This window comes from Homalodisca vitripennis, chromosome 7 (assembly GCF_021130785.1).
Source record: "Homalodisca vitripennis isolate AUS2020 chromosome 7, UT_GWSS_2.1, whole genome shotgun sequence".
In the NCBI taxonomy this organism is placed as follows: Eukaryota; Metazoa; Arthropoda; class Insecta; order Hemiptera; family Cicadellidae; genus Homalodisca; species Homalodisca vitripennis.
In genome coordinates this window covers 27,396,362-27,510,181 of record NC_060213.1, presented here as the reverse complement: position 1 = coordinate 27,510,181, position 113,820 = coordinate 27,396,362, and the positions used below count along the sequence as shown (strand labels likewise).

Genomic DNA, 113,820 nt, shown 5'->3' with positions numbered 1-113,820 from the left:
AAAATTTCAAGAGTAAAATCTGTTTTTAAGAAAGGAAATACCACTGATCCAAATAATTATAGACCTTTATCTATTTTGCCTATATTTTCAAAAATCTATGAAAAAGCTATGTATATAAGACTAATGGAGTTCCTTGAATCTAATAATGTATTTGATAGTGAACAACATGGTTTTAGAAAAAATAAATCCGTTATTACTGCTGGTATTGATTTTATTGGAGCAATTGTTGATGCAGTGGACAGAGGAGAATATGTCACAGGTATTTTCATGGATCTGTGCAAGGCGTTTGACAGTGTTTCTCATGATAATCTCATTAGTACCCTTAGTAATTTGGGTATTGTTGGAACTCCGCTAAATTGGATACAGTCTTACCTAAACAATCGAAAACAATTTGTAGAAACAGCTTTTAAAAATGAATTCAATCAATTAATAAGTGTAAACTCAAATCTAAGAACTGTAATTAATGGTGTCCCCCAAGGATCTATTCTTGGGCCTATATTATTCTTATGTTATATTACTGGATTACCGAAGACTGTTGCTGGTAAAATGTGTCTATATGCGGATGACTCGAATCTTATAATTTCAAATAAGTCTCTAAAAGAAATAGAAACCCAATCCAAAAGTAATTTAACATCAGTTAAAAACTACTTTTCAACAAAAAATTTGCTACTTAATCTTGAAAAAACTAATTATATTTTATTTAATACAAGGCAAAACAGATGCTCAAGCGATCTTGATATAGAAATTTCTCAAGTAAAACTGACACAATTAGACAATGTAAAATTTTTAGGAATGACATTAGACAAAAATTTAACTTGGAACGAACATGTAAATAAAATTTTGAATAAAATAGCTTCTGGTTTATATGCGTTGAGGAGTATATCCAAATTCTGTACATTGGACGTTTTGAAAGTAGTGTATTTTGCTCACATACACTCCCATATAAATTTTGGTATTGTACTATATGGTGCAACTAGCGATAAAAATTTGCAAAGTATTCTTCTTCTTCAAAAAAAAGCTATACGGATCATTCTCAATTTAGATCTACGTCAGTCAGTAAAACAATATTTTTCTGAATTGGGTATCCTAACAGTGTACAGTATGTATATTTTAGAAACGGCAGTTGCAGTTAAGGAAGCTGGAGACAGATTACCGGTTTTGGGTTCGTCTCATAGCTACTTGACCCGAAATCGAAACCAGTTTGCAATTCCAAAAGTAAACTTAGAATTTAGAAAAAAAAAACCCATTAGTAGCAGGTATAAAATTTTTCAATAGTCTTCCGCAAAATATTAGAAATATTAATGACATTAAAAGTTTTAAACTCAAACTTAAAAATTATTTATTACATAAAACAATTTATTCTTTTGATGAGTTTTTTTCTGAATGACAATACGATGTAATTTATTAAGTATATTTAAGTGTATATTATGCTTCATACCATTATTATTTAGTGATCATTTAGATACCATTATTTTAATAAGCTTCTCAATTGTAATTTTGACGCCATTTTGTATTTGTATATTGAATAATGTATGATGTACAAATTTAAATAAAGATTGTTTTGAATTTGAATTTGAATTTATGAATTTGGATAATGTAGTGAAGGTTCTGCCCCTCCAAACAGCAGTAGGAGTGGTAGCACGCATCTTTGCACAAAGTCTGTTTTTCAATTATATCACAGCACGTTGGAGTGCTTGCTTGAACAGCGGTATGCGATCAAGTTTTGTGTGCGGATTGGAAAAAATGCAACAGAAAATTATAAAATGCTTGAAGAGGCCTTTAAGGAGAAATGAATTTAGAGATCTCAGTGCGGAACGTGGTACAAGGCCGTCAAAGAGGGCCGGGAGGAGGTCACCAAAGAGCCTCGTTCTGGACGAACCAATGAAAACATCCAGCGTGTGCGTGAAGTTTTCAGTTCAGACCGTCAGTTAAGTATCTAGTTAATTGCTGACACCCTGAACTTGTCAACATTTGCGGTACATTGGATAGTAATGGAAGATTTGCAAATGCGAAAGGTCTGTGGAAAGCTTGTACCAAAGGTGTTGATTGAGGTGCAGAAAGAAGTTCGAGTTTTGCGCAGTAAAGAATTGTTGGAATTGATTAGAAATGATCCATGCTTTCTAAACTTTACTCTAACCTGGGACGAATTCTGGATGTTCGAGTAAGGAACTAGGAGTCCCCCTCCCCAAAACGTTGAAAGGTCAGGAATTCATATTTCTTGTAAGTACTGTCAGCGGTTATAGATGAACATGTCTGACGCTCATCATTTGCATGCAGTGGCAGTCACTGCACACTGTTTCAATCCATTAAACGATAAGGATATGTTTACTCAGTTTGTTTTCATTACTGTCTGTGACTTAGGCTGTTTTAACTTCCATCTAATTGTGTAGTTTTAATATGAGTTTATTTTTGAAATTATAAAGAGACACACAAACTATCAGCTCTTTAAAGCTAAAGTAATAAAGACAGAATCTATTCCTGAGTATGAAGCACCGACTGCAACAACCAGCTATTTAATGCCTATGTAGACATGGACATAGGTTTAATATCTGATAGTCTGTAAGCCAGTGAAAAGGTTGATATGTCCAGTGGTTTAAAACAAGTTTTTTACTAAACTGTTTGTTCCCGAAAAGACATTTAATTACCCTGTAAGTGAACATAACAATAAAGAAACATAAGTTTTAACAAAGCTGGTTAAAGAAGTGGCATTGGCTTGCATATTCTAAGGAGAAAGATGGTGCATATCGCAAAAAATGTCATTGCTTTTGGACCCGAATATAATGGTAAAAGAACTCGTAAAAAATGGGGTTTCTGTTGGTTGCTCCATTTAGAAAATGGAAAGACGCAACAGAAAAGTACACAGCTCATGCTAATGCAGACTACCATAAATCTTCAACTATCATTGCTGAAAACTTTCTCTGAGTGTATACTGTTAAAGTATGTGAATTAGTTACTCTACTTGACAATCATAGGGCAAGGATAAGGGGCAAAATCGTGGGTATTTGAGGTCCATTGTTGATATTATCATATTTTGTGGAGAATATGAAATTCCCTTAAGTGGTCATAGAGATTGTAGGCTGCTAACTGTAGAAAGTCCTCCAAATATAAACGGAAAGTTCAGAGCCGTACTTAGATTTTGTGCTGGAACTGATGAAGAATTCAAGCAGCATTTAAGTAAGTATGCGCAAAACGCAACTATTCTACCCTAACATAAACTACTTGTTGCAGGTTCTCGTAAAAGTCTTCCTCAAAATTATCGCCCAGTCTCAGTTGTCCCTACTTTTTCCAAAGTCATTGAATCCATAATGTATAATCAACTTAGTAATTATTTTGAAAAAAATAACCTCCTTTCTGAATCTCAATTTGGATTCAGGACAGGCCGTTCAACAGTTGCTGCAGTAACCAAAGTAGTTCGTGAGGCATTGCAGGCATTTGAAAATAAGCAGTCAGTTTCTCTTTCTCTATTAGATTTAAGTAAAGCATTTGATTGTGTTCCATTAAATAGTATTTTAACTAAATTAGACTTTTATGGAATATCTTCAAAGTCTATGAAAATTATTGAGTCGTATCTAATAATTCGTAGACAGTATGTAAGTTTAAGAGGGACACAATCATCACTAATAGATGTTTCCTTAGGCGTTCCTCAAGGTTCTGTCCTTGGACCCTTCTTTTTCCTTGTGATAATTAACGATTTATCAAAAAATGTTGGTGTGAATTCTGTCATCTATGCTGACGATTCAACTCTGTTCTCCTGTCATAATAATCTGGAAAGTTTAAAGGCTACAATGACTGCAGCTCAAAGTAATGCTCAGAAATGGTTCACAACAAATAAACTTCTCTGCAATGAAAGTAAAACGCAAATATTGCTTAGCCTTTCTCAAAACGAACACCAATCTGTTAATTTACTGGGAATTTGTATTGACACGAAATTGAGTTGGAATGATCATGTTAACGGATTAAGCAAAAAACATTCGAGAGTTGCTTTTCTGTTTTGGAAATTAAGATCTATAATATCTACTGAGTACCTTAGGACAGCGTATTTTGGATTATTCCAATCACATATTGCTTATGGCTTGATATTATGGGGCCATTCTGTAGCAGTGTCAGATCTGTTAATAATCCAAAAAAAGGTTATTAGAACCATTTGTCATGCTGCACCATTAGATCATTGCAAATGCCTATTTATACAATTACAAATACCTACCATTATTAATCTCTACATTTACCATATTGTATTATACACTAAAGCTAACCTCAGAAACTTTTTCATTAGAAATCAATTTCATATACACAACACCAGAAATAAAAATAAGCTTGACATTCCTCAACATCGACTGGCCAAATTTGGAACATCCCATATGGTAAATTGTGTAAGATTTTTTAACAAGCTTCCAGAAATTGCTCATGTTACTCTCATAAGTAATTTAAAAAGAAAATTTTATTTGTGGCTTTTAGATAATCCATTTTATTCAATTGACGAGTTTTTAAATATGGATGTCAATATTCAGTTTTAAATCATTGGGTTTTAATTTTAAACTATATATTTATTTTCAACTGTAAGGTAAATGTTTTTGAGTCTCTTAAATCTGTTTTGTGGTTTTCAATAATAGTTTGTTTCTATATTAGTATGTTTTATACTAAAAAGTGTATTGACAATGCCTATTTCATTGTATATATGATCAACGGCAATAAATATCTTATGTCTTATGTCTTTGTCAGTATCTACAGCTGAAGTTGGGAGATCCTTTTTTTGTCACTGAAGAGATAAAAAAGTATCTTAGAAATTACATGGAAAATAATCCACTTACAGGATTAGCTCTACTATCAGTGCATTACAAAGTTTCCATAAAAGCAGACGAGGTATTTTGTTTTAAGATGAACTCAGAAGCTTGTTTACTTCAAATGTTTGAACCAAATTACCATTCTAACTTGATTAAAGTTTTGTTTATTCATAATTAATCTTGGATTAAAGGGTTTTATACAATAAATTGTTGCCTAAAAATGTTTAGTCACTATATTTGTTTTCTGATGTAAGCATGCCTTGCTCCTGTTATGGCCTCCTCCTCGAAATAATTTCTTGGCTACATCACTGTTGACATGCTTCCTTTTAGAATATACAGTATCCAGTTGGTCTAAATAAGATTTTCTCGTTAATGTGATCAAACTAATTATGAAACATTATAAATTTAGTATTCTGGTGTAATTTACTTGCAAAACTAATTAATGAAGATACAAAAATATTTTGTCTCTTTCTGGAGTCAAAATTATAAATTCATAATGATCTCTATTCTATCATTTGATGCCAGAATAATTGAAAACAGCATCATGTAAAACAAGTGCATAGAGATAATATCATGCCGTAGCATAAATTAAAACATGGCTATGCTACATCCATATTATCACATTAACATAGACATAAAAAAGAATATGACCCAAGACATGAAAAAGTATGTTAACTGAATTATTAATTTAGTTAGTATAATAATTAAAACTAAATAGTAACCACAAGGAAATTCAATTACTGGTATAAGAATAAGACTAAAATCAACTAGAAGTTTCTTCTAATAAATGGCGATATATTTAATTAGGCAACTTTAAAAACGCTTTTTAAAACTATAACACACTTTGAAGTAATTCATCTTGATTAAAAATTTCAATTATGGACTTGCTACCAAAAATTAACACCTTCAGTGTGGCACAAAACATGTACCATCCTGAGAACAACTGGAATAGTAGCCAGATAAACTGCCACAATCAATAAGTTGTCAATTCTACCTATAACATGTTGTGTACACCTTTAGTGCATTACAAGACATGTACCATCCTGAGGATAGCCAGATAAAACTGCCACAGTCTACATGTTGGACAATGATACATCTCTACCTACAACATAAGTTGTTGACAGTTGCTTCAGTATGGAATGACACATGTACCTTTCGGAGTAGTAGCTAGATAAACTGTAGAAGTCTATGTTTTGAATTTGAATCATCTATACGAGGTATGGCTATTAAATAACGGGACTGATATTGTAAAAAAATTTATTTTCATTTTAAACATAATTACTTATTATCACCTTCAATATACACCCCTTCTCTATTCCTGCAACGCTCCATGTGAATTTTCCATTGTTGGAAACAATGCTGAAAGTCATCTTCTGTCAACTCTTTCAGGAGTCTTGCCGCTTTTTCTTGAACAGCTTCTACGGATTCAAATCTCGTACCTTTCAATGCAGATTTCACCTTAGGGAAAAGATAAAAGTCGCATGGTGCTAGGTCTGGCGAGTAAGGTGGATGTTCTAACACTGGGATGCTGTACTTGGTCAGGAACTGCTTGACAGATAACGCGGAATGAGCTGGCGCATTGTCTTGGTGCAAAATCCATGATTTGTCCTTCCACATTTCGGGTCGTTTTTTTCTTACTCTTTCACGTAGTTTATTAAGTACCTCAAGACAGTAATGTTGATTAATTGTTTGACCTTCAGGAACCCAGTGTAGGTACACAATCCCACGAATGTCGAAAAAAACAATCATCATTGCTTTAAATTTTGACTTGCTCATTCTTGCTTTTTTGGCTCTCGGTGAAGTTGAGGTCTTCCAATGCATGGATTGGTGCTTTGTTTCCGGATCATAAGTAAAAAACCACGATTCATCACATGTTATTATTCTTTCCAATAAATTTGGGTCATTTTCAATGGCATTCAAAGTGTCAGTACAAACATTTTTACGAGCTGCTGGTTGATCAATCGTAAGAATTTTTGGTATTATTTTTGCACACACTTTTCGCATGTTCAAATTGTCATGTAAAATTTGCCGTACACATTCTTGATCAATGCCCACAGATTTAGCAACTGCACGAATGCTTAATCGTCGGTCAGACCGAATCAAATTAGCAACTTTTTCGACATTGTCTTCAGTTTTTGATGTTGAAGGAGGACTACCTGGCCGCGAATCATCTTCCACGTCTTGTCGACCATCTTGAAAACGCTTAAACCATTCAAAAACACGAGTCCGCGATAAACATTCACTGACATACACTTCTTTTAGTAAATTATAGGTTTCGGTAGTGGTTTTTCCAAGTTTAACGTGAAATTTAATAACAATTCGTTGCTCTATTATTACGCTAACCATTTTTCCGGCAAAACAAAATAACAACACTTACATAAATGAAGGTTATGACACAACGATGTTGTTTACAGAAACGAGACTAACTGCATTCTGAAGAGGAAGTCTCAAACTACACAGCTGTTGGTCATTGTTGGTTGGCGCATGCACACTCGTTCCACTGCAGCGTCAGTCCCGTTATTTAATAGCCATACCTCGTATAGAAGGGATTTGACCTTAGCAAGGCTTTTGAGTGCCTGGAGATATGATACTAGCAAAACTTATAAGTCTGGTATCCATCAGAAGTTGTTGTCTGTAAACCAGCCCTCATTGTGCACTATGAACAACTTTCTGCCCCTGGATTTACAACACGATTCAATAGTTTGTGTTTACAAACTTCTTCTCCCATGCCCAATTGAAAGTGCATCACTCTATCTATTTCTGAAATACTGATCTTGATCTTCTGTTTATGTGTTGTTTTCTTTCTGTTTTTTCTTGGAAGTGCTATTTCCAATGTGAATAACATGGCTCTTCTTCAATTTAATTCTCTAAAACATGGACCAGTAGTCTTCAAATTCATAGAAAAAGCCTTCTCCTTGGATTCCTCACTTTATGTATCAAATACAAAGTGAAGCCGCTTTCCATATGGCAAAACGAACAAGTCTCATATGATTGGAACTGATACAGAATTCATGCACAGCAAGAATTGGAAATTTCAAAGTTACACTGTGCTACAATCCTCTTTCTCAGAAACAATCAACTAAGCCTTGAAGACTATACTGAAGGAGGTCAGCATTACAAAATCTGAAAGTGACCCACAAACCCATTTCAATTCAAATTTAATCAATAACGTTTTTGTCAATGTTCCTATTGATTTGTCTCACGCTTGACATGTCACGAAGCCAGAGGCTACTCATCTTGATTGACCAGTCCATTAGTTCTCTTTCACTTTGATAACTGAAGCTTTTCAGGGCTGTTATGAGGATTTCTAGCAATGCAGCAATAAAGTTCATTAAGAGCAGTCTGCCTGCCAATTTATCACTGCAATATTTAATTAATCATTAGTGTCTTCCACATTTCCAAATTTCGAATTTATTTTCTTTATACGTTTTCTTCCCCTAAATGTCCACTTGATTTATGTTCTATTAGTATTTTCCCTGCACTGTATCAACAATTCTTCTGTTTACTGAAAGTGGTAACATTTTATCAAAATTTACATCTCGTTTCGTTCCTACCACAGCTCTTCTTAAAATTATAGAAGATATAATACTTGCTATGGACAAATGGTAAAACTACAATCTTGAACTTGTTTAGCTTTTTTAAGGCCTTTAACTGGATGTTTCACTATCTTTTGCTTATAGAATTGAAGAAGTATAGTTTTCTGATGGTTGGGTCAAGTGGGCTGGCTCATACACCAACAGCTTGTTGAGACTGACATGGGTACAGTAAGTGTAAAATACAGAAATTTCACTGGAACAGAGTTCATAGCAATCCTAAGATCATACATAGACTAAAATTTTCTGGATGTAGTACATCACTAGCAAGTTCTGTTCATGAGAATCTTAGTGAGGTGTCTAGCTGTAGATTATCTTTGGATATGAGGTATTTCGAGTGGGAACGAAACCCAAGGGGTATCCCAGGGCTCTGTACTGGGACCACTTCTGTTTTTCACTATACATCGATGACATGACCACTACTTTACATCCAAGACTCAGTTTTTATTTTCATGATTACAATTTTTCAAATTTACCACCACTTTACTCTTTGAAATATATAGTTATACAACTAATGAACTCTGATATTGATTAAATTGGTAACTAGACTTGCAGGTGTGGACTAAAACCAAAACTGACTACTTTAATAGGCTATTAAAGGGGAATTGCTAAGCTCAACATCAATACTGCTCCAAAACTTGATACTGAACAATACAAAACAGTTTACTGTGAAAATTTAAAACCTTGGAATAACTATTAACAAAAAGCTTAGGATACACTGATAAGGTGTCACTAATATGTAACAAGATTTTGCTTGCATACATGGAATCAGCGGTTTGCTCAATGCTTGCTACTGGATGTCATAGTATAGCTGATGAAGACTCTAGTTTTCTCTCACTTCAATTATGGTTAAATGATGACCAGTGATAACTGTTGACTTTTATGATAAAATTCAGTGTGCACATAAAATTATTGTATTCGGTTCGTTTCCATTATAATTTAATGTTCATGATGTATCTCCTTTTTTCAGTGATTATCAATTATCAAATTTAATTGAATACTGGGAATGTTTATATTTAATTTTTTATATTTATCGCTGATAGAGTATATTGTTGTTAAAATTAAAATCAATGAAATATCATTGCAACAGTTACGGTCAGTGCTGTAACCTTACAGTTGATAAAAGTGCAAAACCTACCTTTTGTTGTGAAATGTCGCTCCTGCTCTGTAGATTGAATTAGTAATGGTTAAACATCCAAAAAATTTAAGTGAGTTTCATCGGCTTTTAACTATTAAAAATTGTAACTATAAAAAAATTGGTTGACCTAATGCTTACGTGATCAGAAAAAAATTCAGTATTAAAATTGTGACACATAGTGTTAAGGAGCTGCTTCCCAATAGTTAGTTGTATGTAGGAAGAGACTAATTGCTGCATACTGTAGAATGTCACAGAGACACAGAGAACTTCTTGAGACTGTTTGTTGTGTACTAAACTTTTCAATTTAAAAACAAATACAATTTAATATTTTAGCTAGTTACTATTTGTATTTAATTAAGTTTATTTTTTAAGCCAAATATTTCAATTTCATTACTGAAGGATAATCACTTTAGTTGATATAAAAAATTGATACGTCTGAAATCTTTCTTTCTTCTTGTTTGCTGAATTTCAGCAGGTTCTGCTTACTTTGAGCATGGAACCTCGATAAACATTCTTGTATGTATGACCAGTTTTTTTTTTTTTTTTATATTACCTTATTTATAGATTTAAGAAAACTTACAATTTCCAGTATTATTTCCATATCAAAGCTCGTTAAAAGATCTTTCAATATACAGGGGTGAGTCAGAAATATGGTAAAAAATATTTTAAGATGTGATTCTAGAGCTAAAAATAAGAAAAAAAAAAAATGTTATATAAAGGTAGGTCCGGAAACGCACCATTACTGAGTAATGGCTGCTGAAAGATTTTGCTTTGTTTTCAGTTCACCTGGTGAAATTAAGTGATTCTGAAAGGTTTTGGTCTTACTTTTTAATTAAAATAAGATAGATTTATAAAGAAAATCACCTGAAAATAAATCAAATAAATCCACTCTAGAGGTTGTAGTGTGAATAGCTTTTTAGAAAATGTATGACATTTGCCAAACATCTAATAACAAAAATACCGTCTTAAATGTTTGTTGTCGAATAACATTGTTAAATGACCAGTAAAACAAATGGTTTTTCCTAATACAGATTGTAGAAAAATTTAATTCTGAAAACAACCATAATAAGCAAAGTTAACTAAATGTGTAAAAAGGTTATGATATTGACTCCTCACGTATTACACTACACAGCCAAACTTTTGCTGTTTTATAATAAAGAATGAGTATCTGATTGGTAAACAGCTGGTGAAAAAGAAACATACATTTAGTTCAAAATTTTATTTTTAAATACAATAAAACATCTACAATCGCTTTAAGTCTTACCGGAAGATTAAAAAATGATGCTCTAAATTTACCTCCATTGTTCAAACTGCACGCGTTTAGGCGTCTTCTCATCAAGTTTCGGACCCGTTAAAAAACTCCAGGTTTCTGCTTAATGGTTTCTATTCCATTAGAAATGTTAAATCGGAGTTCTTCAATGGCATCTATTGGGGAAGAGTAAACTAATGTTTTTAAATAATGTCCCCAAAGGTAAAGTCCAAAGGATTTAAGTCCGGTGATCTTGGTCAGCTGGTTTAAGCTGGCCATGAAACTGGTCCACCTCAGCCTATCGATTGATTTGTGAAACTCTCATTTTAGGTGTCCACGAACAGCCAGAGAGAGTAGTGCGCAGGTGCCCCGTCATGCAAAAACGACATGTTTTGGCGCAAATGCAGAGGTACATCATCAAGCAGGTTTGGTAGTTCGTCTCTTAAAAATTTCAAGTACACCACGCCATTAAGCCTGGGAGGAAGCACGAGTGGGACTAAATGATCTGCTAAGATTCCAGCCCAAACATTTACTGAAAACTGATGTTGTGGGCGATTAGGTTTGATAGCATGAGTATTTCTGTCTGCCCAAATGTGGTTGTTGTGGAAGTTAATGATAGCTGTTCTTGTAAAGTGAGCCTCATTAGTAAACAAAATTGTATTTAAAAAGTTTGGATCAGCACATTTTAATAGAAGCCATCGACAAAAAACAACATGGGGAGCGTATAGTCTTGTGGCAGAAAAGTTTGGACATGCTGAAAGTGGTGTGGGTTTGTAACTGGTAATCGTGTAGTATTCTCCGAATACTAGATTGGCTGACATTGAACTGTAGTGACAATTCTCTAGTGCTCTTTTCCAGGATAATCAGAAATGTCATTAAGAACCAACTCTTCTAATTCAACAGTCCTACATGATCGGGCGATGCCTGCATTACTATGCTCAGGAAGACTTCAAAGAACCTGTTTCAGATAGGCGTTGCTGAATATTGGCAAAAATCTTGCGCTTGGACACCTGCGGTTAGGAAAGTTCTCTTGATACAGACGTCTTGCTGAAGTACTATTGCAGCGTCCCAAACCATACATTAAAAATGCATGTCTACGAATTCAGAGTTTGAATACACATGAATATTACCTTCCATTTTAATAAATGAAACACACAACACAAAATCACTAATAAACATGGATGCAAATAGCTGGTTATAAAATATTTTAACACAAGCACATAGTATCTTTACAGTTTGTTGTTTTGTTCAACAATGAGGTGACATATGTCATGTAATAATAAATGACCAGCTGATTATTTATTATTTAAAAATATTTAAACAGTTGTTGTTTAAAAGAATAATTTATTACCAGCTGTTACCAATCAGATACTCATTTCCTTATTATAAAACAGCAAAAACATTGCTATGTAGTGTAATACGTGAGGAGTCAATATCATAACCTTTTTACACATTTAGTTAACTTTGCTTATTATGGTTGTTTTCAGAATTAAATTTTCTACAATCTGTATTAGGAAAAACCATTTGTTTACTGGTCATTTAACAATGTTATTCGACATCAAAACATTTAAGACGGTATTTTTGTTATTAGATGTTTGGCAAATGTCATACATTTTCTAAAAAGCTATTCACACTACAACCTCTAGAGTGGTTTTTATTTGATTTTTCAGGTGATTTTCTTTATAAATCCATCTTATTTGAGTTAAAAAGTAAGAACAAAAACCTTTCAGAATCACTCTTAATTTCACCAGGTGAACTGAAAACAAAGTAACATCTTTCTGCAGCCATTACTCAGTAATGGTGCGTTTCCGGACCTACCTTTATATAACATTTTTTTCTTATTTTTAGCTCTAGAATCACGTCTTAAAATATTTTACCATACTGTATTTCTGACTCACCCTGTATAAGGTGGATCTATTTTCTTCGCTTTCAGTTTAGTGAGCAATTCATGTCTGAAGTCGTTATATTGCACACAATCAAAGATTAAATGTTGAAGACTTTCTATGGAACCTGCATTGCATTTGAGGCATAACGGAGTGAAATAACAATTTATCTTAAATAGGGTTTCATTAACCCAAGCATGTCCAATTCTTAGTCTATTTATCGTTACTATTTTATTTCTACTCAGTTTGCAATTATTATACCATGGGGAGGGGCTATCAGGGGCAAGTAGTGATTGTTTAATTGCGCCAACAAAATCTTCCAATGACACTTTACAATCTGTTGGTTCTTCACCTGCTTGGGTTGCCTCTTTTGCCAGCCTATCTACATGTTCATTGGGACCTATCCCCACATGACTTGGTACCCATTGAAAAGTGAAGTATTTATTACCTCTCATCATGCAGATTGTAATGGCTGATGCCAGATTTTCTTCATAATCTGCTGAACTAGCTGCCTTTATGGCTAGTATAGCAGCTTTTGAGTCAGAACATACTACAATGTTATCATAATTTTGTTCGTTTGCTATTTCAACAGCTTTCTTTATGGCATACAGTTCTGCGGAATAGCTGGATGCCTGGTTTGGAAGTTTATATTTGCATTCTATTTTTAAGTCCTGTATATACACGGCAGAGCCTGCGCCATCCTTGCTTCGTGAGCCATCAGTGTAAATTCTTAGATAGTTTTCATATTTCTTTCTCATTAATTCTAGAAATAATGCTTTAATGGCTTCTGGTGGGAGTTATGATTTTTTCCCAACTGTGAAATCAATCTCTAGTTCAAATGATATTTTTAAGTTCTTAAGCAGTAGGGGGCTATCAACGAATTCCAAAAGATTTGAATCACTTACTGCAATATTGTTTAGATTCACCAGATTATCTACTGTGTTCACCAGTTCCATGTATAGAGGTTTGGTTTTTTTGACCCAGTACTTATGATGATAAGCTACTGCATGTAAATATCTTATATTCACATAGCATGGGTGTTGTGGATTACTTAGTGTTTTAAACAATATTTTCTCTGTTAAGAATTCTCTCCTTATATGTAAGGGAGGTAATGCTGCCTCTGCATGCAGAGTATTAGTTGGGGAAGATTTCATAGTTCCGAGAATGCATCTTAAAGCATGGTTTTGGACTATTTGTAGGCTTTTAAGGTTGACTTTTGGGGCATGACCAAAAATAAAGCAACCATACTCCAGCTTAGATCTAATTACACTTTTATATACCTTTGTTAGAAGCTGCGGGTGGACACCTAGCCTCCCACAAGCCAGTGACCTCAGGATGTCAAGGTCTTTTAGGGATTTGCTTACCAGTGATTGGATGTGCTCCTTAAAGTTTAATTTATTATCGATTATATTACCTAAGATCTTATGGCTATTGACTACAGGAATGACTTGATTGTCAACAGTCAATGTGGGATTTATGATTTCTTTCCTTCTACTTATTATGATAATTTTACACTTTCTTGGATTTATATTAAGCGATACCTTTAACAGGTATTGTTCAAGGCTGGACAAGGCTTCTTGGATCCCAGCTGCACTAATGTCTAGCTCTTTATGACTACAGATTAGGGTTATGTCATCTGCGTACAGTAGAGGTTGTACCTGTCCTGGCATATACCTACCGATGTCTGCAGTATACAGTGAAAATATTGGACTGAGCACACACCCCTGGGGAAGGCCTCTATATGCAGTTCTGATGAAGGTACCCTGATTGCTGATGAAGGTCAACCTTCTACAACTAAACCATTTAAAAATGTGCATTATAAATTTTGCTGGGATTCCTAAAACATATAACTTACTTGCAAGTGTTGGTATGGAGACTGAGTCATAGGCGCTACTTAGGTCCAGGGATGCAACAACTGCAGTTCTATCGTTTGTAAGGCTTACCTGAGCTTCGGTTATCAGGGTCAGCAGGAAGTCATTGCTTCCACTCTTCTTTTTGAAACCAAATTGGATGTCAGGAATAAGTTTGTTCTTAGTGGTAAACCATTCTAGGCGGTATTTAATCATTAAATTGAATATTTTCATAATACAGGATATTAATGAGATAGGCCTATATGAGTTTTCAGATGTCCTATCTTTTGTTGGTTTTAATATACCTATTACCTTTATGTTTTTCAGGTATTCCGGGATGCTCTTTCCCTGCCAAATGTTGTTAAAGACAATTAGCAGAAGGGTTTTGGCTGAAGAGGGCAACATTCTTAAGATTAAATAGTTAATACCATCCAATCCAGGGGCGGTGGACTTGGACCTAGATTTGATGGCATGTTCCAGTTCGATTTCTTTGAATTCACCCTCAAGTTGGTGATTATTACTATTTTTCATGAAGATGGGGAGGTCAGTTTCTGATTTTTCTGGAACATAATCTGGGGAGATAGTTTTCATGAATTTATAGCTTAGGTCCTTGTCATTTGCTAAATACTTTTCAAAACTATTCGAAGCATTCTTTCCTTGCCTTAGTCCATTTATCATTTGCCATATTTGAGAGTTATTATTATAATTTAATCTTTCGCATAGTGAATGCCATGCAGATTGTTTAGCTTTGACTATGATTTGTTTTGCTTCATAATGAGCTTTTTTGTAGTGGCTATAGTTAACAGGTGTCATCTCCTTCGTAAATTGGCTAAAATACCTTCTTCTGATGGCAACTGCCCTGGAACACTCTGGTGTCCACCAGGATTTTGAGTTAAAACCAATACCTTTTGGGCCATTGTGATATTTTGGCACTGCATTTATAATTGATTCTTTCAGAATTTTCATAAAATCTTCATATTCTATGTCACCTTTGGCCTTGACAGTTAGAATTTGTACAGAGGCTTTCTCTGCAGTATTGGAGAATGCACACCAGTCTGCTTTTTTTGAAGTTTCTATCCTGGAAACTTGCCTGGTCTAAAAATGGTGTGGGATTATTTTGGTTTTGAACATTCATATCTATAACAATAGGGTAGTGGTCACTACCCATCGAGTCCTTCATCACTTTCCAAGAAAGGATCCTCTGTTTCAGTTGAAATGCTGCAAAGGTAAGATCAATGGTAGAGGGTCTCCTACCAGGGGATCCTACTGTGGTACTGGATTTATCATTGAGGAGAATATAATGTGAATCATAGTAAGTATTGAAAATTTGAATTCCTCTATAATCCTTACGCCCATCACTGGACCAGTAGGGGTGTTTAGCGTTAAAGTCCCCACATAAGATTGAGAATTCTTTTTGCAAAAGAAATAATTTTTTCCATAGAGTTTGATCTAATTTGTTTGGAGCGCAATAGCAGTTGTATATAAATAAGGATTTTTCTAAGTTTAATATTTCAATACCTGTAAACTGGATTGGATAGTTCTCCAGGCCTGGAACTGGTACCACTTTCCATTCTAGAGATTTGTGTACTAGGATTGCTGTACCACCATACCCATCATTTCATTCCTTACCGTGCTGAAGTTTTTAAAGGTGAACTTTTCTTCTGGATATAACCAGGTCTCCTGGAGTACAATGAGTTTTATATTATTAATTGTAACAAAACGTTCTAATTCAGCCCGTTTTGACTTAATAAACTGAATATTCCATTGTATAATCCTAAGAGGTGGATTGTTTGTCATTACTGACGATGTCAATACCCACTGACAAGCCTACGAGAATCTGTTTAATATTTTCTAGAACTATATTGACAGCTTGCATTGGGTTGCCAGCATTATCGGCAGCTGCATTTATCATTAGCTTTTCAAAATATAATTTTGCCTGGAATTCCTCTATCGATTTTTTGAGGTGGGCTCTTTCATCCTCAGTAAGCTCACCTGACCTACTTTGCTTAGGACTAGGCCTATAACCTTCAGCAATTTTTCCTTTGGCAGGGATATTTGATGAGGGTTTTAAATTTCTGTTTCTAGACACAGTTGTGTTCTTGTTGTTAAAAGGTGCTCGTCTGTCCTTTGGCTTTCTAGTGAGATGTTGCTATCCACTTTCTTCCGTTATCTCACCCTCATCCTCGCTACCAATTAAAGTGTTATAGTAATTATCTGCGAGGATCGGTTTTTGAATAGGCCTAATAGAGTTAAGTTGAAGGAAGTCTTTATGACTTATGACGTTATGACTGACCACTGATGAGAAAGGTTTGTGAGGTTTAACTTGTGTGCCTGGTGTGTGGCTCTTTGTATTAATTGCTTGAGAGGCAGTGAAGAAATCTACATTATATTCTGACATTCTGACCCTAATAGCTAATTGTTTCTTAAACTCTGGACATGACTTGGAAAAGCTGGGGTGTTCCCCTTTACAATTGACACATTTGGCAGCTTTCTGGCAGTGCTCACCATCATTTTACATGGCTTATTCTCATACAATGGTTCTTGTTACTGTAGAAACTAACTAAACATATGCAGGTAAATGAACACCACTTTTTATTACCAAACCTTTTAAACTTTTTTATTTCAATTGGCAAACAAAATATTGCAAACGCAAAACGTAACATGATTACAAGGCAATGGTTGCGTGCGCGCGGGGCCGGCAGGGAAGTGCGCGCGGGCCCCTACACGCCAAACAAACTGCGTCGTTGCTGCAAGTTTATAAAACCAATTGTGACAACTAACCCGACTTAAGCTATACTCCACTATTCACTTCTAAGAGTTCTTGAAATTATTCTTGTTTTAAATTATCTTTTATTTACGTGTGCAACGCGGATACAGTAAGGAAAGTGGTGAGATGGAGTCAAGTCTCAAGTCTTTCACTCGTGGCGTCGGAGTCCATGAGTGGATGTGTGATAAGCTTGTGTACGGCACGTCGCTCCCATCCTTGTTTGGTGAACCGTCCGTCGACAGCGCGGCTTGGCAGACCACACTTAGGAACAAAGGCTGCACTGCGCCACACTCGAGTGGCGGGGACACTCTCCCCCGTACGGTGGCGCTCACTGCATTCACGACATTACAACACTGGACGAATGACAAGGCAGTGTGATCGTCAAAACAGGGAAGACATTTTGATGAACCCCGCTGCCTTTATTTGAAACAAATTAATAACAAAAAAAACATTAGCACTTTTCCACATATTCAGCTTTTTAAAGTAGAAAAATATTTAAAAAATCGCAGTATCTTAAACTTTTTTATAAATATATAACTCACTAAATTATTCGGATGCCGCCAGTGTTATTTTACACATTTATTTTCAATACAAAACATTATTAATTTCAAAATGTGCAGAACGATACACTGACCGGCTTAAGTAAACTGAATTTGTATCGAGGCTGCCGTTTTGGATGGGAGTGTCCCCGCCACCTGTTGTAGCTAGTATAAGATTATCAACTAACAGTTATATCCTAATAAGAACTGAGCATTGCAATATGAATACTTCCATGGCTTGAGGGACTTGTCACAAATGATACAAACTTATTAAACGTTGATTCTTTAAAACATCAAACGGTGCTTCTTCTTCGTTTAGAAATTCCACCTTGTACAAACAGCCAACAGCCTTTCACCAAAACAGACAACATTAACGAAATCAAAGGCGTGTGTGCGTGATTATAGATGAAAATAGAATCCTTCATGAGTTTGTAAAAGAGTGTTGTTTTGTTTTAACAGTGTTCTCCACAAATACATCACTTTCTTGGGTGCTATTTCTGCTTGAATAGCAAAATATATGTTTACATATTATGTAATTAATGTAGATGTTTAAACGCAAATTATTATTCAAAAATAAAGCTAAATACCATTTCATTCCTTTGGTAGCCTGAAATGCTGATACTCGTACTCTTTGTTACAACCTTTCAAAATAAGAAAAAAATATTTAATTATTTTTGAGAAAAAAGTGTACTTAAAAGTATATAAAATACTATCAATTCTGAGACAAGTGAATTGTAGGAAGCAGAAGTAATTTAAATTTAAAATTTAGTTAGAACATACAGTTATAAATTACACACAGTTCAGTACAATTTGTTTATAAAAATGAATTGCTTACATATTATACAAGTAAAAGTGCCTAAATTTAATTATAATTTGGTTCTATTTTTTTTTTAATTAACTGATTTAGTAATTAATATCCCTAACTTTCATACTTGCTCCATTACAAATTTAATACCTAACTGTTCCAGGTATGATTTTCTAATCACATTAATTTATATTAACGGTTTCACAATCTCTTATTAAAAACATGTACATAACAGAAAAACTAATAAACTCTAAAAATAATCTAATTACATACTACTGACAACAAGCTTGGTCTATCATTTATTTACCCAACACAATAAACTGTCTGTACAAAATCAAGCTGTACATATACTTACACCTCTGAAAGACAATAAAATGTTCTATTCTAAAACTAAATAATTCACACTACGTTAACGATACATCGTCCAATTTTTATATCATATTACAAGCGATAAAAATTTTATAAGAAGATGACTGGAATTTAATTTTTTGAAATCATGCTTATAATTTTAGTAAAAGCGATAAGTTTTGTAAAAGCGCTTTAATTAGTTTAAACTGGATAGTAAATAGATTCCTACTTATTGTCGTTGGCTGTCAGGAAGTATTCATATTTACACAACTAGCACTTGACAAAACAACATTATAAAAGCATTTGCACACAACATCAGACAAATGCAGCATAATTTGAGTGTGTAAAAATATATCATACAAGTACGATTCTTTGTTTAATACCTTGTTAAAAATTTTCATACTCTAACAATATAATTTTTAAATCCATCGTAACTAACTTTTGACGTAAGTAACATATTTTAAAATTTTCATTCAATATAAAATCTGTACTTTCTTAAAAAGCCGCTAAAATTGTAATAAAAAACTGCGGAAAATGTACATTATAGTAGTGTACAGCCCTTAAATTGTAAAACTGCCAAATGAGTTTATCGAACAAGATGGCGGTGTAAATTACACAACTGATTATTTACAGAGCGAAGGTTAACCTGACACTCAAGGAAGCAAGTGTCTGGATGACCAGGAGATGCTTGAAGCGCAGCTATTGCTGACACGGACGGAAATCGGGAGATAGAGATTACTACGACAATTGGTTTGCTCTCAGTTTCAAGTGAGCACTGATTATTGCTTTTTGTGGGGGATATGTTAGGAATACTCCGGCAACTCGTTTCTAGGGTGAGGATTGGGTGTGCAGTGCATCCACTTTAACTTTTCAAAAGCTAATTAAGAATTGAATCAAATTAATTTTAATTAAATAAATGCAATATGGCTTAAAATATTAATTTCAATTAAACGCATAAAAAACATTTGCTGAGCTTGTAATGCAAACTTTAAAATTTGGTATAATCGTTATTTTTTATGACATGTTGAGATTGATTCTAGAGAAAACCATGACTGATAATAATATCTTACCGGTGTTCTTCCAATAACATGTGTTTTCAAGGAGAAATTGCAATCAACACATCATAATACATGTCACAGTTTTCAAAAAATTGATGGGAAAATATTTTTTTGGTTAAATAATAATTGATAAAGTATGAAATAAGGGGCAGTTACATGAAACTGTTCTGTTCAAATAGAAATTGAGCAAATTCTATCGATTTCATAATAGTAATAAGGAAGAATATACTAATTTTTTCAGAATTACTTAGTATCTTGTTAGAGAAATTTTCTATGATTAGTTTTTCAGCAAAGTTATGTAATTTCTTAAAAGTACTGGATTAAGATCGTGTGTATGATTTAAAGCTTCAGGAGGTGTCATGCACACTCAGGGCGACTAATCGAACGGGTGGGTTTTGAACAGCATTAAGTTGCCGGTGAACAGGTAATTTAATCGGCATCTTGTTCGTTAAAGTCCGCATCGTTCACCAAGGATGGGGGACGTGGCCGGCCTCAGACATCGGCCAGCCTGGACGTGGTGGAGGGGGACCGAGAGTGGATCACGACTCTGTGTCCGTTCTTGGTGACGAACCCATCACTCTCGACTAGCACGGCGGTCTCACGCGCGTCGTTGGAGTTGGGACTGTCAGCGCCGCCCTGCCGCTGTTGCTTGTGCTTCCTCCACGCGTTCTGTATCAGCCGGGCACAGTACTCCTCGCGTTGCCGCCACAGCGTGGACGATACCGGCTCGTAGCCGACCTCGTCAGGCCGCCCGGGCGCCACCTCGGCGAGCTCGCCCGTCTCCTCGATAGGATTTCCCTTACGGGCAAAGAAATCCTTGGTCAGCGCGTCCAGAATGTCCACACAGAACATGAGGTCGCCCTTGCATATAGGAATGTCCATAGAGACGATCTTGTACTTGTTGGGCTTGTGTATCTGCAACGGTGGCTCCAGCACGTCCAGGAACTCGGACAGCTGGTCGTAGCGAATGTACTGTGTGCCGTCCGGGTCGAATTGCTGCCAGATCTCGTAGTACATGTCGTAGTCATCGTCGGTGAGACCCTCTTGCACATCCTCCGTTGCCTGTGAGTAGTTCTCCAAGATCACGGCGATGTACATGTTGATCACAATCAGAAAGCTGATCACCAGGTACGAGAGTAAGAAGGCGATACCGACCGTTGACGAGCCACAGTCTCCCGGGGATCCCATCTCCGGATTGGGTTGCTCACAGTCCTCTTCATTGATGATACCGTCCAGAACTCCATCCCAGCCCGCTGAGGTGGACATCTGTAACACAACGTAAACTCAAACACTCTAAATTCATTTCAATACAATTATTGCAAGTTTTTTTGAACATTGCATATAGACTTTTTGTAATTTTACATTTATAATTCAAATAAACACAATTTTAAATTTACTGGCTGTTTCAAACAAGTAAAAGAGCGTAATGTCTATAAAGTTAATTCAAACCTGAAAAAGAAGAATCATGGACTTGGGGAACGTTTTGAAATTGTAAACGTCGTCGAGTCCACTCTTCTCCTTGACGTTCATGAAGAATGACATGCCGAAAATGGCAAAAATGAACATGACGAGGAAGAGCAGCAGACAGATGTTGAACAGCGCAGGAAGTGACATGGCCAGTGCAAAAAGCAGTGTGCGGATACCCTTGGCACCCTTGACCAATCGCAGCACACGCCCGACTTTTGCCACTCGCACCACTCTCAGTAGCGTCGGAGAAACAAAGTACTTCTCTATCAGATCGCTCAAAATCAAACCTGAAACATTGAATTACATTGGTTCTTACTGTGATCACTGCAAATATAAGGTTAAAACATTCAAAATGCCCAAGTGCTTTTAACTATCTTTTTATTTTTGAAAATAAAAGAAAGGGTTGACTAACTCGTCCACCATTAGGCCGAGTTTATGTGACTCTTCTGTAATACAGTATATGTTTTAGTCAAGTTTTCAATCCAAAGCGTTTGAAGTAGCATTGATCAAAAAAAGAATTGTAGCACTTCGAAAAGAGTTGTGACTCACCTAAAATGGACAGGATGACCACCACGAAATCAAAGAGGTTCCAGGGCTCCTTGAAGTAGTAGTACCGTAAGGCAAATATCTTGAGGATACACTCGCTGCTGAAAATGACGATGAAGATGGCGTTGAGAATGTCGAGCACGTTGGTGAAGATCTGTGTCTGCTGGTAGTGGTCCATGGTCATGGTCAACATGTTCAGTCCGATGAACAACATGATGATCATGTCGAACTTCTTGTCGGTCACAATCTCGAAGACGATCGCTTGAGGTCGCCACTGGAACGGATAAATTAATAAGCAAAACTCAGGACCTCACTGCTGTCTAAATATGTCAAGTTCATATTTGTGTATACACACAATTCGTTGTGTTGACCACAATATATGAATTAGTATTATAAATTAAATATCACAGCTTATACAATCACATTTCTGTCTGGTAAATCCACCATGCCCACATTTGTTATCCACCAAGGGTTTTATTTTCTATAAGAATAAGTCTCCAACATCTGATTGTTATTGTGTATTTCTGAACCTACTATTTTTGAGAAAAAGTATGAATTGTTGAAAAAATTGTTTTAACCCTTCCCAAATCTTAGACGGATATATTAGAATGGTAGACTTTGACCAAAACGCCAAATACAGTTATATCCGATATTATAGATTACATCTCTTGGAGAGTTTTTGCTTTTACATTTTATAATTTACTTATAATAAAAATTAGCTTTGAACTTAAAGAAACAAAATTTGTTTACTTGTCCTGGCGTTATAGGAAAGTTAATAGATTTATTAGTGGCGTGTGAAGGGTTTAAAACTTTCAACCCTGACAAAATTGGCCTTGTGTGTTGACCAAGTTAAGCTACGAAAGATCGGCTTACAACACTCACCCTAGGTCTAGGTATGGCCTTGAGCGGTTTCTTCGAGCCCATTTTTTTCATGGCGTTGTAGTACTTCTTTTGATCCTCAGTCATGAACATCTCCAAGCTCCCTCCTGCGTAAACAAGCAGACAAACTGATTCCTTCGTCTCCGACATGACGTCAACAGCATTTCATAGCACTGTTCAATTAATATTTCTCATTCTTATAGCACTACTAGTTTTGGTTAACAGTGAATACTGGTTTATATTGTTCTGTACTTCTTTTCTTAACTGCAACTAACTTGCTTGACATTACTTTGAATGAAAAACTTTCACTTAAGGTCATTGTGAAAAATGGTCAACTATTAAATCAACTGGGAAGTAATTTGAATTTAGTCAGTTTCACTTCATTAAAATTTGCTTAATTTTTTTCATTATAAATAAATATACTAAAATCATACAATATCTACGAAATGAAAAACTAAGGCAAGTTGCACTTAAAAAAATATATTTATGTACATAAATATATTTTCACCAAAATAAATGTAAAAAAATTTAAAAAATGAATGGATGAGTCATTGATTCATTCACTGACCGATCGACACAAAGTATGGGCATTTCCCATTGTGCTAGAAAGTTGAAATTTAGCATGCAGGTAGCCCCTATGGTGTAAACAACTAGGAAAGTAACAAAAAATCCCAATTTTCAAATTCGGGGAGCTGCTATGAGGGGTAAAAAATGTCAAAAAATCCCATAATAAAATGCATTGGAAGGGTCTACACAAGAGTTGCAAGTGAGTGTTTACTTTTAATAATATATTCGAATACAAGCAAAATGAATTAGAAAATATTTAAAATCGCAACAATAACCACTAATATACTAACAAACAAATATCTCTTAAAGCAAATCGATGCAAAAATAAATTATACTATTTTGAACAGGACTAAAAAAACGTGTTACCAGATAAATAGCCGAAAGCAACTATACTGTATTGGCAAGTCTTCAAGGTTTACCTTAAATATCGACAGAGAGCATTGCAATCAAGCACCACTAGTGTTACAATACAAACTAATCCTAGCTGTTACACAAGCACATTGATACGGTACCTAAGCATTTCTAGGTGCCAAAATTCTCTTTCACCACCCATCAAGTGAATTTGCTGGAATTATGACAAACCCAAAGCTCAGAGCATTCAATTTAACATTGAACTCAACCAAGAGTTTCAAAATTTGATGGGTTTCAGGAAAGAAATACATAAGTTCATTTTTTGCTCTAAAGCTGCTGTTCTAAAATTTATATTAATTGAGAAAAAACTAAACCATTATGAAAATACACAAATGTTCCCCCCCCCCCCGATTAAAACAAATTATTCTATTGTGAATTTTGGCACATGAAATGCACAATTAGCCTGCTTAATCTAAAATATCTTCAGTTAATTCTAAGGCAGGATCTATGTCCGCTGCTATTCTGTGTTTGAGTAGTTGGAGTTACACAACGAGACAACATTGAAAGCCAGTGCCGACACCATACTACAGGGATCTTAGGCGCTTCTCTGCTCTCCGTAGTCTGTCTGCTCTAGCGTTTGCGATTACGTGTCCTTCGTCAACAGAAGCGTCACTAAATTTACTGCTTTTTACAGAAAACGCAAATTAACAAATCATAAAAACGCTACAACACTGAATTACAGCAGCGGTTTTATCAGCCTACGGTGTACAGTGGTACCAACCAAAGTGGTATTACCAACTATGTTAATGTTCTGCGCCTCGGAACGTTTAAGCACTGATTGACTTTACAAGTTTACAAGCATAGCAGCTCCAACGATTTAAAGTGCGATCAAAGCTGTACTGTCCAACGCTTGTGTCCAAATATACTTTTACAGCAATAACATATGATATCTACTGTCCCCAACAAACTTTACAAAGGTATTTCTGTAATTTTCATTCAACCTTGACCGATTTTAACAAATTTGAAAATTCTCTCTTCGAGCAGAACTGACTGATTCGGGAGTTTTTATTGAACTTCCTAATGTAACTTTTCATTTACAATATGCACCGAAAAGAAAATATGCTTCCATTGGTAATAATTATGTAACAAATATAACAATACAGTTGCCAACATAGTTTGTTCCACACTTGACAAACACTGGATGAAAGGAGTGTAAATATACAGAAAACTCTAATAACTAAATACTACTATGGAGTTTCTAGCAAACTCAGTTATTTACTCCTACGTTCTACGCTGCGGTCGCAGGCGTCCTCTCGTGTGGGAGATCTCTCTGTACAAAAGACTACAACACTTCAGGCAACATCTACACATCTTATGGTCCTTCACAGGGTACTACTATACTCAGAACATGTCTCCAAAACACTCTACATCTTTACACAGATCGGCCATCGCAGAGGATGGCCGCCTTATCACACTTTACAATCTAAGTACTCATTGAAAATCACTAAATTTCACACATTCTACAATTTAACTCAATAAGACATATGGAAAATATTCTGTGTCATACAGTTTGTTTATTCCATAATCTGTCTCCAATTCACCATTATGTGCAATAATTCATGTTCGTAATCAAAATATGATAATATTTTGACGTACAAACTCCAGCTAAATTTCACTAATATAAAACAACTAGAAAGAAGTAATTACCAAGTAATATTTTATGTGTAACAATTTCGGATGCAAAAAATGTCATTTATATAAGTTTCCTGCCAAACGCCATGATCAATCGTTCCAACATTGTTTCATCACACTCTTTAATTAGAACATAATAGCAATTCTTGACAGGTTGGCAATAATAATCCGAATACGGGAATGGGTACAAATTAGGCAAGTCGATCACACAATGAATTATAAATATGGCACTCAACTTATCTTTTTATTGCACCAACTATTTTTTCAAAAAATTTCTAGTAATTCTTTACACCAATTCAGTTGCAACTGAGGTCACTTATAGTGAGACCATTATATGAGGCAAAGCATTTGCTTCATTAGAATAGATGGCTTTATACATAAACACACAAAATTCCTGCATAATGAAGATTTATGAGGAATTTACAACTAATCAGTACTAAATTTTAAAGTCACGAACTTCAGAGGAAGCATTGACTGTAATTAAATTCTAAAATTTAGACAAAACGTTTTGCTATCTTATCTGAAATTTTTGGTCAAAGACAAATTATGATGTCAAAGACAATGACATCGATATTGGTATTGTCAAGCATTAAGGGAATAACTGGTATAAATAAAAAAAAAAATAGATCTGGAGCAAAACTGTTTTGTTTTGAATACCATTTTGGACATTAGAAATAACAGTTGAATTGGTATTACTATTACGATCAACCTGATACGTCTATAGCACTAGCAAATGATTTTGAAAACATTTACTCATCACATAAAATTTATCTTCATCCTTTGATTCAATACACCCTGGGATCAGTGGTTGTACAATAATTTCGAAATGTGTAACAATGAGTTTAAGCAAGGGTGCGATTCTTAAGCCATATTTCATGTGGGGCATTGATAATCCAAACTACTGTACTAAACTTAATCAAAACTTAGTCGCTTAAAAGGGAAGTTTTTAATAGGAGTGTTTCTAAGAATACAACTTAATCTCTTTCCTTAAGAGTTTAAAAAAATCAATAGACAATGAATTTTTAGAAGTATATTAGCCAAAGGGGTGTTACTAAACAAAACCTGGATATTCATGGGATATCTAACCATAAAAATAAGCAACTTATTGTTTACTCTTTTGTAACAAAAGAAATTTCCCAGTAACAATTAGTTTGGATTATCTTGCGCTTATGTGATTTTGATCAGATTGTCGTGAGATTAGCGTGATTCAGTGATAAGTCGACTCTCACAGTGTAAAGGTGCAATTTGCTGGTAGGTTCTGTCAAATGACATTTGCTGTAAAATGATCAACAGTGGATTGCCGTGAATTTGTGATTCTTTTTCAACAAATGGTGAATAGTCAGCCACTTTTTTTGGAGACACCTTTTGTGTGTTTTGGTTACATTTAGTCTAAACACACATAGATTAAGCACGACACACATTTATTAAGCGCTAGTTGATCGTAAATACTTATCTTTTTCTTTTGCTCGTTGAAGTTGTCAATGATCACTCCTATAAATAGGTTGAGCGTGAAGAACGAGCCGAATATGATGAAGAAGACGAAGTACAAATACATGTAAATGTTGGTCTCTCGAATCGGTTGTTTTCCCAACTGGAAACAGGAATTAATGAACATAAAAATATAATTTTAATTCTATTGCAATTTATATATATATATATATATATATATATATATATATATATATATTTATATGTATATACATTTATATATATATATATATATATATATATATATATATAAAGTTTATTTCAAAAATAACATTATTACATGGACTTGAGTATTATGTAAAAGTGTGAATAAAAAATATTGCTTCATAACTTGTTACTTGTAAGTAAATATATTATAATAACCTTTGCTTCAGAATGTGTCAGCAAATTTGTAAAAAAAGTAGTAAAACATCATTAGGATTCATAACAATACACAATGTGAAACACTACCAAGCAGACTGACGGTAACTATGATCCGCAGAAAGGACTCAGTGAGAGGTCAGGAGGAGAAAGGAGGAGGATGAGAAGGAGGGATCAGTGTAAGAGAGGACTTTAAGGTCCTAACTAGTCCTAACTTCGCCTCTAATAAAGCCAAGCCACAAAAACTGCAATCAGACTTGCTTAATAATAATTATTTTACTAGAACATGATCTAGGGATCCAAAAATCATGAACTTAAACAACCAATAAACGTAACCAGAAAGTTTAATAAGAAAATTAATAACGAGGTCTGAGCTATACTTGTTCAAAGTGTTAATTCAACTGACGTTGCCTTTTGGTTAATCAACTTCATGTAACGATCATGCTGATGATGACATGCTGGCATTGATACGTGTTCTGAATGAACATGTTACAATTGAGCTGAACGACTTTACCTATTAGTAATCTAATTTTACTTAGCTTCCACAGATGCCATAAACATGGATAATAATAAAACATTATGCCATTTGGCCATCTGTCCTGCATTACAATGGGACATCTTCCATAATTCCATGATCAAAAATAAGAGTATGAAAGGGTTTGAGATTTAACATTGTTTTCATGAGGTCAAACTCAAGGTCATTTAACTAAAACATGACTCTTAAGGTGCTTTCAATTACAAATGATAAACTTATCTTTTATTATGAAAATAAGTTTTGTTTAATGCAGCTGTAAAAACTCCTCACCTCTCTGGAGTCAATGGCGTCGTTCATGATCTGGATCCAACCCTTGAAGGTGGCAACCTGAAAGAGACAAAGATAGGCCTTTCCGACGTGATCGAAGTTCATCGGAGAGTTCTCCCACGTGTAGTTCTCCGCAATGCAGACGTTCTTGTCAGGGATGATCTCGTGGCTCAGCGTTGTGCCGTTGGCGTCCACACACTGGCAAACAATAACATCACTGTTAGTTTTATTCATATTTAGAAGTGAACAAATATAATCTATGTGGTATTAAAACTCTATAATCCGACAAAACACCATATGCACATGTGGTCCTAATATACATTTGTTTGGATTTCCAAGCATATATCATGCATTTCTGCCACATTATTGGGTTAATATCTCAAAGAAGGTGTTCTAAATAAAGCAATGTACTCAAAATGGGAGATGTTATCCTCTCAGTTTATGGTTCCTCTGGATTTCCAGAGAAAAGCAGTCAGTTTAGTTTTCGGAATTGGTTTGTAAAATTAAATCTTTCGCAGAAAACAGAAAAGACCACTCTTTTATGTTCAAGAAAGAGTTATGACACTATTATTATGTTAAATCTTTTTTACTAAAAACCAGCTGTTTTCACAACAGTGTTTGTTGCATAGTCGTTTTATGAGGCAATAAATATTTTGCCAAAAATAACTAAAAAAATTTCTCAGTCCTCATAGGGTTAGGATGATACAAAGTTAGTGGATAGGGGGGTGATGAAGTGTGAAAAAAAGCTGTAAAAAACCATGACTCGATACCAGGGTAATACAGTGTCTTATGTCCGATATTCTCCGAATCTTATCCGATATTTCCAAGTGAAATATCATAAAACAAATTTGACCGCATCCCTACAGTCCTGTCAAAGTTCTCACAGACTTTTACACTCCCCCATATTGAAAAAAACCTCTAAAATTAATAAGATTTAAGATAGAAAAGAGATCAAACAAAACATGACAAAAGTAGCATTAGCTATTTAGAAATATGAGTTACTGACCACTATAGAACACAAAGTGACATCTTCAAGTTAAAGTACGATGTTGGATTCTTCTTTTTTTCATTCATTGGTATTGCCCCTTTTGGAATTAATTGGCATTTAAATAGGTATTCTTACCTCTTTCAAATCCCAAAATATCCGTGAGGTGTTATCAAACGTTACATGTTTTAGAAATCATTCCATCATCAGACACAGGGCAAAATATGATCTGCTGAATGGCTTCGTTATTGTAGTTAAAGTCATAAATAACACATATTACAAAACAAAAAAAAAACACAAATTTTACAAAAATCTATTAAAAATGATGTTGTTTACAGGCTTACGTACACATGGTATGCCACACAACATGAACAGTTACAGATGTATATTAAACACTCCAATCTCTGGTTGGATATTTTCCGGACAAATCCTGTATGTCTATTACCGTAGAAGAATGAAGACTAACCTTGTAGTATTTCCCAGCGAACAGTTGCACTCCCATGATGGCGAAGATCAACCAGAAGATGAGACAGACGAGCAGCACGTTGAAGATGGAAGGAATGGCCTGCACCAGAGCATTGACCACCACCTGGGTACACGGTTGTTGTCAGTGCACAGAAAAATATCCTCACTCCTGCATATGTTTTATGCTCCAAAAATCTATTTACCACTTAACAATGTTAACAATCAGACGTTATCACTTACCAATTTGATCATATACGTAAAATATACAACGTCTTTCTTACGTTAATCAAGTAATCTAAAAAATCTGTTTTTTTAAATATCGAAATAACAACACTGTTTGCTCTTCAGTCATGTGTCTTTCCGTTTCAAGTGTACTTTTTACAGTATAAACTTGGTAACATGATATTACATTATATAACCGTGGTCTATTTAAATCAATAAGTCTGTTCACAGGTGAAAGAATATAGAATATTGATTTAAGTGTGAATTTTGTTTCGGTTGGGGATATTTGGATCTATTCATGGCTGGACCTTTAGTTGAGGCCATTGATAAAATTTATTTTAATAAACCTATGAAAATAAAGCGAAGAGTAAAGAAGAGCTGGAAGTGCTGGTCGCAAAACTCCTAAACCATACACAAAAAGTTGGTTTAAGCATAAATGAAGAGAAAACCAAAATAATGGAGTGTGGGAGAACAACCCAAATAAACAATGAAAATAATATAGAAATAGAAGGGCACAAATTTGAAAAAGTAAACAACTTCACTTATTTGGGAGTGATGCTGACGAATAATAATGAAGAAGACATGGAAATACAACAAAGGATAAATGCAGCACACAGAAGTTTATCAGCATGCCACAAGCTATTAAGCTCTCGACTACTATCACACAAGACCAAACTCCATATATATAAAACCATTATAAGACCAGTTCTGTTATATGGCTCAGAAAACTGGTTGTTAAGTAAAAAAACAGAAAAAAACGTTTGATAGTATTTGAGAACAAATTATTGAGAAAAATCTATGGGCCAACCCTTGAAGATGGAGAGTGGAGGATAAAGCATAATGTGGAGTTGAGGCAACTATATATGGACCCAGACATAGTGGCCGAGGTGAGAAGTAGGAGAATGAGATGGGCTGGCCATTTACTAAGGAAGGAGGACAACTCCTTAGTCAAGAACGTCCTTGTAAACAATCCGGAGGGCAGAAGACCACCAGGAAGGCCCAAGTTGAGATGGCGAGACCAGATCAGAAGAGACATAAGAAAACTTGGAAGAAGGGAAGAAGAGGCAATGGATAGAGAGATCAGGAGGCAGTGTGTTGGCGAGGCAAAGTACCACCTTGGGTACCAAGAGCCACGGCAGTAAGTAAGTAAGTAAGTAAACCTATAAATAAGTATGAGTAGTACATTCTGAGACTATCAAAGATTGAATTCAATTCAGTTTAATGTTTTTCAATATGTAATTATATTTATTTCATTACAACTGGTAATTTGTAGTATATACAATTTATAGATTCAGTGTACTCAGATAATAATAGCTTAATATCTTATGTGATGTTTTTTGGTAAGCTTGTGACCTAAAAGGTTTTAGTCAACGATGTTTTTCTAATGTGCATGATTTCAAAGTTTATTTTTAGAGATACAATTATAACAAGAAAAAATTGCATTAGTTAACAGAAAGTGATGTAATACTAAGTAGCTTTTCTTACAGTGACTCACCATTAAAAAAAAAATTATTTTAGTTTTATTTATTATGTGATGACATGTTTACAGTACTAGTTAGAACTAATTAGATGTATAATTAATGCAAAAAAAAACTAATTCTGATCTTTTTAGTCCCTACTCTACCCTTGTGATCTTTTTATGGTTAAATATTACCGTCAATTTGCAGCTCTCATTGCATTATTTTTGTAAATCCCAGTATTTTTTTACGATTAACGCTCATAGTTTATTTAAATCAAATCCACTGTATAATAAGATCTGGTTTTTCTGCAACCAACGTTAAATTCATATCTACTGCTATATCCATTTTTATTTCTACGATCTGGAAATTTAACTGTACATCCCAAGAAATTCACGTTTTATTTTGGTTTTAGTGCAAGACTGTGAAAACAATCTGTTATCTTGCATCTGAGTTACAGTTAATTTTCACTTGCTGTGTTAGTATCTTTTTTTGTTTAACTAAATGCTGGCAGAAACGTTTAATCTGGAGTTAAATTTGGTTATATTTTTGAAAGGAATTAAAAAAGTTGAAAACCTAGAGAAAAACAAACATAAAAATAAAACTTTAGTAAATGAACAAAAAAACATGCTATAACTGATATGGTCATCGTTTAAAAAAGATATTTCTGTTCTTCTTGTTGGTAAATAAATTCAATGCACAGCAATGGAATAAATTTAAAGTGACAATTCAGGAGTTTTATTGGATCTTTTTTGAAAATAAAAAAAATAACGGAGTGTGGTATCCAAATTTGAGAAATTAACATCAAATTATTTGATGATTATTAACATCAAAGTAAGAAGAGTGGATTTGATGACAGTATACATTATCAATACATTTTATCGGGACATTATCTAGCATATGCCGTTAAACATACCAAAACCATGAAAAATATTATCACAATAGGTTACAAACAATATTCTCTTATATAAAATCTCATAATCTATTTATATTTAATGTTATACTACATTATATGAAATTCACAAAATTCATATTTATTTAAAAACATTACTTACACAATGTGTAACATTATATACATGTATGTACGTATATGTATTTATTACTGGATAAGCACGTTCTAAGATATTAAGCACAATAATTTTTTCAATAAGAAAAACATCCACACTGAATACTGTATGTAATACTTGAAATTGTCTAATCAATCTACTCACTTGAGATACCAAAGTTCTATACATACTTAGTGTAAGATATGTAAAGTACATGCAACATGATGAAGAAAGGGTAGACCATATGAAGAAAAACACAAACAGACATCATGTTGAGATTACACACAATAAGGGCAGTAAAGTATTTACAAAGTGTTTAAACACGGGTTTCTTGCATTATCATACCTGATTTAACCATTCTCGTCTTTATCGAGTGTACACGATACACAATGAGTGGGTATATAAATGTGCACAACACACAAAAGCACATGCAAGACTAAACACAAGACTACAAGAAAATGTGGAGTGTTGAATTGTGTTACTAAACACTAGTTGAGAGTTGAGACGGTATGAAATAACAAATCTAATGTGTTGCAAAATTAACAAAAACTCAAATTTCTTATATGCAATATGCTACAATTACAAAGAGTATTGCATTAGGATGAAATTTTATATTCATGCCACCACCCCTTCAAACAGACAAAACAACTTTCCAAAATGATCGGAACCACCATAAAAACATTATTTAAACAGGTTACGTTAAATTATAGTTTACTACATTCAAGATGACTTCAGCATGTCTTCTAATAAGTTGCAAATAATTTTTTGACAAATGGACGGATGTGAAATTTATGTTTAAAACATAACAGAAAATGTAGATAGATTGGTTTTTGAAACATTAGAATAATCTCTGTTTAAATGAGCAATATAGGACTTTTCAGTCTCTAAACACCAAACACAAACAATGATGATGAGAATTTACTGATACAGTAACATTTGTAATAATTTTAAAACATTTATTTTCATAGTTACATTTAGAATTATTTTTAAAACAAGTAAACACTTAAAATAATCAGAAAGATATTTTCATAATTGATGTATTATATTTTGAAAGATCTGTTTGAAATTTTATAATTTATTTTACTACAAAAGGTTCCATTTTGAAAAAGATAATTTTTGAAACAAATTTAACCGAGTGAAGCACTGTAGGTGAAGGGGATGTGATGTAAAGAAGAAATGAACAGCAAAATTGACAAACCCCTCTAATCTAAAGTCAAGTGTCTTCAGAGAAAATGAAAAGGCGTGCACTACTCCCGGTATCTATAAGCTACTACGGGGGATGAACGAGCAGCGCGTTCCCACAATTCCATGGTCCAGGGATTGGGGGTAGAAGACATACCCGCATCCCTTGCATCCGGGACATGGCCCTTAGCGGTCGAAGGGCTCGCAACGTTCGCATTGTTTTGAAAGCTTGAATACCGCCAGCCCCCAATAGAGAGGCGACGAAGTTTATGAGGGACACCTGAAGTGACAGAAAACAGACACTCACCACAGAGTTACACAATTCACAAAGCACTCGGACAGGGCGGGAACTTTGGGGTCAGGTGGGAAGGGGAGGTGAAGATTGTATGACGCCTCACCAGAACCGTAAGTTGTGCTTATACTGATCAGCTACAATACATAGTACTTCATTTTACTGTAATTGCTCTTCAGTAAACCGTATTTAAACTATTCAAATTCATACAATTTTAAAACTTGAATTTTAGAATACTCTTCAATATTGTGTATTTGGCATGGGGTATTAAAATTAAAACGTTTCATAACCACTCATTATTAACGTAGATCTTTTTTACTGAATTGATTGTGGAAATATACGGATTTGACAAGATTCACAAAGAAATTATAATTGAATATTACAAAAATACAAAAGATTGCCATATAAATTTACCATTTTCTGTTTTATTACTAATCTTAATGAAATTGGAAATATTACTACATATTGTTTACATTCTTACTTTATTTCATAGTCTGAGCATAAGTAAAAATTAATTGTGGTTCTTCAATACAAAATAAGTATAGCTGTAAATGGGCGAATAAAGTTAATCTCTGGTCCATTATTCCATTTAAGTTTAAAGTAACTTTTTTACTTTAATAAAATTGTAATTTTCTAGTTCAATTAGCGGCAATGGTGAATGTCATGTAATATAGAATAACAGTGATACGAAGGAAGTGTAATTTGAAGGGGGAGAAGTATAAAAGGAAATGTAAAGTTAAACAAGAGAATGTAAATTGTAGGAATGAAAAAGAAAATGTTTTGGATGAGGAAGGAGGATGTTGTGTTTGAGGGCAAGAGGATTATTAAGGATAAAATAGAAGAAGAAAGTGTAGTGGAAGGAGATGAGAAGGGTGTTGTGGAGGAAAATGATGTGATAGTGGGGAAGGAAAGGCAAGAGTCATGGAGGGGGATTTGTGGAGAATAAGAGAGAAATGTGGGGATACGTGATATAGGGAGAAGAGAGCGTTCTGGACAGGGAAGTAGGGAGGGGGGAGTGTTGCACATTGAACACTCGCTACAGCTGTTGCAGTATGTTGTAACGTAGAAGCTGGAAAGAGATTTGAAGAGAGTTGTATGGAACATTGTTCACTTTTTGTCGATGATGGAAGAGAAGAAAATCATAAAATTCGAATTTAATATGTGATTGTAATGAATATATCAATGTTTTAAACAAAACAAATAAGTTCTAGCTTTTACAAAATGATGAAAGATTTCTTTAACTCCCTCATCATCCACAATTTGTGATCAATGCAAACGTACAGAGTTGTACAACATCGACTGACACTGCACGAGACGCCCCATCTGCGGAGACACACAGTGCGCACACGCGTACTTACACGCATGCCTTCCCAGCGCGACACTGCGCGCAAGGGCCTCAGAGCACGCAACGTGCGCATTGACCTGAATGCTGGAATCGTAGCGGCACCCGCCAGGCTGGCTACCAGGTTTATGAGAGACAGCTAAAATAATACAGAAATTAAATCTCCTTCTTTCCATCTCCTGTGAATGCTTCATTTTCTTTATGGGACTTTGTGATTTTCATATAACAAATAATAAAGGGTTCCCAAGTGGTTCCCATGGTAGCACATTTCGTACAAAACGTTTACTACATTGTAATTAAATATACAAAGCTACCATATTTCAAATTGACAAGACAAATCGGGTAAGAATCATTGCTACAAGTTTGATAAAGAAGTAGTGTGATTTAGTTTTTCCTTGATTGAAGTTTTAGTTTTTGTAATCTAAAGTGTGAATAATACTAAATAAGTAATGAAACTGGATGTTTTTGTTGTGAATTATGTACTTTGTCCACAAGGGCACTATACACAAGTATATTTTCTTAAAATGGTCTAATCTAAAAACTAGATACGTTAAACATACTGACGTTAAAATCTTTCATTTTGAAAATTACCAAAAATAATAAAGTTATGAATATTAAATTTAAAAAAATACTTATCTGTTAACATAACTTATCCAATCTTCCATTTCTAGAATGTTTCTCTCTTTTTCATTACTGCGGTGTAACTGGTTTACAAATAATTGGCCAAATAATTACGATCAATGAAGTTGTAACCAATTACAATAAGTTATATTCATCATGTGAAGCATTTAGAACATATGAACAGCAAGTGAAACTAAATAATTATTTTTAGTGGTTACAAAATTAAATAATTTTGAAAGACTAAACTGAGTAAATAAATTTCAAAGTTGGCCTCACCATGACGATGACAAAGTCCAGCCAGCACCAGGCGTTGGTGAAGTACTTGGCAAAACCCAACGCCAACCATTTGATCAACATCTCCAGGAAAAAGATGACCGTGAATATCCTGTCCATGTAGTAAAGAATGTCCTGTAGGATCGGGCGAGACGGCAGGTTCACATCTTCCAAAGCCTGAAACCACAAACACTGTCAACTATTGCTCTACATCGGTTTAGGTATTTGTTTGTTTTTGTACGTAATTCATTACGCATTTTTGTTTTGTGCAGTATGGCGGAACGTGTGGAATATAAAGTTTGTCAAAACTTGGCAATTTAAGTTGAAGCCATTTGACAAATTCAACAGACCTTTGAAGAAAATGCTTTAAATACGCCATAGATAAAAATGTAGTAAAGCACGTTTAATGATGACCACCATACATCAGTGGAGAGTGAACTTCATTCTGGAAGACTTGCAACAGGTCAAAATAATAAAGTTATCTACCAAGTTTGCATTTTATTGATCGTGGATTGATGTATTACTGGCCATGAATTAGCTACAAAGGTAAGCATCAGTAGTGGTTCAGTTTATTCTATTTTAACAGAAAATTTACTCATACGCAGAATTGCTGCAACATGTTTTTCTAAAGAAATTGCAGCAGATTAAAAGTAGCTGCAGTTTTAAAGTGCTCAGGACAAGTTAGATTGTACGTTGAATGGTCCCAGTTTTCTGAAACAAAAGTGTATGGGTATCAAAAACCAAAGTGCGCTCTTCCTGGTGGAAACACACAACGTAACTCTGCTTGAAAAAGTCTGTCAGTTTCAAAGCAAAATCAAGATCGTGCTTGACTGCGTTTTTGATTGCAATGGAGTAGTTCATCATGAGTACACACCCGAGGGTCAGAACATCACTAACGAGTATTACTGAGAACTTCTATGTCATATATGTGATACAGTGCAGCTTAAACATCCTGACTTGTGGATCACAATATTTTCGCAGCTGCATCAGGAAAATGCTTCAGCTCATTCTCCCCATCCTGTTCTAACTTTCTTGCCAAAACTCAGCATCTCTGTATTATATCAGACTCCCTATTCCTCTGATATGGCACTATAGTTGTTCCCTCATTGGAAGCTGGATCTTGAATGGTCCTGATTTGAGACAAGGAATGACGTAATGCAAAATACAACACCTCAACAGAAATTCATTCCAAAAGAAGCCTTCAAAACTTACTTGCAAAAGTGGTAGGAGCACTGAAAAAAGTATTGGAGTCTCAAGGAGATTATGATGAAGCAGATCACTTGTTAAAACATGTTGAATAAGTAACCCTTTTAATAACTTTTTGAAACACACCTTGTAATACACATCCAATTTGATGGAACTCTTAGATACCTTCTTCGAAAAACCTCGAAGAGAATAAGAAATTCTATTACAGTATACAAGGTTTTTTTACTTATTTTACAGATTTGATTTGTAAATTACATAAGAAATCCTAAATTTAATTTACCCATAAAATGTAATAAAATATTATTTTTCTTGATAATACTTTGACACTAACCAGAGCAAGACTACTGAGCAGGATCATAGTGATGACAGCAGTCTCAAAGTATTTGTTCTCAATGAGCTGGAAGGTTTTGAGCCTCAAATTCGCCCAGCCCTGCCAGAAAGGTGCGTCATCATCACCTGCCAGGAAGGGAAACCTCCGGTAGCAGTCGTCTGGGCAGCAGTCGGCAGGATAATCCGAGACATCCTCTGTTCCAGCGTCCATCGCCACCTCCTCCTCTTCCACGTCTGCAATAATTTTGATTTTAGTCATTAATACTATAGACAATAGACAGACAATAGACAATATACTTTAATGACATATTCTTTGAGAACAGTACATCGAGTAAGTGGTCATTAGATTCATAAAAATAAACATGTTTAATTGTCACAAAATTCCTTTTCTGTATAGTAGGGGTTGTCTTGTAGCCATAGATTTGGCTTTCTCTTGAGTGTCTTGATTGGTTCTTGTTTGAGATGGTCTGGTAGGCAGTTGAAATATGCTGCTCCCTTGTATGAGGGTTTCCTTCTAAACAGGCTGAGATGGTGAGTTGGTAGTGCGAAGTCTGCAGCATGACGAGTATTGTGCTGGTGCATGTCTCTATGCCTGAGTTGTGCTGTATTAACAGCATGTAGAATCACTTCTTGAATGTGAAGTGATACTACTGTGAGGATCTTTAGCTCTTTAAAAGCGTCTCGACAGCTTTCTCGTGGGGCGATATTTGCAAGGCATCTGATTGCTCTTTTTTGTTGTACCAGAATCCTCTCTAGATTGGTATTACTTGTACCTCCCCAGGTTGCAATACCATACCTCATACTCCACTACAAACTACAATTATGTATTTCAGGACTAATTATGATTGTATTACTGAACACATTAACTAAGTGGGTTACGTTATTGCTAACACAAAATGAACAAGGAATCCTTTTACTTAAAAACAGAGAAAAATTCTGCTATGAAATAGTATCCGAAACAATCAGTTGTGTTTTATGTTTTTCTGAGTTAGTAATCCTCTTTGTTGCTCATGATTTCATTTTAGCCAAATGAGGGAAAACAGCCAGTAAATGGAAATAAGTTTTAACTCTTTGGAACTCAGCGTGCAAGGCTGCTGCCCTACTCGTGACCGCCAATGCCCGAGAGGCCGGTACTACTACCTTAAACCGCCAAGGCCTATCTGTCCACTTTTACAATGGTTTACGTTTTGCTCTGAACTGGCCCTAGTTTTAATGTAAATTGAACTTAATCTCTTTTTTGTAGCATCGTAGATTGGCTATCAATCAGCGTAATTTAAAAGTGCATTACATATATAATGTGTTTGGCGATTACATGGTAACAACTACAAAAAAATGAAATTGCATAAAATAATCACTTTATTCAAAAAAGGCTGTACAAACATTTTTATCTATTAGAAATATTTTTAATTGATAAAGTGGTTATATTTTATGTTCATTACAACAATTCGGAACATTGAAAAAAAGAAAAGTAAATTGAGAATAAATTCTTATAATTAGCGTGAAATTTAAAAGGATAGTAAAATAACTTCATACAAAGACCTGTGTCAAGGTCATTAGTAATACTACAAGATTCATAAAGCTAGACCTTATTTACTTCAAAACAAAACCAAACCTTGGCTGTTTTAGCCTGATCCTCGGTAGTCCGATGAATCGGACATTGACGGCCGGCTAATGGGTTAATATAAGTTTTTGTTGTTGCCAAATTTACAGATTAAATACATTTCTACTACAATGTACTTGAGGTTAAGTGAAAAACAGGACTTCATAGTCATAGCACCTATTGAGTTCACAAATCTATAGATTACCTGGTTCGTGTTCTAGATCCTCCTTGCTCGAGTCTTTCTTCTCCTCCTGGTCGTCTATGCTCTCCAAACTGCCCTTGTGACTCTCATCCTTGAAAGGCCGATGTTTGTGGCTCCCGTACGACTTATTGCTAGAACATCTCTTTACGTTAATATAGGTAATCTCCTTTTACGTAGAACTGCACAACATTCATCAGAGCATTAAACAGTCATTACTCACTCAAGTATTGCACATTACTCAGGTGCTATTAATAGTACACCTCATACACAAGTGAGTACCTACTCACTTAAGTATTTTATTGAGGCTGTCAGCAACATACAATGAAACAACATGAAATTTAACCATAAAAATAAAGAAGCAATGAGGGATGGTGGCACGCCACTCATTTAATTTTATACAATACAAATATTTACTTACCAAAAAAGTTTAACTTTCAATAGATTTCTTTTGTACATTAAAACATATAAACACATCTCATATAACATATTTTGAAACAATTTTATTCATGATGTAGCTAATGGTTTACACTGTTAAAAATATGCATTCCAACTATTTCCTAGACACCTGTAAGTATTTAAACATGGAGGATTATCAGTACCATTTATGAATGCTGTTGTAAGTACTCAGTGAACTATCTCAAGATCAAAATTAAAATCAATACAAATTTCAAACTGGTAAAAAATATATATATATATATATATATATATATATATATATATATATATATATATTTAACGAGTTTGATTATAACTTGCCTAATTTATACAAAAATTCCACACTGCAGAGTGAAATTGTTTTGAAGCCATCGGTTTAAAACATATTCATGTACATAAAGAGAATAAAATGAAAAATTTCTACATCTTCATTTTTCTTATCTTGAAAATAGCATAGTACAGTAGACCATCTCCAGTCTGGGCTAAGTAAATAATTATTGCTCTAACTTAAAACTATTTACGAGCCTTTCCTCTTTTGTCAACCTCAACCTTTTTAACCTCCCAGACACACGATAGATGGCACACTCTTAGAGAGAACAATACCCTTAAAATCAAAAAGAAGAAAAGTACTATTGTTCTCAGTAGTTTCTGCCAAAGGTCAAATTAATTTTCAAATTTAAAGTTTCTTCCGATCCAAGTAGTAATTATTTACCCTTCTTAACCGGATTGGCTGAGCTTTAGTAAAGCCTATCACTCATAGGGCTGGAAAAATGTCATTACTCCCCACAAGATATTTTGTTAACGAACTGAACTATAGTATTGAAAATATGAATAAAGCTTCATTTCTATATAAGGATCACTGAGTCTAATTATGGTGTATGTCACTCCGAGCAGACCGAGCATTTTTTTTTACATTGGTCTTATGTGTAACCGTGATAGCAATGAGAAAATAAGAGAATAAATAAATCTGAAAACAAGTACAACCATATGAGATTTTAACACGTGACAAGTAGATTATTCTTAGAGTAAATAGAAAAAAATAATAGAGTGGAATTTCAACGTTAAAAGCAAGTGATATGATCTGATTTCAGCGCACTCTTGTATTGTCCCTACTTCACCGGAACTTTTATTATAGAAACAGTGCTTTGAAAACTAACTTGATGAACAAAAATGTGAGTGTACCATGTTGCACCTTATTTCGTAAAAGATTTTATCTGTAAACTTTAAATTTTGAATGAAACCTCAATTCTACATACACAACAATAAGTTCTATGATGTTGGGTGTCCAACCGTAGAAATTTGGCTGAGCGTCACTGAAACCTTTCCCTCAGTAGCCTACACAATTTCTCTGCTGGAGGTATGTACAAATTACTTTTCTGTATGATTGTTTTTAAGTATATATGTCCACAGGATATCTCACAAATGAAATGAGCTATAGATCTGAAACATTGCAAGCACCCTCAGCGAAGCCTGTTACGTGACACTTGGTGTGGTATACTCCTACCTTGTTAATACAAGGGCTATCCAGAAAGTAGATTACGTTTTGCTCTGTAGCCACTAGGGACAGGACTATCGTGACCATTTTTATGTCAGGGCGTTTCTCAGTTCAGTGGGTATCCAGCCGTGCTAGTGAGAGGTTACTGTTGCTGTATACAATATCAGTATAAAATGTGTGACGCAATTGAAAATCCTGTGAGTTGTGAAGTGTGGTCGGTAATACAGTTTTTGTTGGCTAAACACAATAACCCAATTGAGGTTTATCACAAACTCTGTGAAGTTTATAAAAACTGTGTGATTACTGAAGGTACACACTCCACCTTCAGTGGTGCATTACGTTTAAAAATGACCGAACTAATGTGCAGGATGATGAAAGATGCGGACGAACAAGCATTGTGACCAATGAAATTTCTCTAAAGTCGATGAGAAGATTAAAGAAGACTGCCAATTCACAATAACAGAACTCTCACTTAGTTTTCCTCAAATTTCAAAGTGTGTGTTACACGAAATTGTTACGCAACAGTTAGATTACCATAAATTTTGTGCAAGATGGGTACTGAAAATCTGAACAGAAACCCATGAAAAGCAGCGTATGGCTGCTTCATTTTTGGACACTTATGAAAAAGATGGCGACTCGCTGCTCGATCGAATCATTACAGGAGAAGAGACTTGGGTAAAACACATGGATTGTGAAACCAAATTACAGTTTATGGAATGGGGCACACACACACATTCCCTCAAAAACCAAGGAAATGCATACAAACATTGTCGGCACAGTCCAAGTCCTAGACAGCAGATTTTGTAACGCTGGAATATCAAAACTAGTTTACCGCTACAATAAGTGCCTAAATTTGTATCGTGACTACCTTGAAAAATAGTATTTTAGTGTCACTTTCAAATGTATATACATAATCTACTTTCTCGATAGCCCTCATATTATACACTACATTTGGTTGGTTCGGATATATTTTTATTCAACTTGGTGTCTGTCCCTACAAATCCAGATGAAACGAAGTCTACTGTTGTATAAATATATATCAAGAGATGTAATGGATGAGAACCTGTTATGTATCAAGTCTCCAACGCTTACCTGATATTGTCCTCATCAAGGCGGTGTCGGATGTAGTCCGCGTCTAACCGGTTGTCCTGGTGGTTTCCGATTGAGTTGCCGATATGGTTCTTCCCCTTGTACAACTTGGGCTTCAGGTCTCCTTGAGGGACAGCAGAAAACATGCCATTCCCATCAAATCCTCTGGCAGAGGACACCGAAACGACATACATGCATCACACCATCCATCATCCGTTGAACCAAACGGTGGGAGAGGGAATAACAAAATAATAATAAACGATAAAAAAATAACTCTAAAATAATAATGATAAAGAATGTTGGAAATTACTGATTTCATTCTGATATATCCCAGTTAACATGAAGTGGAAACACATATTTATAAATTATTTGAGCAAAAGGCACAAGATTTAATTTGAGAATGCTGAACATTTAAATTCACTCAATGAATATTCCATGAATTTCAAACTGTTTACTCATAAAAAATAAGGATTTATGTGTGATTCACTAATGTAATTTAAATTTAAAGCTTAGTAGAAAATTTTAAGATTTCAGAAAATGTAATTAAATGAGTGTTATAATCTGAGAAATTATTTAAATAGTTTTTTGTTTAAAAAATGACGATGAGAGAAAATAGCATAAAAAACTCTAGATGCAAAAGTTTTAGCTCACTGATGGGTTATAACAATTGCCCTCCAGCAACAATCTAATTCAGAATTTTTAGTTTTAAATGATGAAGTTAAGGGGAAGACAAAAATAAGTTAATGTTAAGACTACTTAATGTTCTTCCTGGATTCTTCTTCTTAGTTATTTATTATGAATGTGTTTCCACTTTTTCAACCATCCCAACTGAAGATTTTACCCCAGCCAATACTAAACATAAAAAAACTGAAAGAAAATTAGTAAAATTTTATATTTATGATAATATTAACTGAAAATAAAAAAATTAACTATTTTCCCAATATTTATATCAAAATAGGAACTCAAGGAAATAAATTTCAACAAAACAGTGTATTATGTAGACCAAATTTTGGGGAAAAATTTTGAATAATATATTTTAATTGCGCTTTTTAATATTTTGAAACTAAAAATAAAATAGGACATATCTAATCCGCAAGGCCATTTTAAAAACAATATCGTTGGTAGAAATTAAAAATGTATATTTTTATTATCTAATAATTAGAATTACATAACAAATTTTTGAAATATTTTTGATAACAATAGGACTGATATGGTTCAGTTTCTGTTCTTACAATGATTTTGACAGTTTTGTTTATAAACGTTTAAATATCGTAAAAATTCAACATGATAAACATAAAACATGTAATGCATCAATTTAATCAGTATTAACTAGAAAATAAATTATGCAACAACAAAAACTATAACTGTATACAGTATTTAACTTTTTACTTGTATAGGACCAATGAAAAGAAAGTTTAACAAATGTTACATTAATGATACAGTCACTGTTTCAATATGATAATAATGTTTTAAATAGATATGCACAATAAAACTAAAGATAAAAATGTTACATACAAAAAAATCCACAATTTTCTACTCATATCAGTTCCACAGTTAACTTGGAGCAGTAATAACATGAAAAATGTTACGAAACAATACAAATAGTAACTACCGCTAAAAAGTGGCCTTGCGTTGTCAAAACTGGACTCTAAGGACAAGAACATAGCCAGCAAAAAGTTTTGGAGGTCAAGATGACTGATATTTTCAGTCAACTGCTTTTCCTCATTCTGTTCCTTAAAAAGTTCTTGACTTGTTTTGATGTTGAGAATGATCTTTCAGCCGTACATGTCAGCAATACTGAATTATTTAAATAATAATAATTTTTTGCTAAAAAAGTAATTGAAAAAAATTTAAAATTTGGGGTCTCCTGACTCCTTGGACCCTTTCACTGGCTACGTCCTTATCTGAGGAACACAAACACAGAAAACAACACGGAGTTAATACTCACCATGTATAGTAAACTCCATGCCGTCCCCAATGGCTACTTCCAGCTGATCCTTCTTATCCCTGTAGACCATTCCGTCCGCGAGGATCTCATCGGTGGTGAGGTCCAGGTCAAGGTCGCCGCGGCCGCCACCAACTGCAAACACATCGCTCGTAACGGCAGTAGTTCGACCGATCGCACCAACCAAATAAAACAAGCCCAGCCGCTACTGCTTCAATGCAATGTTTACTGACTGCCTTCAGAGGTTATATGGAGTCTTAAGTTGTATAGGTAAGTTGTGAGTCGTGATCTTTTTTACTCACAACTTTCAGTTATTTTGGAAATACACTTTTTAAATGTTTTCATACTACGATTTATTTTTGCGTCATTGTTCACAAAGAAGAATATTATGAACAAAAACAATTTAAGTAAGCGGTTATTACATTTTTACTTGACAATAAAATGATATGTGGACTTCCAGAAATCCAGTTTTTGTCAGTTAAAAAATAAAAAACTGTAAATACTTCTATTAAGAACTATTTTTTATTTATATTTTGACTGGTCACAGGTTTAACTTGTTTTCAACCATGTTTTTACACAGAATACATTTTTTCATGTATCCTTTAAAAAACCAAATATACTGTAGCTTAATTTTGAAGGATCAGTAAAAAAAAAAAATTAAAACCCCAATCATTCAATATAGAACAAAGCATGTAATAAGGACTACACCTTGAAAAATCAACATCATTTCTGGATTAAAATAGGCATTTCTAATTAGTCTCCTAACTTCATTGTTAGTCTCACATTCATATTTTGTGTAAAAATAAATTTATAAAAAGGAAACGCTTAATTGCAAATCCATCTTGCTCAATGGACAAATTTTGTAAAACTGTTTATTAATAATTTTTGTTTGTTCTCATCTGTTCTGTATTCTGACATTTTTTATGTTATAATATATATATATATATATTCAGTACCATTCATGTATTAGGAATAACACAGCCTCATAATGCTAAATATTGATTTCAATAGTAATTTCTAAACAATTACAATACACTAAAAATATATTAAATTTGGCCGCTTTGGTTGTTAATACTAAAAAATTAAACAAAATCGAGAGTTTATATAATCCAATGTAGAGTAACAATATTATAATTTGGAAGGAAACAATAAAATAGGGCTGCCCTGTTCCCTGATTTGTTACCATCTTGTTTCTACCATGACTACTACCATTTACTATGTGTCACTGAACAGTTATCTTTGATTGGTTAGCGACTGTCTTAGTTTTTCTTTTGGTAAGGACAAAATCATTTCGTTACCTTCCAGTAGCGGGTCTATGAATAGCTTTAACATTCGTAATCCTTGGGAGTTTTGCCACTTGAAAGCTTGAACTTTCCTTTACTGTCTCAACTAGAAAGTAATGAACCACCCAGAAGTGAACCTTTCTTATAGGTTTACAAAGTGTCGTTAACTACCTATTTGTGCTGAATGTATTCAATATATAATTACCATTCATGAGACATATGAATTTAGCGTGGCAACCAATCCACAAAGACATACATCAAGTAAGGCACCTTAGGACATAGGTTACTGAAATTTTTTGTTAACGTTAGTGTAAGAAATTGCTGGATTTGGAAGTCCAGTTCAGACGCACCCTGCATATATTCCGATTTTCCAACAACTTTACTCATATTGAAAATAACCACCAAAATTAACCGACATTCAAAAATGTATTCTTGCTTTTCCATATAACCTCTAAAAGCATGTCTGCTGCATAGTTACTGTTTTCCAACTTGTTTTCTACTGCAAAACTGTACACACAAATTTAAAAACAACAAACCTTGCTAATCTATATTTACTTTGAAAAAGATACAATCTCATCAATTTATCTACATTTAAATTTTATTTCTAGATTTCAACCTCGATCAAATTTTTTGAAATAACTTACGTATTTACCTGCCACCAGACATCATTCTAACATCAAAAATCAAGAAGGCACACATCTATAAGGAGCATGATGCTGTAAAAAATTATTAAAATATTAATATGAGTAGACATGTTCATCAACAATCATCCAGTTTGATAAAAATATAGTAATTTGGGTAAAAGGTAAGCAATATTCTCAAAAAAAGGGTTTTTGGAATACCATGCATTGTTTTATTGCAACAGGCCAGGTACTATACTGTAATTTTTATCAAAAACAAAGAAAAGAATACATTTTTTCAGAGTAAATTAAAGCTTTTATTATTCAAAATTTGTTTGTCAATGTTTGTTTATGTACCTCTTCTAATAAATCTAGTACTAATAAACTGTCATTTATTAAATATTCAAACCCTTACAATTAAACCACTCATTTCAAAAATAACTTATAAAAGGTTATAAATTATTAAAAAAATATTTTTTTACTTTTCCATTAAAAGATGAAATAATTAAATGTGTTCAGACGAGAACCTAATTTTATTTTAGTAACAACATACCTGTTCTAATTCCTTGACCAAATTTGTAAATTTTGAAAGAACATAGGACATTGTTTATGCCCTTCATCCAGGCTATACACGAAAGCAACTATGTAATAAAGTTGGCACAGCAACTGAGTAGATAACGAATAACTAATGTTATTCTAATAAGTAGTTCTCATCTAAAGGTAACTCTAAACTATGATATCGTTGACAGCAAACTTAAAAAAACCACGAAATTGCCAGCAAAAGTTTCTCACAGTCTTTACAAATTGTTTTGCGAAATGAACAGCTTTAACAAAAAACAAATCATAAAATATTTCAAAAACGAAAAAAATTGTAAAAAATGCAATAAAACACTTTATTTTTGTTGATATGAAAGGAAAAAATAGAATGAAGATATTAAAAACACATTCAGAAGCATTCATATATGAGATTTCCAGAGATTCATGAACAGCACAGCTAAAGCAGACAGTTTCAGAGAGAGTTGAACATTTAAAAGACCACGCAACATTCGAATAGGAAAGTAGTCGCCATAAAAGAAAGCTTTTAAATCAATATTTTGAGCTCTTGTCGAGTTTTGAATCCAAGTCTTAAAGTGCAAATTTATAGGGAGAGAGCAATGTCGAATTATTTGGAATGTTTAAAAAAGTAGTTATAATCTGCCAACTACAACATGTAGTAATCAATGATGTAGAGACTGAACACAATATAGATAACTTAATTAAAAAAAAAAACTCCATTCTCAAAATCCACTGTACAGTATGAATTGATTCAACACAATGATTATAAATATCGGTGATCTCTTCACAATCTATTTTGGTATTTAAAAAAAAAAATGAAAACTAGGCTTATAAAAAAGCAAGTAAGTAGAAGAAAATATATGGTTTAAACATTTATGTACTGTATTTTTACATGTGGACATGTAATTATAAGAGAGTTGGATAGACGTTCAGAGAAAAAGCACCGAATCTGGAAAACACCATTACACGTGTCTGCTAATGCTGTATTCCTCAAGTATGGGTGGAAATTGTACATGTAGCTTAGAAATTGGGGGTAGCTTGGATATTGGGGGTAGCTTGGATATTGAGGATAGCTTGGAAATTGAAGGTAGCTTGGAAATTGAAGGTAGCTTGGAAATTGGGGGTTAGCTTGGAAATTGGGTGTTAACTTGGAAATTGGGAGTGTAGGGAGTGTGAAAGCCTTTGCATTCTCATACCGCTGCCCCATTCACAAAATGGCACAACTACTGTAATTTAAAATGATCATTATTTCTTGGCCTTAAAGTAAAACCATCTGAAAAAGGCTAATCGTATGGTGTTATGTACCTTTATGAATATACATCTAAATGTATTCATGACTACAACTTTTACTCAAAAAAACAGTTTAGAATGAGGCATAATTTTGTTTTTACCATTCTGAAAAATTGCATTTTAACACTTGTACCACTTCCTGTTTGGGGTTTTGGGTGCACGATATGAGCCAGTGCTTAATTTGCATTTTTTCAAGTCCTTTAAAAATTAATTATAATGGTTTTGTGGTAAATGTTTATAATGTTTTTACATTCAATTTGTGTCACATGTCCCATGTCATGCTTAAAACAGAATTTCCTTCATTAGTCATACCTTTCTTTTTGAAACTTAACGTTGAAGGGTGTAGTGCGCCTCATATAAAATAACCAAGATCCTACTCTCTTTTCTTAAAATCATTCCATTTTGGTGAGTTGTTCTCATGGAGATTTCTGGGTAAGTTATGCAGCGTTTCGAACAGTTTGTTATAAATCACTTTCAAATTTTAATGGTGCGTGGTCCTTTAAAAAAGCAGAGCATTCTAGCCTACAATTCCAGACTAAAACTTGGCAACTAAATTGTTAATGTTGAAAATCAGAAGCAAACAACTTTTTAGAAATAAATAGTGCAGTAGCTAGCGACTTGTGGAAAAATCTCAACATAACAAAGATTACAACATACATAGCCACCAGGCACACTCCTCACTAGGGAACTATTGTTTGCTATTTCTGTTACGTTTCAGAAAATATAAGTAATTATTTTGGACTCTGCAGCTGTTGAAGATATAGCAACACATTAAAATAACTGCACTATAACAACTGTGCTGTTTGGAGGTAAAAGTGTTTTTAAATCTTATATTAGAGCAGTGTTGACTTTTTTGTTGACTATTGATGTTGTCCCAACCTAACCTAATCTAACCCAGTCTAAGCTACATGTTGTCGCTACATGTTTTGTTGTGAAAGTGAGGCTGTGTATCCTTACTGTTTAATTACAACACTAATACTCCGGAAGAAGGTTTTGTAAATTAACATTTTAAAAACTAACTGCCAAGTTTGGTTAGATAGACCTATACAGGAGGTGCGACTATTTGAATTCGAAACTTTATGTAAAAGTGAAATTGGTGAAATATTACGTTACATCCTATTTATTCCCTTCAATTTATTCTCCTCCCCTCTCAATACACTGCTGCATTCGTATTTTCCACTGGTTGAAGCAGTGCTGGACGTCATCTTTCTGAGAGCACTTTCAAAACTTGTACCGCATTCTGTTTCACCTCCTCCACGGTTTGAAAATGGGTTCCCTTCAGTCAACTTTTGATCTTGGGGAACAGCCACATAGTGCAAAATCAGGAGAATAGGCTGTATGTTGCATCACTTGGATCTTCTTATGAGCTAAAAACTGCTGAACGGATAGGGCACTATGGGTTGATGCATTGTCTTGGTGCAGAATCCACGAGTTCTTTTTACGCAGTTCAATGTTGACTTGGTCAGCAATAGCTCGGATGAGTAAACGATTTTTTTCATGATTTGGTTAATTCTTTGAATGTTTTCGTCGGTAGTTGAAGTGCAAGCATGACCGAGATGCTCGTCATCTTCCACCTCTTCTCGACCTTCATGGGACCCATGACATAGTGGAGTCACCGAGCGGTTCATTCAACATATTCAAACACACGTTAGCTGATTTTTTAAGTTTAACTAGAAATTTTATCACAACTAATTACTGACTATGATGTAGAGTACTGTTTGGTACAGTCAATCGCAGATGAATTTGTGAGACTCCTATTATTGTTAAAAACTTAAAACACTCTGAAATGAACGCGGAACCTGAAGTAAACAACTGAGCTTGGAGGATAATAACTAACGTACTTTAAATAACATTATAAACACTTTCTTTCTGAAGTGAAGATTGTGATGGAACAATGATTTTAACCACAGGGTTTCTGATTAGGTAACAAATAGGTTGGCAGCACTGGTAATCATTTGAGTAGAGATATGAAATCAGACTGCACTGTCAAAATAACATTGTAAGCACCAAAATGTAGAGCATCAAGCTCTCTTTCAGTAACATACACTGGTGGATAATGGTAGAGAAAGAAAAGTAAATTTTAGTAAAAAAAATATATGTTATTAAAGGATTGAAAAGAATGGGGAAATGTTTAGAGATTCTGAAAATGTTTAAATACCAAAGAAGGAAAGCCTGTGATGCGACAACTATCATGAGCTGAGATTAGTACAATAATGTTGTACCTACCAGCGACTAACCCAGTGTTATTCCTTCAAAACCAAGTGTAAAATCACTGTATTTAAAACTGTAAAATTTCAGGCACTTAATTTTCTATTAATAGTTTACATAGCTACAAACTTGAATAAAATGTATAGATTATTGTTACATGTTAACACGTTCACAACAACATGTATCCCATTGGGTACACACGATCTTTCACAACTGTACCCAATTAGGTACACACTGGGCTTTCGTACTTAAGGCTATCGTGTACATTGTTGAGTAATACGGGTGTACGTTCGAAGGTACAATTGCTTAATTTTTAAGGTAAATAATTTACCTTAAAAATTATTTAAGTTACCCTTTGGGTACACAAATAAAATTGAAAACTTATTAAAAGTACAAAATTGTGAAGCCTACATACTTTTTTCGTTATACTTAATCGTTTAATGTAAAACAATTACGGTTTTTTCCCATTATTATTGAACAATTCGAAGACAAATAAAAGTCTGGAAAAAAGCTGTTGTTGTGAATGTGTTAAAAATATATTTGACAGTTTCTGAAAATCTAATACAGTAGTAATGCATTTACATTATTGAGCAAACCTTTTTTTTTACAGAGAAAATAAAACAAGTTCTTTGAAATATGCCCTAGTGCTTTTAAATCATTAAAACCTAACAGCTATAGTTCTTATTGTGAAAAATAGCAAATAATGTTGATAAAAGTGTTCAAACTGTAAATCCCAATAGTTTACAAGTACTAACTATAAAATATTATAAGTTTGAGTGAAAATTACTTTGGTCTTTCATAAAACTGAAGTTTTAAGAATTGAAAGATTAAAAATGAAATAAATATTCTTGATAAGAGTCAAAGTAATTAAATTCAACCAGAATTTGAATGTAACAGAGTCCTTGATGTAATGTAATTTTCAGTAAAAGAAAAACAAATTTAGGATGTAACGTTATCAATAAGTGTGATTTATTCGGTTGATCACCGTCAAGTGGTGAAGTGTGAGTGGCGTGGTGGCTCGCATACAGGTACGAGAGAGAAGGGATATAAACCTTGCTTCCAGCTGGGGGCAGGCGCCTCACCTGTGGTCTGGTCAGAGATCTGATTGGTCAGCTTGGCGCGCACGATCTTGGCCATGTTGAGAAGGCTGCGTTTTACCCACGCACTGAACCGCCCGATGCGGTCAAACGCTTCCGCGATCTTATTGGTCTCGTTGTCAGCAGCAGGCGCCGAGAGCGATGACGAACCGAAGTTCGACAGCAACAGCGCCAAGAAAAGATTCAACACCTACGGGTACAGAACCAACAAGGATTGATTCGAGAACACAATATACCAGTCAACAGCGCAACTAACTTCAATAATTTAATATTTCTTCTTTTTATTAACTTCCTATACAGAACTTTTTGATTTGTGTCTTTGGCAAGGTCACTTTCACAAGTTGTGACAATTTTGGTCGGTTTAAGATACACAATTAATAAAAAATTATCAAGAAATAAAATTGAGTTTTATTATTTCTCTTTCTACTCATTTATAATATTTAACCCATTTGAGGTTATTACTTTTTTTACTAATCTTAGATTACTTATAACAGGTGTTAAAGTACAAATTGCCCGCAAGTTCCAGATACCATGCTTTTTTTTATCGCTTTATAAAACTAAAAACAGTATGGAATGGTTAACACATTAAAGAAAAGATAGTTGGAAAGTAACTCCAATAATATTTAAACTAAAAAGTTTGCATTAGTAATGATTAAGTCTTCTTCAACTTCAGTCCCTCAAAGAACCAGCACCTAAATGTCTATGAGTGAAGTTGATCTGAAAAAAACATCCTTCACGCATATGGCATAAACCAGTATTCTATGTTGTTGATATTACGAGGAAGTCATATACGACGGTTTAAGTTTGAAAATTACACTGGAATATTTCTTTTAAGATGCTATAAAAAGACTTTCTGTGAAAAACTAGTAACTTAATGAATGTATAACCAAGTATTTCACAGAATTTATAATTATAATTTTAATCGTAATTAATACAAAGTAAGATTACTTAAATTGGTCTTTTAGAATGTTTCCTTTAGTAACCATTTTGTTAAATATATTACATTTACTAGTTGCTAACGTGGCAAACGTAGCTGAGAAGTATAGAATTAATACACTGAAGTTATTATATCTGGAATATTAACAATATTTTTGATGTAAAAATAATATACCTGGAATAAATTTGAGATGACATAAAATATTATTTAGCGAGGAAGGAATTTTTAAATTTTTTGACTGGCTATTTTTGTAAGCGAGAAGGTTTTAGATGAAGATTTAACATTGTACTCTAAATTTTTTATTGTAAGGAGTTTGGTTTAGCCAGGAACAGGTTTTTAAAAAAAACAAAGGCCCTTATCATTGCAATGGCTACAGACTGTGCCATCATCAAATCTAAATTCTATATTTAGATTATATTAGTTAAAATATATATAGCTGGTTAATGGATTAAAGGTGTCAAATGTCGGCACATTCGTAAAATTCTTATTCTTCTACAGACAGTGATAGGCTGTATGTTAAACTTTATATTAATTAATATTTTGTATAATATAAAATAACAGGTTTCTATTTTTCTTTTTAAATTTACTTTACCCATGAACAGATAAATTATGTAGGGACTACTTACATGCTGTCTCCGGTAACAAGTCATCCACGTGCACTTCCAATGCTATATTTTATATTTGGATTGGCTAAAGTCAAACTTCAAACTTTGACAACAAATACTCATTTGCCTTAATCCCCACTGAGTCTTCTATTAGTTGTGTGAATTTTATCGTCATAATGATGAGTTTGTATTGGTGTCAGAACAATTTTCTTGAATTTCATTATATAAAATGCGATAGTTTGACAATAGAATGACAATAAGTGTGACAATGACATTTGGTAAGGATAAAAATCACCATTTTAATTAATCAGGTTTGGTATTTCACCACTCACTGTTTGAAACGTTATTGTTGTCCATGTCGAAAACATCAAGTGTGACTAATTCATACAAGTCAGTGGATATGGATTCTACTGTGTTAAGATTTCAGTAACAAGTTTTCTGTGTTGCCCATATCTTTAACAAGTTGTTCTTAAAACGTAGAAAGGAATTTAAGAACAAATGTTTTTTAAATCATAGTTTACATTATTGGGACAGACAAAAATTCTACGAATAATCTACAAATCCTGAATTAATATTTATTTCTAGAAAAGCAGAAACTATCGGCATTGTTTGTACAAATTTAAAATTCTTAATTTTGAAAAATCTTCCTGTATTATAAGTTTTAAGACTCTGAAAAAATGTTCAACAGAAAAAACCATTTCCACGACTACCTCCGATAGTCCTCCACTAGTTGTAATCCTACAAAAATAATCAAACAGTCTGACTGTCTTTTCTAAAGACAATCAAACTAATCACACATATTCATAGTGTAATATCTTCTGGGAGGACCAAAATAAAAAGAAAAGACCATGGACAGATGTGACTCACCACCAAGTTTCCGATGACGACTGTGGCCAGGAAGAAGGGTATACAGGACACGTCCCCCACATACATGCAGTCCCACATCGACTCTATCCACTCTCCGCACAGCACTCGGAACACAATCATGAAGGAATGCATGAAGTCTGTGAAGTTCCATCTGGGCAACTCCCCTCCTGGAAACCGGTCTACGTGATCTGAAAGGCAAACAGTACATTGTTATTTGTGAATCCATTAATTTACTGAAGGTAACATTTGATTTCATAAAGTGTAAATCTCTATGACAGCGTTCGATTTCTTGAGATGACAGAACTGTAGGAACCTCTTGGATATCTGGGGAGTACAGAGTATCTCCAGAAGTAAGGGAAGGAAATGTTGAAAACATGAGGTCTCTAAAACAGTGTTTCTATGCATTTCTGAGGTGCTGAAGAAAGTTTCCTGTGGAAATCGGAGTTCTTATATTTTTCAGAGAGAGATACTCTCTAACTATAGCCGCTCATTATGTGATAATTTGAAATGAAAAAGAGTCGTTAATCATTTAACTGTTGCATCATTTATTTGCTTTTGTTCTCTTCAAAACATTATAGCACAGTTTTACACAAAAATCTATAGCCTTTTCTAACCGTAAATGTATGAAAATTGTATCAGATAGTCCACTTCTGAGAGTGATTATCACTTTTCATCTTATGTCAGTCTGGACAGCATCCATCATCTATGAGCTACATTTAGAAAGTTCCTATTTGTGGAGACCTTTTTGAAGATTTTGGATGAGGCTGACCCATCAACATCTTGTTATGAAATTAAATATATTAATGTACACTACCTTTTGGTCTACCATTCCCAGTTGTCTTCTCCTCCTCCTCCAGTTTGTCCCACAATCAACTAGTTCTTCACAATCAGGCCATTACCTAATCTTCCACTCACCTACATAGTTCTTGCCGAAGAGTTGCATGCCCATGACGGCAAAGATGAAGATGATGATGCACAGCACAAAGGTCAGGTTACCCAAGGCTCCCACCGTTCGACCCATGATAGAGATGAGCAAGTTGAGCGTAGGCCACGACTTTGCCAGCTTGAACACTCTCAGCTGTACAAGACCAAGGTCATTGGTTAACGTTAACATATTTTACACCAATTACAACAAAAATAGTACGTTGACAAGGAAATTTTTCACCATAAAGGAATTTTTCAGTTTCTAAATGTATGAAATTGCAATAAATATTCAACAATTTTTTCCACTTTCATTATGATCATCATCAATCAGGTTTTTATCAAAATCACATAAGCACATTTTTGACAAGCTGTATACATGTATAATAAGCCTGTACAGTACAAAAACACTTACTATTTAAAAAATGGTATTTTCTGCAATTTTTCAATTTTATGTCACGGTCCTCCGTGCTTGTCAGGTGATTCTGGCCACCACGTGTATGTAGAGACACATGTTGTTTTCTAGTTTTTATTGTAATAAAATAACTAGAAAGCAGCTGTGTATTGTATCTGCTCCACTTTAGTTTGCAAGCTGTTGTTTCCATAACCTCAAAACTAATTTTATCAATAAAAAGACATCCCTCTAGATCTGAAATCAATAACTACAGTATTTTCAACTTCAGTAGTTGTAAGTGTAGTTCGATACCAGTGGTTATGAAGCCATTAAACTCTATGACTCAACCCCATCTTTGGTCAGGCATGAGTTAAGGAAATGCACACTAGCCATAGGGAATATAGCATACCCCTTTAACACTCTGTGTCACACACTAATATAGTCACTTATTGACAAGCCCAGCAGGGATTCCCTCACTTTCAGTTTTTTGTTTGGGTACTACAAAAAGTAGAGGTTTATTGAATAGTACAATAAATATCCCTGCTATTACACTATGCATTAATATATTTAATGTTTATGCATTAATATATTTAATGTAGTTATTAAGACAAGTAAAATTGTTGTAAAAATAAAATACCTTGTCATTCTCTATTACGATTAGTTAAATAGAATATTTTAAGATACCAACAACACATATAGGAGAGTCCCTCACATCTTTAATGTTTCTCAAAGTAAAAACCCTCTCATGTACTTTTTTCCTTTAATTTTATAATTAAATTTCTAGTCCGAGTTTCTTCTCTTTCCAATCTCTTGTTAACGTAGCCCTTTGTGCTCGAAAGGCCAGCAGCACTGGCCACACCAGGGTTGCAGACAGCTCGCATTAGTTTTGCCGTAGTTTTGGCCTCGCAACTTGTATGGCCAGTACAGATGGTCGCGCTACTTTCATTGACAGCTCGGCGGCCATATTTGTTGTTTGCCTCCTCAGATTGGAATTATTTTTCAATATCCTCTGCGTTATTTGCATAGTAATTTAAAATATTTAAAGAAAAAATGAAAATTAATTAAACATTTATTTTTGATGAATCTTTCTAATAAAAACATAAACATACATTTGGGAAATTTAACTCTTATACGTATAATGTTAAAAAGATATGTAAATAAAATATTATAAAGTAGGCATTTACAGTTATGTTATACTCAGACATGAACTATTTTACATTTTCCCAGTCTTTTTATTTTTTTACGGAATAAAACTTTTTAAAATACACACCTATGAGTAATCAAGATTAGTTAGCACACATCTTCTAGGTTTCTATCCCTTCTATCACTTCAGTGTATAGGTCCACTACCCATTGTTCGTCTTATTTGCACAGTCAATGTTTAGAAAAGAATTATAGGCTAATTTAAAATGTACTACTTTATCTAAAAATTACTTTAAAAAACAGCTGCTCGATAGCTTCCAGCACTCACCCCATTCATTATAAAATAAAGAGAATATAAGAAAATAGCTGCTATGTTTAGTGGCCAGTGGTGCTATTTGGTATATTGTAAAAAGATATGTAAATAAAATATTATTACTGTGGACTTTTGGTACATTTTTTCAGATCCTTTGACTACATTGTACCGGTATATTTGATTCATTTCTGATTGGTTAATAATGCTATAATGGTAGGCAATGGACACTTCAGCCGCTTAAAAACCTTGTTTAAGTAATATTTTCTGGTATTCAAACTGAAATTAAAAAAGGGGTTGTAGTTCTGATTTGAGTTATTTTCAGTTTGGGAGGAAATTTTAAATGTTATATAGCAGATCATTTTTGACAGGTATTAACAATGATAAGAAATTAAAGTGGCAAAAATAAATACACTTTATACTAAGCCATGTGATACAGGATCATTTATGTCTGGTTGTTTCTTCACTTAAAGCGTCTGAACTAAGCGTGTCGAGTTCCTAGGAGAAATTTAGAAAAAGATTACGCTTAAAACATGTCTATGAATAAACACACCTTCCAAATGACAGTTGAATACATTTTGAAAAGACCTTGCATTTATTCATAATCAAAGAACTTTAAGAACTATATTAACGAAAATGATGTATTTTAAATGTTTTAAAACTAAAGACTTACCAATCTGAACGATCGCAACACTGACAGACCCTGCACTCCTTCCAACATCAGCTCAAGCAATGACAGCGCCACAATGATGAAATCAAAGATGTTCCAGCCTTCTTGGAAGTAGTATTTCGGACTCATTGCTATCAGTTTCATGGCTGCTTCAATTGCGAAAGTCGCACTGAAGAACTAGAAAAAGGACCAAGCGAATTATCAACTGAACTGATAAAGTAGTAGTATCTGCTATAATAGTTATTTCACTTTTAAAATAAACGTTTTATAATTTAGTTACTTTCTATTGTGCAATCCAGTTGGTGGACACCTCTTCCTGTAATAAAGGAGCAGTGTTTACTTCTATTAAAATACTTTTTGATTTTTTGGACTAAGGAATCTTGTAAATCAGTATTATCACGTATGTAATAATGTAGGTAAATAATGTGTTTACACTGAAACGTATGCATTCCAATGCTATATACCTTATCCACATTATAATTGTTATAAAAAATGTACTAACCCAAAATAGAGATTTTTTTCAGTTTTACTTCTATAACTTTTTAACTTTAAAATAATGGGTTTAATTAATTTATACATAATCATAAACAAACTAATTGTATATAACAGTCTTGCCAATGTTACAATAAAACAAATCTTTTCTCCAAGGGTGTTGTGAGAAGTTGTAATGTAAAGAAATAGTTGGACAAAAGTACTTTTAGTTTTTCTCTTTTGAAATAATATTGCATTTGACATACCTCATACACTGATGTGAAACTATTGTGAATATCAAATAATAAAAAACTATATTGACTCAATTAAATGCTAAATAAAGGTTTAAACTTTCAATAATCCTTTTGTTTATTGGATATATAAAAAATAATAGTGTACCACATGGATTGACTTTAGCACCTATTTGTTCTTAATCCTTAGTGCTCCTCTGTCCAAGATTGCAGGACATGAAGAATTCCCCTAAAGCTCCAGTATAAATATGGAAAATCTTGTCTTCATACTTCCGAGACCTGCAGTGTGGGACATGACCGATTCTCATTCAGCTCCGATCAACTGACCTTGCAGCCGGCCATTACACTCCGATTTAATTTAAGCACGATTATGTAATAACGTTTAAATACCCATTTAAAGGTCTACATTACTATTGGTTATGGAATTACTACAAACTAGGTCCTTTTCTTATTAGTTAGGCGATTTTATGTACTTTACTCATGCTTTTTGTTATGTTGTGTTTCATGTTTATGTAATTTATAACCACCATTATAACAAACATATCACTTTAATAGATACTTTACTAATCAAAATTGAAATAAATTACTATAAATGAAATGCAAACTAAATAAAAATCATACAAAAATTGCTACATTTTACTAAGAAAAACATTTATATTACACTAGATTCATTTGTAAAAATTTTTCTCATACCGTCTTATCTAATGTTATCGTCGTTAGCCATTATAATAAATATATACCACTAATTAAACTAAGAATACTAATTATTAATGATAAAAGTTGTTGACTATAATCTACATTGAAATAAAACAATTATAAAACAGGAAACTTTTGAACGATCTGAACATCAAGCTGTTCATTAACGCACCGACTCCAATACTCAGGATTGTGTTATCAAGGTCTATTATTGTTTATTGGTTAGTTTTACTTCATTTAACATAATGCTGAAAAGTGTAGGTAAACTATAAATAATTATATAATCTTATCTGCACTGCGTACTTACATAGTTTCCACTCTTGAGCGCTTTCTCCATCTTAGGGTTCATGTCGTGGTGGTCAAGAGCCATGAAAAGTGTGTTGATGACGATGCAGAGTGTGATGAAGAGCTCGACGAACGGGTCGAACACGATGAGCGCCACATACTCCTGGAACTTGAGCCAGAGCCAGCAACAGTCCCAGACGCAGAAGATGTCGATGCCGCGCAGACAGCCGGCCAGCAGCTTCTCCTTCATGGTCGGCCCGTCCTCGTCCTCTTCTGTCGGGAAATAGTAGATGGCTACCGTGCCTGAGAACCCCCCGCCATCGCACACAGACGCACGCCACGCAGCCAAACAGACAAACCAGCTTACTCAAAGTGATCGGTGCAATTCGCTCAGTAAACAGAGTGTGAGTGTACACTGTGCAGAGTATATTCTTTACGGAACTTCTCGTTTGAGTGTTTTGTTCTGTTTAACATTATATCAGTAAAATGTTAAGAAAACTGTTCAACGTTTCGGGAAATGGAAGATTCCATATGGCCAGAGGAGGTTTGGAGAAATGATATGTAACTGCGCTGAGTTGTCAATGTTGTTTGGTAGTAGAAGCTAAAATATGAGAAAAATATATTTAAGTGCCATGGTGGTAGTTAGATATCTTTCTTCAATTTTCTTGATTATTTCCATCTGATATTTGAAATCAACCACTAGCAAGAACATTGATACTTATTAACAACAATAATTACTGTTTTACTAGAAATTTATTGTTTCATTTTCATACTGATAAGAATTCAAATTTGAAAAGTGAATTTTTGAATAACCATTGATTACAACTTGAACCAGAAATTATGTTGCCTCAGAATTTCAAGTTCTATATCTATATAAGTACAAAATAAATTACTTTCACTGTGAGGGTTACTAGAAAAAAATAAATCTCAGGCATTCACCAATTTTATCGATATAGCTAGAAGTAGTAGTTTCAGTCAAGTCCAAAACTCGCTTGATGTTTTATAACCACATATAGCAATACAAACTAAGCGGAGAAGAATGACAATGCTGGGACATTTCTTTTTTGCTACGCTTAATCACATTTAAAGGGTCCAACAACCACTTAACTCAGCAATTTAGCTTTGTTGGCCGCATAACTGCTTCTCAAGTCCCCTCCGTATAAAACTGAGGAGATACCATTTTACACTTATTTCATAATCCAACTAAATTTAAACAACAATTGTTTCATAATTTTTGAAAAAGTCTGTTGAGAGAATCTTTTAAGCTGCAGTTATACTCAAGTTAACCAAAAAAAAAAGTAAAGTAAAGAATGTCTTATTTTACCAGGCGAAGTTAGGGCTAAGAAGCCCTCTCTAACACTTAACCTGGGGACCAACGGCTTAAAGGTGACTTCCGAACCACCACCAATGGCCGGGCAGGCGGGCCGCCATAAAACTGTCCTTTTAGATTACATTTTCGATTTAAATACAACTGGGACTGAAACTTTGCATTTATGTCTGATTCATTTGAATAAATAAAAACATGAACTTCTTAAAAAGTGAATCGTATTAGCAATGTCTAAATACATTGAGGACAAACACAATTCAATTTGTCTTTATAATTCATCGAGGTATTTCTTACCTCTTTAAATTTCCTGACACACTCTCATAGAAATATTCAAAGACGAGGGATGATGTCATCAATGATGATGATCCTTGAATGAAGGGATGAAATGAACAAAATGAAATGAAACTTGGTTTAACTTGGATTATTAATTATTTGGTTATTAGGATTATTGTTAGACTTAATCATTTAAACTTGACATCTTGATAAGATATCAATCCATCTAAGCATTGCTTTATACAGCTAATTCGATTTTGGCTTGGAATTGTGATCCACAAGAACTATGGAATAAGACACAGAAGGTAATCGAAATTCCTGTTGTAAAAAGGTAGAAATCATTCTCACAGAACCTCATCTGGCACAAAATTTGTTCTCTTGTTTCAAAAAAAATTTTAATTCAGTTATTTATTATTCACTTGTTAAATGATCCAAAAGTTAAAAAAAACTCAAATAATCAAGTTATGATGACTGTACTTTGATATTTTGTGCGTAAAGATACACCAATAATGAATATAGAGTGTTCATAAAGTAATTGTGGATGAAATTGTGTAGAAAAGCGGATATGAAAGTTAAGAAAGTTTCATACATATTGGTCTAAAACTAGGACAAGAACATATCTAAAATAAAACAACTCTGCATTTCCCACTCGGAAATGTTTTAACGTAGATGGCACGCAATGGTTTTGTTGATCTTGTGAAAAAATGAGACTGCATGTATTAAAATTAATTTAAATTTTCTAAAAGGAAATCATATATATATATATATATATATATATATATATATATATATATATATATATATAAACAAAAGGTTGAGTTTTAAAAAAACTGGAATTTGCAACATAAATCCATTCTAACTGTGACCTTAATTAAAAAAAAAATTATTAAACCGATAAAACAATATTTTAAACGTATCCCTGTAACAATAACCGAAGCTTTATACTTACAGCTTTATGTTAAAGAAATTTAAACAATCTACTAGGATGAGCTGTACTCACTATATTCACTTTAATATGGTGTTACAAAACAGTATTTCAAAAATTAAAACTGGAAAAAAATGGAAAACTGTATCCATAACTGGGTTTAGTACGAAATAAGAAAGTTGTGTAACAAATAAACCAGGAATGGTAAAAAATCAATATTTCAATACATTGATATGTCCGGTATGACAAAACTATGTGAACTCAAATGTAACAAATTAGAAATAATAAACCATTTTGATGGAGCTTTAGAGTCACATTGAAAGGATTTTAAAGTTTTAGTACGAACTTACAATTATTGTAGCACTTATTCCAATAAGTTTAAAACATTGAATTCATCAAACGAATTTGATTTTATACTGTTCGGAGCGAAGACACAACAGTATCGTCACAGCAAGAATGGGAAATGCAAGCAGATGTAAGCCAGGCCCAAGCGTGCCATCTACGCTAGTCCTAGCCATATAAGCGCAGCTGTAAGCAAAACTAGCGAATGTTAGAAGTGCCAAAGTCAATAAGTGACCAACTTGTAATCGTTGTCTAATCACATGTCACTATTATTTACCCCTGTGTGTTAATAACTAGATATAATAAATCAGCAGTGTCCATACTCTAATTAAGATTCATTGATTTTATTTTGCAATAAAATAATAAACTATTCTTTTCAGAATCTGCAATCAATTTCATAACGTACACAAAAATGACAAATAATTGAAAAATTACACCACAGAATGTAGCCTATAGTTTATATTACAGAATAAACATGATTTTGAGTACCATTGTTGATTTCAATTCTAAATCATCTTTGACTATGATTTGCTTAGTCAAATGGAAAAAAATATCATTTTAAAACAATTTGATACCTGAAAAGCCGAAAACGATTACAGATCTTAAAATTCAGCTTACCTTAGTCAATTACAATACAATAAACAAACTAAATTCCTAAAGTAAAAAAAATCACATTGATTATTGGTAGTGTAATTATTGGGGATTTTCATTATTTGCTGGAACCTTTAATAAATAAACATACATTAACAAATAGTTTGTAACTAAATCCAATATAAAATAAATAACACATTCACTGAGAAAAAACCACTAATTCCACAAAGAAAACTAAGCATAAATTTGAATTAAAAATTAACCTCACTGAATTACCTAATAATTAGTATATTTCTAAATTACATGTAAGGTAACTAATATAAGTATGTTAAACTTAAGGAAAAATTGTTTGAGTATTAACGTAAATGACTTTAGATACTATTTGTTATAAAAGAAATAATACTAGTACACCAACTGAAGGTTACCTAAATGTGGCCAGAAAAGGAAAAACATAACAAAAAACAAAATACACTACAAAAATGTATGGTAACAAATATCTTTTTACAAGTACATATGGTAATAAATATTCCTCAAATGCAGGAGTTAGAAATTCTTTTTTGAAAAAAAAAACACAATTCCTAAGATAAATAGCCCAAAAGAAAATATATTTTGTGAGGAATATTGTGACGTATAATTAACAAAAAAGTATTTTTAAATATGGATTAAAAGTTTAAATTTTTAAAAAGATCAATTTCTTTATTTACAGATGAAATAAGTCTCATATGTATTGTAAAAATAGGATTCAATACAAAGTTCTAAAACTTAGCTCTTTAGTTAATATGACATAAAATTTATGTTTTACATAGAGATTACTGAACAATGTTTTAAAGTAAAAAACTGAATGTACTTCAAAGATTTATTTCTATCAGTGGCTAATTGATTTGGCTAAACCATCTGAATGTTTGGATACAGAAAAATAAAAATCTGCATCAGGCGATGTAATAATAAAATATGACGGTATTATGTGTATTAAATATTTTTAAATATTAAATTAAAAATGCATACAACTTAATGTTATTAACCCCTAATGAATTTGTGTTATAATACAAAGGTTGTCAGGAGAGTAAGTTCCATTTGGTAGTAATAAAGCCAATATTTATAGGTTATATTCAACAGCTACAACTATGGACTATTTTTCTATATATCTGTGTCATAATGTTAGGAAATTTTTGTATCGGTGTATCATTGCTACCCATGAAATAAGTTCATCAGTAGTAATTTTACTTCAATCTATCAATGGTACTTGAGGTAAAAACATGATAACTCTTTAATACTGAAGAGATGGTTTTCACTGATACTGTCGTCCAATTTTGCAGTAAGTTCGGCCATCACAATGAACGGCCATCCAATTCTGTTCTGTTTGTAAATGCCTGCCCCTTCTAACCAAAGCCAACAGCACAATTCTTAAAACCACTGATCATACAGAACAATGATATAGCCTTGTATAAGAAACTCAGCATAGTTTTTCATAAAATCAATAGACATTTTTTCTAAGGAAGAAATCAATAGTCAGTCACCATAGTTGTAATGGAGCCGGGTGGAAGATCAATAAAAATGGGTTAAAAATTAAAAAATGATAAATTTTGTCACAGGTTGTATGTGTTTTTCAACAACAAACATAAAATTAATTGTTGAATTTAGCTCAATTTCACTTTCCGCTTAGTGCACTGTCTAAAATCTGACACTGTCACAGACTTGACTCCTGGAATCTGTAGTCAACGTTTGTTTGAAGAGATCCAGTAAGATCGTAACCTTGGCAATACTACTTACACAAGGAACCACTGGAGAGTGCAGTTGGTGGCAAACAATAGAATGGACAGGTTCGTGCGACGTTGCCACACAACAGCCGCCTGGCATGGTATGGACGACAGACCATTGTACTGTACAAACTGTTGCGGCAACGATTCCTGCCATTATGTACTGAAGTACATTTTTGAAAAGAACGTAGATTTCAAATGTATTCAATAATTTTCTTACCAATTGAATATTTATTGAACATAACATGATTCTACTGTGTAAACATGCAATGCTTTATTATACATCAAAACTTGTATTATCTGACTATTAAATATGGGAAATTAATGTTTATGTGTTATTTTTATTATATTAAGTTAAGCTCGGCCAAAGTTTTTAATTGTAAGATCTTCGTAAAAGGCTATTCGTAAGGAAATTCTTTCAAACCATGGAAATAAGGTATAGAGATGTACTTTTATTAAATAACCGTACAATTGCATTTTACACTCCATCGTTTTAAAGTAAGACATCTCTAATGTTCCTTTCGAGCACAAGTATTTTAAGTATGCTGCAGTTGGGCGGCTTGCGGTTACTCCAAGGTCACGAACTAAAGAGACTTCTCCTTCAACTGCACTCTCTGGTGGTTTCTTGTATAGTATTTACCAGGATTTCAGTATCCTTGTAACATGACCAGGGTACTGAAGTAGAGGGCAACCAATAGCTGTTATACATCACATCCAGGCAGGCCCGTGTGCATGGGGGGGGGGGGGTTTGGGGGTTCAAAACCCCCCCCCTTGAAGATTGGGATATATCATATTATTTCCATATATCAGTTTAATTGTGCTCTATTGCGCCGTCAGTTTACGCGCATGCGTGCGCAAATTCAGTATTAGATTAATTTTTTTTCTGTACCTCGACGCATCAACTTATTGAAAGAGTAGATCACATATGTTTTTATTTGAAAAAGTTTTTACTTTGTTTAAAGAATGAGTTACAAATGTATTAAAAGTATGTAGTTTTACAATTTTATAATAAACTCATTTTCCATACGTATTAATTTTTAATCTATTACTTATTTAAGTTTCTTCTTTTTTATCTCATAAAATAAGTATAGAACCCCCCCTAAATAAAATTCTGCGTACGGCCCTGCATCCAGGCAACAAAGACAAAATGTATTCTTGGCATCACAACAAGCACTTTGGCATCAGCTACTGCCTGAGTGTAAGTAAGCACTCTACGGTGGAATTCACTTATAGACTTGGAACCATTATTACAGTAAAGAAATAGAGTTTGCTTCATTCTTCTCTCAGTACTAGAAAAACAAACTCTGGATATTGATTCCAGGAATCAAGTCTGTGGGATTTTCAGTGTTAGAAATAATTTTAAAATTCTGCTGTTATAAAGTAAGAAATGGTTGATTGACCCTGTAATAGGTACTGCCTGACTTGTAAAGACCCGTATTACACGGCTACGGGCGGATAACAATTCACTATCCTATTACTTTCCCATTTGCCACTCAGAACTTACTTCCCAAATAACACTCATATAGTATTATGTTTTCAATTCTAAATTAATTACATAATGTTCCAAAACATTTTAAATAAAGAAAATGAATAAAATCAAAGAAAACAGTAAGCTCGCACTACTAAAATCAATGTAATAAAATTCTACTAATAATAACACTACTGATACACAGTTAGGGGTTTCTACCAAAGTCGTGTCAATACAATAATTTACACTCTCATACAGACAGCTACTAAAGCGCAATTTAATTACATTCTATTAGACTTGGAAATGGGAAATATGCATAGATATTCTACCTATTGAAATAAGTTGCAAACTATCTGTTGGTTTCACATTAACATTGACAGCTGCTACAGAAATAATTGAAAAACTTTAACATGCATTTCAAGCAGATTTACTACCATGCAGAAATGCTGCAAAGAGGGCATATCCTATTCATTTTTACCCATATCGGGAGATGACTAAAAGAAAATGCTTTGGCCACAAGAATGTAGTGAATTGGAAGAGATGTTATGAAAAGTATGTATTGAAATAGGTTGTACAGATAATAATGAAATCTTCCATATGTCTTGACATGTTATATTATGATTAGTTAGGTTACATTACTTCAAGCGATTTTTTCTTTGTACAAAACACTGAGTGTAAATGATTCAAACCTAAGCCTAATATAATGTACAACATTGGATAGATTTGTAACACGTTGACTGCAGCGTAGAATCACAGTGAGAGTACACAGGATCACACAGTACAGAGCCGCAGTGAAAGTGTTAATGAATTATCATAAGTTTTAAAACAGTAATCCGGGTGTCTTAAAAGTCCCTCCCCCCTATTAACTTAACTTTCTTATGAATAGAGATGGTGTAATTTACTTGGGGCCTGTTTATATAATCAACTGAGGAGTTTATTTATCTATACAGATTTTTTATCCTCCTCCCCCTTCAAAATGGGATAGTTTGGGGGTAAGAATATTTAAAAATGGAAATCCCTAGCAAAAGACACATCATTTTAAAGGTACCCTATTGTAAAAAGGAAGAATAATGGCAAAAACTAGAGGTCTCTAATGTTACTCTATCAAATTTGGTGGCTAATTAAGTTTGAATTGTTTTATAAAACCTCATTACTTGTGAATAATTTTGTAATTAAATTTAGTGGTAAAAATCTTTAAATCCAGACTCATTTTCAATCAAATGAGATGCTCAAAATGGCAACCGCGTTTCAAATTTTGTAAGATTTCAGGTGTGATTAGGTGACAGGTGTCTTTGATCCTTGTCGGAAAGTCCTTTGAAATTTTATAGAGTAACATTAGATACTTCTGTGCTATTCTTCTTCTTTTTATTAATACCTTTAAAATGAGGTGTCACTTGCTAGGGGTTCCTATTTAAAACTTTTGACTTGCCCCCAAACTAACCCATTTCAGGGGGGGGGAGGAATGTTAATACATAAAAAACACCTCAGTTGGTCATATAAACATGCCCTAAAATAAAAAACTTCATCTGTAATTGTAGAAAGGTTAATAGAAGAAGGGGGGATTTTTAAGACACCCGCTATAATAACAAATAGAATGTTTAGTGTTTTGTAAAAAAAAAAACTTAAATTAAATTCAACAGACTTTTGGATTGATATTTTAAAGCAATATACCAGTGTACAAATACAAATTTGGAACACATAAATCAACTGTTCTTCTCAGATATTCTGATAAAGTAAACTATAAATAATGCAATACTAGTAGGGGATCATGCTTAGGATCATGCTTTGAGCAAGCTGTTTCTCTATTTCCTCACACAGATTCGCTCCTTTCACTCCACACACACCACACTTACCAGTTTCAGAGCAGATGCACAAAAACAGGGTCACCAACAACACCGACAGAAAGTTCTCACAGAAATTTAATTTTATCTTGTTGTTGGTAACCCTTTCAACAGGCATTTAACTCAGCGAAAGCTGTAGTTACATAGTGACAGACCGTCTTTTACAGCAATAGAACAGAGAAGGAGGAAGACCCTTTGGAAATTCAACAGCGAAAATAGCTTTCACTTTAACACAAAAAGGAAAACGGCACACACTGAAAGCAGCAGCAAAGGTTAGTATAAGGTCAAAGATGATGTCCCGACTACGTGAATAACTTGGATTGATCGGCAGTGTTAATTTTTGTTTAAAATAATGAATTATTCGATTTAGGTCAAGTGTTTTTAATGACAATAATAATTATTGTTTACTAGAATTGGGCCATTTAAAAGAATACCAAAATTAATGATATTTTTCACCATAATACATTACAAAAACTTAAATACAACATTTTGATAATTAGTATCGCACATCTTAGGTGCATAGTAAACCGCTAAAATAATATATTGAGCAAGCTCAAAAGTTGACAAAAAAATGGCATTTGACATGACAAAGTCAAACGTGACAGAACAAGTTGTGTATCACTTTTCTCAAATCTAGTAATAAAAAAAATTGAAACAAAAAGAATACAGACAAGCTACCACTGTACAATAAAGAACCCAATGTGCTTTCCAAACAAGGCAAAAAATAGATTCTACTCTTTCTTGATATGTCTTGTTTGCTCAGTGAGGTTTTTTGTGTTCTGAGCTTTTTTCTTCAGATTGGAATTGAGAAGAGACAATTCATTTTCTATTGTTACATTTGACTTTTCTGCGTTTTCAGTACCACGTTTCTTAACTTTTTAACTTTCACATAAACTAAATCGTGTTTTAAGATTTACACTTAAATATAGAAAATACCAGCTTTTGGCATGTTGTGTTCAAGTTTTGAGTAGATTTAATAACGGCGGTTAAACAAATTAAAACATGCTTAGGCAATCAATGTTTCACTTAATGGAGGATAGAAATTATAAATTATACTGATTAATTACATGTTATATTTACACATTTCTCATAAAACTTTGTCTAAATTTTAATTGTGGACAATTTCAAACTTTAAACAATAGAAAGTTGTGAAAAGTGCCCCTTTAATGTAACAAAATCTAAAACAAACAAAAAATCAGATTCACTGAACTCTCGCACTGACCAGAGACAAATAATGTTCCGACATTGATACACAACTTGTTGCTGTTCCTCTTGAATACATATTTTGTCTTACACCTTATAGCAAGGGCGTATTATAAAAGGGGACTCAGGTGGCTCAAGCCCCCCCCCCAAATTTTAAAAGACAGAAGTAAAAATTGCAGTCAGTGATTTGTTTTAAGTTAGAACACATTCATGTGGTCTTAAAACTCAAGAATTTCCTGCGGAAAGATTCCAGAGGCCCTGTTGTTTTTGGAGGGTACTTAATACTTCCTAAACCACCCAATGTGTTAGCCCCCTCCAAAATAATTTTCTACATACACCACTGTCTTATAGTTTTTACTAACATCCAGTAAACTGGAACATAGAGAAGTATTAAGAGGCCATTTCAGCTGATCATTCTGCTCTCCACAATGTTGGAATGCCGTGATAAAATCTGTTATTGTCTGCAAAGATATCTAAAACTGATTTTCATTTATCATAGTAGACCAATACCGAGGTAATATGTTAACTTTAACCAAATTTACATTGAAAAAGGTTGTGAATGGCTAAATTTTAAGCATTTTAAAATTATTGTGTTGAAGCTTGTGAAACTAACCTTGTGAAGTGCTTATTTCTATAATTTATTATTTTACGTTCGTTTCTAGGTTGTAGACAGTTACTGGTATAAAATTTTATTTTCTTATTTGTAATAATGGTAAAAAATCTAAAAACAGATTTAACTACTCGGTAAACGTGACATAACAGTGTATTTAAATATTTGTTCACTTCAACATTTTCAAACGAATAAATAGTAAATTTAATTAATACAATGAATTATATATATCAAAAAAACTAAAAAAAAATATTGATAACTAATTAAGTAGCATTGGAATTTCTTGATTATGCATGTTTGTTTTGTTCAGAGTACAACCATTTTCTGAATATTTATAGCACTCATAAAAATAACAACGCAAACTATTCTAGTTGTAATAATGTTAAACATGAACAGTTATCAGTGACACTTAAAATTTGTGCCAATTGTACGAAATCCATGAAGATTCAAAGGTTTAAATCTGTCTCTCACTATACCTCGGAAGGCATTAATGTCAGTCAAATTTTCCACGATTAATAAGTTTCCAAATTATAAACTAAAATCTTTGGTTCGTTATCTTTTTCACAGTTAAAACGTGGGAAATCAGGATCTGCCTAGATAAACGTATAGCCTACTGTACAGAAAAACGTATTGATATCTATAAATTTGAATGCATATATACAGTACTCAAAATTCAAAACTGATGTATATTAAAACATATCTAATAGCAATATGTATTTATTTGCAATATCTACTATGTTTTTCATAATTAGGCTATGAGTGCATTCTAAAAGGATAGGAAACAGGAATGTTTTACAACGATTTGAAAGCTTATTTCTGGGTATGTTTTAGTATCATAGATGTTCCTTGAGATAAACCAATACAGATTTATGTAATTGAATTTATTGTAATTTTTACATAAATACAAATTTCCATGTTCAACACTATTAATTAATTAATATGTGTCGTCAATTTGGGTCTTGGACAACATTGTAATTTCCAAATACAAAATAACGGTTTGAAAATTTTGCCATTATTATTTATAACATTATAAATTCCTAAAATGTTGCTACTCAAAACAAAACTTCAATATTTATTGCACAAGAATCTTTTCTTCCTGTTATTGTTTCAAAGTGGAAAAACTAAAATACACACTATTATTATGTCACTATTACTGAGTAAATCTGCTATAACAGTTTTCACACTTATCATCAAATACTTTGTATAAGGGAGATGAATATTTGTACAATTATTTACAGAACTTCCAATATTACTACCATCTCCTTAAAAGTGTCTGATATCACAAGTAATATACACATCACATCAATGGGATAAGGTCACATAGAAAACACAATAACATTCCACTGTTCATGAGGTGAATAAAATTCACATGTTTTGAATTATTTAAGATCAATGGACTAAAACAATTATTTTATTAGTCAGTTGAAATTGTGAATGATTAGATCAAATAAATTCACCCCAGGTGCATTTGAAAGTCCACAATGGTTCAGTTACAGATGTTTCATTCAATAATAAATCAAAATTGACTGGTAAACAATAAAAAACAAAAATTCAAAATTGTAATTTCCTCACATCGTGAACAGCGTAGCTAAGTGATTTATCAAACAAGAGGGGGACAAACATTGGTGACACATTTACACAGCTCCAATCTGTATAACGTTGCTTTACACGATAAACAAACCGAGGAGAAAAACATGCAAGACATACCAGAAACAAAAGAACACACCATCAATAACAACAAAAAATTCATTACGGACAACAAAATTCAAACAACGGCCACATGTACAACCTTCATTGTCAACAAAACCAATTGTAATAAGAAAGAGAAATAAGACAACAAATAATGTACATTAGAGATAAATAAAATTACAATGCCTAAAACAGCTAACAATGACAATATATAAGGAAAACAAAAAGTAAATGAAGTGAAAAAAGTTTCAAGAGAAACTCAATGAAGAATTACATTTTCTTAACCTAGTACACTTGTTTTCTTTTAAGCATTTAACTGAACTGCATCGTAAGTGATTCTTCCACGAATTAAAATAAATGTTACGATACATTATTAATTGTCAACAGCTGTATTTATCAGAAATGTTAAGAACGAATGTTACCTCCATGTTCTCCGCTCGCTCTGCTATGTCGTCCCGCTGCTTGCTCTATGATGTCGTTCAGAACCATTACGTCTGTACAACACAATCGAATGTATTTGACATACTTAAAAACTATGTGACAATACAGAAATGTATAAATTTATTAAAATTCATTTTTAACTGTTACAGTACGTCAAATAAAAGGACCTTCGCAGAATCAGCTGTTCTCAGTAAATCTTTAGCGGATAGAGATAGCTCAAACCAGTTGTCCATTCTCCATGCCAGGTGAATATGGAACATGTCCAATACATGTAAACAACATGTCCAATCCTGTGTTGTATTAGAGAAACTCTGTACATTCGTAAATGTCTGGGAATCTGTTACATAAGTAGTCTAAAAGAATTGGCTTTCTGCACAGTTCTTTTTTAGAAGAAAATTTTAAAACTATTGAAAAATCGTAGTATAGCGCCTCTTTAGCATGAAAAGTCTTTACAAAATTTGTTTCTATAAATACTTTGACAGATGGAACTCTGTGATTGTAGCAAGAATTAAAAAAATAATAGTTGGCAATCAATTTAGATGTTTTATTCAAATAAAACTCACTTACAAATCTTGTCATATCTGTATGATGCAAATTTATCAGATCTGTCAAAATACCATGTTGGGCAATTAAAACTGATGGTTATCAAGTATTCATATTAATGGTAATTAACAGCAACCCACCACTAATAATTAATGTTACTATAGGATATCACCTAGTACACTGAACTATTAAAGATGATATAAAAAATGTTAAATAATTGACGCAGTTAAGATTTATGACTGTAATATATATATATATAAATGTGCACTATGTTGATGTTATGCGCTATTTTCAAACTGCTTTAAAAAAGCTATAATAACATGAATTCAGCTACTTTAACTCCATTTCACCTTCCTCTTAGTCGGGAATCTGACGCTGTCTCAGATTTAGCACTGTAGTTGGTTAAATAAGCACTAAAGTTAGCACATCATCAAGTTAACATGTTGTATTGGGGTTTCTCTGATGTCGAAACGATGTGAAGAGTCCATTTTGAGATTCTTCGTTGCTAACTTATTTTGAATATCTTCAGACGAACAGATTTCAGACGCTGGAGAGTATAAAAGCGTAATAAAAGGAAGGTAAACTGGAGCTAAAGTTAAGTCAATATTCACATTGAATTAACCCTTCCTGCCATAGCTATGTTATATGTAGATAGAATTTGCTTTAACTAACTGAATGATAACTACAATTTTTTTAATAGAGGTTCAAAACAAACCTTCCTAACAAAACTAAGACTTCTTGCTAAAATTGTAATTAGTTTCTGAGAAAAAAAATTTCTCCAAAATAAGTAGATTATAGTAATTACAAACTTGTATTTGGAACTAACAATAACTTTCTCAATAAAAATGTTTATCTTTCTTGGAACCTAATGAGATACCCAATGTGCCCTTCGCAATTCTTGGATTTTTGCAATTTAATAACTAAGGGCAAACACCTCTCACCTTTCATGTCTACTACAGTCTGTTGTTGCGTTGGCTGGTCAATGAAAGGATTGTCTTGGTGTTTGCTTTTCGACATTCCGTCCTCTAAATCCACCGAAGTATCCTAAATAATCACACAAACAGTTGATAAAGGAATTTAAAGAAAGAAAAGTTTTATTTACTAGAGTAAACGTGACTTACAGCTATGATGGGGTTGCTGCCAGATGAAAGCTTCAGGATGTCAGTATCCTTACAACAATAGGGATCTACATTCTCAAAGTCATTCTTCATGCTTCACTTCGGAACTTGAACAGGCTCAGGGATTTTTATAAACATCATACCAGAAATACCCAAGACTACACCTTGCCAATACACAGGATGGTACTTTATGCCAAGAAGCCGTCTTATGCAGGAGCTAGGTTGTTTAGTCTGCTGCCTGCTGGAATTAAGAGAGGAGAGAGTTCAACCCTGAAAAGAAGTTGAAGAACCGGTCTACAGCTTGGATGACTTTGTCAATTATTGTCAGAACCAATGACTTATCTAATAGACTGCACAAGGCCATCAGCTAAAGCTGACTTAATAATTTGTTCCAACATTTTAATTTCTTGTTTCAATTTGTGTTATATGAATCTATTGTTTGTTTAAAACCTAACGCTATTGCATTTATTGATGAAAGAAACTTTCTATTGTAAAAACGCATTAAGAACCAACACTTTGCATGTTGATATAGTTTGTCCTACTGGCTACAAATCCTCCACATTCAGGAAACCTTGACAACTCAGCTATCTAAGCATCAGTGAAACAGGGATAATTCACATGTTTTTATAATACAGTTCACTAGATGCTCAGTATAAAGAGTATTCAACTATGACTCATGGGAGCCCACTTAATGGATTCTCACTGGACGCCACTGTTTGGGAAATAGTTTCTAAGAGACAGAATTGGAATATTGTTTCTGCATACGTTTTCTTGCTGAACAACGAGAAATTAGACGAGAGGTAATATAACCCCGATATTGACCAACCGATAACGTAGGAGCCCTCTGTTTGGTAGATAAGCAGACCCAAGAGGGAGTGACCCCAGAGCCGGTGGGATTTTTAGTGGCTGCGAGTGCCACTCAACAGCGGAATACGATGATGGTGCATTAGCATTTTCCCCATGAATAGAAAAAATATTGGGACAAAATTAATCATTAATCATTTTATTGAGTCATCAAACAATATTATATGCATTAGGTCAGGTCATTTGCCATTAAATAAAATGTCAGATGATGTAGGCTACTTAAAGGTAAGTCACCAGATGTCCGAGGCTGGTTGTATATTTTAGAGTTAAAACTAGATTAAAATCAATAAATAATAAAATAAATAAAATTTTTTAAATCAACAAATACAGTTAACATCAAAAACTGAAATTAAAATCAACAAGTAACATATAATCAACAAAAATATCGAAATCAACAAGATAAAATCGACAAGATGAAATTAGGCAGGCACCATTCTCTAAATATTATTGCTCTCAAAATATTCACTTATATTGCACATAGGATTTTCTAATAACCAAGACTTAACAATTAAAAAAAAATGTTGCTTGTAGTATCTCTTTGATTGAAACTGGTAGCTTATTAAACAGTTTTATACCAGTAACAGGAAAAAAAAATGTTGTGTTTTGCTTAATCTACAGTACGGTACAACCAGCAATGACTTATTTCTGACATTGTACGTATTTCTAATGTCTCTGATTGGGTACTTGAGGGGGTTTTCTCTAATTACTTACAAAGTCACGGTAGTGTTTGTCCGGGAAGGGCTGGTGGGTGACAGTGCTGGTACTGTTGCGGCTGCTGCGAGACCGTAGCCTCGACTCCTTGGTGGGCGGCCTAGGACCGGACAGCAGGTCCGCGTGCGACGTGTAGCTTATGCGCGACGCATGCGATGTGTACGACGAGTGACGGCTGCCCAGATTGGCGTAGTACATGGGCACGACGATTGCCCCGTTCTCCTCCGACATCGGTGTTACCGCGTTGGAATCGTCCGCGTAAGGCAAATGCTCCTGAGAAAAGGGGCATTCACTTAAACACACTGTTTCCAACAGTAGTGCATAAGAATAGAGAGTATTATTAGAATGTGAAATTTGCATATGCTAACAAAGAATGAGACCCACATAATTAAGTAACGTAATGAAAAGCAGAATACAAGGAATTAAACAAAAATACAAGGATAGAACTTGATGAATTTGCCAAATTATTCAGGATGAAAGTGTGTTACTGCTTTTAAATGGAGCAATGGAAAAAATCTGAAGTAAAACATTGCATTTCCAATAATCACAACTTTTCTGTACTTCAAACTAATAAACTTCAAATAGTAATTTATTTATAAACAGTTACGTCATTTTTAACAAGAGCTGTTAATACTATTAATGCAGGAGGTTTAATTATATAAAAATTACAATTCAAACAAAATAACAATAAATATTTCAATAAAAGAACAATATTAAATATTTTGAACAGATCAACTCATTACGCATAAGACAATATAAAACGGCTCAAATAAAAAAATGTAAAAAGGCATGACCATGAATTCGTAACAGACGAAAAGACTTTCAGCAGATGGCTGTTGTAATTTAAAACACCCAGATTTGGAGATTCTAAGCAGATTCTGCATTTTGAATCTGAACTCGAGGATGATGTCCACTTGTTTACATTGGTTTTGTATAAAGTGTAACTTTACGACTATCTGTACTACCTTTAAATTGTTTTCCATTATAGGCAACAATACTTTATGGAAGACCAATAAAGATGGTCCAACAGATTTACACTTTATGGATTAAAATAAGAAAAATGGTTGGTGCAGATAATATTGGCTCCAGCAGTACCAAATAATAGCGAACAGTAAAACTCAATGTACAGGTGTAGTAGGCGAGGTACCTGTGCGTCTAAGTACGTAGACAGTACAAGAGGTTTCCGGTCACCGCCGGGCGGCGCGCCGATGAATCTCGTCCTCCCGTTCCTCAGCGTGAACTGGTGGGAGCCGCGAGATCCTCGGCGTGGGTTGAACGGTGACCCGGGTAGGCTGAGGCTGGCCTGTGTGCACAGAGAAACTTCAGCCTTGTATCAATAAGAATTACAATTTCAACTGTAATGCTTGTAAAGTTTGTATCATTAACTCAATTTTAAGTATAGTCTTCTAAAGTGTTTTATTTTGAAAATAAATTAACATAAACACCTTACTTCAATTTTCTATTTAAAACACAAGAAAAAAGTCATGGATTCTTCAATGAAGAGCAAAAGCAACTGAGTTGTATAAGTCAACCATAACTAAACACTATTTACCATCCTGTAAACAATCTTGACATATTTCCCATATTTATTGACATATTTATTAGATGTCTTTGTAACAGTTTTGTTAAACTGTCAAAAGCTCTATGATCAAAAAAAAGTCAACAAGAAGAAAAGGTTAATCAATAAAGTAAATGGACAATATCAAATAAAATTTACGAAAATTATGTTGACACTCCTAAAAGTTACTCGGTAAAATTCAAATGTAGTGCAGTTTGAAATATGCGACCAAGTAAGATGTCAAAATTTGGGTGAAAATTCATGGTTTTATGAAATTAGTTTATATTTGCCCTGGTTTTCAATGGTTGATTGGAAGAGATAAATTAAATGAACTTGCAATCAGTAACACAAGTTGCCTGATTAGAGATTAAAATAATGAACAAAGAATCTGTAGAGTAATTATAATATCCTAGAGGAAATATATACTTTTTATAAAGACAAGGCAAGCTATAATATGGAGTGAGACATGCTTTTATGGCTATAATCAGTTGCTTTAGTGAATCAAGATTGTGCTAGTGATAATTCTTAGCTATCAGCTCAATTATGATATCCTGTTATTTCAGTCTTCTACTTATAGTTCAGTACTGGTTTACCAGCATCATTTCTTAGAGCCAAAACAGTGTGATGTTATATTTGTCCCAGATAGAACAACGTCCTCTCCACATAAGGGTATAAAATCTCTTATATTTTTAGTCAATACCAAATTAGTCTATGGATTGGGGGAATACACTCCTCCAAAACACCAAGGAAATGCATGCAAAAATGTGACTACCTGATTGAAGTCTCAGGCAGCAGAATTTTATAACGCTGGAATTTCAAAACTAATTCACCGCTATGATAAATGCCTAAATTTATATGGTGACTATGTTGAAAAATAGTATTTTAGTGTCACTTTCAAATGTATATAATACAATTATTTTCTTTTCCATTGTTTTTGTTTATATCAAAACGTAATCTACTTTCTGGATAACCGTCAAATGTTAACTATTCTATTATATAAGGAGACAAACTCCTTGGTCTAAAATGGATAATGTAAACTATTGTTATAGATACTTTTATTAGAGAAATGTAGACAACTTTTATTTGTACATAATCAGTTCCCAAATAAAATTCAGACGCCTTAATAATAATCAATTATATTCATATACACAAACAGTTATACTTTATAGGATTTAAATAAAATGTACAAGACAGTTGACAGAAAATAGTAAGGTACAAAATACATTTTCAAATTATCAAACAGATTACCTTGTCCATCCATCGAAAATATTTAAAAGGAAATAACAAATAACATTGAATTTAAGGTTTTATGTGAAAACACAAACTTATTCAAATAGCACTTGACACTTTGCAGGAACCACCATGTAGCTACATGTATGTAAAATATCAGCTTCATAAGAGAAACTGCTAAAAATACACATATTACTGAAACATGCAGATAGCATACATACGAGTACAATGCTGTAATTGGAATGCTTCAGATTCGTCTTTGGAGAAAATGAGGTAAACGACACTGGTATTTAAAAAACTGGGTTAAATAAAATAAAATTGTTTATACAAAGAAAAACATTATATGTAGAATAAAACTGTTATTATTAGTTATTATATTTATTTTTAGAAAAAATACGAAATAGAAATAAATTACACTAATGTGTAATTATCATTAATTAATTATTACTACTATTTTAAAATATATATCAATTATTAAATAAATAAATATTATTATCAATCAATACATTATTTTTTGTGTTAATTTAATTATTAATGAGATGTAAAACCTATCATACAAACAAAATTCCCTTTAGGTCTGTATAGAAACAATTTCAGTAGTCTACTATTAGTATTATTATATGTCTGTGTAAAAAATGCAAAGTATTACCAAATAAATCTTAATTTCAGTTGTGTTGCTGCTTAACTTAAAATAAATTATTTAGTAACTAGTGTTTAATATTTCTTTTGGGTATAATTTATATGAAGTATTAATGTTGTTATGGTGCTATTTGTACATAAATGCAATAGTTAATGTTGCGTAAAATGTTTGGTTAACTTTTATAGAACAACCGATAAACAAAACAGTATGGACTGTTCAAGTACAGTACAAATCTCCGATCACAGGCATTTTTTAAATCAAAATAAATTGATAAACAGCAAAGTAAGTGATTTATCAACAATTTCAACTTTAAAACAACAATAGATTAGGAAAAACTGAGTTGAAATATATATTTTATCAAAATATAGGTTTAGAAAAAGTTTGTGAAAGTTTTTACGAATTACACAAAGATCCTTTGAGGCAACTCAGTTACCCAAAGCAAAACACAAAGCACACAACAATCAACCAAAGCAAAACAACATTCTTGAGCAGTTACATTTTGGCACACCTGCATTCACTTTCAGTTAACAACGAGCAGTGAAATCCCTAGGAAGAATCCTCATTGTGCTAAAGATTTACGGGTTAAGTAATATAAAAACTATTGTACAACCAACGATGTTTGTTGGTATCTATGCAGAAATTATTTTCCGCACAATGCTTGAAGCATTACTCCAAATGCTAATACAATAAATTGCAAATTTACGACTTCCGCGTATAGTTTCAAAAGTAGTTACATTCTTAATGAGGATAAAAAGGACAAAACATTAAAAAACTAATTAAATTGAATATTATATTAAACAGGATTTTTAATATTATATTATACAGGATTTTTCTAAATTGGTATTAAAAGATATTAAAAATATTATTATTAGCTTAAGTTTAGCATTGATTAAGATTAAAAAAGATTAAAAAGTTAAAAAATATCAATAACTGTTTGGTACAATGTATTAAATAAATAATAAAAGTAGTATATTAGTTATAATAATTTCATCTTGGTCTTTACCTTACATTTCCTACAAAACTTATATATCAACTCAGAAAAAATTTTGAAGTTAAATTTACTTGGCAAGTTGGTTAATTCTTTTACTAAATAGCAACAAAAAAATGTGCTATGATTATACAGGGTGTTCAGTACAAATGTTCCAATACTTTGGGATTATGTTCTACACAAAAATGAGCAAAAGAGTTCATATGAAAGTATGGCCTAAAACCTTTAGTTTTCCGACTATTTGTCTGTATGTGTTTTTTATCAAAAAAATTATATCTTTTGAACCAGTTAAGATAAAGCTACAAAATTTGAGAATTGTATTAACCTTTGGTAGATCGTTTTGAAAATAAAATATACACAAAATCCTTTTACTGGTTTCAAAATGGGGGGCATTAGTCAGTTATGAGTTATTTTGATGGAATAATTTAATTGTGTTAATATTTTACTTTCACAAAGTTTTACCAAACATTAATACAATTTTCAAGTTTCTTATTTTATATTAACTGGTTCAAAAGATATATTTTTTAAATAAAAAACACATAAACACGGATAGATGGAAAACTAAAGGTTTTAGGACATACCTTCATATGAATTTTTTTTGCTCTTTTTTATGTATAGAACAAAATCTCGAAGTATTGGAACACTTTTACTTATACCTCTATATACAGTTATGGCTAGAACCTATTACCAATGATTGACACAATTTCTATAAATATATAGATATTGTAAAATTAATAATCAATTAAGACATATAAGGCAATTCTTAGTACTGAACAAAACCATGTTTGTAACTAAACAATAACATTGTATAAATAAAAATCAATAAATATTTGTAATGAATGTTAAAGGTATGTTTAATAATCATTAAAAAAAAAAAACATAACACTACCAAAATTAATTTCCTATGTAATACCACTTTTCAGAGGTATTTAATAGATGACAAAATAAGAGGTGTTTTTTTAATTACCGTGTTTAAGAAAATAATTAAAACTAGAGACATTTATTCGTTTCAGAGTCACTGAAGTTAAAAACTTTAATCAACATAGACTTAAGCTAAAACATGGTTCAGTTTTGTAAAACCATGAGATAGATTGTGAAGTTCTCACAATTCGCACGAAACACAAAATACAGTCCAGCTTGTACAAACAACATTAACATTCAGGTAGCTTGCCTTGCATTAGCAACAATAATAAGTCAACTGTTAATTTATTGTAATGAGGTTCAAGATTTTTTTAGTTTCTTACAAACAGTATTTCATTATAGATAAATCCTTTACATTAATAAGAGAAGTATTTTCACAAAAATACATAAACTGAAATAAGGGTTTTAAAAAGCAAAACCAAACCAAACCAACATTGCAATTTTATTATAATCAAGGAATGAGTATTTCATTTTTTTTCCACTCACTACCAATTTAAATTGACTTATGGAATAAATGTTCAAATATGGTTAAAGTTATATTCTTGTTTCTAAATATATTCCACATGAACACCCTCTATAATGATGAGTTTGCAGAAACCAGTTTTATTTATAAAAGCATCATTTGTTTATAGCCTTACACATGATATGTTAGTTAATGTACAAGTTAAAATAAACAAGATTAGCCTTAAACATGAAATGTTTGTTAATTTACTGGTTGAAATAGACAAATAAACAAGATTAGCCTTTAACATGATATGTTAGTTAATTTATGAGTTAAAATAAACAAGAGTAGCCTTAAACATGAAATGTTGGTTAATTTATGTGTTAAAATAAACAAGATTTACTTTAACGATCTGTTTAAAAAGCCTCCATTCATCTAAATATATTGTTACTTAATATTTCCTGCATAAAAGTGCATTAAAATTAGTAGTCATATTATTCTAAAATTTAAAATTTTCTGAGTGTAAAACCAAACAAGTGAAGTAATTTAGTAGTTTTCATTTATGTGAGTAAACTGAAGAATTTTACCACCTAAACCCTATTAGTAATATAAGAATTTAAGTGGTTCATTAACACCTCAATTCATACATACATGGAATTCATAATACAATAATAAATTGTGTTATTAAAAATATAAGAATCAATAAAAAACCTTCTTTAATCAATCAAAGTACATAGGAACAAAATAAATGATGTCAGTGTTTTTTAAATTGGATAGCAAATATAAAATGTGTCCATGAAGGTGTATTGTTTTGTTGTTATTTCCATTTCTGATTATTGATAATTTGTGGTTTTATTATTGTTGCATCCTATTCTTGTTTTGGGCTATTAATTTTTGTATCTAATTAAATTATTAGGAGCTTCTTAAAATTATACTGTCTGTCTGTCTATGTGGTAACTCTTGATGGAAAGGTCCTAAAACTTGAAACTTGGCACATAGGTTCGTCCTGGTCCAAGAAAGAAGCCTAATGATTTTGGTGCCAAAAAGGTCAAAGGGCTGTCCTTCCATCTGTGTGAAATCTTTTTCATTACCTTCTGTTGGGTCCTTTGATATGCCGTTATATTGGTTTATTTTGTAGCCTCATCCATGGCAATTTATTCTTTTTTATTTTTTTGTAGTTTATGTTAGTTATATATCATTATTTTATCACAAAAAACTCTTTGTTACCAGTGATTACTTCTTTAAATCTATGTTTTATATTAATTTATGTTTATTTTAGAACCTTAATGATCTATGTTTTTTATTTGTATATTTTAACTGTTACAATGTTTTCTTTCTACTGCTGGGTTGATTTATCTGCATTATCAAATCTGACAGCTTTGAACGCCTTCATTAGTTACAAGAGTAATTGTACGTTTTAAAAATTGTACACTATAATTATTGTATTAAAATAAATACTGCAATAATTTTATATACAATTTGACAAAAATGTAATGCGGACTTTCTGCCACTTCTAACTTTTCCTCAATGATGGTATGATTTTGCTAGGTTGAAAAACAAAATCTGGCAATTGAATGATGGAATTAAAACGTGTTTGCTGGTGCAAGGTTTGTTACGGACGGGGGGGGGGGGAGGGTACACAGAGAGAGCGAGAGAGACAGAGATGGAAGAGCGCCGGTTTACCTCTGCTTGGCTGTCCTGGTAAGCAAAATGAAACTGGCTTTTAGTTGCTGTTTTTCTCAAGGCCACCTACCCCAACAAAAACAAATAAAAATGCCTAAGAATGTCATCAAACCCCCAAACAAACAAACAACAACAAAACGTGGTGATGGATAAAAACAAAATTTTTGCATCGCACACTGAAAATGTTTCTAATAGCAATACAGTGTTCAACAGTGTCCACGCTAGTGGTTGAATGCGAGTGTGCTAGCATAGTTTGTGATGAGTACATTGTTCATTAATGCTTGCATCTGATTTTGTTATAGTGCCATCCAAATTGTTTAGCATAGCAACACTAAAACTGGTTCTAACTAAACTCATCTTCAAAGATAACAAAAATCGAATAGTAACTGCAATATTATGTAATGTTTTATAATATGGTTAAAATATAATCTCATAGTTTAAATCAAGACAGTTAAAAACATCACTATTAGTTCATGAATATTCCAAAATTAATAATATCTCCTTAAGGGCTCTCTAGTAGAGAGGCCTTGATTTTACCTCAGTAAAACAATTTTAAATCTTAAGCACTTTGAAGCCCTTTGATCCTATAAGTCTCATTTTAACACGTTCACGATGACGTGTACCCCATCAGGTACACACGACCTTTCCCAACTGCTGTTACACAACAGCACCCAATCGGCTTTACTAAGAAACATCATGCGCCTAATGGGGTACATGGTGCTATGCATTTCCTTATTGCGTTTATTGGTTGCCTGTCTTGATGGTTTGTTAAATACGATCCTATGTTTAAAAAATACCTCAGAACATTGTATACCCCGTCAGGCACATGATTACTTAATTTTGTAGATAAATTAATTTTTAAGGTATCCCTTGAGGTACACGAAGAAACATTTAAAAAATTTTGAAATACAATTTTTGTTCACAAAATTGCAAAGCCTACATAATTTTCTCGTTATACATAGACGTTCAACGTGAAAAAGATTACAGTTTTTCGCCATTATTATTGAAAAATTTGATGGCAAATTAAAAAATCCGGAAATAAGCCGTCATTGTGAACGTGTCAAAAAGATTGAGATTCTTTTTCTGAAAAATCAATAAAAATACTGACAAAAATAAAAAAAAGCTTTATTTTTATTTAGATGAATACTAAGCACATCTTTAAAATGATGAAATTTCCCATAATAGTTCTACAACTAAAGATAAGGGCTTAAGAGCTGGCTATATTGGAACAACTTTAAGCCCATTAGATTAATATTAAACTTCAAATACTTATACATGTCTTTGTGGTTGAAGAATTATGGAAGATGTCTTGTTTTAAATATATGGTCAATCGAAAGGCTTTTTAGTTTTTTATATAATTTTTAATACTTCAACAATGTACAAAACAGTATGAGGTTTTTTTGAATAACGAATAAAAATAACAAAAAATCACAGGTGTTTGGATGCATATACTAATTGTATTTTATAAATAAGACATATTCCTTAATCTGTTACAACCAATAAGGACTTAAAAGTCTTTGAAGTTTAATATTGCTCTTGTGGGGCTTCAATGAGGATGGCCACCAATACAGACGGCTCTAAAATAATAAGAGGCTAAAACAATTGTTTCGTTGTTGCTACAAGACATTAAAAAAGAATATAACATTTTAATATGATCAAGAATTTTTGTGTGAAATGCCATCAATAAACAATTTAAATGTAAAATCATCCTGCAATTTTTGTTTCAAAAAACAAAGTTACAAAATGGTTTTCTATAAAATAATGTTAATAATATTTAATAATAACATGCAAACATAGTATGTTTAATAATTATAACAATGTAGTCAATTTACAAAATGTTGACAATTATAAAAAATTCTTTGAAACTGTACGAAAATACATTGTTTTGTGAATGAATATACGATGTTAGATGGTTTTTAATGGTAAATTGGACGATTTGTAATATAATTCACAAGTCTTTGCCTTAAAAGAGTGCATCTATAAGGTAATAATTTCCATACGCACTGTACACAAAAGTTAATAGGCACTGTACCATCCACTATTAATTTCATATTTATCTTATCAAAATTAAAAACCTTGAATTAAACCATGAAATGTTTGTGTACTTCCAATTAATAATAAGAGCATTAACAAAATGCTAGTTTTACCATTTATCATTTGATGAGATTTTCTACATAGAATTATAAATTCATCGTGAACATGACATTGTTCATCCATCTGGACGTTCCTGACCTTACTTTGAATGCCTAAAGCATGACAGTCTCTCTACGTTCACATCAGGTATAAAATGTGCAAAGTACAATAGTAATTTGTTTATAAATATATAATGACAAAAGAACAAATAACAACACATAAATGGACAAAATGAGACTGTACAGCTCTCATGAAAAGTTTTAAAATGGAACAATCGTCAAATGTGAACTAATGAACTTCCATCTTTTAATTGTCACCATTCTTGAAATGACAACAAACACAATTTGTTTAATAGTGAACCAATAAAATAATTAATTGTTTTAAACCAGATCCATTCATGTCTATTTTCTACGTCAGAGGGATTTCAGCTCATAAATTTGATAAGAGCTTCTCTAGGATTTAAATGGGACCCCTTTATTCAAATACTCAGAGGCATTATGTAAGGCTGATCTAAGAAAGTAAGAGGCTTCTGAAAGCAAAATACTAATTTTTGTGCTCAATTAAATATTGATGATGTGGACTGTGTTTTTAGTGAGATATTTTCCTCAAATGTACGGTAATTACTCAAACAAATCTAAAGACGTGTTAAAATTACACAGTAAATCTGGCAAGACGGAAATACTAACCGCGCTGACTTTCCGGACTTTCTGGCCAGTAGAGGGCCTGCCTTGGCTGATAGAGTCGGAACGAATGCTCATCTTCTCCTTGTTGTTGTCATCCGCGTTGCCCTTCTCCTGGCCGACAAAACAGTTCGTAACTCGCACATGACATGTCCGACGGCGACTTAGCAACGCTGGCCACCTCGCCCGCCGCCGCTGCTGCTGCCGCCGCCGCCGCCGCCGCCCTTTTGTTTTCTTTATTCGCCGCCGCTTCCTCCGCCTCCTGGATAACATGACAAAACATTCAAAATAAATTACCAGTAACTACTTGATTTGTTATACAAAAACTCACTTTTTGAGTAAATAAGGTTGGATAACAAATATTATTTCAAGTTTTTTTTACAATTTAACAATTTTAGTAACAGTTTTTAAATTATTTGGAAGTTTACTAAAACATTTTATTCGTGTATAATGTTATTTTCTTTTCAAAGAATGCCAGTATATGTGCAGGTCATTTCTTTTTCTTACGGAGTAATCGTAATGATCTCATAACCGTGATTGGAGTTTTTTTAAGAGTATAGAATACACTCAAACATGTAATTGCTATAAATAGTTAATATATTTAACTTGTTAAACTTATTTTTTATGCATTTTTTCCAGACCAAATCAAGCATTATTCGAATGGCTTGTTTTTGTAGAATAATAATCTGTCCATAATAATTTTTTTTTATCTGCCATAGGTGATAATCCCAAAAAATATATGGGAGAAAACATGGGCAAAATAGACAAGTTTTTTAATATAAAGTGTGAAAACTTTTGATAGCCTATATATATATATATATATATATATATATATATATATATATATAATAATAATAATAATAAAATTTCATCTGGATTGTCTACCCTATATATATACACACACATACACACACATATATTATATATATAAAAGAAAGTCGTGTTAGTTACACTATTTATAAACTCAAGAACGGCTGAAAATTGGTAGGGAGGTAGCTAAGAACTGGGAGAAGGACATAGGATACTTTTTATCCTGTTCCCGTCGTTCCCGTGTGATGTGACATAAAATGTGGTAAAACAAAACGCAACTGACATGGAATAACAAAACAACTCAGTCAAAATATAAGTCAGTGGTTCATTTGTTAAAAATGGTATAACAAAACGCAACTGACAGCTGAGCATATTAAAAAAAAAATTTTACTGGTTGATGCATTCGTTTAAAGCAAGAAATATAAATACTCTCTGCTGGTTTAAAGTTTCTAATAAAAAGCCACAAAGCAAACATCAATTTCAAAATTTCTAATATTGTATTGCTGTGCCATTTATAATCAACTAGCAGTTACCCATGGCTTCGCACGCGATTTCCTACAGAAAAATGGGGTCATAAGAGGCATATTTCTTTTGAACATCGTTATTACCCTTCTGAGATAAATGATAGTCACTGAAAGATACTCCAAGCTCATGATCCATTTAAGATTTAAATTTTTTAAACAAATTTTCTGTAACTTTGTCTCATCGAAAGACGAACTCATCAACAAAGTATTCCCAAATATCATTACTAACCTCAAAAATAATGAATGGTTGAGTGAGCGAGCAATTTTGGCAGCTAAGAATAAAGATGTAGATGACTTAAACTACATAATTCAGAATGAGATCATTGGTACACTGCATTCTTTCAAATCTATTGACTGTGTAACAAATGAAGATGATGTACCTTGGATGTACCTGGTTTACCACTGCACAATTTATGACTAAAGATTGGTTCCGTAGTAATCATGCTTCGAACTTAAACCAACCAAAACTGTGCAACGGAACACGTTTGGTGGTAAGTAAATTGATGAACATTTGATTTAAGCCATAATACTCAAAGGAAAATTCAAAGGTGAGGAAGTTCTCTTTCCGAGGATCCCGATGATCCCAACCAACATGCCATTTGAGTTTAAACGGCTTCAATTTCCGATCCTTCTTGCATTCGCCATGACTAAATAAGTCACAAAGCCGATCGTTGAAAGTTTGTGGTCTTAATCTCTAACATCCATGTTTTTCCCATGGCCAATTATATGTGGCATGTTCACGGGTCGGAAGACCTTCCGCATTATTTGTTTTCGTACCTAATAAAAAAACAAAAAAAAACACAAGGTGCTACAATAAATGGCAAATAAATAATAATTAAATAGTTATATTTTTTTATTTACAACTATCCTAATTTAAAAAGTAAAAAATACACACACACACACACACACACACACACACACACACACACACACACATACATATAGATATAGAGGAAAGACAATCCAGATGAAATTTAGGCTTGGCAAATACTAATGTTTTAGAAGTGATGGTATGAAAGATGCAGGAAGAAGCCTTGAAAATCAGAAAGGCAGTTTAGTTGAAAGTTGCCTGTGACATACGTGCGTGACACTATCAGCTGTAATACAACAATAGACTCACTCTCAGCGCCTCCTCCTCCGCAGCCTCTTCCTCCTCAGCTTTCTTCTGGAGCTCATCGTAGGACATGGCGACAATGGCCAGGATCAAGTTCACCAGATAAAATGAACCCAAGAAGATAATAACTATAAAAAACAACATATGCCATGGTCCCGCTGATCTCAACACCTGCAACAAAAAATACCCGATTAAGTCAACTCTGGCAGGAAAATCACTAGTCAATTAAGTATTAGTAGTGTAGGAAATAGATTATTGGATACGCATTAGCTTTCTGAAGGTTCCATCATCCAGAGCGTTAGCAAAGCCTATCGCTCGAGAGGGACGTACAAATTTCATTCCTGTTTGTCTGTCACACTGTGCACGATATCTCAAGAATAAACTAATGATAAAAAAGAATTATTAAGGTTTAATAATCAACATTTTATCTTACTTAAAAATTAAAATCACCAAATCCGAAACAGCATAGCTGTTCAGGTATGGAATGAATGTGCATCAAGGTACCTCATGCTTTGAAAGAGAAAGAGACTTGTAATTTTATATTTAAATTTTATTTTGTATACTGCTTTGATGCCGGCCATGAGGACACTTGTTAGAGACTGTTAACGATAATGATAGCAAAATGTATTTACTGTAAAATTAATTACTCAGCTTAGTAGACCACCAAGTAGATCAGTGTCTTCTTGGGTTAGGGACCTGATTACGGTCACCTGAGGAAACATCTTCATAGAGTCGGTATCCTTCGGGAGGATCCACTCTGTATATTGTGTGACAAGCAGGAGGAAACTGCTGAAAACCTGCTCTTTGACTGCCCTGCAATAGCAAGGTAGAGGTACACCATCTTTGGTAGTTTGGACAAGGGTGACGAATTTCCCCAGGAAGATCGATTGCTTTTGGCGGTTTGCTAAACTGCTGAAACCGTAGACTGGTCGGCCTCCTGGTGTGCTTGCATGGTGCGCAAAAGGCCCTTGAAGCTTAAGTGCATGGCAATAGGCCGCCCCATAGAAGAAAAAGAAGAAGACCACCAAAGCACACCTAAGTGAATATCCATTTGATCTTTTATTCTCCTCCTTTGTTTTTTTGTTTTTCATCACTGTGTCTGTTTTTCAAAATATATTGCACTTTTTCAATATGTGATCACGTCCTCATTGCAATCTTACACACAGTGTTTAATGTGGACTCTTCAGAGATTTTGTTTTTGTTAGTCTATTAAATGCCAAAAATTCTTTCTCTGCATTCAGAATTAGATTTTGGCCAGATTAGGCCTAACTTGATTTCTAGGAGATGCAAATCACATTTCTAGATTTTAAATAGTATGTACATATAGTAATAAAAATGTTAAACAATAAGGAAACATTGTTTTGTTATACTGCACTACTTTGTAACTCAAGTTGTACTTAGATGCAATATTTCACAGTTATCAATTTATTTAAGTTAATAAAAAAATCTACTTACATCAGTACTGTATTATGAAAATGAAAGGAAAATTTTATTTGAATAGGCAATTGAATAGTGAATTTGATTTGTATAGGAAATTGAATAGTGAATTTATTTGTATAGGCAATTGAAATAATGAATTTGATTTTGTAAAGACAACTGAATAGAGAATTCTATTTGTATAGGCAATTAAATTGAACAGAGAATTTAATTTGTAAAGGCAATTGAATAGAGAATTTGATTTGTATAGGCAATTGAATAGTCAATTTTATTTGCATAGGCAATTGCATAATGAATTTGATTTGTTATATCATAGCACTATCAGTTAGTACTATTTAAGGGAGGAGGTGGAGCCCTGCAGTTAGTTTAGTACAACACCATTTATTTAATCATAAATCTGAAATCTTAAGAATAAATTACGAAATGAGGTGAAACTTTACCAGCTGGTAAAGATTTTCCCAGTAGTCCTGCGTCATGAGCCTGAAGGCTGACAAGAACGCCCAACCGAACGTGTCAAAACTGGTATACCCGTAGTTGGGGTTCTTGCCAAACCCTTGTATGCATGTGTATCCTGGCTTGCACATACTGGAATCAAGAAGCAATTAGTTCAATGCAACATGACTTTAACAATTATACAACTATAAATGTTGTGTACGTTGTCGATAGATACAATATAATTATATAATATCCTTTTCATTGAGCATGATTGTCTGACCATAATACCTTTATCTTCGTACAAATAAAAATCTGAAAACCTCAGGGAAATACAAAATATTTTTCCACAAAGACATCTAAGTAGATTTTTGGATCATTTGGGAGATAATCTCAGCAATATAATAATAATATTTAATAACAACAAAAGTAGTGATTACAATGCATTCCATAGCTCCTTTCTTAGATGTATGAATGAGACTTTTCCTCATCAATTCATAAAAACTGCACACAATAAATACTACTGGTTGGGTCAATTCAGATATTAAGGTACTTGCTGAAAAGAAAAGGGATTTACAAAATATGGCAAAATACAGTTATAAATAGGTTTTTTTTTTTTATTTTTTCAAAATGACTGTAGACAAACTAAAACAAAGTGCAAATAATGATTTTACTGAAAGTCTAATAAGAAGATGAGGGTATGCAGGTTAAGTTGTAAAAAACATTAATTAGGTCTAAATATCAGAACTTTTGAACAGCAAAGTTGTGAAATTAAAAATAATGGCAAGGTTACAAATGATAGTGAATGATTGTTCAAAACTTTAATGACAACTTTTCAAGTGTTGTACATACTCCGAACATTGATAAAGTTAAAATAAGTATTAATAACATTAAATACAATGAAACTTTAATTATTTGAAGTGAAATTTTCCCTGTAACTTCAGCAGAGGTGAAAATGGATAGATTCTGATTAAAAAAACATTTTATCTGTTGGATGGGATGAAATACCTGTCTTGTTACTCATGTTAAGTATCAATGTAATTTCACCTTTACTGTCTAACTTCACTTGATTTAAATATTCTTATTTGTTAGATTACTATTAATATAATACCACATGAAATTTTATTTAGTATCTTTTAGTATAGGCTATAAAATATTTTTTACTCAGAAAAAAAAAACTGGGATTTGGAAGAGGTAAACATAGGAAATTATTAGTAAACTATAACAAGTTAACAAATATGTTAACTTCTGGACAATTCAAAACATTTGGCAGTACCTAATCATTGTTTTAATAAAATCCAAGAATGGACATAGCTTTTTCCCTAATTGTTCACAATTAAAACAAGGATGTATACTTACCCGGCCCCTGACGCATTCCCACATAAAGGATAAATATCGTCCTCCCCCTCCCAATTGCCTGAAACGAACATCAGTACTTATTATTACTGTCTAATATTCTCACTTAGATGCTTGTATCATTGTTTAAATGGAGTTTATTCATTTGAGAGTTTCCTCTCGTCTACAGGGTAGCAGTAGTAACCCTCTCTCTAATTTTAGATGTATTTTTGTTACTAGTGTCATACCAAAGGTACAAGGGTAATTTTTTTCAACCTCCAATCTCATGCCGTGACAGGTAGACACGTGGCAGGTCCGCAGTAGTCGATTTTCGACATTGTTACTGTCGAGTTCTAGTAGTTAGTTTGTGTAGACCTGCAGTCGTATAAACATGGCTGCCTCTATTGATTCTCCCACCACATGTAAATTGAAAAGCGTTATTTGTTTCCTGCAAGCAGAAATCCATCAGAGAATGTGCCGTGTTTATGGAAAAAACATTATAAGTGATACTGTTATGTGTGAATCGCATCAAAAGTTTAAAAATGACCTAATGTCAAATTCAAGGATCAATTCGAGAAATATCAAAGGTGAAGCCAATCGTCGATTCTTGTGGTTTTTAGTCAACATCAACATCTTTGGCTTTCTACACCACTCACGTACAACACCATCACTCATAATGTTTTCTCCATAAACACGGCACATTCTCTGATGGATTTCTGCTACACTATTCCCTTCTGCTTGCAGGAAACAAATAAACTCCTCAATTCAAATTTGGCGGGAGAATCAAAAGAGATGGCCAATGGCGCAGTGTAGCGGGTACGGCGGTTATCGCAAGATAATCCAGATCAAGCAACGTCGAGCGTGGCTGCTGCTTGCTTGGATAGGTGATCGCTGAGCGATCCTGTCCTTGCAAGCGGCCCGCCTGCCCGGCCATTGGTGGTGGTTCGGAAGTCACCTTTAAGCCGTTGGTCCCCAGGTTAAGTGTTAGAGAGGGCTTCTTAGCCCTAACTTCGCCTGGTAAAATAAGACATTCTTTACTTTTAATTTTATTTATGCGACTGCAGCTCAGAGCAAAATACCTACTTGAACTCGGCAGTAACAAATGTATCGGAGAATATGGGCGATCGACTACTGTACACACCGCGGACCTGCCATATGTCTGGCTGTCATGGCGTGAGATCGGAGGTTGAAAAAATGCCCCTTGTATTAAAGAAGTTTTGTTTAAGCTCTCCACACCAATGAAAGGTATTTCGACTGCTGGTTGAGACCAGGTTAATTACAATCTATTTTTTATTTACAATATTGAAAAACTGTAAACTTTTTACTACAACCATGTCTACTGTATCGGGTGTGAGTGTTTCTTATGTATACAATACTATATATGAGAACTGTTCGGAAAGGAGACAAAATTTTAAAATTAATAAAAACTAGCTTGAGTGGAACCAAACTTTGATCTCCTTCAAAGTAGCCTACTCTCCATTGGACACAAAGTAATTGTTTAAAAGATCCTCCCACTTCAAGAAACAAATTGCAAAGTCTTTCTTCAGGATTGCCAGTAGCTTCGCCATTGCATTCAGTTAGACCTCTTCAACTTTTTGAAATCTGGTATCTGAGTGAAGATCCCGAGAACAGCCAGAAGTCAGTGGTCATTGTTTTATAAATCTTGCGTGACTTAAAAACACTGTTCTTTCTGATCTTTGGTGATCATTTTTGGGATGAAACGCTTGTTTAAAACCCAAATCCTTGGACAGAATTCAAGAAACATGGTTTTTGGTATATTGAAATTTTTCTTAAGCTCATGCACTGTTAAGCAATTGTCCATTTATCGCTTACTACACACGTTCAGTGTTTTTGGGGGTTTGTGTTGATGAAGGCTGACCAGAACGTTGATCAGTTTCAACCGAATTGTGGCTATTTGTCAAATGCTTGAACCACAAATTTACGGAAGGCGGGGACATGGCTTCCTCCTAAAAACTCATGTTTCGTTATTTATGAGAGGAAAAAATCTGATGAAGGCTTGAGAAATATGTGCTGAACATCTACTGACGAGTAACTTAATAAAAGGTATGAATGAGAGCTATTCTTGGTGCAGAGAGAAGGGTGAAGAGACGTATGATGAATCTGTTAACAGTAACTGATGCAAATAAGGAATAATCAACAAATATTGTATACTTTCCAAACAACCCTTTTATATATTCATACAGGAAGTCTGTTGATTGTGATATTTTCAAAATTATAAAAAATAATAATAATGAAAGCCAAGTTTCAGCTGGGTTACAAGTGGTCTTACAAACTTTTTTGCTTAAAACTTCAATATCTGGGGGGGGGGGGGGGTGGGGGGGGGGGGGGGTGGGGGGGGGGGGGGGTGGGGGGGGGGGGGGGTGGGGGGGGGGGGGGGTGGGGGGGGGGGGGGGTGGGAATTTTCAGTATCAGATTTTTTTATGATAAAATAACGGAAAACACATTTTTTGGGGATGAAACCGTATTTGTAGACTAATGTAGCTTTACGACATCGGGGGGGGACTTCAAAACATCGTCCCCCTTATAATGCCTAATTACATATTTAAACATTGTTAATATCACTATGGATCTGCGTAAACTGTAATGAAGTTTGGTTCAGATGGGTTGACTATTAAAGGTTCTGTTTAACGAAGTCCGAGTCACTCTGAAAAACTAATTACAAGCACCAACAAAACAAAAACCATAAGTCACCAACGGCCTGGGGAGAAGTTCATAGTAATTAAAACACTATCTCTTTCTCATCTCTTGTATTCTTTCTTTCATTGCATTTCTTCGCTCCCTCTTTTAGAACTTCCCTGTCTCCATCTCTGACTTCTTGACCTTTTTTCTCAACCTTCACTATCGTTCAGGTCACGTACACTCACTCAGGAAACGACATATTATGTTGCGTAGTTACTTCAATAACACCGTCAGTCTTGGGTGGCATTTTTTCAGAATGGATAACTGTATTCGCTCTTTTGTATTGCACTCAGGATTTTATTTATTTATTTTTTCATCAATCGGTATCCACCATTTTTATAATAATAATTAACAATATTTGAATAAACTTATACAATCATACCACCAGTATAGGCATACTAATAATGTAAATATACACATTACACATGCATTAAATATCTGTGGGACAGCAAACTGACACAAAAAAGATCGTCAGGAAGCTGGTGGAAGCAAAACAGTAAATAAGTGTAACAAAGTCTAGATGTCTAGGACAAGAAAAAGAGGGGCAAACAATTAAAAATAAAATTTGAACGTTCTATTACTGTAAAATTGTTTAAAGCAATAACAAGAGATTAAACTTGAATGCAAACTATGACAATATGCTACATAAATATTTTAAAATAACAAAAATTAAAATTTCCTAAATAAATAACTAAAGATACACCTAGAAACAAACTTCAACAATCAAGACAATAACAGACTCATAATAAGTTAGGGCAAACAGAGGTGTTACAAAAAAGAGCTGTAAGATAAATTTAACCCTAATCAGAAAATTGCTTATATTTTTTATATGATACTCTGCCTACAAACAAAAGGCCTAACTAGGGGTTTCTTATAAATAATTTTAAACAGTTCTTTTCTGAATCCAGTTGGCCTCATGAAGAAGTCAATCAGTGGGGTCCACGTCACTGCCACTGCGGAGGAGCTACTATGCGTACGAACTGACGAGTTGTACGCATAGTATGAAGGCATGGATCTTCTCTGGAAGATTGTCCTCGATCTAGTACCTCTTGGGAAGGAGATGTCGATGTAGCTTAAGATGACCGGGCAATCCAGCACACCACTCACAATCTTGTTCAAAAACACGAGGTCGAGGAACTTCCTTCGGAGAGAAGGGACTGCTAGCCAAACATGTCCTCCACTTCAGCCACTGGAGTGTCCAGAAATGGCATATCCAAGTCGTATTCCGAGGAGACGCACAAAACGTACCTGAACCCTTTACAGCAACTCATTGTGGCCAATTTGATAGGGTGACCAAATTACAGAACAGTATTCCAAAACAGGGCGTACTAGGGTCTTGTATAGATTGACCATGGTGACTGGGGATCTAAAGTCTCTAGTAGATTCTTGCAATGAAACCGATGAGAGCATTGGCTCTAGAAGTGACGTTCAAAATATGGTCATTGTAACTTAGGGAAGAGTTCAGAGTAACACCAAGGTCCCGCATCCTGAACATTCTTTCAAAGCTGTTTGCCATTGATACTGTAGTTGAAATGACGACAGCTCTTGCCACGACTGAATGTCATTACCTTGCACTTGGAAATATTTAATTCCATGGAGTAGGGAATTGCCCTATATATCCTGATAACATAGACATACATCCATACACGTCATCAGACTTCAGTCACGTTCTGTTCCCGAGGAATTTCTGACGTGTATTCGCCTTTTCTGGCACGTATTGCAACTCTGGAACAACCCTATGGATCTTGGTTAGATTATGTTGTGTCAACTTCTATTTTCTATGATTGTCAGTCTCCCTATCGTCCTACAAGAACAAGTTCTATGATTCGTCATTTTGTCTCAACTTCTCTTTTGTATGATTGTTTAGTCTGTCAATCATTGTTCAAGAACGAGTTCTATGATGCGTCATTTTGTGTCAACTTCCCTTTTCTATGATCTTTTACTCTGTCTTTCTTTATAACATCAACGAGTTCTATGATGCGCCATTTTGTGTCAACTTCTCTTTTGTATGATTGTTAGTCTGTCAATCATTCTTCAAGAATGAGTTCTATGATGCGTCATTTTGTGTCAACTTCTCTTTTCTACGATTGTTACTCAATCAATCATTCTTCAAGAATGAGTTCTATGATGCGTCATTTTTGTGTCAACTTCTCTTTTCTATGATCTTTCAGCCTGTCTTTCTTTATACATTAACGGGTTCTATGATGCGCTATTTTGTGTCAACTTCTCTTTTGTATGATCTGTCAGCCTGTCTTTCTTTATAAATCAACGAGTTCTATGATGCGCCATTTTGTGTCAACTTCTCTTTTCTATGATTGTCAGTCTGTATATCTATTCGCAGGACATATTGAGAATTAAATGAGCTACAAATATGAAACTTTGCATATAACCTTAGCGAAAACCTGTTGCAAACGTGGTGAGGCGTACTTCTACCTTGTTGTAATTACTGTAATTAAACGTTCGCTAATTAAAGCAACATGGCAAACAAAACATGCCGACTAATTTTTAATAAATACATCCTCTAAAAAGAGGCTTCCAGATTTTCAGACGTTAAATCCTTAATGAAAATTATGTGAATGCAACTGATGCTACATTAGTTAATTCAGTGGATTTTAAGAGTACCGACATTTTTACAAGGGTATGGACCATCAACAAGGGTCCATTGTATTAACATCCTGCATGTGATATCCAGTGCAGAGGTTTTAATTATTTTTGATGAGTGGTAATATTTTGTCATCTGAGAAGTTTAAATTACATATATATCGAGTGTCGGACATTCTTCAGACCAGAATTACGGTACACAATAAACAAAACACAGCTTTACAAATTCCACTCTCGTGACCATCTTTTATATTAGAGAAAAAGGAGTTACTATTAAAAGATTGTTGTGATGTACTGATGCTCAACAAAAGTTCTATATTTCTGATCAGCTTTAATGCATGGACGTAAATAAGGGGGGAGAGCTTCAAGGGGGGTAAAGCCGCCTTACAGAAATTTTCGAAAGATAAAGAAAAATAAAAGATTTTTCACCGCACAATTTTAGTTAACTCAATGTTAAAAGTGAGATTGGGCCATTTGGCTGCGAGTTTTGGGAAGAGATATTTAGAGAGAAGAATGCCAGTTTTTCTCCTAAATGGTTTTTTGACATGATAAATTGAGAAATAAAGATTGTTCACCAATAACTGTTAATCTCACTTATTGTTTAAGTGATGTACTATGGTAAAACATAGATAAAAGCACGGATTCCGTAAAAACGAATTTTTATATGTTTAACTTACAATTTAATGTGTTTTTTAATAGGTACAAAACCTACATTTTTACTGAGATAAGGAAACTTTGTTCATAAAATTGTAATACTAAAGAGAACTATGTTACCAATAAGGTTGATGATTGTAAAATATGAAATAATAAGTTTTAAAATTTTAATTTTCACTACCCATACACTTTACCGTGCAAGAAATACACATTTTGGCAGGTGGATAATAAACATCCCAAGTTAATTCCGCAATTTAATAACAAACTCCTACTACTAAATGAAATTAGGTTTGGAAATAAACTTAAATAATAACATTTGGTTTTAAACCTAGTAGCACTACTGCCTGGTTTAAGATTATCCTAAACAGTTACAAACAATGTACATAACCTGTACACATCTTTGTCACTTAACCTTTAAAGCGGTGTCACTAACCCTTAATAAGGTAAATTTATTAATTTCGTATAAGTCTTGGTGATCGATAAATCAGATAGATCAAACAATCCGTTAATATTGTGATGAAGTGGATAATATTTGTTACCTAGTCCTGTAATAGATTCCCAAAGAGCTGCAGTCAGTGTGGTCCTTCTCCGTAGAGTCTGAAATGGTTATAGTCCTTCAAGCTCCTCTAAACCGTGAGATCACGGCTTCCCAAATCCCTGGGAAGTATCAATCACGTAGTTTTGACAATAAAAACCAGTTCACTTCGAAAGCCGCGCATAGCTGACGGCTGAGGCCATAAATGGAGGATTAAAAAAAGATGATCTGCAGTGCAATACGATATAAATAACTGGATTATTTAATTTATTAGTTTAGTATTTATTTAAAGTTTTACCATACTATTACGCACTCGATTATTTGTCAACTGATTGTAATCTTATATTATGTGTGTGTGTGTCGTGTGTGTGTGTGTGAGTGTGTGTGGTGTGTGTGTGTGTGGTGTGTGTGTGGTGTGTGTGTGTGTGTTGTGTGTGTGTGTGTGTGTGGTGTGTGTGTGTGTGTGTGTGTGTGAATAAAATTTAATTAAATTCAATAATAATGATCTAAAAGAACTGTAGAAAACAACTGAATGGAAATCAGTAATTCTAAAATAACCTTCTAACGTTTCATGATATCCAAAGTTATTTAAAAAGTAATAAGGTGAGGGAAGACTCAGGGTGTATGGAAAGAAAAGATGAAAGATGTTCTAGAGTTTCTCCAATCCCGCATGTTACCAAGACTCCTGAGTCTCGTGAAATATTAGATAGCTCTCTGGTATAATACAGACCCTCATCACGGTGTTCGTAGTGCTTGGGGCTAACAAAAAAACCAAAAACACCGGCAATTACTACAGCCCCTCCACCTCCCGCACTCCCCCCTGAGGCCGCAAGCCAGAACTGCGGACCCCCACACCACCTCCCGTGATCCTTTTCTCTAACCTCACCTCATCTAGGAAATCCAAAATGTGTAAAGCCGCACTGAAGATACATTACTCTGTAATGTTAGGGCACACGGACGTATGGCCTAGAGCTTAATTGGTTTCAATGTGAGGTTTGAAAGCCTGTTGTCTAACTACATATTATAGTCTTATAAAATCACTAATTAATGGGCAAGGTTGTTTGACAGTCACGTGGTGTGGTTTTGTGTTTGTGTGTATGTGTATGTGTATGTGTTTCTCCACGTAGGTTTTTATCCCAGCAAATAGCACACCGAAGTAACCATGGCATGTGTTACATTGTGTACTCCGACACACCATCTCGAGAATCTGACGTTCAGCGGAGGGATCGCACCAAAAAGTCTATCCAATCTATTCAATATCAAGACACTAATGAAAAGTGGGTAACTCTAAACCCTTAGACCGAAGTAAGATTCCAAAAGTAAAAGGGTATGTGGGAGTACATCAATTATTTTTCAGCCAATGGCGAGTTTTTCTCCTAAACTACTTTATAGTCTTGATCGAGAGTAATAAGGCAAACTCTATTGTCGGTAACACGGAAAAGTGTTACTTAGATTTGAGGTAGGATTATAATGGCCAAAAAAGGCAGATACTTTAGGCTTGCTCTTCTTGTCTATTATCTTCTTGACCAGGGACAACAAGTCAAATTAAGCCAATAACTCATTATAATTTACCTTAGATCCGTTTAAATAGACCCTTTTGACCCGAAGCAGACAAAAACGCAAACCAATGTATGTCAATTGCTTTTGGCCGGAGAAATGAGAACAAGATTAAATGTGCTTCCCAAAATACCTTAGATGAGAAGTCGATTACAAGGGACCTGAAGTAGACAACTTTTTCAAAACCAAGTAGGCTTTTCAGTACTGAGTGACGCATGTACAATGTATATATTTTTGACCTAGGCAACAAGGCACAAGGATAGAACATTTCATGGTGGCGGAAATGTAATTATCTTTGAAGTACAAATGCTACTAAAACGCGCAGGATTGTGAAGTCTGGTTCCAATGGAAGAAGCAGTGGTGGCAGGAGGTAATTTTTTTATAAGGATCAGATGATTAAATGATCTAGGGATGCAACTACTTCCTTCCTACTTCTTCTATACGATAATAATTCTCTCAAAAGGATAACTCAATAGTACCCAAGGGTAACATAACATGAGGTGATGTAGTTCATCTAATTAACAACTCTCCCAATAAGACAGAAAGAAAATCTCAGAATCTCCAATACCATTAATTTTCCTGGCAATCGTCTTTAATATTTGTTACAAGTGCTATAAAATAATGTTACCAATATACTAATAACATTTTGATTTCATTCAAAGCCATGGAGAGTTCAACCTTCTGGGCTGGTTTATAACCTTCCAGCTGAACCCACACTGGGTACAGCAAATAAACCGATGTGTCACTTAAATCTGGGCAACTTTATGAATGTCTTAGGAGCGGCAGTATTACTAACCGCAAGTATAGACGGAGACATCCGGAGGGTGCAGTGGGATAGATTTCGATAGGTCATATCCACTGTGTCTACTGTTGAGACGATGATACTGGTTGGAAAGAACCTATGCCTGCTTTGAAGGCTGGTTTCTGGAGCTGGCTTCTCCCTTTTCCGAATGGACATGACTTGGGGGGGGGGGGGGGTGGGGGGGGGGGGGGGTGGGGGGGGGGGGGGGTGGGGGGGGGGGGGGGTGGGGGGGGGGGGGGGTGGGGGGGGGGGGGGGTGGACCGCCAAATCTGTTTTTTTTTTTAGGTTTTTAACTCCTTATACGTTTCTAGTAGGATAAATGTAAAATATATATTTTTAAATGATTTTTTCAAGAGACCTACCACACGCCCCCACCTTTACATTAAAAAATGTCTTAAAACAACCCTTTAACACCTCCTAATACTCCTTACAGATATTTTGGGAGGTTCAAAATAGTTTTACGGACTTATTTGTCGACAAGTGGGGGGGGGGTATAAGTTAAAACGGAGTTTATCTTCACTTGTTATACCGCATCAGTCAGTTGCCCAGGCGGCCTGGTTTACCCTATGTATACAGGGTGTTCAGTAAAAGTGTTCCAATACTTTGGGATTTTGTTCTCATAAAAATGAACAAAATACTCGGTTTTTAATTACTTTGTTGGAATAATTTAAACATCCGCCATTTTAAAATAGGTAACAGGATTTTGTTAATATTGTATTTTCAAAACGGTCTACCAAAGGTTAATACAATTCTCAAGTTTCATAACTGTATCTTAACTGGTTCAAAAGATATAATGTTTTTGACAAAAACACATGTCTGCAAAAATGCAGATAAACGGAAAACTAAAGGTTTTAGGACATACGTTTATATGAACTTGTTTGCTCATTTTTATGTATAAAAAAAAATCCCAAAGTATTGGAACACTTTTACTAAACACCCTGTATAATGAATTGCAGCAACGTCTGATTGGCACCAAAATGCTCAGCTCTGTTATCTTCCAATGATCTACCTCAAAGGAAGGAAGCATTTCTATTTAAGCAGTTTTACTTTAGAGGTGCCTATCCTTCAAGAAACATCTTAAATATTTGAGTATAGCAACAAGTAATCTCACTGAAGTAAAAATTTCCCCAAGCTTTTTCCATTCACAAACATAACAAATTCTAGGCTCAACAGGAATGATCTTTTTGGTTTTACTGTGTGGTTATACCTATATCAGTCATATATGATTTTTACAATCGGTGTTAAAATATGTATACTGTGGTACAAAACTTGTTTTAAAAAGGTTTATATTAGGTTACAACCTATAGATATAATAATAAATCAATACAACCTTAAAACTAGTTTTTTAATCTATTCGACTGTCATCGTTTCTCTACGTCTAAGCTCCCTGATAGTTGCAAGTTATAGGTTTGTTATTTTTTACTTAACTTTTATGTAGTAATTTAATATGAATTAAAAACTGTTACTTTAGGAATTTTTACAACATTTTAAGCAATAAAAGAATCTTTAATGGCAATGAAAAAGGAAATACAAATTCAGATAACATGGGCAGAACTTAAGAAATAATTTGTGTGTAGTATATCTGTTATATGGAATTTAAAATATTGACTACACACTAGCTTAAGATAACTTTGTTATTTTGATCCTATATACCACGTTATTTCACTTGCCAAGTTATATTGTGACAGTATTAAAGGAACCCCGCTGTTTTGGCTGCGGCTCTTCTAGCGTTTGTCTCGGCGGGTCCAAGTAAAATATGGCATGGGGTCCACAAGGTTTATTCTTCGAGCCTGTCATATTTATGTTTTTTTACACATCCATTGTTTTATGTATATACCATTATATTTTATAAATGAATATAATTTAGCACAGAATGCTGATCACACAAATCTTACATTTAGGGGAAATAAAAAAGGAATTTTCAGAATTAAACTACTGTATTCAGTACTTTCACCGAATAAATTTAGCAGTACATGGGACTAAGTCAACTAATATGAATTTACTGTAATTAATAAACAAAACGAGTGCGTAACAACATGCTTTTGTTATTCGTGAGAAATTACTAAACAAAATAAATTACTATATTTATTTAAGTGAAATCTGACAAATATTTGTCCTGGGATCTAAGTGTTGACTTTGCATAAATATGCCCTCAGCATATACTTAGTGATCCGAAACTTTAAGAAAATTATTTTTTATAATTGTCTTTCGGGTGAAAACATATTTTATAATTCAGAGGTTAGCGTGTCCTAATATTTCATCTGACTGTGTTTTAATTAAAATTCCTTGATCGTACATAAGTTATGCTCAAGAATAGTAAACATTTTGAGAAATTATATTAATGCTAATGTCTAGGCATTCCACTTAGTCCCAAAAATAAGAGTACAAATTAATTTACAATATTGTTGCCATGTTTAAACGAGTCAACCTACTTCACAATCCACCTCAGGTATGGGTGTCACATACTTCTGTGGCTGATAGTAATCATCATCACAAACAAAAAACACACAAAAAACAAAAAAGGTCCTATAAAAATAATTCGAGAAAGGTGTATTTTAGCCATTATGCGCCATTGTGTATTTATTATAAAAAGTAATATATATCCAGATCCAGTAGAGCAACGAGTACAAGATTTTTCACATAGGTCACATAAATAAGAGAGAACCTAAAAAATATTCGTTTAATATGATTTGGTTTAATATTAACAAAATGGTGCATATTAAAAAGTCAAATAAGAAACAACAATGTATTTTTGTCATGTATAAGTTATAAAATATTTTTTAATTTTTTATAAGAATTTAATCGATGCCTTTTTCAATGAAATCTGTCAACTCAAAGCGAGCATGAACACTTTTCACATATGCTTCCACAAGCCAGGAGCAAAAAAATTACAAAATGCTAACCATTTTGCAATATTTATAACAATTCCAACCGTACTTTACCAACGAAGTCCGTCAACACACAAGCGAGCACGACCACTTTAAAGGTACGCTTGCACAAGCCGGGAGCAACAAACTGTCACAGTTGACATGATTGTTGCTTCAGACTACAATAGGTCTTTTCCATGACTTGGTGTTACTGTGGAATTAGTATTCACATCATATGTATTAGGATAAACTCAGTTTTTTTCTATTTTGAAAGAAATTTATTCATTTAATGATCATTTATGGTTGTATCTAGTAACTTGTGTTATTACTACGACAGCTTTATTAAACTGAACCACTTGGATTTAGGTATTATGTGGTAAATTGGAAAGCCGTTGAAATCCAGATTACAATGCAGAATCCAAACCTTCACCAAACAAATAGAGAGAAGCCCAGAGCCAATTTGTACTGCATGAGCACACAACGTGGGTTGTCGTGAAATCAATTTGCCACGTCAGAAAGGATCGTCAGCTACGAAATGAGAGGGTATCCAAAGGGTTAAAAGCACCAAAATTATTTTTTAATTGACCTTTTTTCACTTTATACATATAACGGAACGCCAGTCACTATGATAAATGATAGTTGTATTTCTACGGTGTCAGTCAACCAGATTAAAAGGTTGAAACTTGCCATTTTAGGCAACTTTTTGTAATTTATTTTTTAGTTAAGTACGATACTTGGTAATTCTTTACTTTAACAGACTTCATAATGTATAACCTGCAACACATTTAACGAATTTTTTAACGATAAAGGTAAAAAAATCTATTTATAATTGAAGTAGAAACTGCCGTAACTCAACTTTGTTATTTGGGTTGCTGCTATTTGTATCAAAGATAAGCGCTCTGTCTGCGATAAGCGGATCTTCTTAGCGGCCATTTCATGTCTATGTCTTGTTCCTGCGTAAACTTTCTACGTCTAGCGGATACCTATTAAGAGAGGAAGATGCGGTAAATTCTTTCAAAACCATTCCAAGAACATAGCCAGGAATAAAGTGGGGGGGGTCCAGACAACTGATATTTTCCCGTAGTGGACAGAGACTAAGGCCCGATTTTGTTCCTTAAACAGTTCTTAGCCCGTTTTTTTTTTGTTGAGAACGATCTTTCAGCAGTACATGTAAGTAATACTGAATTATTTAAATAATAATAACTGCTTACAAAAAGAATAATTTAAAAAATTTTAAATTTGGGGGTCCGGGTCCCTTGGATCCCCTCGTTGGCTACGTCCTTGAACGATTCTACATAGTCCGAGGATACTTGTTCGTGGTCACATGCTTATGAATATAAATCAATTCGAGTTGACACTGTATGACTGTTATTATATTGCTTTTTGTACGAAAAAATGAGTGGTAGGCTATACATTTAACGGAAAAGATCCAACTTAAAATTTATTATTTTTAACCATTTCAACACCCTGCCATTTCACCCCTCACTAAAGTGAGCTCGGCTGACCGTAATATTTTTCTTAGGGTACATTCTTCTGTAGATTTTCAGGAGTAAGTTTTTGGTAAATTCCACGAAAAAATAGGGTTTGTTGTATGCAACGTAAATTAGCTCTCAAACCCCTAGACTAGAAGGTGTCGGTCACCTTTACAAGTCTCCATGTCTTCCCACGATACCTGCTGACGTCACGTGGTACAATACGATAAATATTTTGTCATGCCATCCTAAAAATCCGAGGTGATGGATAGCAGAACTACGTTATCAATCCTGCCATGATTGCAAAAGACCTGATATGTTGGATGACCACTCCCAAAAATTTAAACAATTTTACAGATCAAATTCTTATAACCATCAGAGACGATTATGAGTTTTAGAAATGCGCGCAAGTTATAGATACATTTTCAAAACGCGAAATTTTCTACACCGATTGTAACCTCACATTGTGTTACTCTATTTCTGCAAAACACTTGACAAATTTAAACTCGAACTCGTTCACGAAGCCGTACAATGTGGTGTAAACAAATCACCGCATCCTATGTTGCACCACGTAACAGTCGCGTATTGACGACTCACTGGATTCATTGCTTGCGCGAGTGAGTGGATCGCTTACACGGCGCTAGGTGGGTCAGGGGTGGGTGTAGGGTGTGGTGGGGGAGGGTAGTTGCCCGGACCATTCAGACGCTGACGTCAAAGCCCCCAACAATTTCCCCATTCAGCCGAGCTGAGCCATCCTTACAATAGCATGCTGGCACTCCCTTGTCCTATGCCGTTACCTAACTACTCCCCCTGATGAGCTCTCTGTTTCTGTTACGTCTTCCCCCCTTAAAGTCTTCTATACAGTTAGGGTAAGTGCCCGAGATAAGGCTCTGTTGTAAGGATTACTGTGGGAGTGTTCGTTGAGATATTTTCACAAACTTGATTGCACCCAATCTAAAAGGGCACTTTCGTCCAATTTCTAGATAGAGACTATTCTTGGATCATAATCTCCGGATACTAAGTCCAACCCTTAAACATTAACGTGCAAAAATAGATATTTTGATAGACAGATATCAAATTCTACTCTTGCTCTTGTACAAAGACTATAATCTTTAGACGTATACTGCTTGTAATTCAATGTTATTATTCACCAAGTTACGTATAATTCAGATAAAGATGTAGCGTGTTGGCTGTTTGTTTGTGATCATGATCCCCGGATTAAAAATCCACCCAAATTGAAAGTTTTGTATGCAAATCTAATTTCTAGATATTCGTACATATCTTTGGACACTAAGTCTAACCCTTATACATTAACGTAAAAATATAGATATTTTGATACGACAAGATATGCTATCAAATTCTAACTAAACCTTGTACAAAGTCTGCAATCAATATACCGCTTGTAATTCAATGTTATTATGAATCAAGTTACGTAAAGATCTAGCGCGTAGACTGTATGTCGACCATGATCCCCGGATTAGAAAAACACCCAAATTGGAAGTTTTATATACAACTTAAAATATCGAGATATAAAGTATTCTTAAATTATCATCTCCAGATACTAATTCTAACCCTTATTTATACATTAACGTAAAAAATAGATATTTTGATATGACATGAAATGCTATCAAATTCTAACCTAACCTTGTACAAATTCTACAATCTCTACACGTATACTGCTTGTGATTCAATGTTATTATTCATCAAGTTACGTTAAGATCTACTGCCAAAGGGAAATTCCTAGAAAAAGGTGAATCCAAGTTGCAATAATCAATCGAGTGCGGTATACATGTTTTACACAGTGAGTTCGTTAAAACCTTTAATAAACCCCACTTTTGTTACTCAACAAATTCAACCCTTACGAAAGGATCGTTATTTTTTTAAATTTTGTCTTTATCTCGCTGACTGTCCCTTATATAAATATCGTTTATGATTTGCAAAACTAAAATGCAGGGACTAACCAGTTTTTAGAAACCTTAAAATGTTGACTTTACATCATAGAAACAATGGTTCCTGCATGAATAAATGAACCCTTGCTCGAGGTCTACATATCCGACTCGTGGATATGAAACCAGAGGCAGGGACAACTGGCGTTCTGACCCACAAGACGGTACTATACGTATTTATAAATTCCCCTTATATATATATATATATATATATATATATATATATATATATATATATATATATATATAAAACAAGTGCTCAAGTACTTTTGACATTCAAGTCTCACTTAATACTGTTTCAGCTTCTTAAGGTTTTTATAGCGTCTGCGAGTTTTTGCAACATCACTGGGAGACCGCCGAGTGAGTACTAAGAGACCAAGCAGGATCGGAGAGGCCATCCCAATCAATCAATCTGAATAAGATATTTATTTGTGAAAACTGGATGTACGGCAGCCAAATATAACTGTCAAATGTGTCGCGTTTGCGGTACAATTCATGTAATTGTCAGCTGCAATAAAAGAAATTAATATTATTTGCGTGTCTCAAAGTTTTTTGAAAAGTTAAAAGCTAAAAAATATGACGTATGATCAAAATGATTGAAATGAAAAAGCACAAACATTTTCAATATTGATAAAGAGGAATTTCTCTTCTAAGGCAGAATAGATTGTCAGTGATATCATTTGGCGTGGGCGTTGAAATAATAGGGTATCAAAAGTTATTTTAAAGCTTTCTACAGATCATATTTTTGTATCTATATGATGGTTAAAACAGCACCATCTAACAACAATATAAATACCTACTATTTGGCTTCAGGTGTTGACTTTCCCTCTTTTTATCTAGTTGGCTGAGGTTCTTATAATTATTATTTAGATGTCTGATCTTAACGAAACGTTTCATAAATTTGTATAACGAAAAAATATAGGTTTAACTGCGAAAAAAAAAATCGTTTGGTATTTTTAATCCAACGAAACTCGAGAAGATCAACGCGCCTGGCTATCGACTTCAGAGAAATGGTCTCTATTGGTTTCACGAAGAACTATGTTGTGCTCTTACTCAATGTGAATTAACCCTCAGGCTCTGGACGATACTATAAACAGATTTTCAACGACTGGGTTTCCCATTTCAAATAAAACGTTTTTGTGGACCCACGCAAGCTTAAAGGTTGTTTCGATTACCATTGTTTTCAGATAGGATGTCAGGTAACTCCAAACGTTAACTCACCCTTAGTCAGAATATAGTTAAGCGCCAAGGTCAAACCCTATTAATCCATAACGATTCATCCTTAATTTCTCCCCATCTTGCAATACTCAGGCATCTAGGAGACCACATGGAATCTCTCAGCCTGTATATTTCGTGATAAATTAAACATTATATGGGTTGTAGACTCTTGGAGCAATTGGAAAATTCTTTAAATGTTACTAAATGTTAATAAAAACACTACTTTTTTCCAAATTGTTTATTTTTTGGACGAGGCCTTCCAAACCAAAGGTTTCATCTTCAGGAAACTCCACAAATAAATATTTACACATTGTTTGTTATAATTAATATTAAAATAACATATGGTGTAAAAATTTGACTAGTCAAATTTAATTTTTCATACTGGCTGAAATATTTCCAAAATGTTTGTATTTACATTTTTACACCATATGTTATTTTAATATTAATTATAACAAACAATGTGTAAATATTTATTTGTGGAGTTGCCTGAAGATGAAATCTTTGGTTTTTAAAGGCCTCGTCCAAGAAATAAACAATTTGGAAAAAGTAGTGTTTTTATTAACATTTAGTAACATTATATGGGTTATTTTTTTAATTAAAAATTTCATGTACGTTTGTACAACAAATTCCTTTAATTTATGAACTGTTTTACAGTTTGAAAGGTGCCATATTCGAATGAAATAGAATATCAAGTTGGCCAATGAAGCTAGCCGAGATATGTATAACATCGGCGATCGAAACATTCTTATGGAATCGATATCTCGCAAACAGTTACAAACATAGTTCACAGAAACACGTGCGTGACTCCAGTTTGATCTTTATTTGTCGACCGCTGTAACATCTATCAATGTATAACCAGCCCCATAGTAGAATACAATCTTGCCTGACCTTCTGTTGAAGACTGAGGTTTCGTTGTACAATTTAAGTTCTGTACCCGTGACTTAACGAAGTTAACGAAGACTTTTGTAGCCGAGACTAAAGCATTGTTGTGTATAATGAGGCACAAATAAGAGAGGTTCCGTGGGAGACATTTCATCATTTTCTTCAGTTTCCAAGAACTGGAGCTTTATAGCAGTGGTGAAATGTGAGTGCTTTGCCCTCTCCCCACGTGTACCACAATGTACAGTCAGGTCCCCGTACTATTGTGTACCGATGTGGGTGGACATTACTCCAAATTGCACGCACGTGTTTCATTTAACCCTGAAGTACTTCTCTTCCAATCCCAGATGCTCTAGGACCTTTAAGTGCTTTCTTATCATATTGTATTAAAGTAAAAATTGTGTTTATTCAAAGCAAAACAATTCTTGAATACAATTTTTCAAAGCACTTTTAACTGCATAAGTTAAAAAAAATGTTTTTATTGAAAACGAAACGACGTTCTGTTTGCTATCAGTACATTTAATATTAAGTGAGCAAGGTAAATAACTGTTTTAAACTCAACTTTCAAGGCTTACTTTCCTTTTAAGTAGACTGTATTATTTCACTCTTGTTTCACAACTGCTTACTAAAAAAACTAAATGGTTAAAAAACAGAATATATATAGCCAAGCTTCGCCTCGCACATAAATCCAATCTTGCACCACAATAGGTCACTTTGGAGACTAATAATGAAATGTACTATGGTTTTATTAAACAATTAAAGTTGAATACATCTGGACCTATTCTTAAATTAAGTTTATTCACTCACTTCCTCATGTCTTGCTGAAGTGCGGGAATACTCGAAATGAGAGTTTTCCTACGTTAAATAAACCACGGAGAGATATAAAATTTGTATACTTTTGTCGGGTTTCGAGACATAATATGGAGAGAAATACAACAATTAGACTCAAGTTTTTGATCGTCCTAACTTAAATACTTCTCTAATGAACAGCCCATATAATATAAATAGATAGAAATCGGCAAACTTATATCGTGTTAAAAACGTGGTTTGGGTCACCTTTTTTAATTAAAAACATTTCTCACATTGTGATTTTCTGAAGTTTAAAACTAAGTTACATCCTCCAGATTCTCAAAAAGACTAACGTGTTGTATATGGACCGGGTATACCATAATTATATAAATAACCAGACCCTACTTTCTTTTACAAGATACATAAATTTCAAATACGTTTTCGTATATCTGATCAAGAGGTATAAGTTAAATTTTAAAGTTATGTCAAGAATTAGACCTGAAAATAATAAAACATTTGTGTGAACAGTCTCTTTTTTTCAATAATAACGAACATTTAAATTAAAATCTTACTGTCTAATAAGAAAAGTCTGTGTAAATTGTTTTCAAAAGATTTACTCTTTGCTATTTTTAACTCAGTCTCAAAATCCGACTCCTTATACCGTGCAGCAATCTGCTTTTTCTACGGAGGCAATTTTTATTCTTATTGATTTCAAATTCATTTCTTCATGTTACCATTAGAATGGTACATATATGTGTATGTTATTGAATGTCTATAATTATAAATAAAACTGCACCGATTATTGAGCCTTCCAGTACTCCATGTTTTATTACAATATAGTATAAGATACACATAAATGTAGAAAATATAAATGTGACCAAAATGTATATTATCTTTTATATGTATGTATGTATTATTTTTTATTGATATTAGTTTTTATGATAAGGTGAGAAACCATTAAAGCTACTTTCCTTATTCCTAAAATATTCAACTGTTTGATGTATGTTACAAATCTTACCATCGTTTCGATAGCAATAAAAAAACAGTGGGAAATTTCCGAAATTCTTTCAAATTATCCATTGCCAATCATCAGCGTCAAACAAATAATACTAGATGGCGAACTTACATCGAAACTTGAAATACTTTCCTGTTGTCGGACTTAACACTCTTATATTATTCTTAGTATCAAAAGGTGGGCACAATATGTCTTTGACTGTATAAGCCAATCTGGTAGTATTATTGATTTCCATGTTTGTGGATATAATGTATTTTTTATTTTTTCTTACATTTATAATAGGATTACTCTTTTCTTCGGCGTATGACTTTATTCGATTAGTATGTATACCGAATATAAATCATATAATGCAATAATTACGTTCATTAATGAATTTCAATTCATAACATTGATAATGTGTCATTCTCTTATTTTATCCAAAAAAACATGCAGTTTAAAACATTAAAAACATATTGTATCTAACTAGTGAAGGGGCAATTTTATAATAAGTTAAATACTAATAGTTTTGACGTATAATAAGTTCAAAATGAATGAAACTACTCACAGTGACCAAACGATGGACTTTTATCCACAGCTCACCTAGAAACAAAACAAAAATATTAATAATTAGTGATAAAAATATATGACCAATAGTTTAGTGCACAGAACATTTGAATATTTTTAAGAAAATAGTGTTCACCAAAACAATGTATGTCGTGAATGTTACGAGCAATATTCGACCATATGTTATTTATTAATAATACCTAGAAAGATTTTTGTGTTACTGATTTTTTTGTATCACTGAACGATGGCAAATATCCGGAAAAATTCCTGTGTCTTGACCTAGAAAGAGATGGAAAAGGCAATAACATGTATTTATTGAAAGAAAAATAACATAAATGGAGCTATTGTCCCCATTGGAAAGCCAAACGGGGCGATAGTTACCCTTATGTCCACATCAAAACGTTTTATTGCGCTTACAAAATTACAAAATTGCACTAACTCAAATAGCGCAAAGTGCGCGATATTTCACCGATATTGGTTTCATCGATATGAAGAAATATTGTGTGCATGAAAATTACAAAACATGTTATAACCTAAAATAGGAATTTAAGTTGGCAAATAATCTAATAACTACCTTCGACAGAGGAATTTAAAGATATTTCAAATTACAGTTTTCAAGTAGCATTTTGAAAAACTGTAATTAATGTTTTTATTCTAGAATTTTCTAGAATAAAAACATTGTTAAGGTTGATTTTTTAATTGTACAGGAATAAGCTGTCTGCTTAAGCTGGATTATTTTCTTATATTATAATTGCAAGATGCTATATAGTATTAGAATACAATGTTTGCTTTTAGTTTTTAAAAATGCATAAGATAGTACAAGTGTATAATTGTTACAAAATACCACGTTTTATGTAATAAAACTAGTATCAATGACAGTAGATTCAATGCATCTAGTAATTATATTTTTCTTCAGATATTACAACATTGTTTGCCCCTGTCGCTAATGATAGTTTAGTGGTTATCGTCTCAACTCATCGCTTCAGAGACCCGGGTTAGAATCTGGTTTTGGTGCAGGAATGTTCCCAGCAAAAAAGAATCCTGTGAGCCTCTTTTGTAGTGCGGTAAAATGTTTCAGTGTAATGTATTATTTTTAACGGCGAAGTTAGGGCTAAGAAACTCTCTCTAATGTAACTTAGGACCAACGGCTTAAAGGTGACTTCCGAACCACCACCAATGGCCGAGCGAGCGGGCTGCTTGGAAGGTCAGGATCGCTCAGCGGTCACCCATCCAAGCAGCAGCCACGCTCGACGTTGCTTGACTCGGTTATCTCGCGATAACGGCCGTACCCGCTACACTGCGCCATTGGAAAGTATTACATAGACAAACACAATGTTGCCCTTTGAAAGCATATTATCTAAAACAAAAATCGAGGTGTCATCAATTAATTTGCGAGTTTCCTGAACGCAACATTTCATTAAACAGCTGTTCAAGATGGGGGGTGGAGGGGGTCAAGATCACTTGTTTGGCAGCAAGGCGGTGGTATGGGTGGGTCGCGGAGTTAGGAGGGGGTGGGTTGTGTACCCGGGGGGGGGGATATCGACTGCTCGACCTCGCTGTGCCTGGCGCCTTCAGTCTGTTGCTTCTGTGATAGTCGCGCCACTAATCTATTCAACACTAGGCTATTTGGCATGGGGTCCGACGTCCGGTTAGCCAATAGATCTAATAAACGTCACTGTGGAGACGGCGGCAAACCCCATTCCTGCAGTTAAATGGGAAAATTTCCCTAGTCGATAGCACACTCGAGAGTTCATTTTTTAAATTACGACATCTATCTGCTGCCAGTTTGATCGCATGTTCTGCGAATGTTAAGTTCGTAAATCAAGAGCATAATTGTGCTATAGAGGTTTCCTAAGAACTATTTAGTACATCTTTGTCCTTGCAATACATGATGGCTGAGTTATTGGCAACTCAGCTTGTAACACAAGGTGCCCAGGTTCTATTCTGGCTCCTAGGACACCCAGATTGACTTATCCATCAGTAACATTCTCGCGAATAACGGTGGTAATGGAGCTTTACTCGCAGAACACATTCATCTCAGTAACGCTAAGGGGCAGACAACAAATCTATATAAGTAATTGACACACTACGTTTTATCGGCTTGTCGACAATTCTGTACAGATAATCCCAAACAATACATATTTTAATGACTGCTGTTTGGACCTTTTTACAAGTACGGTACAGTTTTTAAAAACTGTGACGATGGCTGGAATAGAAGCTTAAAGTTGTCGCACATAGTGACTGTGGCTGGATCCAGGAAGATTGATACTAAAACACACGCAGAACCATGGGCGTATAGTGGGAAAGGCCTCAGGGGGTTAGCCCCCCTCCAAATTTTGGAAGCAAACATTAAAACATGTAGTAGTTTTTTTTAAGCTAAAACACACTCATAAGGGCTTAAAGCTTATTAATGCCCTGGGGGAAGATTCCAGACCTCCCATTTTTGGAGGGCGATTTGCACTTCCTATACCACTTAACGCTTATATAAAATAATTTGAAATGCTTAAGACATTTCAGAAACTGTATCCTGAACAGGTTTCGAGATATCGAGAGCATGCAAATCCCAGGACAAGTAGATTATCAATATTTCAGCTGTCACAAAATCTACCTTCAGTATGATATTTTGCTTTGTCTTTGGCCCAAGAATAATAGCTGAAAAGATTGGTGGTGAGTTCTAGGACACTCTGTATAATAATACATGCTCAGTACACCATTAGAAGTACTTCTCCAGTTTTTATCATGAAAACACTCAATAAACTTTTTCTGGCCATCCCTATTCGAAGAACAAAAAATCTAACAATCTTTTATTCGGCGAAACAATTCCTATCTAACACATAATATCAGCAAACAAGTGTACCGCAGTTTCACCTTGCTGATTGCATTGGTAACAGAGAGGGTTACTCTTTGATATCCAGTCTATGGTGACGTTTCCTCAGAAAACCATGCATGTGATTAAGAACATTATCCAACTAGATTGTCTTGAATAAACTGATGGAGAGAAGGTTTTATATCACTCAATCAAAGGAAACGAGGAACAAGATTCATTGCCTTCAGTTGAAAATGGTTCTAAGAGGCTATACGTATGGAAATTCCACAGAAGGGTTAAGATCCTGTCGTAGACATAGGGTTGCTTAGATTTACTCAGAAATTTGAGAAAAGCAAACCATTCAGTACCAAGCAATTCTTGTATCCCTTTGTCTTTGCAATCACTTGCGTGATATAAAGAACGAGATGAATTATAAGAAGAAGCAGAAAATCATTAATCAGAATAATTAATTACATTATTCTTATGACTATACGTAAAGACCACTGACCAAGGTCTTAGACCGAAAATTCATAGATGTAGCAAAATCAACTCGATTATAAATTGAAAATTTTGAGAAAAAATAAATCCATTTTTAATTGCTATCCTCGTATTTTATTGATGCACATTAAAATGTAAACCCGAAAAAATATAAATCATGGCTTAGGTGAAAAGTGTAATATAATTTTTAGAAAAGAACAATGCCAGTTAATACATATAGAGATTGTTGATAAAACATATAGGACGTTGTGAACGCTCATAAATAAAGTTAATCTCAGATCGTTGGAGTTTTATCTAGTGGAAGTCGGTCGGGAAAGATTGGGGTAAATGGGAAAAGCTGGCGCAGAAACATACAT

General features: G+C 33.7%; 1 protein-coding gene across 1 annotated transcript; it reads right to left on the bottom strand.

Moving 5' to 3' along the window:
- Positions 1–17,083: 17,083 nt before the first annotated feature.
- Positions 17,084–90,658, bottom strand: LOC124365753 (sodium channel protein para-like). Its single transcript, XM_046821748.1, is given in 28 exon segments — positions 17,084–21,277; positions 21,461–21,765; positions 22,028–22,298; positions 22,907–23,014; positions 26,967–27,104; positions 28,167–28,361; positions 29,615–29,737; positions 33,678–33,800; positions 36,052–36,225; positions 37,586–37,818; positions 39,390–39,517; positions 42,409–42,529; positions 44,354–44,485; positions 51,389–51,593; positions 53,813–54,000; positions 54,728–54,890; positions 57,253–57,426; positions 58,975–59,225; positions 71,401–71,472; positions 72,904–73,006; positions 74,656–74,928; positions 75,803–75,958; positions 82,118–82,183; positions 84,937–85,056; positions 85,058–85,192; positions 87,385–87,549; positions 89,256–89,400; positions 90,607–90,658. Coding segments are annotated over 27 exon segments (5,040 nt in total). The 5' UTR covers position 89,400; positions 90,607–90,658; the 3' UTR covers positions 17,084–20,503.
- Between the last annotated feature and the right edge of the window lie 23,162 nt (positions 90,659–113,820).